Source organism: Ranitomeya variabilis, chromosome 1, assembly GCF_051348905.1.
Source record: "Ranitomeya variabilis isolate aRanVar5 chromosome 1, aRanVar5.hap1, whole genome shotgun sequence".
Classification (NCBI taxonomy): Eukaryota; Metazoa; Chordata; class Amphibia; order Anura; family Dendrobatidae; genus Ranitomeya; species Ranitomeya variabilis.
In genome coordinates, this window is record NC_135232.1 from 144,199,100 (window position 1) to 144,343,278 (window position 144,179).

At 43.5% G+C, this 144,179-nt stretch overlaps 1 protein-coding gene across 4 annotated transcripts; it reads left to right on the forward strand.

Moving 5' to 3' along the window:
• The first annotated feature begins 12,104 nt into the window (after positions 1–12,104).
• On the forward strand, positions 12,105–110,910 carry LNPEP (leucyl and cystinyl aminopeptidase). Of its 4 annotated transcripts, none has more exons than XM_077289551.1 (18): positions 12,105–12,599; positions 49,476–50,310; positions 52,654–52,795; positions 54,183–54,314; positions 61,582–61,702; positions 67,159–67,313; positions 71,388–71,501; positions 78,297–78,428; positions 81,175–81,306; positions 84,238–84,398; positions 87,941–88,032; positions 91,906–92,089; positions 97,436–97,592; positions 98,722–98,900; positions 100,890–101,051; positions 105,128–105,268; positions 107,827–107,908; positions 109,875–110,910. In XM_077289551.1, the coding sequence occupies exons 1-18, from the start codon at positions 12,581–12,583 to the stop codon at positions 110,001–110,003; spliced, it is 3,069 nt and encodes a 1,022-aa protein (XP_077145666.1). In that variant the 5' UTR covers positions 12,105–12,580; the 3' UTR covers positions 110,004–110,910. The 4 variants fall into 4 exon arrangements, with proteins under 4 accessions (XP_077145666.1, XP_077145674.1, XP_077145689.1 ...); XM_077289559.1 differs by having other exon boundaries at positions 12,325–12,599; positions 87,944–88,032; XM_077289574.1 differs by having other exon boundaries at positions 12,399–12,631; positions 87,944–88,032.
• Positions 110,911–144,179: the final 33,269 nt, after the last annotated feature.

A 144,179-nucleotide genomic window follows, 5' to 3' on the forward strand; every position in this document is an offset into this window, starting at 1 on the left:
ACTGAGTGTCGCTTCATATTGACAGGTATTCTATCACTGGGTGCTGCTTCACATTGACAGGTCATCTATCACTGGGTGCTGCTTCATATTGTCAGGTATTCTATCACTGAGTGTCGCTTCATGTTGACAGGTATTCTATCACTGGGTGCTGCTTCATATTGACAGGTATTCTATCACTGAGTGCAGCTTCATATTGACAGGTATTCTATCACTGAGTGCAGCTTCATATTGACAGGTATTCTATCACTGAGTGCTGCTTCATATTGACAGGTATTCTATCACTGAGTGCAGCTTCATATTGACAGGTATTCTATCACTGAGTGCAGCTTCATATTGACAGGTATTCTATCACTGAGTGCAGCTTCATATTGACAGGTATTCTATCACTGAGTGCTGCTTCATATTGACAGGTATTCTATCACTGGGTGTCGCTTTATATTGACAGGTATTCTATCACTGGGTGCAGCTTCATATTGACAGATATTCTATCACTGAGTGTCGCTTCATATTGACAGGTATTCTATCACTGGGTGTCGCTTTATATTGACAGGTATTCTATCACTGGGTGCCGCTTCATATTGTCAGGTATTCTATCACTGGGTGTCGCTTCATATTGACAGGTATTCTATCACTGAGTGTCGCTTCACATTGACAGGTATTCTATCACTGGGTGTCGCTTTATATTGACAGGTATTCTATCACTGGGTGCAGCTTCATATTGTCAGGTATTCTATCACTGAGTGCAGCGTCATATTGACAGGTATTCTATCACTGGGTGTCGCTTTATATTGACAGGTATTCTATCACTGGGTGTCGCTTTATATTGACAGGTATTCTATCACTGGGTGCCGCTTCATATTGTCAGGTATTCTATCACTGAGTGCAGCTTCATATTGACAGGTATTGTATCACTGGGTGTCACTTCATATTGACAGGTATTCTATCACTGGGTGCCGCTTCATATTGACAGGTATTCTATCACTGGGTGTCACTTCATATTGACAGGTATTCTATCACTGGGTGTCACTTCATATTGACAGGTATTCTATCACTGGGTGTCACTTCATATTGACAGGTATTCTATCACTGGGTGTCACTTCATATTGACAGGTATTCTATCACTGGGTGTCACTTCATATTGACAGGTATTCTATCACTGGGTGCCGCTTCATATTGACAGGTATTCTATCACTGAGTGTCGCTTCATATTGACAGGTATTCTATCACTGGGTGTCACTTCATGTTGACAGGTATTCTATCACTGAGTGTCGCTTCATATTGACAGGTATTCTATCACTGGGTGTCACTTCATATTGACAGGTATTCTATCACTGAGTGTCGCTTCACATTGACAGGTGATCTATCACTGGGTGTCGCTTTATATTGACAGGTATTCTATCACTGGGTGTCGCTTTATATTGACAGGTATTCTATCACTGGGTGCCGCTTCATATTGTCAGGTATTCTATCACTGAGTGCAGCTTCATATTGACAGGTATTCTATCACTGGGTGTCACTTCATATTGACAGGTATTCTATCACTGGGTGCCGCTTCATATTGACAGGTATTCTATCACTGAGTGTCGCTTCATATTGACAGGTATTCTATCACTGAGTGTCGCTTCATATTGACAGGTATTCTATCACTGGGTGTCGCTTTATATTGACAGGTATTCTATCACTGGGTGCCGCTTCATATTGTCAGGTATTCTATCACTGAGTGCAGCTTCATATTGACAGGTATTCTATCACTGGGTGTCACTTCATATTGACAGGTATTCTATCACTGGGTGCCGCTTCATATTGACAGGTATTCTATCACTGAGTGTCGCTTCATATTGACAGGTATTCTATCACTGGGTGTCGCTTTATATTGACAGGTATTGTATCACTGGGTGTCGCTTCATATTGACAGGTATTCTATCACTGAGTGTCGCTTCATATTGACAGGTATTCTATCACTGAGTGTCGCTTCATATTGACAGGTATTCTATCACTGGGTGTCACTTCATGTTGACAGGTGATCTATCACTGGGTGTTGCTTCATATTGACAGGTATTCTATCACTGAGTGTCGCTTCATATTGACAGGTATTCTATCACTGGGTGTCACTTCATGTTGACAGGTATTCTATCACTGAGTGTCGCTTCATATTGACAGGTATTCTATCACTGAGTGCTGCTTCATATTGACAGGTATTCTATCACTGGGTGCAGCTTCATATTGACAGGTATTCTATCACTGAGTGCAGCTTCATATTGACAGGTATTCTATCACTGAGTGCTGCTTCATATTGACAGGTATTCTATCACTGGGTGTCGCTTCATATTGACAGGTATTCTATCACTGGGTGTCACTTCATGTTGACAGGTATTCTATCACTGGGTGCCGCTTCATATTGACAGGTATTCTATCACTGGGTGTCACTTCATGTTGACAGGTATTCTATCACTGGGTGTCGCTTTATATTGACAGGTATTCTATCACTGGGTGTCACTTCATGTTGACAGGTATTCTATCACTGGGTGTCACTTCATATTGACAGGTATTCTATCACTGGGTGTCGCTTTATATTGACAGGTAATCTATATTATTTTGATAGGTATTCTATCAGTGGGCGTTGCCGTGGTCATAAATGTATAAAACTCAAGAACATATCAGAAAATTGCAAACTCATCACTGCAAAGGAAACCACTGAAAAGAGGAGAGGGTATGAAGAAAAGTTCAGAAACCTCTAAAAACATAACTAAATGAACAATGTTGTTATTCTCTGAAATCTTTTACTGCACTAATTCTACAAAGCCACTAAAAAGAAATGTGAGGTCACACTCCCACAGCAATATCTAGACAGGAAGTCATTTAGTTGTAAGTGCGATAAACAATAATACAGGAAACGGCAGATAACAGGATACAGTATATGAGCTTACTAGGAGGACACCGAATTATCTCAGATTTTACAGTACAGCTTTACCTGCAGTGCTAACATGTGCAAGGTATAGTGTCACACATATTACCCTAAGGTTACCAGCGTTTCTTACCATGTCTATCCTGGAGATAGGAGCTGTGCCTACAGGGTATGTGCACACGTTGCGGATTCCATTTCAGAATTTTCCTCGCGGATTCCCTGCGGGTTTTCTGCGGAATTTGTGCGGTTTTCACCTGCGTGTTTACACCTGTGGATTCCTATTATGGAACAGGTGTAAAACACTGCTGAATCCGCACAAAGAATTGACATGCTGTGGAAAATAAACCGCTGCATTTCCTTGCGGTATTTTCCGCAGCATGTGCACTGCGGATTTGCGGTTTTCCATAGGTTTACATGGTACTGTACAATGCATGGAAAACTGCTGCGGATCCGCAGCGACAAATCCGCTGCGTATCCGCAGTCAAATCCGTAATGTGTGCACATAGCCACAGGGAGCCTATGCTGGTGCACCCTGCGCATCCATGGATTGCAGCAATTCATCTGATTGGCGACAAATAGTGTGCGGCTATCCACAGCTTCAATCAAATATCAGAGCAAATTGCCAGACTGCTGAGTCACTAGGCTTTTGTCACCTAATCTGAGAGCAGCATAATGTTGAGACAGAGATCCTGATAGCAGCGATGTGTCACTTTGTGGGCTTCTAAAAAACTGAAGACAAAACCTTGGTTAAAACACATAGGCTTTTTAACCACAGATTGACAATCAATTCATGAAAATATACTCTAAAAGGAGTTGTTTCATTAGACAAACCTTTAAGGCTCAAAAATTCTGGCACGGATTTAACAGCAATTTCTGCAACAAAAACTGACAAGCCACAGACACAAAAATTTGCAGCACACGTTCATTTTTCAGTGTGGAAAAAGTCTGGAGAATGTAAATGAGATAAATAAAATTTCCCCCACTTGACTGGTATTCTGAAGATCAAATCTGCACTGGTTGCAGCCCAGGTGATCTTTCCCTAAGGCCAGATTCAGACATGATCAGCCTTGCCGCAGATCTCCTGACCCAAGCTTGACAGCCTCATACATGCCTATGAGGCCGGTTTCACACGTCAGTGGCTCCGGTACGTGAGGTGACAGTTTCCTCACGTACCGGAGACACTGACACACGTAGACCCATAAAAATCAATGCATCTGTTCAGATGTCATTGATTTTTTGCGGACCGTGTCTCCGTGTGCCAAACACGGAGACATGTCAGTGTTCGTGGGAGCGCACGGATTACACGGACCCAATAGAGTCAATGGGTCCGTGTAAAACACGGACCTCACACGGACATTCTCCGTCTGGGGTCCGTGTGGCGTGCCGGAGACAGCGCTACAGTAAGCGCTGTCCCCCCCACATGGTGCTGAAGCCGGTATTCATATCTTCCCTGTAGCAGCGTTTGCTATAGAGAAAATATGAAGAATAGTGTTAAAAATAAAGATTTAGGTGTCCGCCGCCCCCCCACCCCCTGTGCGCCCCCCCACCCCCTGTGCGCCCCCCCGCTGGTCAGAAAATACTTATCCGGGTCCCCCGTCGGCAGTCGCTCCTTCCTGGTCTGGCCGCGCCTCCTACTGTATGCGGTCACGTGGGGCCGATCAATTACAATCATGAATAGTCGGCTCCGCCCCTATGGGAGGTGGAGCCACATATTCATGAGTGTAAATGATCGGGCCCACGTGACCGCATGCAGGAGAAGCCGCGGCAAGACCAAGAAGGAGCGACAGCCGACGGGGGACCCGGGTAAGTATTTTCTGACCAGCGGGGGGGCGCACAGGGGGTGGGGGACACATAGATCTTTATTTTAAACACTATGATTCATATTTTCTCTGCAGCAAACGCTGCTGCAGGGAACATATGAATCCGCGATGCAAGGTACCACACGCGTGGGTACCACACGTTTCGTGTGGTACCCACTCGCCATACGGGCGGCACACGTGTGCCGCACGTATGGGCTACGTGAGTTCCCAGGCACACGGACACGGATAACTCCGGTACCGATTTATTCCGGTACCGGAATTATCTGGACGTGTGGGACAGCCCTAAGGGCGTGTGGTACCCACTCTGCATGGTGCTGAAGCTGCGATTCATATCCTCTCTGCAGTAACGTTTGCTGCAGAGAAAATATGAAGAATAGTGTTAAAAATAAAGATTTAGGTGTCCGCCGCCCCCCCACCCCCTGTGCGCCCCCCCGCTGGTCAGAAAATACTTACCCGGGTCCCCCGTCGGCTTCTCCTGCATGCGGTCACGTGGGCCCGATCATTTACACTCATGAATATGTGGCTCCACCTCCCATAGGGGCGGAGCCGACTATTCATGATTGTAATTGATCGGCCCCACGTGACCGCATACAGTAGGAGGCGCGGCCAGACCAGGAAGGAGCGACTGCCGACGGGGGACCCGGATAAGTATTTTCTGACCAGCGGGGGGGGCGCACAGGGGGTGGGGGGGCGGCGGACACCTAAATCTTTATTTTTAACACTATTCTTCATATTTTCTCTATAGCAAACGCTGCTACAGGGAAGATATGAATACCGGCTTCAGCACCATGTGGGGGGGACAGCGCTTACTGTAGCGCTGTCTCCGGCACGCACACGGACCCCAGACGGAGAATGTCCGTGTGAGGTCCGTGTTTTACGCGGACCCATTGACTCTATTGGGTCCGTGTAAAACGTGCGCTCCCACGAACACTGACATGTCTCCGTGTTTGGCACACGGAGACACGGTCCGCAAAAAATCAATGACATCTGAACAGATGCATTGATTTTTATGGGTCTACGTGTGTCAGTGTCTCCGGTACGTGAGGAAACTGTCACCTCACGTACCGGAGCCACTGACGTGTGAAACCGGCCTCAGGCAGTTGCATTTTGGGTGGGAAGAAGTGCGGCTAGTCCATCAATCATGGACTGTGACATTAATGTGTGAACCTAACATTGCCAGAAATAATCTTAGTCTCAGTCACCGTTTCTGCCAACGATAACAGACGAAACAGAGCAACACGTTACGCCATTGTTGGAATAATGCTTATAACTGTATATTTTGCAACAACTACTATTTAATAGTGAATTAGTTTCTGTCTCCAGCAATAGTGTTATATTGCAAGTAAAGCACTGTTATGAAAACAAAACATCTACATTGTGTGTGTAGCTGGAGCACATTTTACTTTGCAAGTTGACAGACTAGATGCTAAAATCCTAAGCTATAAGAAATGCCAGTTGTAAGCTGTGCTATCTTTGTTCCTGAATAAATATATATTCACTATTGAACTGCTGGACAATACAGAGATTATGGCCCAGAGACCCAGAAACCCAAAGACCCAGAGAACAGCCGAGGAGAGACAAAAACAGAATACTAAGAAAAGTGGATAGCACAGCAGCCTTGCAGCGCTGGAGTCCTGGGTTCTAATCCCACTAAGGACAACATCTGCAAGGAGTTTGTATGGTCTCCCCGTGTTTGCGTGGGTTTCCTCCATTTTCCTACCACATTCCAAAGACATACTCATAGGGAAATTAGATTGTGAGCCCCATCGGGGACAGCGATGATAATGTGTGCAAACTGTAAACTAAGCGCTAAATGAAAAGATTATTATTATTAACTCTGTCAGGGCTGCCACTAGAAATTTCGGGGCCCCATACTGGCAAATTTTTCGGGGCCCCCTTGAGACTCCGCCCAGGCTCCACCCCAGCCCCGCCTCCACGCTCCACCCCTCAAACTGTCCACAGTCCCACCGCTCTCTCTTGGAAAAACTCCACTTCTCACCAATCACACATTGAGGGTACGTGTCCACCTTCAGCATGGCCGGCGGTTGCGTCGGAGCGGCAAACCCGCTTGGCGCTAAGCCCCGCCCCCTACTGTGACGCGATGATGCCGGATGTGTTCATTGCACACATCCGGGATCATCGCACCCCACACATAGGGCCCTGTGTTATAGCTTGCGGCGGCGCAGCTGCCGCAAGGAACACGGACATGCTGCGATCTTAAAAGAAGCGCCGCATGTCCGGAGTCGCAGGGCCGCCGGGTGCGTGTTACCACGCATAGTGGAGACGGGATTTCATAAAATCCCCTTCACTATGCTGGAACATCTGGACACTGCGTGTTTGACGCTGTGGCCCCACGCAGCGTCAAACACGCAGCGTTTACTTAACGTGGACACATACCCTAACAGTTCCCATCACCAGTTCACACATATAGCCGGCAGCTTTTGTTTTGGCCAAAAGATTTTGTAAGCCGCCACCATAACATGGTAGACTCTTTTGGTGAGGCCCTACTCTGCTGTAACCTATTAAATATTTGTTAAAATATGCAATACAATTTAGGTATATTTTTATTTATTTTTCAATTTTTAAAATGACCAATAATATCACATAAAAAGAACAAATACCGCTACACCATGACCAGATGACATATTACCACCACAGTGATCGAATAATATCACATACAAGGGACAAATACCGCTACACCATGACCAGACCGCATATTACCACCACAGTGATCGAATAATATCACATACAAGGAACAAATACCGCAACACCATGTCCAGACCACATATTACCACCACATAGTTACTGAATACTACAATTCTGATCAGTAATAAAAAAAAAGCACCACACTATCACCATAAGTGCCATTATACACAGATCTGTACTTAGTATGCAGTGTCTGTGTACAGATAATACAGTGATCACTAGTGAAATTATACACAGGAGCTCTGTATATAGTATACAGTGTATAGTGTCAGTGTATAGGTAACACTGACTTACCAGTGATGTCTCTAGGTGAAGTCCTTCATCTTTCATCCAGCACAGACCGCCATCATGTCTTCCAGCCAGGACTCGTTTCTGCAGGAAATAACACAGTTATCTCGAGCTCCGCTTGTAGAACACATTACTTAATTTTTCCCAACTTCTACATTACACCGCATAAAGAAAAAGAGGCGACATAGTGTCACTCTACACAGTAACAGGACCGCCCCCTCATTTAAACAGTGTCCTCAAAAAATAAAATAAATACATCACTGCAGTAATAATATCCCTTAATTAGTCCCTATGGTAATAATATTCCCCATCCTGGCCCCCGTGTGTCTCATTCCTGGCGTCAGCCATATGTTCTCCCATCCTGCCCTCACGAGTATCCATCCTGCCCCATATGATCTCCCCATCCTGCCCCATCTGTCTCCATCGTATCCATCCTGCCCCATGATCCTGCACAATCTGTCTCCAATTCTGCCCCCAGTGTCTCCATTCATGCCTCCTGTGTCTCCAATCCTTCCCCATCTGTCTCCAGTCATGCCCCCATGTTTTTCATCATACCCCATATCTCCATTCTGCCCGTGTCCAGCATCATAGCCCCTGTGTCCAGCATTAGAGCCCCTGTGTCCAGCATCATTCATAGCCCCTGTGTCCAGCATCATTCATAGCCCCTGTGTCCAGCATCATAACCCCTGTGTCCAGCATCATAACCCCTGTGTCCAGCATCTCTGCCCCTGTGTCCAGCATCTCTGCCCCTGTGTCCAGCATCTCTGCCCCTGTGTCCAGCATCTCTGCCCCTGTGTCCAGCATCTCTAACCCTGTGTCCAGCATACTGCCCCTGTGTCCAGCATACTGCCCGTGTCCAGCATCTCTGCCCCTGTGTCCAGCATCTCTGCCCCTGTGTCCAGCATCTCTGCCCCTGTGTCCAGCATCTCTGCCACTGTGTCCAGCATCTCTGCCACTGTGTCCAGCATCTCTGCCACTGTGTCCAGCATCTCTGCCCCTGTGTCCAGCATACTGCCCGTGCCCAGCATACTACCCCTGTGTCCAGCATCTCTGCCCCTGTGTCCAGCATACTGCCCGTGTCCAGCATACTGCCCCTGTGTCCAGCATACTGCCCCTGTGTCCAGCATACTGCCCCTGTGTCCAGCATCTCTGCCCCTGTGTCCAGCATACTGCCCCTGTGTCCAGCATACTGCCCCCTGTGTCCAGCATCTCTGCCCCTTTGTCCAGCATCTCTGCCCCTTTGTCCAGCATACTGCCCCTTTGTCCAGCATACTGCCCGTGTCCAGCATCTCTGCCCCTGTGTCCAGCATCTCTGCCCCTTTGTCCAGCATACTGCCCCTGTGTCCAGCATCTCTGCCCCTTTGTCCAGCATTCTGCCCCATGTCCAGCATCTCTTCCCCCTTTGTCCAGTATACTGCCCCTTTGTCCAGCATCTCTGCCCCTTTGTCCAGCATACTGCCCGTGTCCAGCATTCTGCCCCTGTGTCCAGCATCTCTGCCCCCTGTGTCCAGCATCTCTGCCCCCTGTGTCCAGCATCTCTGCCCCCTGTGTCCAGCATCTCTGCCCCCTGTGTCCAGCATTCTGCCCCCTGTGTCCAGCATTCTGCCCCGTGTCCAGCATCTCTGCCCCTGTGTCCAGCATACTGCCCCTGTGTCCAGCATACTGCCCCCTGTGTCCAGCATCTCTGCCCCTTTGTCCAGCATCTCTGCCCCTTTGTCCAGCATCTCTGCCCCTTTGTCCAGCATACTGCCCCTTTGTCCAGCATACTGCCCGTGTCCAGCATCTCTGCCCCTGTGTCCAGCATCTCTGCCCCTGTGTCCAGCATCTCTGCCCCTTTGTCCAGCATACTGCCCCTGTGTCCAGCATCTCTGCCCCTTTGTCCAGCATTCTGCCCCATGTCCAGCATCTCTTCCCCCTTTGTCCAGCATACTGCCCCTTTGTCCAGCATTCTGCCCCTTTGTCCAGCATCTCTGCCCCTTTGTCCAGCATACTGCCCGTGTCCAGCATTCTGCCCCTGTGTCCAGCATCTCTGCCCCGTGTCCAGCATCTCTGCCCCCTGTGTCCAGCATCTCTGCCCCCTGTGTCCAGCATTCTGCCCCCTGTGTCCAGCATTCTGCCCCGTGTCCAGCATTCTGCCCCTGTGTCCAGCATCTCTGCCCCCTGTGTCCAGCATTCTACCCCCTGTGTCCAGCATCTCTGCCCCTTTGTCCAGCATACTGCCCCTTTGTCCAGCATACTGCCCCTTTGTCCAGCATACTGCCCCTTTGTCCAGCATACTGCCCCTTTGTCCAGCATACTGCCCCCTGTGTCCAGCATCTCTGCCCCTTTGTCCAGCATCTCTGCCCCTTTGTCCAGCATACTGCCCCTTTGTCCAGCATTCTGCCCCGTGTCCAGCATCTCTGCCCCTTCGTCCAGCATACTGCCCGTGTCCAGCATTCTGCCCCGTGTCCAGCATTCTGCCCCGTGTCCAGCATCTCTGCCCCTTTGTCCAACATCTCTGCCCCTTTGTCCAGCATTCTGCCCCGTGTCCAGCATTCTGCCCCGTGTCCAGCATCTCTGCCCCCTGTGTCCAGCATCTCTGCCCCTTTGTCCAGCATTCTGCCCCGTGTCCAGCATTCTGCCCCCTGTGTCCAGCATCTCTGCCCCCTGTGTCCAGCATTCTGCCCCCTGTGTCCAGCATTCTGCCCCGTGTCCAGCATTCTGCCCCCTGTGTCCAGCATTCTGCCCCGTGTCCAGCATCTCTGCCCCTTTGTCCAGCATACTGCCCCTTTGTCCAGCATCTCTGCCCCGTGTCCAGCATCTCTGCCCCTTTGTCCAGCATTCTGCCCCGTGTCCAGCATCTCTGCCCCTTCGTCCAGCATTCTGCCCCGTGTCCAGAATCTCTGCCCCTTCATCCAGCATACTGCCCCGTGTCCAGCATTCTGCCCCGTGTCCAGCATCTCTGCCCCTTTGTCCAGCATACTGCCCCTGTGTCCAGCATTCTGCCCCCTGTGTCCAGCATTCTGCCCCGTGTCCAGCATCTCTGCCCCCTGTGTCCAGCATCTCTGCCCCTTTGTCCAGCATCTCTGCCCCCTGTGTCCAGCATCTCTGCCCCGTGTCCAGCATCTCTGCCCCCTGTGTCCAGCATCTCTGCCCCCTGTGTCCAGCATCTCTGCCCCCTGTGTCCAGCATACTGCCCCCTGTGTCCAGCATACTGCCCGTGTCCAGCTTTCTGCCCCAGCGTGTCCAGCGTTCTGCCCCGGGCCCCACCCCCCTGGGATCGCCGCTCTCAAAAAAAAAAAGCCGAGTTCTTACCTTGCCATGCTCCTGCGGCGGGGAACCTCACTTCGGCTACGTTCACATTTGCGGTCAGTGCCGCAGCGTCGGGCGCCGCAGCGGCGCCGCATGCGTCATGCGCCCCTATATTTAACATGGGGGCGCATGGACATGCGTTGTGCTGCGTTTTGCGCCGCATGGCCGCAAGCGTTGGACGCAAGAAACGCATCAAGTTGCATTTTTTTTGCGTCCAACTTTCGGCCAAAAACGACGCATGCGGCGCAAAACGCAGCGTTTTAGCGTGCGTTTTGCCGCGTTTTTGTTTGCGTTGTGCGCTGCGGCGCCGACGCTGCGGTGCACAACGCAAATGTGAACGTAGCCTTCCTCCACGCAGCCGCAGGTGAAGGACGCACTCGCCGGCGGCTGACAATGACGTCAGACGCCGGTGAAGTGCGACTGCGCACTGCGGCCGCTGAAGTCAGCTGCCAGCCTCTGACTGGCTGGCGGCGGCTGTTAACTATTGACGTGCGGGCACGGGCCCGCACGTCAATAGTGTCCCGCAGCGCCGGCAGGGGGGGGCCCGCAGCGCCGGCAGGTGGGGGGCCCGCAGCGCCGGCGGGGGGGGGGGGCCCGGTGAGCAGATTAGACGGGGCCCGATGCGGGACCCCTCTGCTCACCGGGCCCCATACGCCAGTCATGGCTGTCATGCCCTGATGGCGACCCTGAACTCTGTGAAGTTCACAATGCCAAATATGACTAACCAGAACTACCAATCCTGGAAATTCAAGGTAAAGATGCTGCTAAGAGAAGATATGTGGAAATACACACAGGAGTGTAGACCTCAGAGTCCCTCTTCCTTCTAATCTATGGCAGTTCTTGCATTGTTTGCATAAGCTTTTTGAGTTTCAGAGTCCCTCCTTGTTCAATTAAACAGGATGCGTCTGACCATGTCACACACACCCCCGGCCTAGATACGGTAGCAAAATGTTAAAATTACATTTACTGTCCATGTCCAGGCATCTTCCCTGTGCCGTTCCCATTCCATGTTAGCACTATTTCCGTGATTTTCCTGCCTCCCCAGCCCCCGTTAGCGTCTTCCAGACAAATGCTCGAGTTTCCCATTGACTTCCATGAGACTTGTTACTCGAGCTGAGCCTGTCCGACCTGCTCGATTCGAGTACCCAGCATTTTAGTGCTCGATCATCAGTATTCCTGTATTATCACCCATCTTTGTGCAGAGTCCATGCTGCTGGTCTGACATACTCAGAGGGACCACCACATCTGCTCAGTACGGTGGGCAGAGAACCTGCAGCCCACCACAGTACAGTGGGACCAGGCTGCCATGTGTTTGTAGTGCAGGAGCCGGCGCCTGCCTGTGGGAGTGGTGTATGAGGCTTGTCAGTGTGTGGGAGGGCAGACATGATGCCTGGCAGGGAGGGGAGAGGAAGTGTGCAGCACAAACACACAGCTCCTCTCCGCCTCCTCCACTGTCCCAGCACTGACACACCGGGCTGCCTGCACACGATGGCTCATCTCTAGCTGCTGCACTGCTTCTACAGGGGGACTACAAGAACCAGAAGTGACCCGGGACAAGCTCAGCCCGACCATGGACTCTGCATCTAACGGTGAGCACTGACCAGAGCACCGCACATGTCAGGTATACAGCAGCTTGTGACGTGTGTTCCCAAACATTCCCTGCCACTCATCCTGTGTGCATGGATCAGAGTGGTCCCTAACTGGGGTGGTCAAAGAGGGGGGGGGGGTCTGCTGGGTGCAGAAATCCAGCAGAGGATCTGGTGAGACTGGGAGCTCTCTGACTGCCCTGCCCAGTACTGGGCTGTTTGTTTTGTTACTTTGCTGCTCTGTGGTCAGAGCTGGAGACCTGCTGCCACTGCCTCCTCCTGTGCTGCTTACTGCCTCCTCCTGTGCTGCTTACTGCCTCCTCCTGTGCTGCTTACTGCCTCCTCCTGTGCTGCTTACTGCCTCCTCCTGTGCTGCTTACTGCCTGCTCCTGTGCTGCTTACTGCCTCCTCCTGTGCTGCTTACTGCCTCCTCCTGTGCTGCTTACTGCCTCCTCCTGTGCTGCTTACTGCCTGCTCCTGTGCTGCTTACTGCCTCCTCCTGTGCTGCTTACTGCCTCCTCCTGTGCTGCTTACTGCCTCCTCCTGTGCTGCTTACTGCCTCCTCCTGTGCTGCTTACTGCCTCCTCCTGTGCTGCTTACTGCCTCCTCCTGTGCTGCTTACTGCCTGCTCCTGTGCTGCTTACTGCCTCCTCCTGTGCTGCTTACTGCCTCCTCCTGTGCTGCTTACTGCCTCCTCCTGTGCTGCTTACTGCCTCCTCCTGTGCTGCTTACTGCCTCCTCCTGTGCTGCTTACTGCCTCCTCCTGTGCTGCTTACTGCCTGCTCCTGTGCTGCTTACTGCCTGCTCCTGTGCTGCTTACTGCCTCCTCCTGTGCTGCTTACTGCCTGCTCCTGTGCTGCTTACTGCCTGCTCCTGTGCTGCTTACTGCCTGCTCCTGTGCTGCTTACTGCCTCCTCCTGTGCTGCTTACTGCCTGCTCCTGTGCTGCTTACTGCCTGCTCCTGTGCCGCTTACTGCCTGCTCCTGTGCTGCTTACTGCCTGCTCCTGTGCCATCTGCAGCCTGAACTATGGAGCAGCTGAAGGTCACAAAGAGCAGGCAACATGGGGGCAATGCTCACAGGGAGAAGCGATCAGCTTCTGCCTAGTCATGTACCAGTGCTTACTATTATCTACCATTATACATCTGCAAAACAAATAGACCTTATAGCAATGCAGGACAGGCAGCCTGTGGCCATACCCAGGGAATGACCATACTAATGCCTTACACAGGACTGCTGTAGACCTAGCTGGCTGCTAGTTCCTTAACAATAGTGTCGCACATAATCGCTTGTCCATATAGAATAACCCAGTGCCTACTCCTTCCTTGTCCTGATTTCTAGTGTCATGGAGAGGCAAACATGAAAGAAACATATTAGAAGATATCATTTGGGCATGGGAGATGGTAGTTCTGCATGTTTTTTGGCAACGTGTCAAATTGACGTTGGGCCCAGTTAGGGAACTACTTTGTTAGGGAATGGCAGTGACAATCGGAGCTCTGGCTGTCCTACAAACATTGGAGTTTTGAATTTGGGGCCTAAGGCCTCATGAGGTTATTACTTTTAAAAAGTTTTAAACCTGGTTCGAAGCAAGAAATGTTCTAGATGTGCCTCCGGATCTCCAGTGCTGGATGCCAGCCATAAAGGGGTTGTCCCATGGATAAAGTGTGTTTTGGTCAATAGATCTTGGAATAATAATAAGCACCACGATTGGATGTGTTAAAAAAAAAAATTCCTGTGCTGAGATAATCTTAGGCTGGTTTCACATTGCATTCTGGCACCCGTTCAGTGGCCAGATCAGGGCTTACATCCTAACCCACCCCGGTGTAACAGGCCAAAGTAACCCCGTCCCAGATTAACCCCGGGTATAATTTGGCCTAGGCCAGAGTATACCCCGGGGTATAAACTGGCCTAGGCCAAACTATACCCAGGCATAAAATAGCCTAGGCCAAACTATACCCCTCCAGGCCACATTATACCCCCCAGGGTTAAAGTGGCCTAGGCTACATTTAACCCTGGGTATATTTTGGCCTAGGCCAAACTATACCTAAGGATGTAAAACAGCCTAGGCCAAACTATAACAGGCCACACTATACCCTCAGGCCAGACTATAGCCTTTTACTGGTTGCTATGGGATTTTACATGGCCACTTTATCCTAGCAACGCCCTGGATACGGTTGGAAAAGGGGTTTATCTACCTTGGGGGGCACCCTCACAGCACTGCGGGGAAGCCGGGGAACCCTTTTACTGGTTGCTATGGGATTTTACATGACCAATTTATCCTAGCAACGCCTTGTATACGCTTGGAAAAGGGGTTAATCTACCTTGGGGGCACCCTCACAGCACTGCGGGGTGGGTGGGGATCCCTTTTACTGGTTGCTATGGGATTTTACATGGCCACTTTATCCTAGCAACGCCCTGGATACGGTTGGAAAAGGGGTTTATCTACCTTGGGGGCACCCTCACAGCACTGCGGGGAAGCCGGGGAACCCTTTTACTGGTTGCTATGGGATTTTACATGACCAATTTATCCTAGCAACGCCTTGTATACGCTTGGAAAAGGGGTTAATCTACCTTGGGGGCACCCTCACAGCACTGCGGGGAAGCCGGGGAACCCTTTTACTGGTTGCTATGGGATTTTACATGACCAATTTATCCTAGCAACGCCTTGTATACGCTTGGAAAAGGGGTTAATCTACCTTGGAGGACACCCTCACAGCACTGCGGGGTGGGTGGGGATCCCTTTTACTGGTTGCTATGGGATTTTACATGGCCACTTTATCCTAGCAACGCCCTGGATACGGTTGGAAAAGGGGTTTATCTACCTTGGGGGCACCCTCACAGCACTGCGGGGAAGCCGGGGAACCCTTTTACTGGTTGCTATGGGATTTTACATGACCAATTTATCCTAGCAACGCCTTGTATACGCTTGGAAAAGGGGTTAATCTACCTTGGAGGACACCCTCACAGCACTGCGGGGTGGGTGGGGATCCCTTTTACTGGTTGCTATGGGATTTTACATGGCCACTTTATCCTAGCAACGCCCTGGATACGGTTGGAAAAGGGGTTTATCTACCTTGGGGGCACCCTCACAGCACTGCGGGGAAGCCGGGGAACCCTTTTACTGGTTGCTATGGGATTTTACATGACCAATTTATCCTAGCAACGCCTTGTATACGCTTGGAAAAGGGGTTAATCTACCTTGGAGGACACCCTCACAGCACTGCGGGGTGGGTGGGGATCCCTTTTACTGGTTGCTATGGGATTTTACATGGCCACTTTATCCTAGCAACGCCCTGGATACGGTTGGAAAAGGGGTTTATCTACCTTGGGGGCACCCTCACAGCACTGCGGGGAAGCCGGGGAACCCTTTTACTGGTTGCTATGGGATTTTACATGGCCACTTTATCCTAGCAACGCCTTGGATACGCTTGGAAAAGGGGCTTATCTACCTTGGGGGCACTGTCGCAGCATTGCATGGAGGCTGGGGAACTCTTTTCCTGGTTGCTAAGCGATTTCAAATGATCAATCTAAGGTACTTACACCATGTAAAACCCTATAGCAAGCAGGGTGCCCCCAAGGTAGATAAACCCCTTTTCCAAGCATATACAAGGCATTGCTAGGATAAAGTGGTCATGTAAAATCCCATAGCAACCAGTAAAAGGGTTCCTCGGTGTAACAGGCCAAAGTAACCCTGTCCCAGATTAACCCCGGGTATAATTTGGTCTATGCCAGAGTATACCCGGGCATAAACTGGCCTAGGCCAAACTATACCCCGGGGTGTAAAATAGCCTAGGCCAAACTATACCCCTCCAGGCCAGATTATGTAACTAATCTGGGGTTAAAGTTGCCTAGCCCAATTTATACCTCTCAGCTCATATTATACCCCAATGAAATCATTTGCATTGAGTGATATACACAAGAATTACTTAATGCTTCAACATTTTATTGAGAAACCAAACTGACAATTCTTAAAGAGTACCTCCCACTATACAAAACTTTTGCCCATGGCAAAAGTAGTTGTAAAGGGGGGTATTTGTAATGCATATGCATTACAAATACCCCCCCATTTTATAGTTACCTTAGGGGGGCTGCCCGATTACCCCCCCTCGCTAACCGCCGCTGCCCGTCTCCTGGTAGACGGGGTCCCCGTCATTATGGCCTAGAGAAATACTATAAAAACTATTTTATACCCCCTGGTATAAAGTTTATCCCCCGGGGGTATACTATGGCCTAAGTCAGCTTTTGAATTTTTGTGCTGTTTCCTTCCTCAGTAAAAGGGTTCCCCGGCTTCCCCGCAGTGCTGCGAGGGTGCCCCCATGGTAGATAAACCCATTTTTTAAGCGTATCCAAGGCGTTGCTAGGATAGAATGGCCATGTAAAATCCCATAGCAACCAGTAAAAGGGTTCCCCACCCACCCCGCAGTGCTGTGAGGGTGCCCCCAAGGTAGATTAACCCCTTTTCCAAGCGTATACAAGGCGTTGCTAGGATAAATTGGTCATGTAAAATCCCATAGCAACCGGTAAAAGGGTTCCCCGGCTTCCCCACAGTGCTGCAAGGGTGCCCCCAAGGTAGATAAACCCCTTTTCCAAGCGTATACAAGCCGTTGCTAGGATAAAGTGGTCATGTAAAATCCCATAGCAACCACCTAAGGGGTTAACCACCTATCCTTAAGTGCTGCGAGAGTGCCCCCAAGGTAGATAAACCCCTTTTTCAAGCGTATTCAAGGCGTTGCTAGGATAGAGTGATCATGTAAAATCCCATAGCAACCAGTAAAAGGTTTCCCCACCCACCCGCAGTGCTGCAATGGTGCCCCCAAGATAGATAAACCCCTTTTCCAAGCGTATCCAAGGTGTTGCTAGGATAGAGTGATCATGCTATATCCCATAGCAACCAGTAAAGGGGTTCCCCACCCACCCCTCAGTGCTCGTCAGTGCCCCCTAGGTATACAAAGCCCTTTTCCAAGCATATCCAAGGCGCCAAGACAACGAGCTGGCACGAGCAGGGCTGAAGATTTCATGTCACATGTGACTATAGGGAGGGGGTGGGGCTTAGAAAGGGAGATCCCTGGCGTCACCAGAGGTGGAGGAGCTTGAAAAGGAGCAGTGCCCGATGGGAGGGGGAGCTGTGACCTAGAAGAATGAGCAGCTTTCCCTCAGCTTACCCTGGGGGGTATAATCTGGCCTGGAGGGGTATACTTTGGCCTAGGCTATTTTATACCCCGGGGTATAGTTTGGCCTAGGCCAAAGTATACCCGGGGTATAATCTAGCCTAGGCCACTTTAACCCCGGGTATAGTCTGGCCTGGGGGTATAATCTGGCCTGTTACACCGGGTTCGGGCATATGCGCTGACGAGGCCATAGACTATAAGGGTATGTTTCCACGGTCAGGAAACACTGCTTGTTTGACGTTGCGCAGAGCTGCAGCGTCAAACAAGCAGCGTCCAGATGTTCCAGCATAGTGGAGGGGATTTTATGAAATCCCGTCTCCACTATGCGTGGAAACCCGCACGCGGCGGCCCTGCGACTCCGGACATGCTGCGCGTCTTTTCAGATCGCAGCATGTCCGTACACCTTGCGGGGACGCAGCGTCCCCGCAAGGCATATCACAGGGCGCTATGGGAGAGAGCGATCATCCCGGATGTGAAGAGTTAACACATCCGGCATGATCGCGTCCCAGAAAGGGGCGGGGCTTAGCGCCTAGCGGCGATACCGCCGGCCATCCTGACAGTGGAGACATAGCTTATGGTGCCGACAGAGCAAATGTGTGCTTTGTTGTTCATCATTTTTCGGGCGTGTCCGCCTTTAGTAGGTGTACACACCTGAAAATGATGCATGGCAGAGCAGCATTTGCTCTGTCGGCACCATTGTAGTGTGTGGTCCCATCGGCGCATGCACTATAATGGTTTGAGGGTCCAACGAACAAGTGCCTCAATGCAATGTGAAAGCACCGTGCTGTATACTATCATTTTCTGTGTCCAACCATGCAGAGCTGCTCCAGTTTATGGTCAGCACATAGCACAGCTCTTGATAAGTGAGTATGCAGTTGAAATAGCAGGAGATGCAGCTGTTACTTTCTCAGGTAACACATTTCCTTGCCTGTATTATCACAGGAGCAAGTGTTTTTGCTGCCTCTCCAGCCTTCTGATCTCATCAAAAATAAAGTCAATGGCATAAGAGCTTCAGCAACTGCTGAGATTGTATGTCACTGACTTGATTTATGATGAGCTCACAAGACTGGTGACCCAACAGAAACACTCTCCTGTGATAAGGCAGGCAGGGAAATATGTTCTCCTATACAAACAAAGAGCTGCAAGCCACTTCTTTCATTGTACTCATATATCATAAGTCACTTGTACTTCCTCCCCTGGCTAGGAGCTGTAGTATGTGCCGATCATGAACTGGAGCCGCTCTGCATGGTTGGACACAGAAAAAACAAAACCGTACATAGCTCAGGCACATTTATAAGGCTAGGGTCACATGATCGTATAAAAAATTGGTCCCATTCTCATCCAGGAGAGTGAGATGATTTTTTTTTTTTTTTCCACTTGTCATTCATGTGCGGTCCGTATACAATTTTTTTTTTTTTCCTTGTACTCTGCAGATGTTAATCTTTTACAGGACCAGTTACAGTTTCCCATCTTGCAGAACTGCAATGTATCCATAAAATTGTCTGCTATACTGATGGTCCATATGGCATCGGATTTTTTTTTCTTTCTTTTTTTTCTCGCACCCATCTGATTTTGAAGTCAAATCACAGTATTCTCTCTCTCTCTGCAATGGACTTCCGGGAGAAATTCATGTTTGACGTTTAGCTCCAGACACTAACTTTTAAAAGGGTTTTCCCACAAACAAAAGTTAATTTTATTCAGCAATGTTTCTGTGAGGTAAAACAATCGGCTGGGATCTTATGCTGTCCTGTCTGTATACTCTCTTTTGCTTCCTCCCCTGTCCATTAGATGTGATATGATCAGATCATGTCCCTGTACGGTCAGACACAGCCATTACTCAGTACACAGCAGGGGCACATTGAGGCCACGTGCACACGTTGCAGAAAGTGGTGCGGATTTTTCTGGACTGATTTTGGTAAATCCACAGGAAAACCGTACTGCTGACTTACCGTGTTTTTTCTTGCAGATTTTGTGCGGATTCCACCTGCGGTTTTACACCTGTGGATTCCTATTATGCAGCAGGTGTAAACCGCTGCGGAATCCGCACAAAGAATTGACATGCTGCGGAATAAACAACACTACATTTCCGCACGTTTTTTTTCTGCAGCATGTGCACTGCGGATTTTGTTTTCCATAGGTTTACATGGTACTGTAAACTCATGGAAAACTGCTGCGAATCCACAGCGGCCAATCCCCTGCTGATCCGCAGCAAAATCCTCAACGTGTGCACATACCCTTATAAGATTATCTCAGCACAGGAACATTTTATTTATACACATCCAATTGTGGAAATTATTATTATTCCAATCTAATATATAAAGCTGAATGTGTGTATGTATGTGTGTATGTATGTCCGGGATTGGCATCTGAACCGTCGCAGCTACAGCCACAAAATTTTGCACAGTGACACGTCTGGACCCCGAGAGCCTCAAAGCTATGTTGTGAGGTGAAATTTTAACCCCGCGCTTTCCAATTCACCAAACAATTTTGCCCCTATCTACATAATGGGGAAAAAATGAAAGGAAAAGTGTTGGAGGCAAATTAACAGCTGCCAGATGTGAACAAGGGGGACTTAAAGAATGAGAGCGATGGCGCCAAAGAGTATATACTGTACAGTTGCTAAGGTGGGGCCCCGACATGGGATAATCACCACACCACCACGGGGATATGAACACACACACAAAATGCGCCACACACTACCACGTGCTCGAACACATATACCACCCTCAGCGCACATTTCACCACACATACACCAACCTCGCCACATAAAAGTTGAAACACAAAAGTCGCCGCTCAAAACTCGCCACGCGCAAAACTCTCCACATGCAAAACTCGCCACACGTGCAAAACTCACCTCATGGAAAACTCGCCACATGCAAAACTTGCACACGCGGAAAAATTGCCACATGCACAAAAGTTGCAACACATGCAAAAGTTGCCTCACACAAAACTTGCACATACTCAAAAGGCACCACACATAAAACTCGCCACGCGCAAAACTTGCTGCACACAACTTGCTACACTAACCTGTCACATGCAACTCGACACACAAAAAGTTGCTACACGCATGTCGCCACACAAAACTCATCTCACAAAAGTCGCTACATGCATGTCACCACACGCAACTCAACACACACAACTTGACACACGAAACTCGCCCTAAAACACACACAAGTCTGGTATTATCCTTCAAAAATAAAAATCTGATTAATAAGCTGACAAACTACAAGAACAACAAATGTACCATATAGGAATCCGGCAGCTGTCAGTCACATGACCAGTCTATTATGTGTATGTGTGAGCTAATATATACTGCCAGGGGGTGGGCTTACTGTTGGCTGGGGATTTATCAGGCTGCCAATTTAGCTTACAAATACTGAGGTAAAAATACTGACCAAATAACGTGTGAACGAAGTCTAATACAGGAGGAGATGACATACAGATATATACTATATACAGGAGGAGATGACACACAGGTATATACTATTTACAGGGGAGATGACACAGGTATATACTATATGCAGGAGGAGATGACACACAGGTATATACTATATAGAGGAGGAGATGACATACAGGTACATACAGCAGGAGATGACATACAGGTATATACTATATACAGAAGGAGATGACACACAGGTATATACTATATACAGGAGCAGATTACCTACAGGTATATAGTATATACAGGAGGAGATGACATACAGGTATATGCTATGTATAGGAGGAGATGACATACAGGTATATACTATATACAGGAGGAGATGACACACAGATATATACTATATATAGGAGGAGATGACATACAGGTATATACTATATACAGGGGAGATGACACACAGCAGGTATATACTATATACGGGGGAGATGACATACAGGTATATACTATATGCAGGAGATGACATACAGGTGTATACTATATATAAGGGAAATGACAAACATGTATATACTGAGGTGAAAATGAGAGGTGTGAGGTGAAAATGAAAAGGTGTGAGTGCAAAATGAGAGGAGTGAGGGAAAATAGTGGAGTGATTGGAAAATGACAGATGTGAGGTCGAAATGACAAGTGTTAATGGGGAAAATAAGAGGAGTGAGGAGGAAAATAAGAGGAGTGAGGGGGAAAATGAGAGGTGTGAGGGAGAAAGAGAGAGATGTGAAGGGGAAAATGAGAGGCGTGATGGGAAAATTAGAGAAGTGAGGTGCTATAACTAACCACAGATATTTACTATGCCCAGGCAACGCCGGGCTCTTCAGCTAGCTTAGATTTACAATCTCCATGCTTTTCTCATGGTCGACTTTGTGGCCTGTTCAAGAGTTGGAACAGCCAAAAATGTGTTTGTCTTTGCACCTGAAGGAAAAACTAAGAATGTCGTTTATCAAAAGGCTCTCGAATAAGTAGTAGAAGATTACTTCACATTACTTGGCCAATTTAGTTAAATCTGTGTGGAATATCTCTGGTGTTGAAATATATGTTGTAAAATGCTTCTATTAGCTTAGTTTTTGCCTTTTAATAATTACATTTCTATCTATTTGTTTTGTGGGTTTTTTGTGCAGAATAAATTTTTGTTAACACATTCTATTTTGCTAACAGCAGTTATTACCCCGGGCGAAGCCGGGTAGTACAGCTAGTATCTAATAAATAAAATTAACTTTTAAAGTTCGTGAGAAATTCCCTTTAAGTTCAGATTTGCTCATGAGTATGGAGGAGTCATGAGACCACGGCCAAAATTCGGCCAGCAGTGATCTAATGTATATGATCAGCTTAAGGGTATGTGCACACGTTCAGGTTTTTTCGCATTTTTTTCGTGATAAAAATACTATAAAAACTCATTAAAAACGCATACATTATGCATCCTATCATTTAGAATGCATTCTGCATGTTTTGTGCATATGGTGCGATTTTTTTTTTCCGCGAAAAAAAACGCATCGCGGTAAAAAAAGCAGCATGTTCATTAATTTTGCGGATTTTCCGTGTTTTTCCCGCAATTCTATGCATTTGGAATAAAAACGCACAAAAAACGTGTCAAAAACGCAAAAAAAAACGCATGCGGATTTCTGGCAGAAATGTCCGGTTTTTGTCAGTAAAATTTCTGCAAGAAATCCTGACGTGTGCACATACCCTTACTCTACGTGGTGCCTGGTACAACATGAGCTCAGATCTTGCACTCTCATGCTGGAGATTTGTTGCAGATATTTCTGTGTGCCCTATTCCATTGAGCAGAGATGCCTCCATTGTATGTGTTTTCAGTCACAGGAATTGTAAAGTGATGACATGTTAATGGACTATACCATGACTTTATGATCGGTGGGGTTTTGAACTCTGAAAATGAAGGGGACAACACTGGTCCCCTTTGAGCTGCTCCTCTTCACTTGCACAGGGCCACAATGCCGATTCCTGCACTGCGGGCGGCTGAGGCTCTGCTCATCATGGAAAAATAGTGCCGGCTGGCATCAATGGGAGTGTCACAGGTCGGGATGGCATGTCCTAGTATTATACTACCACTTTACAAATCTGCCACGTGTGAACATACCCTTACAGTAGTGACTCTGCAGCTCTAGTGTAAAGACCGTGCAATACACCTATTTCATTCTGAGGCAGTTTTTTCAGAGTGTGACCACGATGAGTTTTTGGTGAGATTTTGACTTAGTGTATTTTCACTTCATCAAAAAGTGGTTGGGATTTGTACACCTCTCGTACTTATTGTTCCTTGGTGTAAACGGAGCTGCGGTGCGTTAGGCTTCTTTCACACTTGTGTCGGTATGGGTCCGTCGCTAAGCGTCGGCGTGACGTACCGACGGACGTTGTGTAAATTCGGCACAACGTGGGCAGCGGATGCAGTTTTTCAATGCATCCGCTGCCCATTGTAAAGTCCCGGGGAGGAAGGAGCCGAGTTCCGGCTGCGCATGCGCGGTAGGAAATGGTGGACCAGACGTACAAAAAAACGTTCCCTTGAATGTTTTTTTCGTGCCGACGGTCCGCCAAAACACGACACATCCAGTGCACGACGGACGCGACGTATGGCCATACGTCGCGATCCGTCGGCAATACAAGTCTATGGGCAAAAAAAACGCATCCTGCGGGCACATTTGCAGGATCCGTTTTTTTCTCCAAATGACACATTTCGACGGACGTCACACGACGCAAGTGTGAAAGAGGCCTTACATATCCGCGGCATGTCATGTTCTCTTGCGGTTAGGCAGAGTTTTATGTGCAGATTTTTTCCATAGACTTGCGATAGGTGTGTGAAAGCCGCAGGTAAACGATGCACATGTTTTTAGTTAATGTCTGCCATGGAAATGCATAAAAAAAAAAATGCCTATACACTGCACATGTCTATATCAATAAAGTTTTGTTTACAGACAAATACCAGGAAGTGTGAAAAACGAGTCAGCTTTATTTAAAGCATGACACACCAAAAAGAGACAAAAACACACTAAAAAACCCGCAAGTGACCTAATTTACTTAGTAGGTGCAGAAAATCTGCAACATTAAAAACTCGCCAAAAGCTCATTGTGGGAACGTGGCCTCAGAGTCAAAACTGAGCCCGGGGTCCGGACTCCGGAAACATGATAGCTGCTCTGAGGCTGCTGTGGGCCACAAGGACATTTTTTTTTCTTTTAGGTAGTTTTCTAACAGAAAAAAAGTAAAAACTGTGACTTTATTTCCGCTGTCTGGTAGCGTATGAAAGCTCCGGTGTACAGTGTTCCCTATGGACTTCTGTGCTGCTTTATTATGGAGCCGAAACATGGCTGCCTGTACTCGCGGGTGCATCTTTCTATGTGTGATAGTACTAATAACACTGTAGTAATAGTCAGGCGTATTGTTATCATATGTATAGGTCACTGTCATGTCTTCTTCAGGACGTCATTATATAGAGGCAAAATGAACAGCCCCACTCCTACACATGGGCATTCTTTGGTTATTAGGTACTTGTCCTAGAATTCCCCTGGCAGACACACGTGTGGAGAGTATAAATATACCAGACTTGTTGTGCTGCTCCACTGCTGCAGTGTTGGTCAGTGGGCTATACACATTTCTGCAGTACTTGTTTTTTCTGCTTGTGGCATGTTTTTCATTCTACTACGTGTCATTTTATTCTGTTCATTCCATTTTTACTATTTACTTTCTCTGGAGTTTTTCATATGCTGTACAGGCGTCTGGGTAGAGCACCAGAAAAAGAGCCACTGTCCACTTTATTTCGTTTTCATATGACTGCTGTGCCATAGTGACCCTGTCTAACTATGTTCACACTAGGCCAAAACCTGCTCTCTGGAGAGAAAAGAAGCTGCAGAGTAAAGCAGGTTTTTCTTGTTTTTTTTTCTTGTTTTTTTTCTGCATTTTTGTCATGCTAAATTTGTCTCTTGTACATGCTGATAAAGTTTAGTGCAAAAAATAAAAAAAACTCAATCTATGTAATCAGGTTTTGGCAGAAAATACGCAGACAAACCTGATACCTGCTTTTTTTTTTGTTCAGATTTTCAGCGCTTTTCACCACCCATTACTTTCAAAGGGTGAAAAAAAAATGCTGAAAGTGACATGCTCTATTGTTCAAAAAAACATCCAAAGCGCAAAACGATGGTGGCAAAAAAATCAAGGTGTGTGCATGAGATTTCTGAAATCTCATAGACTTTGCTGGTACTGTAAAACGCCGCTGAAAACTTGCATTAAAAATGCATAAAATAATCCGCCTAATGTGAACACAGCCTTATACTGGCAGGTGAAGTGAACCTACCTGTAAGCAGGAAGAATGGGTGACTCTAAACACTTATTCACACGGATCAGTCAAGATGTGTTTTATATTTTACTAAGATGGTCGATTTTACAACATTAAGGCTAAACCATGGCATGTTTTAATGATTGTGTGGTAATTGCATCAATAATTAGACTATAAGGGGATCTGGGTGACTTTGACAAGGGCCAAATTATGATACCTTGATGAATGGGTCACGGTATTTTTTGCTGCCTTCTGAACATAGAGTGCTGTGTTTGGAAAACCTGAAGCAGGAAAAAAGCACTCAAAAGACATGATCATATGGGCCGCAAAATGGCTTTGCAACACGTGAACAGGGAGAGTCTTTAAAGTTTTTTTTTTTCTTTTCTTTTGTTTAGAGTGGTTGCCCTCCAAAAAATTAAATGTGCAAAAGTAAATGGCCCTTTGGTTTGACATTTGTATCTGTCATAGCTGCTCTGGGTAAGATCCAGCAGCTGTGAGTCATCCCTGGCATCCTAGTAATCAGTCACTTGATCAGTGGGATCAATACAGCAAGTGAGAGGCTTACTGCTTCCTCCATTACTTATGATCAGTACTGCATCTCATATTGATGGGAATAACCCATTAATATTCAGCCACATATATTATAAGGTTACTGGTACCTTTAGTACACACAGTATCTGGAGCTGAAAACTGATCGAGAACCAGATACAGCGGTGATGGCAGCATTCAATTAATCGTCACCATATTTAGAATTGCTGACTAAAGGAGCTTTTGAGCACTGACCCACGCTGTTTGCCCTTGCGCTGTTTGCCCTTGCGCTGTTTGCCCTTGCGCTGTTTGCCCTTGCGCTGTTGCCCCAGTCTTTAAGATGACTGCAGCCAATCATGGAGCTCAGCAGTATTGTGCCATCTAAAGTAGCTTGACCGATGATCTCAGGGATTGGCTGCAGTTATGTGCTGTAGTTATAATGTCACCGCTGTAGCCATGTCCACCATGATTGGTGTTGACAGGCGCAGACTGTCGTATAACAGGTTACTCAAAGTCCCATACGAGGTGTCTGACATTTCCAGTCACTGTGAAAGAGGAACTCTGGACTTTTTCCGACGCTCTCGGGACTCTTTTTCTGATGTCATTGTAAAACCTGATCAAACCCCAAAAATTCTAAGGCCTTATGTTGTTTTTCACCGTGCTAAACCAGTGAGGGGAGTTCCTTTTTCTTTTTTTTTCAGTTGTGAAAGTAGTTGGGTAGACATAATTATCTCTCTACCGCATACACAGCACTTAAAAAAAAGGGGGGGGGGGGAACGCTATAGACTTTTGTGTCTCTGTTTTAACTCCCAAAATGCTGATGTTTATTTGAAAAATATTTAGAATTGAGAGTCCTCAGTGGTTGATACCTTTTAATGGCTAACTGAAAAGATGGTAACAAATTGCAAGCTTTCAAGACTACTCAGGTCTCTTCATCAGGCATAGAATAACACAACATCTAAAGAGTTACATTTATACACAACATCTACAAGATCCCAGGTACATTCAGCTGCATCATATCTAATGTGGTGTATTTAATTATTTGTACTAAATGTCCAACTAGGGGTCTGTATGTGGGGGAGACAGGGCAAAAACTTAGAACAAGGATGAATTCTCATCGCCACACAATAAGAGAAAAAAGAATGGACCTTCCGGTAGCAAAACATTTTTGTAGCCCCGGTCATAACATCATGGACATGAAATTGTTTTAAAAGGTAATTTCAAACCTCAGAAAGACAGAAGAATCTGTGAGTATAAACTCATGAGGACCTTTGACACACTCAGGAATGGATGTTTCGCATAGATTTATGTCTTTTTACATCAGTTAAGGAATTTGCTCTTCAGACCTTCTGGGGTCATCATAACACAGAACCGGACCCATTCAGAGGACCATAAAACATTAAGGCTTCCTTATCTATGAACTGTTCCAATATCTATGTCTATTCCTCTTACATAATGATAATTCTGCTTCATGTCACTTGTCTTATACTTTGCCTTCTTTCTCTCTGTGCTGTGTTGTGTATAAGTATGTGATTCTTCAGAATTTGTATTAGTCTTGCCTGATGAAGAGACCTGCGTAGTCTCGAAAGCTTGCAATTTGTTACCATCTTTTCAGTTATCCATTAAAAGGTATCAACCACTGAGGACTCTCGTGTCTAAATATTTTTTATAGACAACATGACGCAGGAATAATGCAATAGATAAGACAAATGACATGAAGCAGAACTATCATTATGGGAGAGGGATATACAGTTGTGGCCGTAAATATTGAAACCGTTTATAGATCAGGAGTGTGAAAGTTTTATTGTCCTGTGATTGGGGTCTGGCTGTGTTGCCTCTACAGGGTCTAAGGAGCACAATCCTTAGCTGATGTAGAAAGACTTCAAATCTCAGCGAGACAGAAGGATCTGGGAATATAAACTTATGACAACCTTTGGCACACTCAGTGCAGGAATAAATGTGTTGCATGGATTTATGTCTTTCTACATCAACTAAGTAGTCTGGAAAGCTTGCAATTTGTTACCATCTTGTCTGTTAGCCATTAAAAGGTATCAACCACTGAGGACTCTCAAATCTTAATATTTTTCTATCTACTGGCTAACACTGTACAAAGATATATCTCTTTCCTGTATCAAGATGTTTCTGATAATTAGCTGTCATGTGATGACGTGGGTTAGATTTTCTAGTTTCTAAAACCCATGTATTTAACTCCAGTTTGTTTTAAAACCAATCTCCCTCCCTGGGTCCAGTGCCAAGTATCTGCCCCTGTTCCTGGTGGCTGTTCTTTTCTACAATACTGGCATCGCATTGATGGCGCTGCAGCCAGTCGGCGGGCTCAGGGGGTCTTAAGACTTGCTCTCAACTTGAGCATAACTGCTGAGCTCAGCTACTGGCTGCGGTGCCGTCCACGTGACATTCGCACTGCTGACCATAACAGATACTGGGATCAGCGATGGAGACTCAGCGCTGAACCTGGGGAGGGTGAGTAAACGAACTTTATTGTTTTTTAACAAATTACAGCTCGTAGACTGAGTTATCTGAAATCAAAATCACCTCTTTTAAATATCTCATGTGTTGTAGACGCTGGGCCTTAGTTATCATTTTTTTAAAAGAAAAACTTTCTTTATTGCCCAGAACGATCAAACTCAGCGCATCTTTAATTTTGTGAACAGCCCAGATAAAATGAAAACTGATTGGTTTCCATAGGCAACATAGAAAGTTTTCTTGGCAAATTTGTCTCACTGCTTAACAGTTTTTTTTTTTTGCTTTTTTTTAAAGTATCTAGAAAAAGATGAGTATATTCGAACGTGTCAAAACCTGAAAATCTTATCAAAGATATCTGTATATAATAATGTGAAAATATTTTTGAGTGCTGTCCATGACGTGGCGTTAAGAGGTGGCTGTCTACTTTCCTATCCCACTACAGCCAGTTTATTATACCATATCCCAGATTTGCAGCATCATGTAGATTTGATAAATATTTTATCAATTCCCACTGTACCAGTCTCTCCACAATAGATGAACCATACAAACACTGCACGTGCCAGTCTCCCCGCTGTAGGAGGACCATACAAACACTGCACGTGCCAGTCTCCCCGCAGTAGGAGGATCATACAAGCACTGCTCGTGCTAGTCTCCCCGCAGTAGGAGGACCATACAAACACTGCACGTGCCAGTCTCCCCGCAGTAGGAGGACCATACAAACACTGCACGTGCCAGTCTCCCCGCAGTAGGAGGACCATACAAACACTGCATGTGCCAGTCTCCCTGCAGTAGGAGGACCATACAAACACTGCACGTGCCAGTCTCCCCGCAGTAGGAGGACCATACAAACACTGCACGTGCCAGTCTCCCTGCAGTTGGAGGACCATACAAGCACTGCACTTGCTAGTCTCCCCGCAGTAGGAGGACTATACAAACACTGCATGTGCTAGTCTCCCTGTTCAGCCTCCAGCAGGTTAATACCCATGGTTTGTATGTATTGATAAAGCTCGCAAAGGACTTCAGTGGGGACTACTGCACGGGGCCGGTCACTTGTCCCTCAGTCCGTTGCAATATTCAGAACGACATTGCTGTGCAGTCCATGAAGAAGCCTGTAGAGGAAAGAGACAGCACATCTCAATGTAAGAGGTCAGAGCTAAGCTTGTAATAAGTTTGTATTCTCACGTTAAATCTTGTGTTACTTCATTGTTTCCAAACAATAGTCAAAATTACCATAGAGTGGACAACTGGTTTAAAGTTTACCTCTACTTGTACTGTCACAGAAAAATGGTCTGCTGGGATCCATGTCCATGCAAGTGACTTGTAGAATGTGCGACTGTCTCGGCTACAGTAGTGACTTATGCCGCCCAGTGGCATTCCTCACCAACTATTCCTGGTGTTAGAACATGAATCCAAGGTGTTTCTGAGCTCTAAAAGATCTAGAGGTCATGTTGTATTTATTGCTTTGTCAAACTGGAAGAATTTTTGCGTCTTCACAAGTAAAATGAAATTATACAGTTGTCATAATAGTCTTAATATATACTTACCTTGTAATGTCATCACATCCTGTTCCGTCCCGATGTGTCCGGATCCCTGAATTCCAAGCAGCGGAAGTTCACCGACCTCCCATATCGGGACACCCAAGGGATGGGTGTCTCAATATGGAAACTGCTGGTGGTATCACCAACGGAACACCGTCGCACCACACACACACACGGTATACGCCGTATGCAACACACACGGTATACGCCGTATGCAACACACACACGGTATACGCCGTATGCAACACACACACGGTATACGCCGTATGCAACACACACACGGTATACGCCGTATGCAACACACACACGGTATACGCCGTATGCAACACACACACGGTATACGCCGTATGCAACACACACACGGTATACGCCGTATGCAACACACACACGGTATACGCCGTATGCAACACACACACACGGTATACGCCGTATGCAACACACACACACGGTATACGCCGTATGCAACACACACACACGGTATACGCCGTATGCAACACACACACACACGGTATACGCCGTGTGCAACACACACACACACACGGTATACGCCGTATGCAACACACACTGTATACATCGTATGCAACACACACACACACTTTATACGCCGTATGCAACACAAACACACACTGTATACGCCGTATGCAACACACACACACTGTATACGCCGTATGCAACACACACACTGTATACGCCGTATGCAACACACACACACACTGTGTACGCCGTACGCAACACACACACACACACACACATTCTGTATACGCCATACACAGCCTCTTGCGCGGTACCGCAAATATTGCGCAGATGCAGTGAATCATTCGGCTGATCCCGGCAGCAGATGTGCGACGTGTCTACAGGCAGAGGAAGTCGGTCACATTAAAAGGGTTTTCCAACGAACAAAAGTTGATTTTGAAAATTGTCTGTGTACGGAGCATACCACATCTCCTGGGCAGGGGAGGAAGCAAAAGACAATACTGACATTACAGCAGGGGATCACAGAGGATTTCTTTTGTCAGGTAAAATATTTCACTTACTGCAATTTTCATATTAAATTTCCCAGAGGAGCATTGCACCGCGAATAAACCTCTTACCTTGACAAGCCAGAGCTGGTATGTCACTCTCCACAAGGAGAAACCTTACCCCTTAGACCCCATGTCCAGAGCCTCTCACCTAGCCAAATCAGTTCTCATGCTTCGCACTGACGAGGGCCAACAGCCCGAAACACCGTGTCTGCGAATTGAGATACTGATTTGGCTTTTATCCTAATACATATTGCACGACTCGTCAAAGGGTTGATTGTGACTTGTAGGATCGCTACTTCCAATAAGTGGCGCTATAGCGTTTGTCTCTTTTTCTCTGAAGAGGCAATTTGCATATTATGTTTATAAACAACATTGTACCTCACAAAATGTATACTCTGTGATCTCCTGCTGTAGGGGTGAGTGCAAATAGGAAAGAGGACACACGGGGGGGAGAAACAGCTCAAAGGAGAGAACACATGAGCGAAGAAGACAGCACAGTGGTGGAGAGACACAGCAGACTAGGGGGACGGCACATGGGGTACACAGGTCAAAGGAGAGATGACATGAGAGGTGAAGACAGCAGATGGGGGAGAGAGAAAGTGCACAGGGGGAAGATAGAGCAAAGGGGGGAGACAGCTCAAAAGGGACAGCACATGAGGGGAGAACACAGCACAGGAAGGAGAGAGACAGCAGACAAGGGGGATAGCACATGGGGTAGACAGGTCAAAGAAGAGAGCACAGACAGGAGACGTCAGCACATGGGGAAAGAGAGAGTGGATAGATTCTCAATGCTGCAAAGCCTGCCCCTATCGTGACATTACCGCCTTCCCGATACGATAGCATCGGGCCTCCATTGAGTTTTCTAATATTCTCCTACAGTCAGTCATCTACATATGTTGGAAAAGTTAATGGCGATGCTTGAGGCTACTTCGCAACCTCTTTTGAATGTCCCCACCCTGTTGAATAAAATGAAAAACATCCTTTCCTTCCAGATCGCTGCCACTTCTCTAAATGCTGTGTTCCTCGGCGATCTCTTGATGTCTTCTCTCACTGAACTGTGAGCCAAACAAGTAGCCAATGATGGGCTGCAGCGCTCACGTGACATTGTCACAAGATTGCCAGGGTACATAATGCTCAGCGCAGAGGAGTGGCGCCGGTCTTACCCAGGCTGATAGGCTGGAGATCTAACATGACTGTGACGACACAGCATTTCTTCTTGATTATGCCAAATGTAAATTGTGTAGGCCCAGAATCCTAAACTGTTGTCTGAAGTATTGACTCTTCTTGTAGGACAAATATTTACCTCTAAAATTATCTCCTACAGTTTATTTTCTGTTATCTTTGCAAAACAGTAAAGGTACCGTCACATTAAGCGACGCTGCAGCGATATAGACAACGATGCCGATCTCTGCAGCGTCGCTGTTTCGTCGTTGTGTGGTCGCTGGAGAGCTGTCACACAGACCGCTCTCCAGCGACCAACGATGCCGAAGTCCCCGGGTAACCAGGGTAAACGTCGGGTTACTAAGCGCAGGGCCGCGCTTAGTAACCCGATGTTTACCCTGGTTACCATTGTAAATGTAAAAAAAACCAAACACTACATGCTTACATTCCGGTGTCTGTCACGTCCCCCGGCGTCCGCTTCCCTGCACTGTGTAAGTGCCGGCCCTAAAGCAGAGCGGTGACGTCACCGCTGTGCTCTGCTTTACGGCGGGCCGGCGCTGACACAGTGCAGGGAAGCGGACGCCGGGGGACGCGACAGACATCAGAAGGTGAGTATGTAGTGTTTGGTTTTTTTACATTTACAATGGTAACCAGGGTAAATATCGGGTTACTAAGCGCGGCCCTGCGCTTAGTAACCCGATGTTTACCCTGGTTACCAGTGAAGACATCGCTGAATCCGCGTCACACACACTGATTCAGCGTTGTCAGCGGGTGATCCAGCGACGAAATGAGGTGCTGGCCTTCTAGCTCCGACCAACGATGTCACAGCAGGATCCTGATCGCTGCTGCGTGTCAAACACAACGATATCGCTATCCAGGACGCTGCAACGTCACGGATCGCTGTCGTTATCGTTAAGTTGTTCAGTGTGAAGGTACCTTTAGGCAATAATGACCACTGAACAATCATTGCTGATATGTTGATTACATACATTGTTCATGCTAGACAGCTTGTTGGCATTCCCAAACAGGAGGAAAAACTATGCAAATAGATTATATAATAATCAAACGATGTAGGTTGGCCTCATTCACATCTCTCTTACCTCTGGATACTGGTTGAAAGCCAGTTGTGACCTATATAAAGAGACGTTTTCTTCTGGTCCGTGTGACTCACAGATCAGCTAAGGGGACTACGGCCCCGGCTAGAAGAACACAGCACTGCTTCAGTGACCATCACTGCAACCCCAGAGAGGTCTTAAAGAATCCAGGTTGGGACAGTCGGGTCACCTAGCCACATACCTCACTGCTAGCTTCTTAAGCTTATCGTTACCTCCTCGCTGTAGGGGTCTGCCAAAAGCGGAGAGCTACTGGTGGGGGTATTCAGCATTGGAAGCCGCTCTAATCCCGGCGAGTCAGCAGAAGGGTGAGACTCTGTAATATGCACCATCTTGAGTATTTGCTGGTACTGTTCTGTATGCTATTGTGTGTTGGTGGTTCAATAAATTATTGCCATACTGTTTTACCCTCACCCTGTGCTGTCTGAGTAGTGTTCTGCCCACAGAGAGAGAGAGCAGGTGTTCAGTGTTATGAGGCCTGGTTCATGCAGTCTTTCTAAAGACAGCCGGGCCAGCGGACGAGAGCACCCTCTGACCCCCGTGTCTCCACAATGACCATATCCCAAGATCACCGGGAAATACAGGTGTCGGGGCAGAGGATCGGTGCCGGTCTGGAAGGTAAATCTATTTTTTTTATTTTAAGGTATGTGCGCACGTTTTTTTTTTTTTATGTCCGATTCCGCCTGGAACACGCCGGAAAAAAGTGCTACGTATAATTAGCATAATGCACAGCAATGTAAAAATCACATTGGTGAATACGTTCCGTTCTTTCATCACTTCTTTTAACTGGTTCGTCCTTTGAAATCTAGGAAGCAGTAAGACACAGCAGTGTGTTCATTCTTTGGGCGGCTTTTGTTTGGAAGCTGATCGCTATTTAAAATTTATCTTTATAAAAAAAAAAATAGATGCCGCTGGTGAAGCAAAAGAATCGGCGAAACGCCAATGTTGATTTGCCATGTGTGATTGCCATCTCATATTGGTTTTGAAAGTTTTCTTTGCAATATCCTGATACTAATGTCCGTTTATTCCTTATTTGTGAACGTGGCTGAAAATTAATATATTTTTTCTTTTTTAGAATAATTTACTTAGTGCCACTATTTTTAATATATCTTCACTGGACAGGGTTAGTAGAAAAAGAGTAAAATGTGGATGTGAAGCATTAGAAATCCGTCCTGGGTTTTGTAAGATGGTGGATCTTGCTGGGTCGGGGTGCTATGCTCAATGTTAGTAGAGGCTGAGGATTTCTCAGGCAGTCCTTCTGACTAGCGAGCACATTTTTTTTTTATCTGGACAAGAGACCGAGATGAAGAACATCAGATGTAAAAGTAAAGCTTCATTTCCAGATTTTCTCTTTCCTCAGCAGGCTGTGCCCCTTATTTCTTGCATCCCTCTGCTTAGCAGACTGTCTAATCTCAGGCACATACATGTATTTCGTTCAGGTTGCTAGGCGATGATGACTTTTGGCACGCCACTTTTCCTTGATGCCTTGCATGGCATCCACCCAACTTGGATACAGTACAGAACACAGAATCTGAAATCTCTGAATTTGTGTGCGGCTCTTCCAGGATCCAGAGCGTTACTAAACATCCTCATGTTGTATGGGCAGTGGGCGCTTGGATACATTTTAACCTAATTTCCTGGAATGGGTATTTCCTGCAATCTGTCTGTGGGTAGAATACAATGGTTCAGCTGGTGTGCTATGGTTACCCATCCTAAATATCGTGCCTTGGAGGAGATAATTCCCCAGCTGTCCAGGTACACTATCTCTGCTGTATTTGCTGCATAGCTGAACAAATAATTATTCGGATTTATTTTGTATCGCTCCCTGCCTTCCACATTCTCAGGATACCCGGTGATATTTTTCTTTTTTTTTTTTTTGCCGTGTGTTCATGTGTTTTGTTAGAATATTTAACGGGAAGCAAATTGTATTTCAAGATGCAAAGAACAGGAGTTGAAGAAGCTACCTTTGTGCCCAAGGCTGGGGTTTCTGAATGTGTCCTCCAATTCTTGGTCCCAAAATTGCAGCATCGTGACTGTCATTCAGAAAGGCATTTATTTTTTTCCCCGTCACCTCTTCCCCACAAGTCCCTAATATTATCATTAGCAATTCCTCTGCACATTATGATTCCCCCACAATTTCCTCTACACTTGAAGAGGCCCCACTGTGCCCTCTGCAAGTAGTGACTAACAAAAAATAAATAAAAATGCTCACCTATCTTGGTTTCTCCATTGCTCTGCTCCAGTCTGTGTGTGCAGGCTGAGGTGTGATCTAGTGCTATCATTGCGCCTACTGTACGAGACTACGATGCATAGGCTGAATGGTGGAGCAGAGAGCTGACAGCTCCCTGCACCACCACTGTACACAACTGTATGAGACTCCGATGCATAGGCTGACTGGTGGAGCAGACAGCCCACAGCTCCCTGCTCCACCACTGTACACAACTGTGCGAGACTCCGATGTATAGGCTGAATGGTGGAGCAGAGAGCCAACAGCTCTCTGCTCCACCACTGTACGCAACTGTGCGAGACTGTGCACGGTGGTGCAGTGGTTAGCACTGCAGCCTTGCAGCGCTGGAGTCCTGGGTTCGAATCCCACCAAGGACAACATCTGCAAAGAGTTTGTATGCTCTCTCCGCGTTTGTGTGGGTTTCCTCCGGGCACTCCGGTTTCCTCCCACATTCCAAAGACATACTGATAGGGAATTTAGATTGTGAGCCCCATCGGGGACAGCGATGACAATGTCTGTAAAGCGCTGCGGAATATGTTAGCGCTATATAAAAAAAAAAAAAAAAGACTCTGATGCATAGGCTGAACGGTGGAGCAGAGAGCCGACGGCTCCCTGCTCACACTATGTGCAACTGTGCAAGACTCCGATGCATAGGCTGAGTGGTGGAGCAGAGAGCTGACAGCTCCCTGCTCCACCACTGTACGAGACTCTGATGCATATGCTAAATGGTGGAGCAGAGAGCCGACGGCTCCCTGCTCCACCACTATACGAGACTCCGATGCATAGACTGAATGGTGGAGCAGAGAGCCGACAGCTCCCTGCTCCACCACTGTACTCAACTGTACGAGACTCCGATGCATAGGCTTGAATGGTGGAGCAGAGAGCCAACAGCTCCCTGCTCCACCACTGTACGCAACTGTGCGAGACTCCGATGCATGGGCTGAATGGTGGAGCAGAGAGCTGACAGCTCCCTGCTCCACCACTGTGCGCAACTGTCTTTGCTTCTGAATGAGGCAGATACTATTGAAATCGAGACTATGAGCTGGGAGTGCAGTCTTTTTTGGCCTCTGATTCCACCAACTCTTGGGCCCCAGAGCTGCAGCTTGGCCTGATGCTTTTAGCGATATGGCACTGGTATTGTGCCTGCCTATGTTGGCTCCCATTACTGATACAGAGTACTTTGCTGCCATAACAGAAATGTGAACAGTGATTTAGAAATGCAGTGTTTTGTAGCTTATCTGCAATGTTTCCCTATTGACCTACAGCCAACATGCTGTGTGTTACACCATTCTAAATGGGGAAAGTACAGAATGGTAAATGATATGACTAATATTCCTACACCTCCAGAGCTTCATTGCAGGATTGCCCAACAGCCACTGTGTCATGTCATAGAGACTGTTATTTCCTCAAAACGCCCACATCCCCAAGTTGTCACCTCTGCATTTCTTTGAGGGTAGAGGTGTTTTCACATTTCACAATAGGGAGCAAGTGTTCCTTTTTCTTTGCTTGCAGCACCCAGTATGAGCTTTGTTCTGGTAGCAGCCTGCCGGAGAGAATTCATGTAGAGTCCCCTGATCCGCTATTCATCATTTTTCCTATTTTCGGCTTATTTTTTATTTCGAAACATATATATATATATATATATATATATATATATATATATATATATATATATATATATATATATATATATATATATATATATATATATATATATATATATTAAAAAAAAGGTGTTTTCTTTATTTTATTGTTAAGCTGAATCTGCCTTTTTCTGATGGGCAGCAACTGATGGTACTCTTAGGCTACTTTCACACTGGCGTTAACTGCATTACGTCGCAATGCGTCGATGCGTTTTTTCTGCATTGACTAACATTAGCGACGCATTTGCGACGCAATGACACACGTCGCAACCGTCGTGCGACGGTTGCGCCGTGCTGTGGCGGACCGTCGGGCACAAAAAACGTTACATGTAAAGTTCTTTGCTCCCGACGGTCCGCTTTTTCCGACCGCGCATGCGCGGCCAGAACTCCGCCCCCACCTCCCCGCACTTCCCCGCACCTCACAATGGGGCAGCGGATGCGCTGGAAAAATGCATCCGCTGCCCCCGTTGTGCGGCGGAGACGACGCTAGTGTGAAAGTAGCCTTAGGGTATGTGCACACGATGCAGATTTAGTGCAGAATTGGTGCAGAACTGCACTGTGATTTACAGTATAATGTAAATCAATGTGAAAAAAAAAAGCTGTGCACATGGTGCAGAAAAATCTGCGCAGATACGCTGCAGATTTCAAAGAAGTGCATGTCACTTCTTTTGTGCGTTTCTGCAGCGTTTCTGCACCCCTCCATTAATAGAAACTTGCAGTGGTAAAATCTGCACAAAAACTGCATAAAAAACGCACCTGCGGATTCTGCCAGGAGATGCAGATTTAGTGCAGAAAATTCTGCACCACATTTCCTACTTGTGCACATAGCCTTTAAATCTCCAGTTAACATCCTGTTTCAACCCACATTGGAGACTCCTTCTGGGGCTTTTATCTGAAGCCCAGAAAAATGGGATGTGGATACGCTGCTGACAGAACCATAGACTTCAATAATCAAAACGTGCACCTCTGAGCTCCGAGTGACCTTTTTTAAAGCCACATTGGTCTTTGAAGATGGAAACTGCTCTATGTACTGCCTCTGTCTACCTGTATGTCCCTGTCTACATTCTACTGAGGAGTGCAGCACTACCAAATGTATCTGATGGGAGCTCTAAGTTTAAAGGAGTATTCACGCCTCCAAGATCCTATCCCAATATGTAGTAGGTGTAATTATAGTAATATTAGCAAATATCTCCAATTAGAAATGTTGGATAGTTTTTCTGATTCATGGTAAGTCCACTGATGAAATGACAGTTTGCTAGTTGCTAGTGGTTGTAACCATGGATATCTAAGGTCCTGCAGTGCCTGCACATGAGGAAAGAGACATAGTGAATCAGAAAAACTATACAGCATCTCTAATTGGAGATATTTGCTAATATTATAATTACACCTACTACAAATTGGGATAGGAGCTTGGAGGTGGGAATATGCCTTTGAGTTCTACTTTCTGCTCTAAATGGAAAATGACAGATTATGAGAGGGGTGTCGGGAAGGGTGGGCTCAGCTGCTCTTGTCCCTGGATACTGTTCAGGAGTTGAAAAAAAGAAAGGGACATTGATGGTAGTGGCTGAGACACCATTTTCTTTGCGAAATACAGACTTATGGGGTAGTCTCATGTTATTAATTGGGTAAAGTTGCAAAGTGCTTTTTTAAAAACAAACAACTTTGCAATCTATCTCTTATCCCAAATCCTCTCCATTCTCAAGAACCAGATTTAGAATGTTATAGTTGCCTAGTTTACCGGCCACCACTGCAGCTCATCAGAGGTGGACAGTCTCCAAGGCAAGGAGCACACAATTGCACACTTTGCTGTAGAGCCTGCGAGTACTGCTCTGAAGATGGCCGGATCACTGGATCTAGCCAGTGGCAGTTCCTTTCCACTCCTCCGATGCTTCCACTTTACTAAAAATGGACCTCGATACGTGTCCGGACATGTAACATAACAGAATCAGACTGTACTCACTCTCTCTGGGTCGAGGGCTGGTTTTTCGCTGTTGCAGAGACGGCATCATGTTGATATCTCCCATCACCACTGCAGTCAATCACTGAGCTCAGCGGTTTGGCCGAGGTAGGCTGGACTCGGAGGATGGCTGCAGTGGTGAGCTGGGCTGTTAAAGGGACTTCACCGCCAAAACATAGAGACCAGAGCAGGAGAACTGGCCCTGGACCCGGGAGGGTGAGTACTGTAGGATTTTATGTTACACGTCAGGAAACGTCTAGATCTAGTTTTCTAAACGTGGGAAACCTCTCTTACTATTTTGCTAAGTGACTTGTTGATCCTCAGTGACGGTGACATAGATTGGTGTTGATCCGGTGGCTAGTCGCTGGTGTTGGAATAGGGGACCGGTCCTTTCAGACTCGATGTTCTGACTTTGAGGCCGGAGTCTTCATGCCAGTAATGAGGGAACATAATGTTCTCTAATTACATCTTCCCTGGTAAACACAGAAGGACGTGTCCTTACAATGACCGGCCCTACCTCAGACATGATTTGTGTCACTGTACACGGCTCCAGCAACACAACTAATCATGTAGATGAATTATGGCCTCCAAATCCTTCTTTGTGTGGATGTCACCGAGGGATTTGGTTTCGTGTACAAAGCGATAGTTTCCTTCCCCGACTGCAGTTATTATCTACAGCAAGCCAAAACTGTGCTTTTGCATCTAATATACCGTATATTAGGAATTTCCCTGGTTCTGTAACTTGTAATCCACTTTGCGTTTCTCTTTACTAGCATTCTGACAGCACTATGAGTGCAAGAACTTCCTTTTCCTCCCCTGCCAGCATGCTTTACTCCTACCAATGTCCTATGTCTTGTCTGTCCCAAACTAAAAGCCTGCCTCGCTGTTGTTCTAGCGTTCAGTTTGACGGACATAAGAGCAGAGACTTAAGATCCCGCATTTATAAAGATAGTGATTTGCAGATCCTATTTAGCACATTGTAAAATGAGATCTGAAGCTGCAGTGATCATTTTATTGTCAATTTTTACATTCGCTTTAAGATTTGTAAGCTGATTTTTTTTTTTTTTTTTGATCATCATCACTTAATGACAGACCCTTTAATAGCAATTCAGATTGCAGACCCCATATTGTGTAAGCCCTGATACTGATGATCGGGCATCTGTGCTCTAGAAAGAGCAGAATTGGCAATATTCCTTTATACAATATGTCACATAAGCCATTGTGTGCTAAATCCCTAGATGTATTCTTTTTACCCTCAAACATTAATAAACCTTTCTAAAAATCCGCCTGGACTGTAGGGGTGTGACTATAGTGGGTGCAGGGGTTGCAATCACATCGGGCCCTGGAGCCTAGGAGACCCTTTGGCCGATGAAAAGAAAATTACTATTAAAAACCTGCGGTAATTGGGGGCCCTTTTGGAGATTTTGCTTAAGGGCCCATGTATGTGACTGCTAGAATCACAAGGTGTGTATATGTGCCCTGCTGGAGGCCAACATGAGATGCATTTTGAACTATTACTATTGTTCATCAGCCACTTTTTTCCATGTACTATTAGAGCATATGGTCTTTATGGAAAGGGATGGGATGTCCTGATCAGGGCAGTCCATAATATCTGATGGATCCCATATTTTGGAGCATTATGCAGACTCGTCTACATTGCAATGCCAAAAATGGTCAGTAGCTGATTTTTTTTTTTTTTTACCCGTTTTCTTCCTGCATGTCATGATATCTAAAGTGACAGTGACTATATAGTTTGTGCTTGTTAAATTACTGTATGATCATCATTATTGTTATCCTGAATTGTATGGCACATCGACAAGATATGCCATTTTTGATTTCTGTGGGTCCCAGAGTTGGAGTGTGTAGCCACCTCTCCATTATTCACAGGACCCTCTTGGAGATGTGGACCTGCCGGTATTGGGCATACTTTCTGTGTCCTGACGATCTGCCATTAATGTCCCAGAGGACACATCCCTTTAACTACTGACTATTGCATTTTAATTTTTCTCCATACAAATGAAACGATGCCCAATATTGGTGCACATTCCCAGTAGCTGTGGACTAGACAGAGCGCTTGTACTGAGTTTTCTCTTCCCTACATTATAACCCTGACACATTGAGATTTTTAATTATGAAATTCCTCCATAATAAAAACAAAATCTGATGCAAAATTTCCTGTGCTAGAAGAAATGAGTGTCTTTGAAGGCCGGTTACTACCTGGGAGAGATGTAATTGGCGGTCTGTTGTACAAGATTATAAAGCTGTGCACATTTTTATTCCATTAAATATGTAGGAGCTTTATCCTTTCATCTCGCTACAATCTGTCCTTCAGCAGAGGAGCTTTGTTGTGTCTGCAAACTCTGGTATAATTGGTATAGAGTTGCCACTAATACAGAAGTTAACGAAGCACTGCTTCCATCAGAATCGTTATCCTCTTACTATATTGCAGTCATCATATTATTCAGCACTGTGTACTGACAATTGCTCATTTTCCCTTTCTACCAAGCTAATTCGACTCTTTTCCATTAGGTCTATGACATCACTCGATTTAAAAAGCTGATAAGCTGAATCCTTCTAAGGAGAAACAGGAGGTCAATTTTCCCTGCATGAGTCATAAGTCACTGCAAAAGTCAATTAGAGGGGGGGAGGAGCTCCTGGGTCAGGAGTTGAAGAGGGGGAAGATAAATGCCGGGACAAGAGACTTCCTGTTTCTACCTAGAGCAGAGGAAAGAGAAGAATTAACTGGGTTGAAAGGCAAAATGAGCAATTGTAAGTACCGTACACAGTGCTATATAATATGATTGCAATATATTAAGAGCATAAAACCTTTGATGGGAGGAGTGTTTCTTTAAAAGTTTCCAAGTTTACACCTACATAGTGATCCAAAAAACGCGTATAGGGCAATCATTTTTCCATAGAAAGTATAAGTAAACTTTCCAAACAAAGTGATCACAATTACAAGTACAGCATGATGTTACAAAAATCTACTTATAAAACTGCATAGGTTGCTGTTTGCATCATTCGGAGTCCTCCTTCACCTGTGTCGGGGGTCAGGAGAAGTGTGCACCAGTCTTGGTTATCAGGTGAGGATAATCCTCATCCTTGTCTGACCAGGGATGACCCCAGGGTGCTGGCAGGGGTCTGTAGATCTGTGCAGCAGTCTTGGATGTCAGGTGAGGATAATCATCATCCTTGTCTGACCAGGGATGACCCCAGGGTGCTGGCGAGGGTCCGTAGATCTGTGCACCAGTCTTGGTTGTCAGGTGAGGATAATCCTCATCCTTGTCTGACCATGGATGACCTCAGGGTGCTGGGCTTAGTCCAGTGTTTCTAAACTCCAGTCCTCAAGACCCACCAACAGGTAATGTTTTCAGTTTTTTCTTAGTATTGCATAGGTGATGGAATTAATGCTTGAGCAGGTGATGAAATTATCACCTGTTCAATACTAAGGAAATCCTGAAAACTTGACCTGTTGGTGGGTCTTGAGGACTGGATTTGAGAAACACTGCCCTAGTCTCTTCTGTATTCCAGTGACGCCACTAATACAGGTACAGACGCTTATACTAGCCGGAAGGCTTCCTAAGTATTTTGGAAACAGCATTTTCTGTCCTCAGGGAAGGAAGGAAACCATTGATTCTAAAAAGCGTTGGAAGCCTTGTATTAGTCCAAGAATCCGTGCAGGTATCAGTGACATGTTACTTGTCTATCTGTTAGAAGATAACACATCATGTTATCTAATAACGGATGGATAAAAACGGTATCTTTTATTTTTCAAACCATAAAACCCGACATTCGAAGATAAAAAAACAACGACCCGTTTCTGGAGTCCTGGACACCCTTATAAATTTGTAGTATAGTAATAAAATAACAATGGTCTCATTATAAACCAAACACAGCCAATCACAGGGGAGCTATGAGTGACGTCAATAATTGGTGTGCAGAGAACTTCTCACACATTTATGGGCAGAGGTCTGCCATGTAGTTGGCTATTGTATATGTATATATATATATATATATATATATATATATATATATATATATATATATATATATATATATATATATATATATATATATATAATATCTCGCTGTCATCAGGTAGGGAGTGGATGGCATTTTTATTAGTACTATAAATTAATTCTGTCCTGATACAGAAGTCATGTTGTTGACTTCCTCTGTTTAACTGTTTAAAGGGGCAATGTCCTGTTGACAGTGAGTATTTAATGGGCTGCATGAACAATCCTGTTTTGCTCATTTGTCAGCTGAGAGGCGACACGATTCCATGGGCCAGTGATCGGGAACAATCGCTGTTTTTGAACTCTCGTTTGATCATTATTGTCTTGTGTAATTAGGTCTGTATCCAGATAAAGTAATTTAAATATCTTTATCTTAAATATCAAGTTGTCTGTTATGGATGCTTGAGAGATCATGTTCGCTAATTAATTCTGTGCTCGCAGCACCATCCTCAATGATTCAGACAGGCGGCCGCACTTTCTAGAGTAGGAGAAGGTCCACGGAGAGAATAAGAAGTCTTCCAAACCAGTTATATAGAATGAACAGTTTTATTGAAACAAAATAGATAGTTAAAAGTATTTATTTTTAAAAAAAATTTTAATTTGGAGATGTCAGCCGACCATACAAAAATGAAGAAAAAAAAACCACTGAGCAAACCTAGATAACATACAGGTTGCGTCTGGAATTGCATACTGTGCGTACCTTGCAAGTCAAGCAAGTTCATCCTTAATAAAGTGCAAGGTGCGCGTGACAAGTTCATAGAAAGTACAGCAAGGATTACCGGATGTCTCTGGTAACACCTATGAATAGTGTGCTCAGTACACATAATAAATGAGGCCAATGGCAAAGAGTAAGTAACTCAGGAGAGTCCAGAGACGGCATCAGACGGTCTAGGAAGAGGTCAGACAAGTGATTCCAGAGTCCTAGAGAAACACATGGCTGATTCCTGGCTGTGGAGTTTATACTTGTGACCAGTAACCTGATCTAAATACCCAGATTCCAGGAGGCTCCAGTGTGTCCCCTACGTTTCGGCAGTTCTTCCTAGACCTTCTGATGCCGCCTCTGGACTCCTATGAATTACTCTTTGCCATTGGCAGCATTTATTATTTGGTAACGCCTATGAATAAGTGTGCTCAGAACAGACAGACCCCAGCACATCCGGTATTCCTTGCCTGCGTCTGTACTCTGTATGAACCTGTCACGCGCCCCTTGCACTTTATTAAGGATGACCGTGCTTTGATAATATTGCTATCTGCTGCATTTATCTGCTTTGTGCTGTAAGCTTGACTTGTAAGTTCCGCACAGTATGCAATTCCAGACACAACCTGTATGTTATCTGTTTGATCAGTGGTTTTTGTTTTCATTCTTCTATAGTCTGCTAATATCTCTGAAATCTAAAAAACTAATTTTAACTGTTTTGTTTGAATAAAATAGTTCATTCTATATACCTTCTGTTTGGAGGACTTCTTATTCTCTCCGTAGGTCTTTTTGCAATCGCGGTCCTCCGTGTCATCTTAGAGGGCATTTTTAGGCTCTTGGATTCGGAGAAGGTCTAGAAGGGGAAAGTTTAATGTGTGCAGACCTAGTGACCATGACCAGGCTGCATCTCGGCGTCCGTATCATGGCGGCCAAGGATGGCGTCTTTCTGTTGGGCTGGGTTCATCCTTGGCATGGCTAAACAGGTGAGCGCACCCTTCTGCCCTCTGGTTTTGCACATCCAGCCTCCCTCACTGGTGATTACAGATGAGCGAATATGTTCGGAAAACAATCGCCAAATCCAAATTTGCCATATTCATGCCGATTTTATGTTTGACGATCGTTTCCAAACATATTCGCTCATCTTCCCATTGAATCCAATGGCAAATATTGCAGATACCGCGATCGTATCCCAAACTGAATATTGAAATATTCGCTCATCTCCACTGGTGATGGACAGTCCTTACTCGCCTGAGCTGTCAGTCACCAGTGAGGGAGGCAGGAGCATGCGGAACAGTTCCCTGAGCCTCTTGGCCACACCAAGGGTGCACCCAGCTCCCTAATTAGCGGTTTAATTCAACTTCAGTTACTGAGTCCGCGATTAGAGCACTATAGGAGCGCATTTTACAGGGGCTATATCCCCTACATTACTATGTGCTTAGTTTTTACTGTCAGTTTAGAGAATGCATTAGAAATAATTTTATCACATATCCATTTGACCCTTTGATCCCCGGAGGACACATCCATCAGCATTTTTCAGTTATACTATAATTTTGGTTATTTTTACAAAGCCTCCTGTGGTTTATAATTATTACCTATCCATATAAACATCCATTTTTATTATAATGCAATAACGGTCGTCTCTCTCCATCTGTCCATGCTGGACTCTGAATCTCATCCTCTCTCAGGCGATGTAAACAGTTTATTCTCGTCATTTTCCTGTTGGATTATTGTAATTTACGTTGTTTGTTTCCTCTGTAAAACATGTACATTTGTGTTTGAAATTAGATAAAAGTTAGGCAATTAATCACAACATCTAGCAGACTATCAAAATGACTAGAACTGAAATTTACAGCATTGGCTGCAATACTAGATCCGGCCCCTGGAAAGAAGTGGCGCTGTTTCTGTAAGAAATCAGCCGTGTTTTTTCCTAATCTCACGCTTTTCTTAAAATCTAAGGCTACGTTTTTACAATGAGTATTTGAGTTTTTCAGCAGCATTTCTACACTTATTACTACGCTTTTTTACCTGCATTTTTTGTCTCTCTTTGGCGTGTCATGCTATGAATAAAGCTGGTTTGTTTTTTATGCTGCCTGGTATTTGGATTTAACAAACTATATTGATACAGTCCTATATGGTTTAAATTAATTTTTTACCTTTTGGATTTTCTGTATTAAATGCAATTCTCGTACCCGCAAGAGGAATTGACATGTTGCAGATTTGAAATGCGCACCGCGGGGCCATTTATGCAGTTTAACATATAAACAAAACAAAACTGTAAGGATGATGAGATTTCTGTATATTCCATCCACTTTGCTAGAGCTGTGAGATGTTGCATTTTTTGCGCAGGAAAACTACGCAGCACCAAAAACTCATGGTGGGAACTTAAAACAGTATTCCCATCTTCAAGTTCTTATCCCATATGTCGTAGGTGTAATAATAATAGCAAATACCTCCAATTAGAAATTTAGTATAGTTCTTCAGATTTGCCATGTCGCTTACTTCATGCAGGGCATTGCAGTAGCTTAGGTATCCATGGTTACGACCACTAAGCGCTGTCTAACGTCACTATAAGAGTGGAGATAACCATGGATACCTAAGCTGCAATGCCCTGCATGAGCAAATCTGAAGAACTATACTACATTTCTAATTGGAGGTACAGTATTTGCTAATATTCTTATTACAACTACTGGGATAGGATCTTGGAGATGGGAATACCCCTTTAACCTTTTAAGAATTTTTTTTTCCATCAGGTTTAGTGTAGTTAGCGGTGTTCCATGAGGTTAAATTGAAGAAAAGCTTACCTACCATACTGCTATAAACCACCTTGTCCGTAAAAAAACAAAAAAAAGTGGTGCGTCGGGGATTTTTTTTAAGCTCGAAAGATTTGAACTGTTTTTTCTTGTGACTGTATATATCGCCCTTTTACAGTTCACCGTGAACGCAGCTCCTGTCTTCATATAGGATTTATGGTCTGCAGACAGGTATCCCTTCTAATCTTAATGATTCATTACGGCCATTTAATGTGTTTGTAAGAAAATTAAAAAAAAGTTTGCTGTCCATGATTTTTTGAGATTTTTTTTTCAGAAAAAATACAAAATCAATTTGTCGAACCTATCATGCGTGACCACTTCTCACAAAGACGGAGCGTAAAGCGGTGGCTACACATGCTCATTGCGACTCTCTTCATGCGAGGGACATGGGGTCACCTTTTTTGCAATCAGTGGCATTCCCTTCAGTTAGACTCCCCATGATCATACATTTATCCCCTATTCAATGAATTGGCGATAAATGGTATTTGTGGGACTACCCCAATACATGCACAGGCATTTGTTACAGCTATCGAACGCGTCTATGCTGGGATACATAGTGATAAGTGCTGCCACAGCAGTGCGGTATAATAGGATCGCACAAAAACATCCTGTTCAGAAACTGCCTTCATTTACTGTTCTGCAGAGCAGAACCCGTGTCAGGACATAGACAATGCGGCCAACGGACCATCGTTTGCGATGCTTCCACAAGTCCTAACGGTAGATTGCGCAAGGACACTTAGAGGGGTATTACTGTCTCCAAGATCCTATCCCAATATGTAGTAGGTGTAATGATAATATTAGCAAATTCCTCTGATTAGAAATGTGGTATAGTTTTTCTGATTCGCTGTCTCTTTCCTCATGCGCAGGCATTGCAGGACCTTAGGTATCCATTGTGGTTATGACCACTGATATAGATAACTAAAGTCTTGCAATGCCTGCACATGAGAAAAGAGAGAGAAACAGGAAGACTGTACTACATTTCTAATTGGACGTATTTACTAATATTATTATTATTATTATTATTATTACACCTACTACATATTGGTAAATTATATGTGAGATGGGAATACCCCTTATAGTCTATAATCTAGCCTAAATAGCATACCGTGTTCTGGATATATCACAGCTGACTGGTACTAATAAAGAAAGACATACAGTACAAAAAGTTACAGAAATAATAACAGACCAATTCTAGCATTTAAGCCCCGATTCATCAAAGTGTGAACACCATACATTTTTTGCAACTTTTGGTGTTTTACTACTTTTTTGGCCAACTCCACCAAACTGAAGTGGGACATGAGTAGCAACACTCAGATGTCTCATTTCTGACAAGTTGTGGTGGACCCAGCATTACTAATCATACTCCATTTTCTGACTCAAGCTAAGATTTGTGGCGAGATAGGACTCCACTATGCCCTGTCATCAAGACTGGCGTGAACAACGACGGTCTTGATGAATAAGGGTCTTAGTCTTACTGGACTAAGTGCATCAGACCTGTTTAACTTTCTGGCTTCAGATTGTGATAATTCAGGTTGAAGAGCCATGCTTAATTTTTTAAAGAGTCAGAATGTTAATAAGCTCTGATACGATTGATCCATTAGGGCTGAACGATAGCAATGACCTGCCATTGTTTTTGAGATCGTATCTTAGTCCTTTAGTACATGTTCGATAGTGTTTGATGGTTTGGCCAGCAGTGATTTCACCCTATTCTGCCTTCCACAGGAACGGGCTCCCTTGGCTGAGTGCTTTCATGCTCTCTATTAGAGAGCTGACATCTTTTAGTGGCTTCTCTTTTAGAAAGCAAAAGGATCTATGCTCCAAAATTGGATATACTGGATCATTATCTCCCTCGACAATAGGTTTTCCGTGGCCTTCATACACATTAAATTGTCAGCTGAACCCGTTCATATTGGTGAGCTCTGGCGACATTAGTCATCTAACGTGTACGGTGGCCTCTACTTGATATCTATGTTGTGTCCAGTAGACTGTATGCTACTTAGGCTAGATTGGAGGCTAGATAGCCCTGAAGAAGCATCATTTGATGCCTAAAAGTCCATAGACTGCATTCAATTGTTTGTCTTCTTTCGTAGATGCTATTGTATTATATAGATGGTGAGTGACGTGGATTCTCTTTCGACCTAATAATGGCTGCTTTTTTTCCTGTTCATGGCGTGTCTGGAATTACATTTTTGCTCCATTCATTTGTTGAGGCCTATGAAGAGCTTAAGAATGGCGCCATTTCTAGAAAATGGCTGCTTTTCTGAGGTGATAAATTCCTTTAATAACTAAATTATTATAGTAGTGCCATAGTAACTCAATGAAATCCGAATTAAATTGTAAAGGTTTTCCACAAGTGATCTCCTCTTTTTCTCAGAAGAGGCAATTTGCATATTTAAATTCCCAGAGGAGCATTGTACGGCAAATAAGCCTCCTTACCTTGACAAGCCAGAGATGGTATGTCACTCTCCATAAGGAGAAACGATACCCCTTAGACCCCATGTCCAGAGCCTCTCACCTAGCCAAATCAGTTCTCATGCTTCGCACTGACGAGGGCCAACAGCCCGAAACACCGTGTCTGCGAATTGAGATACTGATTTGGCTTTTATCCTAAGTCATATTGCACGACTCGTTAAAGGGTTGATTGTGACTTGTAGGATCGCTACTTCCAATAGGTGGCGCTGTAGAGTTTAAGTCCTCTTTTTCTCAGAAGAGGCAATTTGCATACTGAAATAATGAAGAATTGTGGCAATTATACTTTGCTTTTAATAGAATAGGGACATAATAATTTCATTTTTTTTTCTACAGATCGGGCCCAGTTGCCTAGAAATATGATAGAAAACAGTATGTTTGAGGAGGAACCGGATGTGGTTGATATTGCTAAAGAACATAACCTAAATCCCTTGGAATCTGAAGACGTAGAATACGAACCAAGAAGCTCTCGTCTACTTGTGCGAGGTTTAGGAGAACACGAGCTGGATGAAGACGAGGAAGATTATGAATCTTCTGCAAGGCTGCTGGGCATGTCGTTCATGAACAGAAGTTCAGGTCTTCGGAACAATGCAGGGAACTACAGACAGGTTCAAGAGGGACTTTGTCCGGCTCCTTCTGCGAGAACTGTAATTGTGGGCGTCGTGCTCGTTGTGATTTTAGTTTCCATAGTGACTGTCATTTACTTACTTCCAAAGTGTACATTTACCAAAGAAGGATGCCATAATAAAACTCGTCCAATGGAACTGGTGTACCCCATTGCTACTAATGGCCAGCTCTTCCCATGGACTAAAAGTAGACTTCCCAACTACATAAAACCATTGGAATATGACATTACTCTTTTTCCCAATCTCACCACTTTGACATTTTCTGGCAAAGTTAATATAAAGCTAAATATCATTGGGACCACTAAGGCAATAGTTCTTCATAGCTCAGGTCTTCACGACATACAGGCAAATGTCACTTTACCGGGTGGCAGCGTTCATAACCTTTCCGTTTTGGAATATCCCACTTTTGAGATGATTGCTATGGTTTTACCTGAAACATTAATAAAAGGAGCCGAATACTTGCTCTCCATTGAATACAAGGCAAACCTTTCAAGTTCTTATTATGGATTTTATAAAATCACATATAAGGATGAACATGATAACAGGTAACTATATATGTGTATCAATATATGTGGTTATGGCTCTGTTCACATGTTTAGGCATCTGTTTACCATACACTCTAATGGGACCGAATGACCAAACCAAGGACAGGCGCTCAATGCACCCTTGGCATGGACAAACATGTAAGTGCACCTTCTCGTCTATTTGGATCCCCCTATCCCCTCCTCTTTTTTGATTGACATCTATGGCTTTATTTAGTCAGAGTAGAGAGAGAGGAAAAACAAGTAGGCGGGAAGGTGCACTTAAAGGGAACCTGTCAGCAGGGTTGTGCTCAGTAAACTACAGACTGGCAGGTTGGCACCGTTATACAGATTACAATGATACCTTGGTTGCTGAAATCCGTCTTGTGGTTGTTGTTTAATCTTTATTAGTAGCTTTCAGTTAATAATATGCTCGTGCTCCGGGGAAGCCTGTGGGGGACTTCATGTGGTGCTCTGCTTACATATTCATCCTTATGGGCTTCTGACAGGTCACTGATCCCTCACTGACTTGCCCCCTATTTTACATACTACATATCATATTGTTTGGAAAAAAAATTACATTCATCACGCAGGTGGCGCCTGTGCTGTAGCATGATACAGTGACTAATATGCATATATCCATTTATGATTTAGTCATATAGTGTTGTGGGAAAAAAAAATTGTTAATCAAAATGGCGCAGGCATAGTAACATCTATTGGGCTGGTGGTGGCGCCATTTTGCTAGAGAAAAAACTTGGCTCCATCAAAATGGTGTCGTTGGCGCCTGCACAGTAGCATCTATCAGCTTAATATTGATGGATCCAAATTTTTTTTTCTCTAGCAAAATGGTGGTGGCGCTTGCGCAGTAGCATATATCAGAATGCGATAGATGCTACGGAGCTGGCCTCATTTTGATGAAGATATTTTTTTTTTTCAACCCCACAATACTATATAACTAAAGCATAAATAGATATATGCATATTAGCTATTGTTTCATGCTACAGCGCAGGTGCTGTCGCCGCCATTTTGAATGTTAATTTTTTTTTCACCACACAATATCATATGCAGTATGTCAAATAGTAGGCAGGTCAGTGAAGGATCTGATCTGTCATTAGCCCGTACAGATAAATATGTAATCAGAGCACCACATTTAGACCCCCACAGACCGCCCAGGAGCACGAGAATCTCATTAACTGAAAACTACAAATACAGATTAAACAACAACCACAAGACTGATTTCATCAACCAAGGTATCATCTTAATCTGTAGAGTTTTAGGGTGTACGTACAGGTGTATTTATTATAGAGGCAAACGTAGGGGACACAGAAGTCATATCTGGCTCCATGAGTTATTGGTTGGGGAACACTGCTTTAGGCCTTCATAACATTAAAGGGGTATGCCAGTTCTAAGATATTTGCCAAACAGAATAGGTAATAACTAGTGATGAGTGAGTGTACTCGTTGCTCGGGTGGCCTCCGAGTATTTATGCTCGGAGATTTAGTTTTCATCCCGGCAGCTGATTGGTTTACAGCTACTAGACAGCTTGATTACATGTGGAGATTCCCTAGCAACCAGGCAACCCCCACATGTACTCAGCCTGGCTAGTAGCTGTAAATTATTCAGCTGCTGCCTTTAAAACTAAATCTCCGAGCATTAACAAATACTCGGAGGTCACCCGAGCGTGCTCTGGAAAACCCGAGCAATGAGTACACTCGCTCATCAATAGTAATAACCGCAAAATTAGCAGGGCTTGCATGTCCCCTGTTTGAATGGAGCAGGTGTGGTGCACGTGGGCTTCTTATATAGTCCCAAGTCTTTTGGACTGATGAAGATGGCCGATTACAGCACTACCTCCATTGTCCCTTAGGCCTTCATAGATGACCGCTTGTTAAAACTAGAATACAGCTTTGCTGATCACATGTGTAGTACAATCCAAAAAGACACTATCGTTGTGGTATCTTTGATCCCTGAGTATTGCGACGTGTGTGTATCCAACGATCCAGCCAGCGTCAGTGACGTGAGCAGGCTATAAAGCATAGGGGTTGCAAGCAGCACATTCTCTTCAACAGGGTAACCGACCATTGCACCACCCTGACCCTGACCAATTTAAGAGCTTGAGACATCCCCTTTTATTTTTGCTCGTATTCAAAGGGACAAATGTGAACAAGTTATAACCTGAGGTGATCAGGCTTTGGAGATCTTCATTCTCCTGTAGAATTGTGTGGGGAAGGGATGGGACAAGCCTTCAGACTCTTTATTGCACTACTGGCATCATCATCTTTTTCTGACAGTGATAATATGGCAATGTTTGGAATGGTTACCGTGAAATTTGCATTATGCTAATGTTTCCTTCCATGTCTCGTACAGCACGTGGCTCGCAGCGACACAGTTTGAGCCCCTGGCGGCAAGAAAAGCTTTTCCTTGCTTTGATGAACCGGCTTTTAAATCCACCTTCCGACTGAAGATCAGAAGAAGTGCAGCACACGTTGCGCTATCAAACATGCCGAAGGTATTCTAGCCCGTCTGGTAGTGTTGATTCATTATAAGTAACGCACATACTTAAAGGGATTTCAGATACTTTACAATTGGTGGCCCTTCCTAACATATAATAGCCATCAACATACCATCGGTGGGCTTGCACCCTAGGTACCTCCGCTGATCAGCTAGGTGGAGTTGCCGGAGCGCTCCTCTGAGTGCAGGGTCTCCTTCATTATTACCATGAGTAGGAGGCTATACTGCCCTCCTGTCTATGGTTGGGTGCTGTGTACATAAGTAAAGATATCGGCACTCCCAATATGTAGTAGATGAAGAATATATATCAATTAGGTGACGTTTTGGTCCACACTCTGGACCTTCGTCAGACCAAACAGAGATAACAACAGAAATGAAAATGGTTCCAGAAGTTGGTAACCAGCACTATGGATAGAGCCGGTCCCCGCCATGTGCCGGTCGCTCTGTTGGATCTCGCTCCATCCATAATGTTCTTTAGTTCTATAACCATCTTCATTTCTTCTGTATCTCTGCAGTCTATGTGGTCTGACCAAGGACCAGATTGTGGACTGAAACATGAATAAACTATTTTCATCTATTACATAGTTCTTCACACTTTTTTTTTTTACTTTTTTTTTTTTTTCCAGGCGCAGCTTATTTAGTGGTAGCAGTGCTTAGTATTATGGCTGTGTCCCATCACAGTGAATGGATCTGAGCTTCAGTACTAAACATAGGTGTTTATAAAAGTATGGAGCAGTAGGAACAATGAAGTCATCTATTTGGGGCCGGGCATCGACAGCAGAGGGGCCCCTGTGCAAGAATAGTATTTGGACCCCTTGCTTTCAAGATGGAAATGTCCCTCTCCTTCTTGTCCCTATGTTTTATATTAAATCCTCCATTTCTTTCTCATCAGTGAGGATGCTAATACTGGGGACCATGCAGTGTCAATAATGAAAGTCCCCTTATTGCTGAGGTTGTGGAAGTCCTGCAGTTGGGCGACCACTGATCAGACAGCGATAACCTATGCCGCCATATTGTTTTAAATGAGTTGTATAAATCTTCAGCGTCCTCCTTCTGTGAATCTTTGCAGGATAACGTTGGTGTGTTGCCGCGTTTCTTGACCGTGTTACATTTTGCCGGCTTCCATTAGGGCCATTTATAGTCTTTCCTACATTTGTAAATACTTTGCTGATGTATCTTGTATATCCCCCAAATGACAGCGCATCTTACAGCCAAGAGCCGCACTCACATATGCGCTGCTTATACACACAGCTGTCAGCAGTGACTCCTACATCTCGGCCGAGCCGCTGTAGCGCCACCCTGTGGTGCATTTTGGAATTGAAGCTTTTCCTACGTTAGGTCACTGCGGCTTTAACAACTTTGTCTAACACACATTTTCTTTTCAGATTAACACAACAGACCTCCCGGATGGTCTTGTTCTTGATGACTTTGCCACCAGTGTAAAAATGAGCACCTATTTAGTTGCTATAATAGTATCTGACATGAAAAATGTAACTATGGACGTGAATGGGACTTTGGTAAGTTTACAGAAATTATTGAACTATTTAAGTAAACATTGTTCTAAAAGGATTTGTATAGAAGTAAGATATTGATGACCTATCCTATTACTTTGAAGGTGGTCCGACAGCAGTCACTCAGTCACTCCCATCAATAACGGCCACTACACGGCTATGGAGCTGTGATTTCAGGGCCTGGTAACAGCTAGTTTGTGGGGGTACCAAGCGTCAGACCCGAAATGATTGGATGTTGATGACCTCTCCTAAGGCTCTTATTCCTGTATAGAGAACCTTTGTTCTTTTGCCTTTAAATCTGGTTTTGCTGTTTGCACAAGTACATAAAACTTACCGTGAGTCCTGTGCCCTTACACAGCCATGCAGAGGCTTTACACTACATAAGTATACCACACCGTGTACTTTTTTATTTTCAAACTAGTAGCCTATGGGTGTTATACTGTATGATATTGCAAATTAAAGGCGTTGTCTAAGTACAACCCATTTAGCGGATTGCACTAGTGGATGAACTAAATGTAAGGGAATATGTCGGCACTTCCAAATAAAGCAAAATCAGTGTGGCAGGAGGGAATGAGGAGCGACAGTGAGAATGGGCTGGGTGGGCCGAGTCAGGAGTCAAATATTAGTAAATGTCATCAATGAAATACTTCTAGAATTTATTCGTCTAAGAACTATTCATTTTTGTTTCTTTTTCTGCTGTGAACGCCTAATGTTAGCCCCCCCGCGTGAGCACAAAAAGTAATACAGCGGGGGTCTCATGGCCTCATAAACCCTATTTTTTAATATATGGCTTTATAATGTGAGGTCATATAAAGGTCAGGCCGGTCAGCTGTGGATGAGGGATACTGGTTTTATCCAGTTTTGGCTGGTTGGTTGGCGCCCTTTTTTGGCCGTTTTTTATTGGTTATTTGAATCTTGGGCGCCTGAATTTTGTCTATATAAACCCTGTTCTTTGGGGTTTTCATCATTCTGTTGGAGAAAGAAGAAAAGAAGAAGATCTACCTTGAAGATGGAAAGCCTCCTTCAGCAGATCCTGTCAAGAGCCGGAGCCGAGGGTGGAGTGGATTGGCTTCAGCGCTGCCTGGCTATAGAACCTTTGTCGGCGGCAGCTGAGTCTATCCCTCCTCCGGCAGAATCATCCCCCCAGCCGCCGGGTCAAGCTCCTCTCCAGCCGCCGTGTCAAGCTTCTCTTGAGCCGCCGTGTCAAGCTCTTCTCCAGCCGTCGGGTCAAGCTTCCTCGATAGCGCCAGCGTCCCCAGCTTCCGGGCGGCTCAGAAGACAGAGGGTTCCTTATTCCCCCTCAGCGTCGCCGCTTGCATCTAGCCGCTCCAGACAGGAAGTGAGGGGAAAGTCTCGGCGCCGCCCTCCTCGGAAGTCTCGCAGCCCAGCGCGAGACTTCCACAGCCTGCCTGAAGCTAGAGCGTCTTCTTCATCAGCTGTTCCGGCCGGGAAGCCCGCACACCACCGCGGCCGTAAAAGCGCTGCGGTGCCAGCGGCTCCTGCAGCGGTATCAGCTCCAGCATCCGCTGGTCATACCAGCGTTCATGAAGATCTGGTCTCGTCCCAGTCGGATGAAGAGGAGTCCTCGGTCGCAGCAGCTTCCAATGTGAGCTTGCCTAACTTGGAGGGCTTGAGCTCCAGCTGCTCCCGAGATCCCAGGACCGGACACCAGCCATCGAGGGGTGAGACTTTTAATATATCTACGTCTGTCCCTCAGTCACATCTTTCTATTTTAATAAGGAAAGTGTTAGCGGATACTTTAAAGGAAATTATTCCTTCTACTGCACGCTCAGCAGATTTGCCTAGCGCTGCGGTTTCTAACGCAGTAACCGCTAACACTATTCCTATTAATACATTTAAAGAAGCTCTGACATGCGAGTTATCACCTTTGGGATTCCACTTGAGCTCTGCTGTAAAAGAGCTCATTTGGAATAATCAGTATGTAGATATTTTTTCTTTATTACCTAAAAAAGATCAGCATGTCAGAACAGATAAAAAAGATGACAAAATTGAGTCTGAGGAATTTAAACGCACGAATGTTAAATCATTTAACAATTGGGTTCAAGCATTTTCCATTTTTGCTGCAGTTTTGGGGGAGAAATCTCCCCATCTCTGCAGTAAATTATTTCAGCACGTAGATATTATACTGGAAGCTTATCGTAACTTTGGCGGGTTCGCCTGGCTGAGTTATGATGAGGCTTTCAGGCACAAACTATCAGTTCACCCTGAGCTCCATTGGGGAGTGAAGGATATTGGTTTGTGGATCAATTTAATGCTTCCACAAAGACACGTTACTTCTAGGCAGACTTCTGCTACCACTGTAAAGCGTGGCGTTTGTTTCGCCTTCAATGATTCCTTTTGCAAATGGAATAGTAATTGCAGATTCCGCCACGAATGTTCGTTTTGTGGCAACTCACACCCAGTGGCCAAATGTTTCAAGAAACAAGCATCTCAGCAGCCCTCTGCCAGGGAACACACTACAAAAAGCACAGACACCAGTGATACTAGCAAACATGTCCCCTTGGTTAAACATGTTCCCAGATCAGGAGACCAGTAAGTTGTTGTTTTTTGGTTTTTCTGAAGGATTTTTTGTACCACAGTTTAAAGGGGAGGGCTGCCTGTTGGTGTCTAATTTACCTTCTTTAAAGGCCAACCTGGGAGTAGCTAGGGAAAAAATTTTGAGTGAAATTCAATTAGGCAGGGTCGCAGGCCCTTTTAACACACCTCCGTTTTCTAATTTTCGTACATCTCCTTTGGGTATAGTTCCGAAAAAAGAGGAGGGTTCATTTAGACTAATCCACCACTTATCTTACCCTTTGGGTTCATCTTTGAACGATGAGGTTGATAAGTCGTTAATTTCAGTTTCTTATTCTTCGTTTGATTCTGCATTGGAGATCCTCCGTAAATTTGGATGCAACGCTTTAATGGCTAAATCAGACATTAAATCAGCGTTCAGGCTTCTTCCCGTCCATCCCTCAGGTTTTAATTCTTTAGGTTTTTATTTTGATGATTGTTTCTTTTATGATAAGTGTTTACCCATGGGTTTTTCTTTGTCCTGTTTTTATTTTGAGAGTTTTTCCTCTTTTCTTCATTGGGTCGTTCAAACGTCTTGTAAAGAAGCGGGTGTCCTCCATTATTTGGACGACTTTTTGTTCGTTGGTCCCTTTGGCTCCTCTATCTGTGAGGATGCCCTTTCCAAATTTATTCATATGTGTGATTACTTCGGCATCCCTATCGCCCACGAAAAGACTGTTGGTCCTTCTCGATCCATTGAGTTTTTGGGAATTACTCTGGATTCCAAAAAAATGGAATCTCATCTTCCGGCGGATAAAATTTTGAAACTTTGCACTGCTTTAACTAATTTTTTATCTAAAGAGAAGGTTACTCTCAAAGAAATTCAATCCTTACTAGGATTGTTGAATTTTGCAGTTCGGGTGATTCCTATTGGTCGGGCGTTTTGTAGGAGCTTATATGATGCCACCAAGGGTGTTATCTTCACCCCATTCTCATATTAGGATTCGTTCTGCTCTGAAGGAAGATGCAAGAATATGGCTTTCCTTTTTATCGGAGCATAATGGTCGATCCTTGTGGCAGTCATCGTTTGTAGCTGCGGACTCTTTCCCGTTTCTTTTTTCTGTTGACAAACATCTCGGTGGTTGCATCCTTTTTTCCTCCCATTGGTCTTGTTTTTGTTGGCCAGAGATTTGGGTGTCGGATCGGTTTGTTTCTAATGTTACAATCTTAGAAATTTTTTCTATTTTTTCCGGAATTTTTACATGGGGGTCTCTAATGCAGAATTCTAGAATTTTGTTGCTTTCCTCCAACCAGGCGGTGGTGTTTGCCATTAATACGTTATCTTCCAAAAACACTCTAGTAGCCAAAATTTTGAGACAATTAGTTTTTCTATGCCTTAAAAATAATATTTGGTTGAAGGCTAAGCTTGGACAGAGTAAGCTTATAGCTTTAACGGACTCTTTGCTTAATCGTCAGTGGTTGAATTTTTTTCTACAGGTTCCGTATGCGGATTCAGAAGCAACCCTCTTATCCCCTTCAATCTGGGAAGTGATCACCCTTTAATACCGCATTTTATTAAGAATTCTTTGTCCGAAAGATCTTGGGCTGATTATTCAGCCGCATGGCGTAATTGGAGTAATTTTTGTGAGCTAAATTATTTTGACCCTTTAGTTTCAAACCCTACGGCAGCACTCAATTTTGCTTCTGAAATGGCCCAGAGGGGTCTGTCGTACTCCGCAATTGCAAAAAGCCTTGCGGGAGTTTCCTTTTTCTTGAAACTTTCAGGTAAAATTCCTTTAACCAACTTTTTTCCGGTGAAGCAGTTTTTGAAGGGCCTCAAAAAATCTAATTTTATGCCCGATACTAGAAGACCTATATCTCTGTCACTACTCAGAGATTTATGCTCTAGTCTATGTCATGTTTGTTTGAATTCTGAGGAGGCGCTTTTATTTAGCGCCATTTTTTCTTTATCATTTTTTGGGGCACTGAGGATTGGTGAAGTAGTCTCCGCCAAAAAATCTAATCCTTCTGGTCTCTTGTTATCAGATATCCAAATTCATGAAGCCTTTTTATTAGGAAATCTAAGACAGATCAGTTAGGAAGAGGCTCTAAGTTGAGAATTAATGCTATCTCCGATCCTTCCATTTGCCCTGTGAACAAGATGACTATTTGGTTTCGAACTAGACCTTTTAAACAGGGCCCACTGTTTATTCATAAGGATTTATCACCGGTCACGGTATTCCAATTTAATTTTATTTTGAAGAAATGTTTGTCCTTTTTGAAATTGAAACACTTGAACATTACTTCCCACTCCTTTAGGATAGGAGCAGCTACTGAGGCCTCTAGGGCCGGGCTTTCTGAGGCCGGGATAAAAGAATTGGGGAGATGGAACTCTAAAAGATTCAAACTGTATATCAGACATGATCTTTATGATTATTAATTATCAATTTTCTTTTAGGTCCGTTAGTTATCTGGATAGTCGGACACTCTTTTGTCTTCTGGGCCCAGAAGAGGGCTAGTCAGCGAGTTTACACAGAGAACTTATCTTTTGATATGTCAGTTATTCAGGTTTGGTGGCTCGCTGTTCGAGGTCTGAGTTGGTTTTCCCTGGTTATTCAAGTTAAAAAATGGCTAGAAGAATACCCTTCTCCTGATCTAATTGTTTTTCATGTTTCTGGGAATGATCTCGGAAAAATTAGGACCATGGACTTGCTAGCTACTATGAGATCTGATATGATTGGTTTTCGGTCTATTCTACCTAATTCATCTTTTGTTTTTTCCGAGATCGTTCCCAGACTATTATGGCATAATAACCGTTTTTCTTTCTTGGAGAAAATACGCAAAAGAGTGAACAAAGCGATGGAGAAATTTTTTCCTTTGGTTTCAGGTTTTTCTTTCAGGCATTCCGACCTTGAAGGTTTCTTACCCGGTCTTTATAGAAGAGATCTAATTCATCTTTCTGATATTGGATTGGACATTTTCAACCTTGACCTGCAGTCGATTATTGAGAGATGGCTGTGTGGTGTTGGGGGGACCAGGTCTCTTTGAGACCTGGCCTGTTGGGAAAATCACCCATGTATGGGTGGATTGGTTTTATGGAGAAGTATGGTAATTTGGTTTTAAGAGATGAGTATATTTATTGGTATTTATTTAACTTATGTAACCCTAATAAACTACACGGCCATTTTTTATCCACATTAAAAGTGTTTGGTGTCTTTTTGTATGAATGGGTTTTATGATGCCATGTTAGCCCCCCCCGCGTGAGCACAAAAAGTAATACAGCGGGGGTCTCATGGCCTCATAAACCCTATTTTTTAATATATGGCTTTGTAATGTGAGGTCATATAAAGGTCAGGCCGGTCAGCTGTGGATGAGGGATACTGGTTTTATCCAGTTTTGGCTGGTTGGTTGGCGCCCTTTTTTGGCCGTTTTTTATTGGTTATTTGAATCTTGGGCGCCTGAATTTTGTCTATATAAACCCTGTTCTTTGGGGTTTTCATCATTCTGTTGGAGAAAGAAGAAAAGAAGAAGCCCACCCCCCCTTCCCTTTTATTAAATGCTTGTATTTATTGTCGTGTAGTTTTATTGTGGGAAAATCACCCATGTATGGGTGGATTGGTTTTATGGAGAAGTATGGTAATTTGGTTTTAAGAGATGAGTATATTTATTGGTATTTATTTAACTTATGTAACCCTAATAAACTACACGGCCATTTTTTATCCACATTAAAAGTGTTTGGTGTCTTTTTGTATGAATGGGTTTTATGATGCCATGTAAGCCCCACACCTTTTTCTATTGAATATAATGAATGGAAGCCAAGGACCTCCACTGTCCTGGTCCTTATAGGTGCCAGCAGCCAGATGCCTGATGACCACACTAACTTATTTTTTGCCAAAGAAAAGGAAAGTAGTTTCCGGTTCATTCCATAGGTTTACAAATCAGTCCTTTAATTATATATTGCATGTTTAGAGCGGTATAGCTATCCGCCAGTGCGTTTTGGACTCTGTGTGCCTTCCATATGTTACCGCCAGGATTAAGGTAAAGAGTAACAGCCACACTCAACAAGGTTCTTTGCTTCTGCAAAATAGTGCTCAAATTTATTTACAGTACACCACAGAAAAGGATAAGTAACGCGAGAATTCTGGTCTGTCTTATCCTTTTCTGTGGTGTACTGTAAATAAATTTGTGCACTATTTTGCAGAAGCGAAGAACCTTGTTGAGTGCGGCTGTTACTCTTTTCCTGTCATGTTATCTGGACTCCGTCCAGGTTCAGCCTGCACCTACTATCCCAACAGAGTGCACGTCATTCATTTTTTCATCCACCAGGATTAGAACGCACGCATTGATGGATGGCTATACCGCATTAAAAATGGAATTTAATGGTATTTAAATAAAGACTGATATATAAACCTGTGCATTGAACTGGAAACTACTTATCATTTCATCAGTACTCACAAACCCCCAGCAATAGTGAAGCCTTGTCCTCCCGGGATTATCAAAAGTCAGTGGGTGAGCTGATGATGTCTGTTTGTCTGCGTGTGTGTGTGTGTGTGTGTGTGTGTGTGTGTGTGTATGTATATATATATATATATATATATATATATATATATATATATATATATATATATATATATATATATTTATATATATATATTTATATGCTGTATATGTGTATGTGACCCAATTTACCCTAGAAATGTTGAATGCGTTCCTCTTTCCTGCAACTTGTGGCACAACTAACCCTTTCTTTAACTAACAGGTGTCGGTCTACGCCATACCCCAGAGGATTGACCAAGCCGAGTACGCCCTGAACGCCGCAGTCACGTTGCTTGAGTTTTTCTCTGACTACTTCCGCATTAAATATCCACTTGGAAAATTAGGTTTGTATTCTTGAGTAGAGAATCTCGGAGAGAGATGCATGTATTCTGTACCTGAGGAAAGGGAGTAGGGTACATTTGAGTACGTCTGAAGGTGACACATAAGACTCGTGTGCACTACATACAGGGTGACAAGAGTGGCCGTGTTCCGGTAGCTGAGAACCCGGAGATTTTCAGAAACTGGGGGGCGCTATAACCTTATTCCTCAGTGTCGTTAAAAAACAGCACTGAGGAATAAGTACCCTTAACTTCCGCTGTTAAAATGCATATCGGCAGTCGTTAGGCTACGTTCACATTTGCGTTGTGTGCCGCAGCGTCGGCGCCGCAGCGCACAACGCAAACAAAAACGCACGCTAAAACGCTGCGTTTTGCGCCGCATGCGTCCTTTTTGGCCGAAAGTTGGACGCAAAAAAAATGCAACTTGAAGCGTTTCTTGCGTCCAACGCTTGCGGCCATGCGGCGCAAAACGCAGCACAACGCATGTCCATGCGTCCCCATGTTAAATATAGGAGCGCATGACGCATGCGGCAACGCTGCGGCGCCCGACGCTGCGGCGCTGACCGCAAATGTGAACGTAGCCTTAGGGGTTAAAGATATGTAACTAACCAATACTTTCCTGTTTAATCCCTTTGCTGCTCCATTCTTCTTGCCAGCTGTTCACATGAACTTTGCCAATTTAAATTTATCTTCTCATGTGCAGTAATGTGATAAATCTGGCCTGTCTGGTCTTTATTTAGGACTATAATCTTAAATCTGCCCTAGTGTTGGAGATCTTGCTTGAGCTGCATCTACACTGAGAGATGATCACTAATTCCATGATTATCCTGCAGTGTAAACAGGCTGCCGATGACGCTCGATCATTGGGTTAAGGTACCTTCACACGAAACGACATTATAACGATATCGCTAGCAATCCGTGACGTTGCAGCGTCCTCGCTAGCGATATCGTTTCGTTTGACACGCAGCAGCGATCAGGATCCTGCTGTGATGTCGCTGGTCGCTGAATAAAGTCCAGAACTTTATTTGGTCGTCCGATCGCTGTGTATCGTTGTGTTTGAAAGCAAAAGCAACGATACCAGCGATATTTTACACTGGTAACCAGGGTAAACATCGGGTTACTAAGCGCAGGGCCGCGCTTAGTTACCCGATGTTTACCCTGGTTACTAGCGTAAAATGTAAAAAAAACAAACAGCACATACTCACATTGCGTCCCCTGCAGTCTGCTTCCTCCTCTGACTCAGCGCCGCAAAGTGAAAGTGAAAGCAGCACAGCGGTGACGTCACCGCTCTGCTCTCACTGTACGGCGCTCAGTCAGTCAGGAAGTGGACGCAGGGGGACGTGAATGTAAGTATGTGCTGTTTGTTTTTTTTAGATTTTACGCTGGTAACCAGGGTAAACATCGGGTTACTAAGCGCGGCCCTGCGCTTAGTTACCCGATGTTTACCCTGGTTACCAGGGGACCTCGGCATAGTTGATCGCTGGAGAGCGGTCTGTGTGACAGCTCTCCAGCGACCAAACAGCGACGCTGCAGCGATCGACATCGTTGTCGCTATCGCTGCAGCGTCGCTTCGTGTGAAGGTACCTTTACATGATTTTTTGGTCTGCTCTCAGCATATTTTACTTTGGTCTGTCTGTGTAAACAGGCAATTAAACAACCCCGATAGCTAAAAGTTTACTTATCAGTGGTCATATCGTGCCCCTGGTCATTTTGTATAAACAGACCCTTGGTTCCTAAAGGGTGGATTATCATGATGAGGGAGAAATGTGCAACAATCTTGTAGACCCCACTGATTGGCAAGACAAAGTAATATCTGGAGCGCCGTTGGTGATCACTGTTCATCCAGGTACAACCGTGTGTCTGTGTGGTACTACAGCTCAGCCACATACTGTTATCTATGCATTATTGGTAAACCCCAATATCAAAACCAAAGAAATCAATAAGATCTTTATTATTAATATATAAAACCAGAAACACAATAATGGAATACACAGGTAATATCACCATAGGAAAAATAAAACCTTAATTGAAACCTTGCTAGATCGATATTGTAGCCACTACGGTATATTTATTGAAAATAATAATTCATTATATAATATAGGCAGGTAAGAGAGTAAAGGAAGTCCGTACAATAATAACAATAAACCCCCATCTAATTAAAAAATCTAAACTGAGCTGTATGACAAAAAGGCCCACTGTATGCCCACATGGCTCTAAGAGTACAGTAGCAAGGTAGAGGTTGATGTCCCACCACACCTGACGCGCGTTTCGCAAGAACACCTTCATCCAAAAAAATAAGATCACATATGCTTGTATGCTGGCGACAGACTGCCACTGACCAGACTTAATTGATATGATATAAACCTCTATAATGGGAATATCTCTTTAAGCAGTTGACGCCATGATCTAGTTCTGTATAATTTAATTTTTATCCCTGGATTTCTGAATCAAAATATATTTACATGTAAAAAATTGGGACAATTGGATATGTTCTGTATAAAGGTTTAAAAATTATCTTCAAGCCGCACAGTTCTGAATGCATGCCTAATTAATAATCCCCCGGTAGTACTTTCTTTAATCCCTTGTTGTGATGCTATAGTGCCCCAGGGCTTACTTTTATGTTTATTTACTGAACCAAATTATTTCATTTGCATCTCATTTGCATCAGGCTTAATTTTTGCTTTTACCCAGTTCCCATATTATCATGTCTCTTGATTAGTTGCTTGTTCTCGGTGTAAACATTTGGCACAATCCTGTCTTTCGCAGTCAGGTGGAAACGCTTCAGATGCTCGCAGATGATGTACATGCTGTATGTGTGGAGCTATGATTGAGGTGATGAGCTGAGACAATCAGGAAACCTTTATCACATCTCGGCGTCATCGGTTTGATATTACGAACTGTCGCTTTTAGGCAAAGATTCTCTTAGTGCTGTTTTATAGTTTAGACATAAGAGAACTTGAAAGCTTAAAATTGACTGACTGCAGGCCGCCATTCTGTTATCAGTCCATAACTGGCTGGAGAGCGGAGGTTCCCCGGCGGTATTTCACTGGTGGGGAGGAGGAACCCCTAATGGAATGCAGAATGTTCAATATTTCTGTTAATGCTGCTCTGCATGTTAATCATGAAACCGACCTTACAAATACAGTCTGTAAATACATTGCTTTGTACTGATCCGCTCTTCTCTACAGTTTAGATCTACGTTCACAATTCTTTTGACTTCAGAGCTGAAATCTTCCAGTATTATGGTTCAGATTTGTTTCACAGCATTATAGTAATTCCATATAGTTGTTGGATGTGTATGACCACAGGTTTATGAGCTGTCTTCTATGGCAACAAGCAGAATTGTAAATGCAGCTCTGGGATATAGGACATTACAGGTTGTACCAGTGCAGTGTAAAGCCATGTACACAATATGGGCAGATGTATTGAGCACCTACACATAACATCTACAGAAGCTTTTATGGCATCCTGCTCGAAATCTAGTGAATGTAAATGTGGAACGTTCTTTTCTGAATGGTTGGTCCTGTGGATCGATGATTGGGATCAGGAGGGAAAGAGTAAGCTGTCTTGTGGCGGGTTGGATCCGCCATTGTGGTTGTGCATGTGCTCCTTCGCTTTGCCCTTTCACATCCCTCGGTTGACCTTGATAGACTTTTTTTTTCAACCATTTTCACTTTGTAGCTATGTAAATCTATAGGCGTTAACATGGATTATTCACTTCACCACTACAATAGTTTCCACTCCTCTGGGAAGAATTTCTACAAGATTTTGGAGTATGTCTGTGGGAGCTTTTGTCCATTCATCCAGAAGAACATTTATGGAGTCAGGCATGATGTTGGATAAGAACTGGTCTATGATCTAGTTCAGCTTAAAGGGATTCTGTCAGCAGGTTTTTGCTACCTCTTCTGAGAGCAGCCTGATGTAGGCAAATAGACCCTGATTCCAGCGATGTATCACTTAGTTTATTGGGTGAAGCAGTTGTGACACAATCAGAGTTTTTAGATGTAGCATGAAGCAGAGCTCATAAAGCTAACCCCGCCCACACTAGTCTATGTACATTGTATATTGACCGTGAGCTGCTAATCAGTGCTGGGAGAGGATGTGGACCAGATCTCACATGGGCACCAGTCCAGGCAGTGGTAATCTCCCGCTATATTGAGAGATCTCCTGCTGTCTCCTGTGATATTCCACCGTCATCTGCCTCCAACAGTGGAGCTCCACCCGCAGCTTTTAACTGTTAATTGCCTCTGTCAATCAGTGGCAATTACTGCGCTCCGGCAGGGGGCCATGTCATTGTAGTCTACCATCAGCACAGCCACGATGCAATCGCAATGCACCAATGGGTTGTCATGACGGCCAAGGGTCTGCTGAAGCCCCCCATGCCTGTCATGACTGTTCCCCTGTGGAAGCCAGCCCGCATCTGGCATTCATAGGAGACGTGGTTTTCGCTACACACAGCAGTAGGTTTAGTATTGCAGTGTATAGTACAAACGATCAGGTGATCGCAGGTTAATTTCTTCTAAGGGGACTAACAAATACAGTAGAAGATAAAAAAAATGTTTTTAAGAATTTGAAAAAAATATAAAACTTGAAATCCCTCTGCTTTTCCCTTATTAAAAATAAAGAAAAAATGCACATATTTTGTATCTCTACATCAGCAAAAGTCCGATCTATGAAAATATAAAATTAATTAACCCGATCTGTAAATGGTGTAATCAGAAAAAAATCTTAACAAAAAAATTGTTTCTTTGAATCCCGCAACACTACAAAAAAATGCAATGAGGAAATCAAAACCTCGTATCTACCCCAAAATGGTATCAATAAAAACATCAACTCAAGGTGCCAAAAAAATAAACCCACACACAGACCCCTAACCTGAAAATTGATAATGTTACAGGTCTCGAAAAATGGTGACACAAGGAAAACATTTTTTTTTTTTTTTGACAAATTTCCCCCAAAAAATGTCATTATTAAAACTGTACATATTTTGGTATCTGTGTACTCTCACTGACCTGGAGAATCATATTGTCAGATCATTTTTACTGTATAGTGAACGTGGTAAATAAAAAAAAAAATAAAAATAGTAATAGTAGAATTTCACCTATTTCGCTTCACTTGGAATTTTTTTCCAGTTTTTTAATTTATCACGTGCTAAAATGAATGGTTTAATTCAAAAGTACAACTCGTCCCGAAAACAACAAGCCCTCATATAGATATTTGGTCTGTCCCATATTAGAGCCTACGGTTGCCATAGATGGGGACAGACATTTATTTGGATTGCTTTTATACAATTCTACAAAACCATCTGAATCTTCCTCCAGTAAAATCTGCTGTTTTCTAGGGGTTTCTGAAAGGAAACCCCATTAATTGCCCTCCTTCCGATGAAATGTTCCATATGTTTCATAGACCTTATTAAGCATTATTAGGAATGATCACTAATATTCTTGTTTTATGTTATGTAGATTTAGTCGCGATACCAGATATCCAAGCGGGAGCAATGGAAAACTGGGGTCTCCTTACCTTCCGGGAGACCACACTGCTTTACAAAGAGAACACCTCGTCACTTCTGGATAAACAGCTGATCACTCAGGTCATCGCTCATGAACTGGCCCATCAGGTACATGCGCTCAGTCCTGCCCTAGAGAACGTTTATTAGTTTGTGTTGCTAGTCTGTAAATTCCAAGCGTTGTGACTGTATGAATATTTAGAGGGGCTGTTTTTTATGCCTTCTGGATTCCTGCTCGCTGAGTGGCGGTGCGCTCCTGATTATTGACAGTGGGGCCCACCAGGATGTCACACTGCTGACCTGAGCTCAGGAGAGTTGGGGGAGAGTCCGGAGATCCCCACTTTATGCTTCCATAGTTGTCCCATTTTATTGAACTTGGTGCGTTATGCTTACTGTACTCTAGTTGTCCTCTGATCCTTGAGGTAGAGAATGACTTGCTGATCGCGGACCATCTGCAGCCGATCTTTGCATACGACAGTTCCGTAGACAATAAAGTGGAGCAGAGGCTGTGATGTGCAGCGCCACTCCATTCTGAAGCCCCAATCTCTGAATCATGGAGGGTCACAGGGGTCAGATCTCCAGCGATCAGCAAGTTATCCGCTATCCTACATGGGGGGGAAAGCTGGGTTTTGATATTTCGGGACAGAGTTGTTGAATGTAATTCTGAAGATATTAATCTTGATTCTGTGTCGAATGCAAACATGGGCAAAGGGCGTCAGGTGCACACAGTACAGAGGATGCGTATTCTCTTCCAGAAGCCTCTTCCTTCTCTACGCCTGGTGAAAAAATATTTGGGCCTCATGCACGTGACCTGTGAGCCAGGCAGGTGAAATCAATAGAAAACTTTATTCCACATGTCCACGAAAACTAAATATCTGTTTGTATAAGTTGAGTAATGCACAAATATGAGTTACATTATCTTAATGCATAAACCCCAAATACCCCCAGACCTATACATTAAATGAATAAATCGGCGTACTGGACTCCAGCTCGGGCCCCATTCATCTGCTCTGAGCCAGTGTCTGCCGCCGGTGACAGCGGATGCTGATCGCTGCAGCTGTGCTAGGTTTCTGGCCTTTAAGGGGCAACACGGGGTTAAAATAATAAGATCGTATGTTATTCACTCTCCCCAGTTCCAGTGCTGAATCTCCGCCACTGCTACAGAGGTGACATCACCACTACTGCTCATATCACCAATGATGCCAAGGACTAAGCACAATGGCTCTACCGCTATAGACGGCATGAGCGGCTGAGCTCGGTGACTTGCTGTGCTTGTGACGTCACCACTGCAGCCAGTAAATGGAGACTGGAGAGGCAGCAGAGTGACAGTGTTAACCTAGGAAGGGAAAGTAACATCGGATTTTAACATTTTAATCCAGTCCAGGCCCTTAGATGCAAGAAACCTATAACCCAAAACACCTATGCAGCAGTCTGAGGGTATTTAACCCCTTAAAGGGAAGCTGTCAGCAGGATTGTGCTCAGTAACCTACAGTGTCTGGTCGGCACCGTTATACTAATTACAATGATACCTCGGGTGAGGAAATCCGTCCTGTGGTTGTTCTTTAATCTTTATGTTCAGTTTTGAGTTAATGATATGCTCGTGCTTCGGAGCGGCCTGTGGGGGTCTTCATGTGGTGCTCTGCTTACATATTCATCTGTATGGCTTATGACAGGTCCCTGATCCTTCACTGACCTGACCCCTTTTTTGCATAATGAAAATCTGTATCTGTACAAAAACAAAAGAACAACCTTCTGCAGGCAGGTACAAGCCGTGGCATCTGCTCTGCACCATAATCGCATGTTTAGTGTGGCAATGATACATGTTCTTCATGTTGATCAGCTAGAAAAAAAAAATCTATTTGAAAATGGCGCCTGCCGCGCCTGCGCAATAGCAGCTATTGGTGTATATAGCTGTGATCCGATAGCTGCTACTGTGCACTAGTGGGCGGCGCCATCTTGCTGGAGAAGAAAAAAAAATTCCTCCTCCCTAGAGGGCGCCGCCCGCGGAGATAGCCGAGAGCTGCTACTGTGCAGGCACCATCTTGGAGGAAGAATATAACTGAATATAAAGATTAACCCCTTTCCGATTGTTTGGTGCGGGCTCCGGCGCTGAGCCAGCACCTTTCCTGTCACATTTCAGCTGATCTGTACAGCTGATGTGTCCACAACAGCCGCAGGTGGAATCGCAATCTACCCACGGCTGTTAACCCGTTAAATGCAGCTGTCAATTTCTGACAGCGGCATTTAACTCGCACTTCTGGCAAGTTAAAAAAAAAAAAAAAAAGTTTTTAAAAATATAAAAGTTCAAATCACCCCCTTTTGCCCCATTCAAAATAAAACAATAAAAAATATCAAATATGCACATATTTGGTATCGCTGCGTTAAGAATCACCCGATCTATCAATATAAAAAAAAGAATTAACAAGATTGCTAAACGTCATAACAAGGGAAAAAAGTAAAAACACCAGTTACATTTTTTTAGTCACCACAACTTTGGAGTAAAGTGCAAGTACAGGCAATCAAAAGATCGTATCTACACCAAAATGGTATCATTAAAAAGGTCAGCTCGGCACTCAAAAAATAATCCCTCACCCAACCTGTGATCACGAAAAATGGAGACGCTACGGGTATCGGAAAATTTCGCAATCATTTTTTTTTTTTTTTTTTTTTTTTTTTACAAACTTTGGAATTTTTTTCACCACTCAGATAAATAAAGAACCTAGACCTGTCTGGTGTCTATGACCTCATAATGATTTGGAAAATCATAATGGCAAGTTAGTTTTAGCATATAGTGAACATAGTTAAAAAAAAAAAAAGAAAAAGCAAAAACCATTGTGGAATTTCACTTTTTTTGCAATTTCACCACACTTGGAATTTTTTCACATTTTCCAGGACACGATATGTTAAAACCAATGGTGTCGATCAAAAGTACAACTCGCCCGGCAAAAAACAAGCCCTCACATGGCCATATTGATCGAAAAATAAAAGTTTTGACTCTGGGGAAGAAGGGGACCAAAAAATGAAAACGCAAAAACAAAAATACCTCTGGTCATGAAGGGGTTAAAGACTTGCGGCACCTTTTGATATGGGAAAAAAAAATATTTTGGGTATGCTGCTAGTTCTCAAATTTAATAAAATTGCTTTCCCTTTAAGTTCACATCTATTATCATTCCTTTATCCATTTTCAAAACCCCTAATTTGCAGATTGTAGTCTAATAAAAGTTTCCGATTTTAATGTTGATGTAGTATCTCTCTCAGTAATATAGGCTGGATGTGAGCTTTGTGTGTATCCAGGGTGCTGTTTTCTTCATTAACTTCATACGTCAGCACAGCTTCTATCCTGCTCTTATTGTCTTTCCGTATGCTTTGCTCCTCTCCTACAGCCTGTTTTCTCTCCCCCTCCCTAATACTGTACATGTTTTCTACCCTGTTCACACTATGGAGGTCAGATTACGATTTCATACCTGCTTTGCTATCTGTTAATATTGAGAAAAGGAAAGTATCCCTCACAGTAATATGGTCTGAATGTGAGCTCTGTATGTATCCAGGGTACTGCTTTCTTCAGTAACTCCTAGATCAGCACAGCTTCTATACTGCTCTTATTGTTTCTTCATGTGCCTACTGTCTGTATTTTCTCCCCTCCCTAAGACTGTACACGCTTTCTCCCTGTCTGTACTGTAGAGATTGGTTTACAATTCGCTACCTGCTGTGCTATCTCTTAATATTGCTAGGAGGAAGGGAAAATCAGAGAGCCATCAGAAAAGCAAGAGCTTAGACAGACTTGTAACATTTTACCATATTATTGAGCTAAATAAGACTTATAGCAGCAAACTGGTAGTGATTTTTTAAGACTGTTCAAAAAGTTGGTTAACTTTGCATTTACGAAGTTAATGAACAATAAAAACAATATTTTGTGTGAAGGTGAATATAGCCTTTAATAACTCAATATGGGTTGAAAGATATAAGCAGAATTTGTATATTTAATCTTCTGGAAAAAAGTCACGCAAAGTGAACACGAGCTCTGAATCCTGCCGGTATTCTGTTCTAGTCACAATAGGGAGGAGCAGTGGTGAAACTCCCCCCAGTCTAACATTTATTATCCATTCCTTTGTGAAATATGTGTAAAGACCCCGCCCTCCAGGAACGTGCCTGTGTGCTTCTTAACGATAGGTTCTTGTCTTGTAGTGGTTTGGAAATCTTGTGACCATGGAGTGGTGGAACGATCTGTGGTTGAATGAAGGCTTTGCGACATACATGGAGTACTTTGCTTTGCAATCAAAATTTCAAGACCTGAACGCTGTGAGTATAGTGATGGCTTTTAAATGAACTTTCACTGCAAAATCTCGAAATGGCTCATGGTAATAGAAAACCCATTAAGGCAGGACCAACAGAAAGAATGCACCAGGACCCCAGAATTGGATAGAGAAAGGCCATGATGTTTATTAAGAGTAACGTTGAATTGTAATAACCGTAAATTGATATAACAACAATTATATCACAACCATAAGACCAAATTCACCCAACAAGGCTGGGCGATTTTCCACATGCCACAACTCACCGAGGCCTATGTCCGAAAAGTGGGCACAGTCCTTTCTGTATAATCCCGGTGTAAAACCCTCTAGATCGAGATGCCTATAAGAAAAACCATTGAATAAATACATGAATTTCAACATTATTAATTCTCTTCCTTATCCGATTGATAAACAAGAGCCTCGGTTTAGACCTCATCAACCTGGAGATGATTTTGGAAAAAACAAAACTGGAATAGAAACAACATTTTAACAATGAGAAATCTTTTTTTCATTAACGCCAACAAATCTAAAGTGCCCGCTTTTCCTAAATCATTACCAGCATGAACTGTAACCAGGTCAGGTACCGGCCAAATAACCGATAATTTCTCCATTTCCTCTCATTCCCCTCGTACTGTGCCACCAGACAGTAAAATGATAAATTCTCGGTGTAATTTCTAACGTTGGCTCTCTTCTGATCCCAATATATGACAGAATGTCCTAGGACCCACACAATCAAAGGACCTGAAATATGAATTTAAAAAGCATTAGTGAAACATCTAATCTGGTCTTACGTAGAGCCTAAGGCTACGTGCACACGTTGCGGTTTTTACCGCGGATCCGCTGCGATTTTCCATTGCGTTTACATTAACATGTAAACCAATGGGAAACCGCAAACCGCTGTGTACATGCTGCGGGAAAAACCGTGCAGAAACGCAGCGGTTTACAACCCGCAGCATGTCACTTCTTTGTGCAGAATCGCAGCGATTCTGCACACATAGGAATGCATTGATCCGCTAACTTCCCGCATGGGGCTGTGCCCACGATGCGGGAAGTAAGCGAACAATGTGCTGATGCTACCCGGGGTGGAGGAGAGGAGACTCTCCTCCAGGCCCTGGGAACCATATTTGTGGTAAAAAAAAAAAGAATTAAAATAAAAAATAATGATATACTCACCTCTCAGCGCTGCACGCGGCCGTCCGGTCTCAGGTTTGCTGTGCGAGCAGGACCTGCGGTGACGTCGCGGTCACATGACCGTGACGTCGCGGTCACATGACCGTGACGTCACGAAGGTCCTTCTCGCCCAGCATCTTTGGAACCGGACCGCCGCGTGCAGCGCCGAGGAGATCGGGACGTCAGAGGGTGAGTATATAACCGTGTTTTATTATTTTTAACATTACTATTGATGCTGCATATTGCTGCATATGCAGCATCAATAGTATAGGAGTAAACCCGCAAGACAAAACGTGATAAATCTGCAGGGATAACCGCAGCGGTTTTGCCCTGAAGATTTATCAAATCCGCTGCGGGAGAACCCGCATGGACCCGAACCTACGTGTGCACATAGCCTAAGGCCCCTTTCACACATCAGTTTTTAGCTGTCAGTCACAATCCGTTGGCTCAACGGATCAACTGATCTGTCGCAGATTGTGAAAAACTGATCCGATGGATTCATTTTTTCGATGGATCCGACTAGCTTATCTGGCTAAATAAATCGGAGCATGCTCAGTTAAAAAAAAAAAAAAAAGGATCCGGATCCATCGCTGTCCATTTTTTTCGCCGTACACAAAAAACATTACTAAGTCCATTGTCTCCGGCCGCCAGACAAACCATTTTTGATGGATCGGGCGAATGACGGATGAAACGTGAGGCCATCCGTCACTAATATAAGTCTATGAGAACAAAACGGATCCAGCGGCATCAGTCGCCAGATACGTTTTTTTCCAAATTCGACGACTGATGGCAAAAAACTGATGTGTGAAATCTCGACGGCACTCGGCTTCAGGAACTGGCCGCCGAGATTTCAATCTGCGCTCGCGCGGCCTCCGGCGGCCATTTTCCTGAAGCCTTCGGTGGACCACTGATGGCTAGAAAGGGTAGATGCAATTACATTAAGTTTACTATTGCCAAATTGAGCTTTCAACCAAAGATGTTGATTTAAACAATATAGCATTAAATGCGGTAATAGTTTAGAAGCCCAACTAATTTTTGAAGATAATGTATTCATTGCTAATACTACTTCTTGGCTTGTGGATGTATATTTGATTGAAGCAACAGATTTATCTATTTCATCATTTAGGACAAGTGTTATATTAGTCTAAACAATCCAGGCTATTTTTAAGAACTAGACCTAACAGACACACCCGAAAATGTATCATTACCGTGATTTCATAGAGAGAGCAATTGTATGAGCAAGACAGAGAAGAATGGACTAAAATATCTTGAGGAAAACTCCTCAAACTATAGAATGCATTGGGTCACAATTATAGCTAGTGTTTCAGGTCCCTTTTGGTAACGTTTCTCCTTGTGGAGAGTGCCGGTGTCGGTGTAAAGAGACTTAAAGGCCATGCAATTTTCAGATCTTCACCTAAGTCATGTGGTTAGGCTTGTTAAAGGGACTTCGTTTTTATACCTGTAGTGAAAATACAACAACAAAAAACAAGCAGGTGGGTTGCTACCTACCTGTTGTGCCCGGTGGTGGGTTCTGCTGGGATAGCTGGAAATCCAGCAGCTTCCGCTGACATTACATGGACAGAGTTGCTAACTACCTGCCTGTTCTACCTGGTGCCGGCACCGGGTGGTCATTGACCGCTCCTGCCATTGATTCAGCGGCTCAACATCTATAGAGCGGCTCTTTCTGTTCCAGGCTACTCTGTCGACGGTTCGTGACCACTGACGTCCTGCTAATTGACAGCAGACTCCTCGCAGTTCGCAATTTAATTGCCTTTTAGTTTTTAGGTGCGTAGTAGAATAAAAAAGGAAAAAAAATGTCTTGGAGAAGCCCTCTTAAACGATCAATATGGACTTTTTGGATTGCTGCTTCCAATTTGTGGCACTAGAGTTCCAGTCCTCTTCCTCTCTGAAGAGACTATTTTGTATATTTGGTAGGATCTGTCCGCTCTCCTCCAATATCAGCTTTTCTCCTATCCGTAAATATCAGCCTCATTTCATTGTAGAAATCATGTCTCTGAAATATGTATACTGAATTTTGTCTTTGAAATATATTATCCAGAAGACCACAAGATGGAGCTAAAATAATATCTTTGAATATTCCAGCAGTCTCTTAGTACAGCGCATGAGTGTTATGTCTATATCTAGTGTACTACTTTATCTCTAGATATACAGTGGCGTGTAAAATATGGGACCCCTGGTCAAAATGACTGTTACTGTGAAGAGTTAAGCAGTTAAGTTGAAGATGAAATGATCTCTAAAAGGCATAAATATAAAAATGACACATTTCCTTTTGTATTTTACGGAAAAAAAAAATATTTTTTATCTTTTACATTTTAAAAACTGCAAAAATGAAAATGGTCCAATGCAAAAGTTTGGGCACCCTTGGAGATTTGTGTGCTCAGATAACTTTGACTAAAGGTACCTTCACACGAAACGACTTTGTAACGATATCGCTAGCGATCTGTGACGTTGCAGCGTCCTCGCTAGCGATATCGTTTAGTTTGACACGCAGCAGCGATCAGGATCCTGCTGTGATGTCGCTGGTCGCTGAATAAAGTCCAGAACTTTATTTGGTCGTCCGATCGCCGTGTATCGTTGTGTTTGAAAGCAAAAGCAACGATACCAGCGATGTTTTACACTGGTAACCAGGGTAAACATCGGGTTACCAAGCGCAGGGCCGCGCTTAGTAACCCGATGTTTACCCTGGTTACCAGCGTAAAAGTAAAAAAAACAAACCATACATACTCACCTGCGCGTCCCCCAGCGTCTGCTTCCTGACACTTACTGAGCGCCGGCCCGAAAGTGAAAGCACAGCGGTGACGTCACCGCTGTGCTGTTAGGGCCGGAGCTCAGTCAGTCAGGAAGCAGACGCTGGGGGACGCGCAGGTGAGTATGTACTGTTTGTTTTTTTTACTTTTACGCTGGTAACCAGGGTAAACATCGGGTTACTAAGCGCGGCCCTGCGCTTAGCAACCCGATGTTTACCCTGGTTACCCGGGGACCTCGGCATCGTTGGTCGCTGGAGAGCGGTCTGTGTGACAGCTCTCCAGCGATCAAACAGCGACGCTGCAGCGATCAGCATCGTTGTCGCTATCGCTGCAGCGTCGCTTCGTGTGAAGGTACCTTTAGGTTTCAGACCCTAACTAGCCTGTTAGGGGTATGGCTTGCTCACTATCATTGTTGGGAAAGGCCAGGTGATGCAAATTTCCCAAATAAATACTCGGCCTCCTCTAACCTTGTGCCAGAAAACAGCAGCCGTGGGTTCTTCTAAGCAGCTGCCTAGTGGTAGAGGCCCACAAAGCAGGAGAAGGTTATAAAAAGATAGCAAAATGTTATTAAGTTGTTCTTTCCTCAGTTTAAAATGTGATTAAGGAATTGCAGTTAACAGGACCAGTGGAGGTCAAGATGAGGTCTGGAAGACCAAGAAAAATGTTAGTGAAAGATGCTTGTAGGATGACTAGAGAGGCAAGTCGGAACCCCCACTTGACTGCAAACATTTAGCAGACTCTGGAGTTGTGGTACATTGTTCTGATGTTCAGAGACACCAACACAAATACGGCCTTCATGGAAGAGTTATCAGAAGAAAGCCCTGAATGGCAGATTGCAGGGTAAACCTGGGAATGTAATAAAGCTGGGAGTTGTAATTGTGCAAGTAGGAAGCGTAAAGGAACAATTAGTCTTGATTTCTGCTCATCTCCTTGTACTTGCTGTAGGCAGCAGGTGAGGGGCTTGGTACTTGCCCTTTGTCAGATTTTCTGCAGACTTTCATGCTGCGGAGATCCTGCTTTCTATTAATTAGTGGAAATATAAGCATAAACTACTGGATTTACAACTTCAAAAGATGACTGCATGATCAATAATTCAGCATCATGGTATAGGAGTGATTGGTTGTCTTTTACGTGCCCTTGATATTTATGCCAGCTGATGTCTTTAAAGACATAAAGGGGGAATGAGATAAAAGCTGCTGTCATCTCACACACTTCTAAACCATCAGCAAGATTGGTAAGTGTTTCCTCTAGATGTAACGCGTCCTCCCCAGATCTTGCACAGGCGGCACTTTTCTGAAGGAATTACCGGTTGTGGTTATGGAATAGTCTGTGCACGTTGCAGGTCAGCCATAGAAATCGGCCACAGCCCCGGATCCGAGTACCGGGACTTCAGCTGAACATTGCATTGTTACACCTCATACACGATGTGTGTGATCCATAGCACTTGCTGATGTTACTGGCACCAAGTCTGTGACACTGCCGCATCATCATCTGATGGGACCTCATCCTAAACACGTGCAGAAGACGCAGAACCTGAATAATGCTGTGCGATGTGATTCACGCGGTGCATTTATGGCAGAAGTGGGCTGAGATCCAGGACCGTCATCCGAGATCTGTGCACAGGTGCCATCATTACATGGTTGATCTGGGCGAGGTTTCATCTTCTTCGGTGACCACAAGCTGAGATCCATAAAGGAGTGTTATGGGACTGATGGAAGATGAGCGGCACTGATGACGATGCCATGTGCGATCGGCAGATGCTGGGCCTCTAGAGAATCCTCATGTCGGAGCGTGAAGTCTGTACACATAGTCCATTAGAAGATTGCACAGACTTTCATTACTATTGGTGATGCTACATTTTTTTTTTTACTTGCATTAAACTGATTTGATGGTCATCTTCAGAATGTGTCTGGGAGGTGCTGGAGCAGCTTGAGCTCTCTATCGGGCTCTTTTCTTTAGAAATGTTAGTCCGGATCGCTGCAATGTCATCATGACATAACACAAGGTCATACATTCAGTGCATAGGCCAGTTCACACATTGGATCTGCTGTTTTTTTTATTGTGGTTTTCTGAAGTTTGTGGGGAGCATGATGGCTCAGTGGTTAGCATTGCTGCCTTGCTGGTCTGGGGTCCTGGGTTCAAATCCCACCAAGGACGACATCTGCAAGGAGTTTGTATGTTCTCCCCGTGTTTGTGTGGGTTTCCTCCGGGTACTTCAGTTTCCTTCCACATTCCTAAGTGTGGTAGGGAATTGGTAGAGAATCTAGATTGTGAGCCCCCATGGGGAGCATGAGGTATGTCTGTAAATTGGCACTATGTAAGTAAGAAAAATAAATTACATACAAAACTCTGCATTTTGGAAAAGAGCAGCTACCAAATAAGTGCAGCACCGGTGCAATGTGTGATCTTATTCTTGCTCTTTTGAGAGAAGTTACAGGACGATGCAATCCAGTAGTATATAGAAGAAAAATGCCTCATAGTTCTATCGACACTACACTTTGTTCCTAGAAATTACACATTTTTTCCCCAAAGTTTTTCTCTGATTGTATTTGGCATAGACAGAACACAATGTGTGGGCCCTCTGTAGACCCATCAGCTCCCTATAAAGCACAGTTCCTCCTGCTTCGGAGGTGGCAGTGACCCCCTTACCTTTTAGCCCCCTGTGTGGTTGCACCAACGGTATGTCCGCCCTTGGTTGTAAGCAGGCTTCCCCTTTATTGACGGGGATAGAGATGACAGATCACGCCTAACGAGCAGAGTTCTGCTAATTAGTCAGTGCTCATTTTTCCTGATCAATAATCATTTCTTCCCTGTGATATTAGATCCGGTGGTTGACACACCATTTTGCTTTTATTTTCCTCCAGGACAGTAACTTCCTTAAAGCGCGCTGTGATGCCTTGGAGAAGGACTCGTTGCAGACCACTCATCCTATATCTACTGATGTGCAGTCCCCAGAGCAGATTGAAGAGATATTTGATGAACTCTCCTACATCAAGGTATGTAATATTCTGGGTAAAATTACAAAATGCTTATAAAACAAGTAACTTTGCTATTTACCCTTCATTACAAATCCTCTCCATTCACAAGAAGTGTACAGCTTGTTGCCAAAGTTACCGACCACCTCAGAGGTGGCCGAACTCCTAGGCAAAGGGCAGATGCTTGCAAGCTGCTACTTTGAAGCTGGCCAGATTTTAGGATCCAGCCTGCTTCAGTCTCCTGCACACCACCTCTGCTGCAGGGGGAAAGCTGCCTCCAACCCAAAATGTCCATCCTCAACGGGTTGTCCTATGAACAAAGTACATTTTATTCAATAGATCTTGGAATATTAATATCCACAATTGGATGTTACAAAAAAAAAAAAAAAAAAAAGTTCCTGTACGGAGATAATCTTATACATGTGCCCCTGCTGTGTACTTTTTGTGCGGTAAAACATTTCCCTGCATCTTTTTAATCAATGTTTTACCTCAAAGAAAGAGTCATTTGTGATCCCTGCTGTATAAACTCTTTTGCTTCCCCCCTGCCCAGGAGATGTGGTATGATCGGACCATGTTCCTCTATGGTCAGACACAGCCATTACACAGTACACAGCAGGGGGGCTTTTATAAGATTACCTCAGCACAGGAACATTTTATTTAAACACATCCGATTGTGAAAATTATTATTCCAAGATCTATTGAGTAAAATGTTGATTAAAATTAACTTTGTTCCTGGGAAAACACACACTGCCCTCTGGGAAGACAGGGGAGTTGGGGGATCCTGAAAATGGGAACATGAGACCACCCCTTTAAGACGCAGTACACACCTCATCTGATCTCTATTTTAGAGACACCTCTCTATGTATATGCTAGATGTACAGTGGAAACCGTTTGGTATATATTTTATACAATGGAAGTCAGTGGTATATTACCTTGCTGTATGTCCAGCACACAAATGTGGTGTGAACAACGTCTCAGCAGTTTTTAATACATCCGACAGAAAAAAATATATCCAGCAGGTGGCGACAGCGTCCAGTTATTTAGTGTTCAGTTCCCTCTTTCGCTCTCTGCATTATTGTGTATATTAAAGGGAACCTGTCAGCAGATTTTGCCACTATGCGGCCACTGCCTTTCAGGGCTTATCTGCAGCATTCTATAATGCGGCAGATAATCCCCCGTCTGACCTGCAAGTGAAGAAAAATAAATTAGATTATAGTCACCGGGGGGGGGAGGGGCAGCGGTCCGGTGCAGTCTGGTCCGATGGGTGTCGCAGGTCCGGGTCTTGCGCCTCCCATCTTCTCGCGCTGCCGCCCACCTTACAGGTTCCCTTTAAATACTGGAAATTTATATATGGAGGATAGATCTGCAGAAAGTCTAATTTTTGTCTTTTTTCTGGGGAAAATGAATTGAAAACCTGAATAGAAGCCAAAATATCGTGGAAAGTGAATGATTATTTTCTTTTGTTAGTTCTTAAGTCGTCCAACTTGCCATTTCCAAATCTATACTTACCATTCATACGTATGTCTTTGGACTTGTAAGATTGCTGATCTTATTTTCCCTTTCTTGTCTGTGTTCCTAAGTACGGTAATTGCCATTCCGTGTTACTTCATATCATTCTTGGCATGCTCTTCTGGTTTCGTTGTTCTGTATCAAGGGGAAAATAACTAAATATGTCTCGATTAAAACCTGAATCGTGGACTCTGTTCCCAATGGACCCCATTGACTTATAAGGGGGGTTAGCCTGGATATATCAAGGTTTCTGTTTTTCTGACTGCAGAATCACTGATGCATAATGCCATACTTTTGTTGATGGAGAAAACCCCTGAACCCCCCTCATCGCCCATTATACCTGACAACGTTCCCTAATCCACAGCTTGTCACATTCCTGGTTGCAGGAGGCTGAATATAATGATTCCAGTGTATAACATTTCCTATGAAATGAGCTTTAATGGTTTTGCTACCTCATCTGACAGCAGCATAATGTAGGCAAAGAGACGCTGATTCCAATGTTGTATCACTTAGATTACTGGGTGCAGGGGTTCTGACACTGTCAGAGCTTTTAGATACAGTATGAAGCAGAGCTGAGAAAGCTAACCCCGCCCACACCAGGCTCTGTATATCCAATGGCTATAGACCCTGAGCTGCTTATCACAGGGGGAGGGGGAGGAGTCAGACTACTGTAGTTCGGCAGTGCTAATCACAAGGTGATAAAACCTTCACTATAAGTAAACCACACTACACATGGTAATATATGACATATAATTCAACTATGTGTCTCAGGGGCTGTCCTGCTGTCTTCTGATTACTTGGAAACCCCCTGCTGACAGATTCCTTTTAAACACTTTGAGATTATTGAATCTGTCAATAAATGGCTCAACTATACCCCCTTACTTGGCATTATCAGACACCGTACCAGCTGAACCATTGCTACTGTCAGAGAAGGAAGCAATGAAACTGCAGGACCAGGGCAAGTCTCCTGTTAGTTTGGGTTACGCCACATGTATTCATGGGCCAGTAAAGCATTGGTAGAGTAGAGGCATCTCCGGCCATATTGTGGAAAGCACAGTACATTGGCAGCGTGCAGACGTTACCCAGTATGCCAACATCTCCCGTCACCGATTACTGACGTCTTTATGCACCCAATACACTCGTGTGTGATGAAGTAGGTGACCCCAATAAATACTTACCAGTGTAGATAATGATATATTTCAGCCTTGTGCCCTTTATATCTTACATTTATAAAATGTTTTCTGTCCTTTTTCTTTAGGGTGCGTCCCTTTTACAGATGCTGAATGCTTATCTCTCCGAGGAAGTCTTTCATGACTGTATTGCTAAATATCTTAAAGATCATGAATATGGAACCACAAAGAGCGATGATTTATGGGACAGCATGAACCTGGTACGTGTCCCGCAGCATTCTCGTTATCATTCTAGGGACGCAATATTGGCCAAACCTGCCCAGCTGTGCGAGGGCCTGCTGACTCCCCGACAGGTGGTCTTGGAGAAAAGAATGGGGATTCTTGAATTACAACGCCCAATTCTTTTTTTCCAAGGGAAGAGAAGCCACTGTACAGGGGTCTGTCAACAGCTTAATTCATTCTCCCCTTTCAGATCACATGTATGGGGGATTTCGGGAGAAGATCGCTCTGAAGTCATTAGTCATCTTAATTTCTTTACCACATCCAGTGGGCTTCACAATTACTTTTTTATTGATAGCCATAGATAGAAAATATTCTTCTGATTTGTAGATTATTCACAATGTTGTCCGATGTTTACATTGTGAGTCATTGCCCCAAGTTATTGTGGTGCAGAAAGGTAAGCGGGGATCAGTGAGTAGGATCACACCCGTACTCATCTGGGGCCCGCCTGTGACAACTTTTTGGATATTATTCACAACCAAGAGATGACACATTAATGACAAAGTAAACGGAGGTATGGGGAAAAGGGGGAAAAAGTCAGCTCACCGGTCTCAAACAAAATCCAGTATGTGTCCACGCACGGAGCCGCCCTGATCAGAGACGTAGTCCAAAGCCAAAAGTGAAGAGAGAAGATTCTCCAGCGTGGATCTCCATTAAAATATCAATTTATTGGAGACGTATTTAAAACCAAAATTAGGTTATATGCAACATGAAAATTGGGGTCCCTGGTGGTCCAAACCGACGCGTTCCAATCGAAATGCTTCGGTTTGGACCACCAGGGACCTCAATTTTCATGTTCCATATAACCTAATTTTGGTTTTAAATATGTCTCCAATAAATTGATATTTTAATGAAGATCCACGCTGGAGAATCTTCTCTCTTCACATTAATGACAAAGAAATCAAAGGTGCTCACCATTCTTGGCCATGTGAAGACTAAATATCATGAGCACATGTAAGACGTTTGCCTGGCGGTGCTGTATATGCTGGAGAACCAACCAAGGCTGGAATCTGGTATGGTGTAGCAGGAAGATATCTGAAGACTAGTGTGCTACAGTAGCCAATCATGGGTGATATATTGAAGATTTCACAAATAAGAAGTGTAAATCACTTCTTTAAAATAGTAAAAGGTAAATGGTGGTCCACACTCCAGGGAATAAAAGTACAGTTCCTGGATGAAGCCCCTTCGCCAGGTCTATGTCTAGCTGCAAATTTAAGGGCTCCAACAATAGCAGAGATGAGGCTAAAAGTAGATGCAAAAATAATCCAGATGTTTATTCCAGTAGTGGCAACATTTCTGCTACATGACTGTATCGAGCATAGACAATAAGGTTTAACTGTATTTGTAAAATCTGGCACAAATCACCCTTTGAATTGCCGTTACCTTGATCTTTGGAAACCTTCTTTGCCTTCATCTCAAGGTGGAGCAGTTAAATGGATAGTTTTGCAGAAACTCCTCAGTTACGGTACTTAAAATAATAATCGCAACCACATGACACAGTTGTTGAGGTCTAATGGTGTTTCCACTAAGATAGATATATATATATATATATATATATATATATATATATATATATATATATATATATATATATATATATATATATATATATATATATATATACACACTGTTTCCAGCCAGCTAACGCTCGGCATGCTCATTGCTATCTAATTAACGCTGCTGGTGATTAAAGTAAATAATGACAACATTCAATAGCGCTTACGCAGGTTGTAAATTAACTTAAAATGAAGTTAATAACAATAATAATTAAAAATCAGAATAATACTAATACATTTTATTCACAGTGTAAAATCAAAATCAAATTGGATTCGTGTGGTAATGTGTGGGGACGGAGCCTCATGTGGTAATGTGGGGGGGGCGGGATTATGTGTGGTAATGTGGTGGGGGGCAGGATTATGTGTGGTAATGTGGTGGGGGGACGGGATTATGTGCGGTAATGTGGGGGGGGCGGGATTATGTGTGGTGATGTGGTGGGGCGGGATTGTGTAGTAATGTGGTGGGGCGAAATTGTGTGTAGTAATGTGGTGGGGGGGCGGGATTGTGTGGTAATGTGGTGGGGGGCGGTATTGTGTGTAATAATGTGTGGGGGGTGGGATTATGTGTGGTAATTTGGTGGGGGGCGGGATTATGTGTAATGTGTGGGGCGGGATTATGTGTGATGTGGGGGCGGAGCTACTGCGCAGGGGGCGGGATTAGCGAGTAATCACGATGCGCTATATATATATATATATATATATATAATATATATATATATATATATATATATATATATATATATATATATATTATATGTGTGTATGTACGTATGTGTGTATATACTGTATATATATGTGTGTGTGTATGTAAAATTTGGTCTATTATTTCCTAATCCAAACATTCGGACTCCACTAATTAAATATCTACCCTTTTTCAAACTATATTAAGCATCCACTAATGTTTTATAAGGTTTACACCTTTTGTTAGCGCACAGGCATAATCATGTTTCATTTGCGCTATCGCCATGTCATTGTTCTGTTTTATGCCGCGCCATGACTGAGGGAGAGCCTAACCATCTCTGTGTATATTTAATTAATGCATACATCTATTTTATTTCTCTCTGGTTATTCATGGCCAGTCCAAAAGTCAGGAAATAAGTTGATTTTAAAAAAAAGGGTTCACGGAGAGTTTACCAAATTATTTCTAACGATAAATTTATGATTCCTCGAGCCTTCATTTTGAGAAATACTAATAAAGGTTGCACGGAGCGACCCGAGTTATATGGCTCCTTTTGTCAAATACAATAAAGTAGGGCCAATCTAATTAGGACTGAAGTTGTGTAGACCGATAATTTAACGGAGCTATCGGATTTGCTAAATATAGTTATGACAGTAGACAAACATTTCACTCTTTAGGTCACAAAATCTAAGGCAGATGTGAAGAACATCATGAAGACCTGGACTCAGCAGGCTGGATATCCTCTAGTGACTGTTGAAAAGAAAGGGAAGGAGGTGTTTGTGAGTCAGGAACGATTCCTCCGAACTGTAAACTCCAGCAATGCAACTGGGATGTCCAAGTGGGTGTTTTTCTGTTTTAATTTTCTATAATGTAATTTTTGCCCCTTTTGAATAGAATTTTGGACATATTTGTCTTCAAATATCTGAGATCAATATTTAGCTTTTTTTTGTTTCATAGTTATGTTACTTGCCAAATTGTAGGGAGTTTACAGGTTATAGGTTCTACGTGTGTAAGAATAATCTTTAGTGTTCTCACATCAACTTTCCCACTCCAGGTCTATCTGATGCCCTATCTTTGTGTTAGTTACTCTGGCATATTTTGCTGCCCCAAATATAAGTATGTTTAATATATGTACTTTCCAATGTTACAAAAGAGCAGGAGAACAAAGTGTCAAATGTCACATTACTGTTGATTTTTGAAGAAATTATAATTTTTTTTCACGTTAAAAATTTAGGATGCAAAGTAAATGTTGTACCGTATTTGTGCCACGATTTATTTGAAAGATGGCCCTGACCTGTGTAAAATATGCAACTTTTTTCTGACTTTTGTATGGAAATACGTTCATATATCCGTCATACTTCACTCAAAAGCATTAACCATAACTACATCAAACATTGATGATTTGGCGCATCGTGTAGGACATTATTGGCACAAGAGCAATGAGGAATTTCCCCCAAAGAGTCGAAGATTGTTGAATTTGCCAAACTGAAAAACTATTTTATCTAGAAATGTTTTTGGTTGAAGACAAGTTTTTGGAACTGTGTGTGTCATAGTTTACATAGGTTGAAAAAAGACACCGGTCCATTAAGTTCAGTTTTTCTCTATCAGTTCTATCTTGAGATGATTTATGACCCACAATGCTATTGGTTATGAGGAAATCGTCCAGCTCTGTTTTACCTGCTGATATGTCTGCCATTACTACCTCTTGTGGTCGGCATTCCACAGTCTGACTGCTCTAACTGCAAAGACCCCTTTCCTGTCAAGATGCCAGAACCTTTTTCTCCACACATAATGAATATCCCCTGGAGATATTCCAGGTCTTTGGAAAAAATAAGTTATGTAACAGTTTTTAGTAGTGACACGTGATTTATTTTTCCCAAGGACTATGAGACATTTTGTTACTTGTTGACTAAGTAAAACCAGGTACTTCTCAATATTATTTTGTTCTAAACTTTTAGTTTTATCCTCTGATGGTAGATTATTTGGGGCCAGACCTGAAGGTCAGTCTATTTATTAGTAGGGTCCGAGGATAAAGTGATACCTGCAAGAATTCAGGATAAATTCAAACTATAGATTGCGATATGGAAAACTGAAAAAGTCACCAAATGTTTATTAAAATGTAACATAACTTGATTTAACCAACTTGTTAATTAAATTACTTGTTTAGGGAGCAAAAAAATATATAGTTCTCAACTAATATCATAACTGGTTTCCATCATCTAGATAAACTTCAGAACTTCATTGATTTTTGCTTTGAATTGGATGCAGCTAAGATATCGGTTCGGGGATGGGCTGTACTTCACTTCTGGTCTGGAGATGTCAGCGTACTTGTCATAAGAGGCCTGTTTGGCACAATATGTTTTATTAGAGACTTGCGTAATACCATTCAGATGTTTTTTAGGGCTTTGTGATGAGATCTAACATGGTCTACATGTCGGTGCGCTATCTGTTTTTTTATTTGGACAGCAAACTGACCCATAAACCATAGAGTTTCATTGATTCTTACAGACATCTATTGTAAAAATGGATTCATGTGTCTGATCTGTGAGACTCTGAAAAGCACCAGAATTGGCGCATCTAATAGATACACCTTTTCTGGACAGATGCGGGCTGCTGTTTTTAGGCTGGGGGGGCTATATCAATGGCCCCTTACCAGCCTGAGAATACCAGCCCCCAACTGTGGTGAGCTTTTAGCGAGGCTAAAAATGGGGAGGACCTCACGACGTCTCTCTGACCGGGGGAGATGATTTTCCCTCCGATCAGAAGCTGTGTTTGCCGCGCTGTCATGCATATGACAGCGTGTCAAACACTGTAATGTCAGGACCGGGTCCGCTCTGTTCGGGTCCGCTCTGCTGGATGATAGGCTGCATGGACGCATCATGCAGCCTGCAATCTCGATGTAGCAGAGCAGCGTGTGACGTCACATCTGGCTCTCCTTCACTTTTCTGAAGCAAATACGCTGCAAGAAAAGTCAACCTTGCGTATTTGCAGCGTTTTTTCACCATCCATTCTAGTCAGTGGGTGGAAAATGCTGGAAAAACGCTGAAAGAAGTGACATGCCCTATGTCCAAAAAATGCAGCAAAGCACAAAATACTGATCACACTAAAAAAACAATGTGTGTGCATGAGATTTCTGAATTCTCATAGGCTTTGCTGGTATTGTAAAAAGCAGCTGAAAATTTAGCATTAAAAATGCAGCAAAAACGCCCTGTGTGAACTTACCCTTAGAAGTCCACTGCCTCGGTGTAACCTTTGACGTTGCACTGTACATCATAGTACAAGTCCAAGCCTTTAACACCTCCTGCTGCATCCAGCCAATATGTTAATGCATCCCCTCATTCTCTCCTGCCCAAACTAATGGAGCCTCCTTCTCTCTAGCTTCCCATCCAACACCCTCTCAGCCTTCATGTCCATCATAAACTCTGCTGCCCTTTCAATCCACCTCTCCCATCGTAACGCTTCTACCCCTTCCATCAAAGAATTCACTTCAAAATATTAACAAATCACTGTTATCTCAAGGCTGTCACGGGACTTATTAGGAGTCTTCGGTAACAGGAGTACTCATATTTGGTAGCCATTAATGATGACATACAAGGCAGCTCTTGATCTGTCTACTCCATATATCTCTGACCTAATCTCCCTATACGTCCCCAAATGTAATTCTGTCCTCACAAGATCTTCTTCTCTTCTGGACTGAACCTGACACAAATGTTTCCCATGTGTCCCTCATAATCTGATAACTTAGTGCATCAGATTGCTCTCCACGATTAGCGGTCTTCAAATATCTCAAGGGCTGTTACACTGTAGAGAGATCAGCTTTATTCTCATTTGCACAAAAAGATTGGAAGCAATGGGATGAAACTGGAATGGGAGAAGATACAGATTAGATATTAGAAAAAACTTTTTGCCAGTGGGGATGATAAACGAGTGGAACAGCCTGCCATGAGAGGTGGTGAGTTCTCCTCCAATAGAAGTCTTCAAACAGAGGCTGGACAGACATCTGTCGGAGATGGTGGAGTGAATCCTGCATTGAGCAGGAGGTTGGACACACTGACTCTGGAGGGCCCTTACAACTTTAGCTTTCTATGATTCTATAATTGAAACCTTCGAATGCAACCTGAAAAGCCATCTCTTCAGAAATGCCTTCAGCCTTCACTGCCCCCTGGAAATAGTGCCTGAGGGCTGGATTCCCTGGTTGGAAATTTACCACCTCTTCTTTAAAGTAAACGTGAAGGCCTGCAATTCCTTCGCATATTATTGACATAGGAAAGGTTTTCCCAGTCATGGTTTAATTAATTTGCAGTATTCATTAAAGTTTAGCGTGTTGTGTAAGTTTTATATGTTTGATGGAATCCACGCTTATCACCTTGTTTTTCGTAGCAGCACATTATGGCAAGTGCCTCTTTCTTACACATTTGGACCTTGTGAAGAACCCACCTGTTTTTCGGTCGTCTTGCTCAATCAAACGCAACGTAAGTAATGTCATTATAGAAAGAAATTTGGATATTTTTTTTTTTTATGGCATAGAAAAAAAAAAGATACAGGTGAACAGCTCCATATAGCAGCTTTTAAAGGGAACCTGTCAGCATTGTGGTAACCATCTCACCTCACACTGGTAACCATGTCACCTCACACTGGTAACAGTGGTAACCATGTCACTTTACACTGGTAACAGTGGTAACCATGTCACTTCACAGTGGTAACCATGTCACTTCACACTGGTAACAGTGGTAACCATGTCACCTCACACTGGTAAACGTGGTAATAATGTCACTTCACACTGGTAACAGTGGTAACCATGTCACCTCACACTGGTAAACGTGGTAATAATGTCACTTCACACTGGTAAACATGGTAATAATGTCACTTCACACTGGTAACAGTGGTAACCATGTCACTTCACAGTGGTAACCATGTCACTTCACAGTGGTAACCATGTCACTTCACACTGGACTGGTAACGGTGGTAACTATGTCACCTCACAGTGGTAACGGTGGTAACCATGTCACTTCACAGTGGAAACGGTGGTAACCATGTCACTTCACACTGGTAAAGGTGGTAACCATGTCACTTCACACTGGTAACGGTGGTAACCATGTCACTTCACACTGGTAACGGTGGTAACTATGTCATTTCACAGTGGTAACGCCCCCTTAGATTTAAAATAAGCTCTGGAGGCAGAGTTATCTCCAGGCAGCATCTGGCCCGGAGCCTGGAAGGGGTCATTTATATAAAGTGATAAGAGGATTTCTCAGCAACACCACAGGTGATAAGAGACACACAGGGAGGGCTGTTTTCAGCATTCTATAGCCTGTATGCCCATATTAATAGTTTAGATAGGTTAAATGTGGTGACAGATTCCCTTTAATGAGATTCTCGTGCTCCGGGGTGGGCTTGTAAGGGGGTCTTCATGTGATGCTCTGCTTAGATATTCATCTGTATGGCTTCTGACAGGTCACTGATCCCTCACTGACCTGCCCCCTATTTTATATAATGCATATTATGTATAGTGAAAAGAAAATCGCCTTAGGCAGGCACCGGCACTGCAGCATGATCACATGTATTATGTGCATTTAATTATTTAATTTGCTCGTATAAATAGATTTTTTTTAATTTATCTCAAAAAGTCGCTGGTTGTGCCTGCACAGTAGCAGAAATCGGCGATTCAGTATGTAAAATAGGGGTAGGTCAGTGAGGGATCGGTGGCCTGTCAGAAGCCATACTGGTGAATACCTAAGCAGAGCACCACATGAAGACCCCCACAGGCCGCCCTGGAGCATGAGCATATCATTAACTCAAAACTGAAAATAAAGATTAAGCAACAACCACAAGACGGATTTCATCAACCAAGGTATCATTATAATCAGTATAACGGCGCCGACCTGACACTGTCTGTAGGTTACTGTGCACAATCCTGCTGACAGGTTCCCTTTAAGAACTGCAATAGACGCCTACCTGTTATGGCTAGTAGGAGAGTGGACCTGCCTTCATGGTATGGAAACAAATTTACTTTTCAGTCTTAGTTCATGTCTGTAACCAGAAAAGTGAATTCCTCAAAATATTACTTTTACCTAAAGCAAATGAACCAATGTGCTGAGATGAAAATATTTCACTGTATCATATTCAGTAAGGAAAGGTTTCACCGATGTTCAGCATGTCAGTGTCAGGAGGGTCTGTTGTGACTAGCCCAGGGTAGCACTTACCTTGCCCCCATACGAGTTGACTTCATTCATTCACTACCACATGCTCATCCGGAGGCAGATCTGGTACAGTACTATGTAAAAGTTTGCGCACCCCTAGTCAAAATTAATGTTATTGTGAACAGTTAAACAAGTTGAAGAGGAAATGATCTCTAAAAGGCCTAAAAGTTAAAGATGACACTTTTCCTTTTGTATTTTAGCCAAATAATAATTTTGTACTTTTTACATTTTACAAATTACCAAAAGGAAAATGGGCCTATGCAAATGTGTGTGCACCCTTGGAGATTTGTGTGCTTAGCTAACTTTGACCAAGGTTTCAGACCTTAATTAGCCTGTTGGGATTATGGCTTGTTCACTGTTATTGATGGAAAGGCCTGGTGATGCAAATTTCCCAGCTTTACGAAAACACTGTGAGTTTTTTGAGGTGGACAAATCAGATGAGTTTTTCAAGTGGAAATCCCTTCTGGAGATCCTCCTTTCTTACGCCTCCTTCACACGTCCTGATATTTTTGGTACTGGAAAAACCAGTCCCGGCGTTGTCCGTGTGCACTTGTATATCATCAGTGTGCTGTCCGTGTGCACCATCAGGGTGACACTTACTGGAATAGAATGCAGAATAAAAATGACAGATGTGTAGCTGTTAGATGTGCAAAGAGATCGATGGATAGGGAGTAGGTAAATGGCTAGGAAGAGATCTGTGAGATATATAATCGATGCCTTGTGTGTGTAGTTTAATGTACTTGTGTTAAGCTAATAACTGAATGAAAAAAAAAATCTGTGGGGTCCCCCTATTTTTGATAGCCAGCCAATAGTTTATTTGAATAAACACCCACCCACACTTTTGCTGGTTCACCAATTTATTGGAAAAAAACAAACAAACCCATGGAGGTCCGCTGTAGTCCTGAAATGGAAACATATAAAAAGAGAGAAAAAAACTCAAGACTGTCCCCAGTTCACTAAATTATTATAAAAAAAAATGTTCTCCCGCGGCTTCGACGTAGTCCATCATTCCCTAACCCTGCTATTCAGTCGCCGGGTACTGACGACAACTCTCATCAGCGTCACTGGCTCATGCTGCACTCAGTGAGACCAGTGTTTTGTTTTATCCATTTATTTCTTAGCTTAATCCAAGTATAGTAAACAACACATAATAATAATAATCTTTATTTTTATATAGTGCTAACATATTCCGCAGCGCTTTACAGTTTTGCACACATTATCATCGCTGTCCCCATGGGGCTCACAATCTATATCCCTATCAGTATGTCTTTGGAATGTGGGAGGAAACCGGAGAACCCGGAGGAAACCCACGCAAACACGGGGAGAACATACAGACTCTTTGCAGATGTTGTCCGAGGTGGGATTAGAACCCAGGACTCCAGCGCTGCAAGGCTGCTGTGCTATCCACTGAGCCACCGTGCTGCCCCATGCAAATCACTAAGTACTGTATATATCCCACGGATATCTATCTAGCTATTTATCGACACCCTATCTGTCTTCCCTACATCTGTCCATTCATCGATCTTTACACATCTTTAACACCTAAACATCTGTCATTTCTATTCTGCGTTCTGTCCCGGTACGTGTCACACTTTATTTCATCCATGTGCCGGACGTATTGACATCTGTGCTGACAGTTAAAAACGGACCTGTCCACGTGTGGGTCACACGGACATACGGCCAAGTGCACAGCCCCATAGATTATAATGGGTATGCGGGTGTAAGTGTGAAAACTCGCCACACGTACCAGAAACACTGATGTGTGAAGGAGTTTTTTTCTTTTTCTGAAGAAGGATCCACTTCAAAGAAATGTCACGCTCAAAAAATTACTTAGATGAACAGAAGAGTGGATTTCCCATAGAAATGAATATAAATAAATTTCCCAGTGGTTTTGAGATAGATATAGATATATCTATATATATATCTATATCTATATATATCTATATCTATATATATATATATATATATATATATATATATATATATATATAATATTATTTTTAACACAAAAGGGGGAGGATTTTGGATTCACTCCATAAAACTTTTTAAAAAAAACAAGAACTGTGTGAACAGTGTTATAGTACAATATGTCATCCTAAGAAAAGGAAATATGTGGTTTCGGCTAATGTTCTGTTTTCTCTTTAGACACAATCGTTTTGCCAAGCGAGCCGGCCTGGCTGAAGTTTAATGTGAAGATGACTGGCTACTACATAGTGGATTACGGTCCAGAAGGTTGGGACGCGCTGATTACGCAGCTCCGGAGCGATCACACGGTCTTTACTACTAGTGATCGAGCCAACCTGATCCATGATATATTCATTCTTTCAGGGTAAATTACTGATCCTTTTTTCTTTTGGCTTCTTTACTTTGTCAGGAAGGCAGAGGCAGCTTTTAATAATATAGTGAACGTGTAGTTTTTCTTTAACCCCATGATAAGCGCTGATTTATTGACTGTGTGTTGATGTACTTTCGGCTCTCTCCCGCTGCCTGCGCTGTGTTTTATTGGAATGCTGTTTGTTTTTTGTGCTGGACAGGAAATAGTCCCTGACCTCAGAATTGCTCTGGATGTTTCGGCATGCGGCTGATTTATTGACCTTGCTAAGTGAACAAATCTCAGCATCTTGTGGTTTCTACTATGTACACATTTCGAGTAACCCAAATTCTGATTCGCATCACTTGTTCCTTTTTAGATAAATACCTGCTCAGCCGCAATTTTAGGGGAACAATGTAGCTATTGTACCAATGTTATACATTCACGGATGTTGGATGTTACCAAAAGCAACTAGAAGAGTGCAGAATAGAGGAGAAAGATTAAAAGCAACAAATTCTTTCTGGGTTTTATTCTTTAGATCGGTAACCGGAGTTTAGTGGAGACTAAGGCTACTTTCACACTAGCATCATACGACGCACGATGAATTGCGTCGTTGCGACGTACCGACGCTAGCAGTGAATGCGCTGCACAACGGGGGCAGCGGATGCTGTTTTTCAACGCATCCGCTGCCCCATTGTGAGAGGCGGGGGCGGAGTTCCGGCCGCGCATGCGCGGTCGGAAATGCTGGACACGACGCACCAAAAAACGTTACATGTAACGTTTTTTGGTGGCGATGGTCCAACGCAACACGATGCAACCGTCACACGACGGTTGCGAAGTGTGGCAATGCGTCGCACTGCGTCGCTAATGCTAGTCTATGGAGAAAAAACGCATCCTGCAAGCACTTTTGCAGGATGTGTTTTTTCAACGAAACGACGCATAGCGACGACGCTAGTGTGAAAGTAGCCTTACTGAACCAAATTTGTATTAGGTTTAGTTATCTCTAAACTTGATAAATATCTTTTTAATGACTTGCCAATCGTGGTAGAGAAACGTTTGTCAACACGTAGACGTTTGGATTGTAGACACCCGATGATTAAAGTTACGCATAGATTTCTGCCCATAACGAGGGCAAATCAACAGTCTGGTAAGTCAATCTGTGATAGTTTAAAGACCCTCTCACATGGACCGATGCAATCTAAACTTACAAGGATTAAAGGGGTTGTCTACAGGCTAGATATTGATGACCTCTCCAACCGATCACCTTTTAGGAATGACTACTTTATAATTGTTGCTACCGGGTAAAGCACCTCAATTCCTACGCTTACTTTTGGCTACAATATGTCTCTATGGGCACAAACAATAAAGAAAATAATATATAATATGCTGAGTGAAAAGAAAGTCTGAGATCCACAACAGTGGTCAGAAAAAAAAAACCTCACTGTGACAGTATCTTATGATGTGATGAAAATGTGGAAATAATGTGAATTAACAATGTGTGCGGAGATACAGTATGTGTGTGTGTATATATTAGTGCAAAAATATCACAGAAGGAATCGGTTTCATGCCCAGAAAACAATAATACATACATAATATCTGTTACAGAATGAGTTGTGAAAAAATGAGAATAATCCCCAATTAAGCAAATTAAAACGCAAACTACAAGATGCAAGGTTAATTACTAGTGATGAGCGAGCGTTCTCGGACATAGTGTTATCCGAGCATTCTCTGTGCTAACAGAGGGTATTCGGCGTGCTCGAATAATATGTTCGAGTCCCCACGGTTGCATGTCTCGTGTCTGGTTGTTAGGCAGTCCCTGCATGTGTTGAGGCTATTGAAGAGCTGCAAGACATGCAGCCACGGGGACTCGACCATATTATTTGAGCACGCCGAAGACCCTCTGTTAGCACCCGAGCATGATAACACCTTATCCGAGCACATTCGCTCATTACTATTACAAAAAAGTATCAGAGAGCAATAGAATTACAGTTTCCCATCCGACTTTACCATTTTTAAAGGGGTTAACTGGGGATGATAAGTTTTCGTCAATTCAGAGGATAGGTGATCAACAAGTTATCGCTGGGGTCCCATGTCTGAGATCCGCACCGATCAGCAGAACTTTTAGGCCGGCGTCACACTCAGCGTATGAAAATACGGTCCGTTTTTTACCGCCGTAATACGCAGAAATGTTCCCAAAATAGTGATCCGTATGTCATCCGTAGGCAGGGTGTGTCAGCGTATTTTGCGCATGGCATCCTCCGTATGTAATCCGTATGGCATCCGTACTGCGATATTTTCTCGCAGGCTTGCAAAACCGACATCTAATGGATTTATGGGCTCAAATGTTCATTAAAACATATATACAGTGTATATATATATATATATATATATATATATATATATATATATATATATATATATATATATATATATATATATATATATATATATATATTATATATACTGTACTTATATTTAATTCAGCGCTAGATTGCAGAAAAGCCGGTAATTCAATTGCCGGCTTTTCATTTCTCCTTCACAAACCCGACATGATATGAGACATGGTTTACATACAGTAAACCATCTCATATCCCTTTTTTTTTTGCATATTCCACAATACAAATGTTAGTAGTGTGTATGTGCAAAATTTGGGCGCTGTAGCTTGTAAAATACAGGGTTAAATCGCAGAAAAAATTGGCGTGGGCTCCCGCGCAATTTTCTCTGCCAGAACGGTAAAGCCAGTGACTGAGGGCAGATATTAATAGCCTAGAGAGGGTCCATGGTTATTGGGCCCCCCCTGGCTAAATACATCTGCCCCCAGCCACCCCAGAAAAGGCAAATCTGGAAGATGCGCCTATTCTGGCACTTGGCCACTCTCTTCCCACTCCCGTGTAGCGGTGGGATATGGGGTAATGAAGGGTTAATGTCACCTTGCTATTGTAAGGTGACATTAAGCCAGATTAATAATGGAGAGGCGTCAATTATGACACCTATCCATTATTAATCCAATAGTACGAAATGGTTAATAAAACACACACACACATTATTTAAAAGTATTTTAATGAAATAAAGACACAGGGTGTTTTAATATTTTATTATACTGGTAATCAACCTGAAGACCCTTGTCACCTGAAATAAAGTTAAAAAAACCAATTTCAGATGACAAGGGTCTTCAGGTGGCTGGGCCATAGAGAATCATTGGGCCGTGTGTAATGCATATTTTACGGATGTATTTTCTGCGCTCATACGTCCGTAAAACTCGCTAATGTGACGCTGGCCTTATTCCCGTTAGAAAGGCGGTGTGCATGCTCGACCAATGCTCCATTCATTCCCTGTGGGGCTGCCAAGTGCTGCACTCGGCATTTTTCTCACACACAGCCCCATAGTGAATGAATGCAGCGGCAGTTGAGTAACCGATCTGCCATTTCATTTGAGGATAACCTTTCCCAATTCTGCCGATTGGTGGTGACTTATTTCCAGTGAACATCCCCTTTAGTGAAATACAGCTCTATTACTTGAGAATATTGTACTTTTTCCTTAGAATGATTACACATTTTTAGTATTCTTGAAGTGAAATTAAGATCCAGCACTTTGCTCGTGATTGCTGCAATGATTTGCTGCTTACATTACATTCGACTTATATTATGTTACAAACTTAAAAAAACTGACTGTCACATCCAAACATAAACTAAGTGTGATGAACAGGTGCTAAGCTAGAGTCACCAACTCGTATACACGCAAACAAAAAAGGTAGCACTCTGTAGCACCATAGCATGCAAATATGAAATATGAAAATTGAATTGTATTATTGCACTAGAAATATGACAAATTGAGAAAGCTTAGCGTATAAATTGGCCTATTCATTTGTACCTGGTAGCCACGTTAAAGGGACTCTGTCACCTGAATTTGGAGGGAACAATTTTCAGCCATAGAGGCGGGGTTTTCGGGTGTTTGATTCACCCTTTCCTTACCCGCTGGCTGCAATATTGGATTGAAGTTCATTCTCTGTCCTCCATAGTACATGCCTGCGTAAGGCAAGATTGCCTTGTGCAGGCGTGTACTACGGAGGACAGAGAATGAACTTCAATCCAATATTGCAGCCAGCATGCAGCCAGCGGGTAAGGAAAGGGTGAATCAAACACCCGAAAACCCCGCCTCTATGGCTGAAAATTGTTCCCTCCAAATTCAGGTGACAGAGTCCCTTTAAGGCATTTCTCGTTACCAGGACCTATCAATGCCAATCCTCTCTTAGAATAAAGTCTTCATTTTTATGGGAACCTAATATGAGTTCTCTCTTAGGGTACCGTCACACAGTACCATTTTAATCGCTACGACGGCACGATCCGTGACGTCGCAGCGATCGTATGATTATCGCTCCAGCGTCGTAGACTGCGGTCACACTTTGCAATCACGGCGCTGGAGCGATGCCGAAGTCCCCGGGTAACCAGGGTAAACATCGGGTTGCTAAGCGCAGGGCCGCGCTTAGTAACCCGATGTTTACCCTGGTTACCAGCGTAAACGTAAAAAAAACAAACAGCACATACTTACATTCCGGTGTCTGTCCCCCGGCGTTCTGCTTCTCTGCACTGTGTAAGCACAGCGGCCGGAAAGCAGAGCGGTGACGTCAGACGTCACCGCTGTGCTCGCTTTCTGGCTGGCCGGCGCTCACACTGCAGAGAAGCTGAGACGCCGGAGGACAGACACCGGAATGTGAGTATGTACTGTTTGTTTTTTTTACGTTTACGCTGGTAACCAGGGTAAACATCTGGTTACTAAGCGCGGCCCTGCGCTTAGTTACCCGATGTTTACCCTGGTTACAAGCGAACACATCGCTGGATCGCTGTCACACACAACGATCCAGCGACGAAAGAAAGTTCCAAACGATCTGCTACGACGTACGATTCTCAGCAGGGTCCCTGATCGCTGCTGCGTGTCAGACACTGCGATATCGTAACGATATCGCTAGAACGTCACGGATTGTACCGTCGTAGCGATCAAAATAGTACTGTGTGACAGTACCCTTAGACTGAAATCTATATCTCTGTGGAGGGGTAATAGACCTGCTGGGATTAAAACACCTGTGGCTAAGAGGTGGAGGAGTGCTCAATCAGAAGGCTAATGAATACAAATTTAAAAAAACTGACCGTCACATCCAAACATAAACTAAGTGTGAACAGGTGCTAGCCTAGAGTCACCAACTACATGCTATGGCGCCACAGAGTGCTGCCTTTTTTGTTTGAGAGTATATCATGTTACAGTTGTGATTATATTTGTATTATGGGGGTCATTTTGTGCTATTGATTACTATGAACATGTATGCTCTTCCACTGGACAACTTACTGTATTGTTGCTTTGTTTTACCAGTGTTGGAAAGGTCTCGCTGTCAAAGGCATTTGACCTTCTGACCTACATTGAAAATGAAGTGGACACTGCCCCCATCAGACAGGCGCTGCATCAGATCCACAACATTCAGAGTCTCCTAGCTAAACAAGGATTTGATTTTCCAGCAGCGCAATTAATGGTATGTGTTCTTTTTTTTCTTAAATATTCAAAGTTTACCTTGCCTCTACTAATAGTTTTAAAATCCTTTATGGGAACCTGTCCAGTCCCTATTAACATGCATATATATAGGGATCATCTGCAGGTTAATGTCATTGCAAAGCTGTCCAGCTGCTTTATTGAAAATGTGGCTACAGGAACAAAATGAACGTCATTCCTCCCGGGAGTTGGCATAGAGGCGCCTGGAGCAGCTATAGTCACCGCTCACTATACCGAGTGGCGACTCCCAGCATGTCCCGTCACTTTGATTGACTGCTCACTCTGCACATATTTGTGCTGCAGAGTGCATTGTCAATCAAAGTGCCGGGGGTGTGCTGCCACTCAGTATACGGGGACTGTAATAGCTACGTGCAAGCCTCTGACTGAAATCGGGGAGCTCTCCAGACAAATTAAGTTCATCTCTCCTGGTAGCCAGCTTGGCAGCATTGTAAAATTGATAGGGTCTCCTCCTCAACGAAAAAAAAATACCAGAATTAACTTTTTTTATTTTTTTTTTGGGCTACGGCAACATTGCAATAACAGGCAATCAAAACATCATATCTACCTCAGAATGGTATCAATAAGAATATCAGCTCGGCATGCAAAAAATAAGCTCTCACCTAGCCCCAGATTCCGAACAATGAAGACGCTATGGACCTCAGAAGATGGTGCTATTTTTTTTTCAACCTTTGGATTTTTTTCACCAAATAAATAAAAAAGAACCAAGACATGTTTGGTATCTGCAAACTCGGAATGACCTGGAGAATCATAATGGCAGGTCTCTTTTTACCACATTGTGAACATGGTAAAAAAAAAAAAAAATCAAATTATATCTGTAGTAGACCCTGGCAAGCAATGTGTAATTTCCCTACAGGATAAATTGAGTGTTCCACGGTGGCTATTATCGGTGGGCAGACTGTGAAGGGTCCTCGTCGCTTTTCAAACCACGGTGAAAACCCTGGGTCTCACCGGAAAGACTAAGATGATGTCTGTCTCACCATGTGTAGTGGACATTTGAGCTTAAGTTAACAATCTTTCTTAACTCTCCTTTTTCACAGTCATGTTTTGTATATAGATAGCTAGAACTAATTGACTTATATGTTTTATTTTAGAGGCGCATGTTTGATCTTTTGAGCAAGCAAATAAAAAAACAGGAGTGGACTGATACTGGAACATTGTCTGATCAGGAACGGAGATCATTGCTCTTAGATTTGGCATGTACACTTGGCGATGCTACCTGCATTAGCACAGCTACTGAGCTGTTCAATACCTGGCGTACCAATGGAACACGGTGAGGTTCTTGTCCTACTGTGCATGCATATATGTCACACCATTGTTGTCCACAGAGCTCAGATGATGGGCTAATCAGACACATTTGGAGGTGCAAGATCGTCTTACTCTACTACTATAAAATGATTAATTTAATTAAGACTGTAATAAGCAGGGAAAGAATCAACTGGATGGCACAATTGACAATTTGCCACAAATTGAGTTAGGGTTGAGGTTCTCTGCTAGTCACATGCAGGAAGTTGAGCTGAGGACTCCATGATATAGTCCAACAGGCTAGTGGTTTATAACTCAGGCCAGAAAAGAAGGGTTAGCCATGAATTGTAATTGGGACTATCTAACAATATTATACATCCCATTAAAAGAAGATTTAAACTGGGTAATGTAGGGAAAGGACATTGACCTAACCTTAGGCTAAGCCACCAGTTTAGCATCAGTGTCAGTCCTATCCTTAAAATGCCCATTGATTAACTGCTGTGTGGCCCTTTTCAATTTTCATGCACAGTAGCTCCCGCCTACACAACATTATGATGTATTTCTAGATTTAGATTTTAAGTGTGTTATAAGGCTCTCTGTGTACTGGTGTAACAGTTCAGAGGAAGGTTGGCAGGTCTCAATGGGGCTTCCATGGACAGGCTTTGTACAAGCCACTCCACTGAGTAAGGGTACCGTCACACATTGAAATTTCCATCGCTACGACGTTACGATTCGTGACGTTCTAGCGATATCGTTACGATATCGCTGTGTCTGACACGCTACTTCGATCAGACACCCTGCTGAGAATCGTACGTCGTAGCAGATCGTTTGGAACTTTCTTTCGTCGCTTGATCACCCGCTGACATCGCTGGATCGTTGTGTGTGACAGCGATCCAGCGATGTCTTCGCTTGTAACCAGGGTAAACATCGGGTAACTAAGCGCAGGGCCGCACTTAGTAACCCGATGTTTACCCTGGTTACAAGCGTAAACGTAAAAAAAACCAAACCGTACATACTCACCCGTCGGTGTCCTTCAGGTCCCTTGCCGTCTGCTTCCTGCTCTGAGTGCCGGCCGGAAAGTGAGAGCAGAGCGCAGCGGTGCTGCGCTCTGCTCTCACTGTACGGCTGCACTCAGAGCAGGAAGCAGACGGCAAGGGACCTGAAGGACACCGACGGGTGAGTATGTACTGTTTGTTTTTTTACGTTAACGCTGGTAACCAGGGTAAACATCGGGTTACTAAGCGCGGCCCTGCGCTTAGTTACCCGATGTTTACCCTGGTTACCCGGGGACTTCGGCATCGCTCCAGCGCCGTGATTGCAACGTGTGACCGCAGTCTACGACGCTGGAGCGATGATTATACGACGCTGCGACGTCACGAATCGTAACGTCGTAGCGATGGAAATTTCAATGTGTGACGGTACCCTTAGTCCTAGGGGAATCCTGGGCTTCATCCTTTAACCCCTATACAGGCACCTGGACTTACGCTGGGACCCCTTGGTTCCATCCACTGAGTGGCTGCTTGCTGGTGGGGCGAGCTAGCAGAGAGCAGGATCATCCAGCTTGGTCATATCAGTCAGGGACAAAATCAGAAGTCCGGGACATGGTCAGGAGGATGTTGAGATTAGTAATGTAATGCAAATCAAACCAGATAAATCAGAGCTATTAAACCAGGTAAAATCTCACTTATGATTGGCAGCTAGAGACAGGCTGCCAGCGGAAGAAATAAGGAGAAGCGAGAGGAGGGTGTAGGAGGAAGGAGGAGATGGTGGCAGAGCACAAAGGATGTTCTCAGTAGCCGCAGTCATCTTCTATCTTCGTAATATGAAAATCAGTCTTAACTGAATACAGATTTTTACCCGAGAATTGAGACTTGAGAATGATTGAGCCCTGGAGGAGAAAGAAGCCGATCTCTCTGATAAGATATATTACACAGTTACTTATTTCCATGTGTATATTGATTGATGAAATAAAAATGTATACGACGTTACTCTTTAAATACTGTGTTTATCTCCTTAGTCTCCCCACAGCGGTCAAGAAAATTGTATTTAAAGTTGGCGCGCAGACAGATGACGGATGGGGGTTTCTGTACCAAATGTACTCTACATCGCCGTCTGAAGCGGAGAAAATCAAAATGCTGGAAGGTCTTGCCTGCACAGAAAATGGCAAACAGCTCCAGTGGTGTGTATTGTACTAATGCCATTTTTAAAGACAAGATTTTTCTTTTCTTTCTTTGTAAAATGTCCACAATAGAGGGTATATTATCAATGGAGGTGTAGGTGGCAATGAAGTATAATTAGGCAGCACCTTACTTAAAGGCCTGACGTTTGATAAAAGGACAAACCACATTCTGTTAGAATAGCTGGTTAGAATGTTGGACATTTTCCCATTTTGGAAAATCCCTGTCCCCAGGCGCAGTTTGTTTTTGAATAAAAAAAGTGCTTTACTCCCCATCCCCCAGTCCCGGTCTCCCCAATTGCTCCCAGTTATGTTGACAGCGCTGCGTCCAATTAGTGAGTGGCCTGTGCCATCAGCTGCTGGGCCAGCGCTGCAGACAACAGACACTGGGAGTAGCAGCAGATATTCACTGAGTGAGAAAAACACATTTTTTTTTAAATCAAGCGATGCTTGGTGACAAGGGCTTTATGAAACTGGTAAAGCTCATATACTTACATCCAGGGGTTCCCACTCCACTCCCGTTCGATGTTCTCACATCTAGCACACTCGCCACACTATTGCATCCAGCTTCAAGCCATTCTTTAACTGACAGCATCATCCTATCTCCAGGTTACCATTTTCCCCCCCTCAGTCTACGCACATCCAGATCTGCTCTTCTGTGCAGGGCTACTCACAAGTCACCATCAAGAGACCTGCTCTTCATACCTGGTTGGTAGACCTGGTCCTAATGCACCAAGTTGGCAGATGGACACAAGCTAGACATCATTGGACCATGAAATATTTGTGGCTCCCAAGCCACAGGACAGGTTGGGGAACACTGCTGTAGAGGCTGTTATGGAGCTGAATGGGGGCCCGGAGGCCTAAGCTAAGGTTTGCTTTCTTCCAGCTTTTCATGTGCAGACTTCTCTTTGTATTGCCATAGGAGGGATCGGAGGAGATAAGCTTTCACTGTTAACTCTTGGGATGATGACATATCATACTACAGTGCTCTCTCAAATTACATTGCAACTCATAACTGGAAACCATAATTTTATGGAAAACTACCGTAATAGCTTATTCTGAAGTCCCAAAATGTCACCCCAACCAGCTGTGTTCAGAAGGAATCAACTCCTATTGAAGAGAATAGGAGCTGGCGTTCAGTACGCAGCAAAGTGGCCACTACACGGTGCAATTGGGATGTGATGTTCCAGCTCATAACATTATGTACATCCGGCTGATGCTGAGCTGGTAATCGATGATCTTTGGGTGTTTGACCCTATGAGGCAGTGACTCGTGTCACAGGTAGGGGTTGCTGTGTGTTCTCCCTAGGTTGTGCATGGAGACGGATGAAGTCCATAGGTGTTCATGGCAGTCACGGATTTCCGGTCCGGGTTTTCCATGTGGCTGAAAGCCACGGGTTTGTTTGTTAAAAACCCTGCAGTAAGGGGTAAGGGGGTATCAGGTGTCAGGTGCAACGTCAGTGTCAGGCTGGTGTGCAGAGCAGAGGCCTGCTGAGCACTGGCTGAGTGCATGGAGGCACAGGCCAGCGGAGCCAGCAGCTGTGGCAGCTGAATAGCCTGACACTCGCAATGTACACAGCGATACAAGTTGTCCGTGGTAACTGGTCTCAGATGTGGATAGTCCTGTGCCCGGAGGTGAACTGGATGTGGATGTCCTGTGCCCGAAAGAGTCGGATGTGGACAGTCCTGTCCCCGGAGGTGTATCGGAGGTGGATGTCCTGTGCCCGAAAGAGAACTGGCATGTATAGCGATTGCAAACAGGTGGATATGGTGCCCGGCTGCGTTCCGGAGGATATCCTGGGCTGTGTATGGCTGTGTGAGTAAAGAGTCTGTGATACAGCGGTGCATGACACCCACGGGAACTAGTCAGAGGAGGACTGCCATGTGTTGTATCTGCAACATGTGAAGCTGTGTGTTTGGACACTGTAATGTGGCGTGCGGCGCCCCAAGGATACTGGACAAGGAGAGGTCCGGCGTGTTTAGGGACTGCAATCTAAAAGCCATATGATGTGTAGTGCTATGAAAAGGGCACTGAGACGAGATGCAACTGTGTGTATTGAACTTTGATGTCGTGTACTATGAAATGCTATGCATGTTATGTGTGAAGTAACACATTAAAGAGACTTTTGTGTTTGAAGTTTGTGAGTCACTGCCTCTTCACTGCGTACAGTGCTACTGCTGCCTTACAGACCCCCATTTATTTTATATTGGTGTCCCAAGGGTGGGTCGTCAATCATAATGTCCTGGACAAATCCTACATATATGTGATATGTTTGTCCTTCTGTCACATTTTTAGACACGATATTTAAAGTGTAGCCTGGCTAAGCTTGTAAGTCATCTTGTCCTAAATATTAGAGAATTGGATTGCATCCAGTTCCAACATTCATATCTTCAATGGCTTCAAACTATAGACTGCCAATGGTGAATAGCTTTTTTTCTACTTTGTATTTAATCTTATCTCACTATGGTTGCCCTTTTCCACTTTAAGGTGGAGAAGATCACTGGAATGGTTCTGTAACAACATCTTTACTAAATTCCAATTGTTACACAATACTTACAGTGGGTACGGAAAGTATTCAGACCCCTTTAAATTTTTCACTCTTTGTTTCATTGCAGCCATTTGGTAAATTCAAAAAAGTTCATTTTTTCACATTAATGTGTAATCTGCACCCCATCTTGCCTGGTAAAAACAGAAATGTAGAAATTTTGGCAAATTTCTAACAAAAGAAAAACTGAAGTATCTCATGGTCATAAGTATTCAGACACTCATATATAAGTCGCATGCTGTCCATTTCCTTGTGATCCTCCTTGAGATGGTTCTACTCCTTCATTATTACCCAAGGTGGTTTCCTCCTTTCATCTTAATGAGGACATTTTCATACCTTCGTTTTGCCCAGCACCGGTACTCCAGGTGGAGAGGGCTCTTCACTCTCTGAATGTGGTGAGGGCTCTCAGGAGGTACGTCTCACAGATGGCATTCTTCTGTAAGTCAGACACTTTATTCATCCTTCCTGAGGGTAACAGGAAGTGACTCGCCGCTTCAAAATCCACAATAGCCAGGTGGCTCCACTCAGCTATTCAAGAGTCTTACCGTCTCAGAGGCAAGCCTATCCCAAAGGGGATTAAGGTGCACTCCACTCGGTCGGTGGGTGCTTCTTAGGCCATTCGGCGCCAGGTGTCAGCGGAGCAGGTTTGCAGGGCTGCGACTTGGTCCAGTCTGCACACGTTCTCTAAGCACTACAACATTCACATGCAGGCTTCCGCAGATGCGGGCCTGGACAGGCGAGTCTTGCAGGCGGCAGTAGTGCATCTATAGACAGTTGGTAGATGGGGTTTGATCTGCTGTGTCGGCTCCCCACCCAGGGACTGCTTTAAGACGTCCCATGGTCCTGTGTCCCCCAATGAGGCAAAGGAGAAACATGGATTTTTGTGTACTCTTCGTAAAATCCTTTTCTCCAAGCCACTCATTGGGGGACACAGCACCCACCCTATTGGCCTGATGGCTATTTTCGTTCTTCGGTTTGACATGTTGTACCAGTATTTGATAGTTTTGTTCTCCTTCTGCTTTGTCACTGAACTGGTTCAGACAGGAGCCAGTGGTAGGTGTATACTGCAGAGGAGGAGTTAATTTTTTATATATTTACTTAGTGTCAGCCTCCTAGTGGCAGCAGCATACACTCATGGTCCTGTGTCCCTCAGAGTGGCTCAGAAAAAAGGGCTTTACTGTGAGTACACAAAAATCAATGTTTTTTTTAATAAATTTGCAAAAATTACTAAATTTCTGTGGTTTTTTTCAGTCAATATGGGGTGCAGAGTGTATATTAATGAGAAAAAGTGAACTTTGTTGAATCTACCAAATGGCTGCAATGAAACAGAGTGAAATTTTTAAAGGGGTCTGAATACTTAACTTACCCACTGTATTTCAGCCTTTGTACAGATGCAGCAGGGACTGAATGTGTCATTGCGAAATGCTAAAAAACTGTCCTGTGTATATTAATAGACTTATTAATGGACTATGATACTTTGTAGGAATAATTGTATTGCCTTACATCGCTGAATGTTTGTTATTCTGTACACCAGGTTGATGTACGCCAGTCTTCATGGAGATGGTATAAAATCACAGGACTTTCCCATCGTCATTCGTCTCATCAGCAAGAATGTTCCCGGGTTTCTGCTGGCTTGGAATTTTGTAAAGCAAAACTGGAATGCGATTACTCAGAAGTAAGTGTGAACTAGTCTATTGCAAATATTGTTGCCGAATAGTTACTGTAGATTACAGTGCATGATATGTAGACATTGCATGAGTGATCTACCAACCAGCTTGAACAGACATGGGCAAAGGGCTATCCTTTGGTTGTTTCTGTGCCGTCTACGGACCAGGACAGCCCAGAGACTGAAAAGTGGTGTTTTTCACCACACTGTAGCCTCCTCACGGCATTTGTTTCATCTGTATCTGCATCCTCGGGAAGCAGATTCTGGTGAATACAATGATGGCACAGGGAGCCATCAGCTGTTTCTTCTGCTATTGAGCTTATACATATGAGAAAGCTGCAGTCAAAATTACATCATTACAGTGTGCCAGCTGTATGGCGCCTCAGTGCACTGCACAGACTGGAGCAGCGCATAGGGGAAACTGGGTTAGGGGAGTAGTAGTATTTTTAAATCCTCAGTATTTCTGTAAAGCTGTGGGAGCATCATACTGGTGTTTGTGGGGGGATGGTGTTGGGACGTCGTACTGAAAGTGGGTTGTATGGGGACAACATACTATGTAGATGTTTTGTGGAGATATGTTGTATAAGGGGCTTTGTGTGGATATGCTGTGAGGGACTTTGTGAAGACATCATACTGTAGAAGGCTTTGTTGGGACATCATATTGCAGAGAGGGCTTTGTTAGGACATCATACTGCCTTGGGGTGCTATGTGGGGACATCATACTGCTTTGGGGTGCTATGTGGTGACATACTACTTGGGGGGTTGGAGGTATATGGTACCATGTGAGGGGATTTTTTGGGACATCATATTGTGTGAGGTGCTTTTGGGGGACATGGTGTTGAGGGACTATGTGAGGACATCATACTCTGTAGGAGCTGTGTGGGGTCATCATTTTGTTGGGAGCTGTTGATCAAGGCAGAAGGGCTGAAAAAAGCAGTATGATTATAAACTTTCTAAAAAGCAGTTAATTATATGGCTTTGATTACTTGCTACTGAGAAGAATACATATTACAATAAGCCATATCGTAAAATGTTTACTAGTAGCACCTAGTCAACGTACCGTACCTAATTCTGTTGAATATTAGGTGATAAGTCACCCTGTCCCTGGTGCCTATGGAGCCCAAAAGCCCCCTATCGCATAAGACACTAATATTATAACCAGTAGGTGGAAGGCTCAATTACAGATATTGCATTAGGATCCAGGAACTTTAAGGGTAGGTGCACACGATTCATTAAACTCTGCGGGATGGACACTATGTACTTGCGCAGCGTCCAACCCGCATCATCCAGATGTTACAGCATAATGGGTGGGATTTCAAGAAATCTCATGTCCACTATGCATCCAGAGACTCCCACAGATCACCCGTGGAGACAGACATGCGGCGCGTCTTTCCAGATTGCAGCATGTCTATTAATCTTGCAGACACACATGCTCCGAAAGATAAATTTCACCAGTACAATGTATTGGGTGCGGTAATTCAGCACGGTTCAGTGGACACAGAGGATTCACCTGCGTTCAATAACCAGCACGGAACGGACATGTGCTGCGTCCAAAGTGCTGCCAATTGTTGAACCTGTGCACCCGGCCTTAGTCACACCTTTATCTATTCTATGGACATAGTGTGAAAAGAGAATTGGTAGAAGAATGTTACATTCATACAGCCGTGAGAAATTGTCTGTACTTCTCTCACCCATACTGCCTCGGTGTGATACCTCTATTGTATCCATATTCGTTTTATTTAATTGAACAAATGTCTTTGTGTCGAAGTCAATAAAAAGACCCCTGGAAAGTCACATGTTTATCACTATTAACTATCACTAGCCAACAGATCCATGGGACACGGATGCAAATGATAAGCCAATCATAATCCTTCCGATTTGGGTCCATGTTTCACAAATTCCCTATAATTTGAATGGCTGACTCTGAACCGCAAACACTGATCAGAATAGAATCTACTCTGAATCTCCCGGATCTCACACAGGGATCCATGTTTTTTATGGATTTGTGTATAGTTCCATGAAATTCCATGGGCCCAGGCCCGTGTGCTCTACAAGTTAAATAATAGTCAGCAAATAGATGTGCCTTGTGGACGTGTGAAGGTAGACCCTGGCTACATTCACACATCCGTATTTTTTTAAATATTAACAATGGATCAGTTCAAAGTGGTTGAAACACTGAAGTTTAAAAGTGCGTCTTCTAGTTTTCATCCATTTTTATTGGATCCACATAGACCTTAATGTAAAAGTCTGTTCTGCAAAAAGGCGGTGAATAGGATATACTCTGAGTCTTGTCAATCAGTTTTTAAAAAGGGTGCGAGTATTGATCAATGAAGCTATGAGTCCATGTGCTGTCTGAGAACAGAATGGGCAGGACATAGATGTGCCACATGGATGTGGGGATGTAGTGTTACTTTACTTTATAGGCTTCTGTGCTGCAAATATAACCCCACATCACCAGTGCATGATATATTCTGCATCGAAAGAGGGGAAACACGAGTTTCTATTTCTTTGTTTTCCTTGGTTTACATACAGATTTATCAATAATACAAAATGATTTTCTTCTTTAGATTCGTTCCTGGTTCGTTCCCCATACAGTCCATTGTGACCAAGACCACTGCTCACTTTGGAACAGAGGTTTACTTAAATGAGGTTAGTTACTTACCTTATAAATACATGTGTCTAAATATTCATCTTATATGTTAATGTGGTCTCGGTTGTGTGTCCTTCTATGGCTGTCGGGTTCAGATAAGTTTAGTAGGGGGGGCATAGCGGGGGCTACAAGAACATTCTCATTCCCTGTGGACCATGGATTGTATCTCAAAAAAATGAAAAAGAAAAGAAAAAACATAATGTTTGGGCAGCCATCAAATGGAGAATACTTAAAATATATTTATTTATTTGTTTTTTGTGACTCTTACAAATATGTCACACCATCAAGAATTGAAATATAGTAATTTTGCATAAAGTTTATCATTAATAGATCATACATATTAAAAAGAATCAAGATAATACAATAAATACAAACGGACATCCGTGGGTAAAGGTATCAGATTATGAGCACAAGGATGAGAGCTAAATAATACATATTAGATGGATACTAAATTGGGCTAGTGTGCACAATTCAATGATGCATATATTATTCCCCTGTATATATCTTAACAAAAATAATAATATTATAGAGACGACCACAAGTGTAATGTCGGTGTGCTGTCATCCTTACGGTTCTTGGGTAAATATGTTCTATATATTACACTTGTGCTTTCCCTGCATTCAATAACGTCATGTTAAGATGCAACACTCAGAACTCTATGGTATTTCTGTAGCGATAACTACTTTTATTTTGGAGAAGTTACTACTTTTGACAATCTCTTCATCCATTGCAAGTCTGTAATCTAACTTGTGTCTCTGTGTGAGATTTCTGTTTTTTTTATACTCTGCCAGATGTTTCTAGAATGTTGTTTTAACATATCAACTAATAGAAAACTTAAGTTGCTTTCCTTTTAGTAGGAAACCTGCCTCTGAGTATATCACTAAAAGACTTTGGGGGAGATTACCTAATGGCGTTTCTTACTCCAAGATACCAAAGATCACCAGAGCGATTTAAAACTTAACTTGTTTTCACTGGACAACTCCTTTATCAACTTGCTGGTCGATGCGATCTGCACCGATTATTGGAACAGGGAGTTTTCTCCATGTTAGGTAATGATGTGGCATGTTGGACGCCCAATCGGTGCTCCTCTCATTCTCTACAGGGCTGCCCAAAAAAACAAGATAGCCCCATATGGAATGAATGGATCACAAGTCGACCGTACACACTCCCGTTCCATTCTAACATGGATGAAAGTTTCTCATTCTGCCGATCAGTGTGGGTCCCTATGGATGGGTAATAACTAGTGATGAGCGAGTGTACTCATTGCTCGGGTGACCTCCGAGTATTTATGACTGCTCGGAGATTTAGTTTTCATTGCGGCAGCTGAATGATTTACAGTTACTAGCCTGCTTGATTACATGTGGGGATTCCCTAGCAACCAGGCAACCCCCACATGTACTCAGGCTGGCTACTAGCTGTAAATCATTCAACTGCCGCAATGAAAACTAAATCTCCTAGCGGTTATAAATACTCGGAGGTCACCCGAGCGTGCTCAGGAAAACCCGAGCACCGAGTACACTCGCTCATCACTAGTAATGACTTGTTTTCACTGGTCAACCCCTTTTCATATGTTAGGTCATTGTTGGCCACGCCACATCCTATCATACCCCTGCTACTCCCCCCACGACTTTTTAGACTTGTAACTTTTAGCACAAATAAGGGAAGTACCAACATTTATAACCCTTTATTGTTATAAAATAGAAACATTTCCCCAATTGAGTTAAATGAAAAATGTTTTCTGTCCCTAACAAACCATCTTAGTCTACTATGGATATGAATTCCTTTTACTATAGACCACCAAAACTACTATTGTTAATACTAACCCATAAAACACTGTTGGTAAAATAAGTGAAGTCGTACATGTAGAAAGTTGGCAGTGTGAGTTTTTGAGAATTTCCCGTATGTGACTTGCTTACACTTTCGCTGGACTTTTCATGCGTTCATTCTGTTTTTCTTTAAATACAGGTAATAAATTTCTTCAATTCTACTGAAGGCAAAAGCCGAGAGATGTGGTGCGTGAAAGAGGCCATCGAAACCATAAAGCTCAACGTCCAGTGGATTAACAAAAACCGTGACAACCTTACCTGGCTGTAGATCACCCTGCAAAATTTGTGTCGGGTGACCACACTTTCAGGCCTTTAAAGCACAGATCGCATGACAGGCATCCTGCAGTGCCGTGTGAACTTTTGGAGGGTTGACCGCTCAGGGCAAAAATAAAATAAAAATCCGTTTGTATAAGTGACTGGTCATATGGAGAAAGACTGTATTTATTATAGGGTTGTGACGATCACAATGTTATTACCCTTTATGGCACTGGGCCGAGAGAGACATCCAAGGTGAAGCAATTTCTATGACCACTGTGCTTAATCTGTTGGCAAAAATTTGGCTTGGAAATTGTATGCGTGTGTCAACAGCACAAATTGTGTGAGAATGTGGATTTGTAACTATGTACATAATAAATACATCCATGGAGCGCGGGATTTCTACTTCTAAGACAGGATCTTCTGTTATCGTTTGTTACGTTTTAACACTGGACAGACTTTTGTTTGACAATTGATAAGAATTTGTTAGCGTCTCGCTGCCTTTACCCCTCAGGTTTTCCATTTAGCTTGTGAAAAAAAAGTAAGACTGCAATGCTGTACATGGCGTATCACTGCTCCTTTTTATACAGAGTAATCATTAACGTTTGCAGGTTAAAATAATGTAACATAATAGAGAATGCTGAAATTCTCAGACTTTGTAGTAGGCAATAGATATGACTGTTTCCGGACTGTCTGCTGAGATGCACAATGTTTTATACCAGGCTTGTGTTTTTTGATATTTGCACTCCCTCGACATGACCCACTGTAAATGCTAATTAAATAAGCCCACAGCTAATTGTATGATTTCACTTACGTTGGAAGAAGTGCTGCAATTATGTAACCAGGTCAGTGAAGGGTTAATCGAATCTAGGAAAATCTCAATAAATCTGTTTATTATTAAATGAGCTTTCAAATGGCAAGATGGAAGAGTCGTCGTCTTTGTGTTCACTGTAGGTAATCGATTTGCGGTATTAATGAAAATATGTGGAAAAAAAAAAATATTGCCACCAGATTTGGGTTGTAACGCCTATTGCTACTAGGACAATTCGCACGTTTTTACTTTATATAGATAAAACCTGAAATCAAAAATGGTAAAACTAATATTGTACCCTCATAATCATCTGTTCTCTGAAAGTAAAAACACCTGACAGTGTGTGAAAATGACACCCAGTATTTTACACTAATAGGGGCTTTCATACAATTTTGCACCAAATGGTACCATGAATGTTTGTACTTAGGAGTCTGACCGGTGCGAGCATCGGTATGCACAACCTTTAACCCCTTCACCCCGAAGCCTGGTTTATACTTCCTGACCAGGCCATTTTTTTCAATTCTGACCACGGTCACTTTATGAGGTCATAACTCTGAAACGCTTCAACGGATCCTGGTGATTCCGAGATTGTTTTCTCGTGACATATTGTACTTTGTATAAATGGTAACCTTTGGCACTCAATCGGTCAACAATAAGTTCAATTTTCAAATAATTATGGATTTATTCATGAACAGCCGACATCATAGGATAACAGACATCATTTCATCCAACGTTTCGGCAATATTAGCCTTTGTCAAGGAAGTCTATGAACATTAAAAAAATTAACAACTTATGATTAACATCGTCAAATAAGCTTGATCCATAAAGCAGCCAATAATACAATATATCAAGCGGCTGTATATATCCATGTAACTAACTATCACAGAAAAATCATGAAATCAGTGACCAAAAACTCGTATATAGTAGTCATGTATGTAAACCCGAGAAAAGAAGAAAAGGATTACTCGTAGATCCTCAAGTGAAAATAGAAGTCATAAAGGAGGGGATGAACAGGAACAGAGAGGAGACGAATCCCCTACAGCAATAACACATGGCATTCATAATGCAAACAGATAAAGGACAAGGGATAGAAAAATAAAGATACAAATAAAGTAGTGAATCCCAATTGAGTAGGCATAGTATATTCTACGTCAGAAAAGCATGCATGACAGGAAGTAGAACAATAAATCTAAATACCTGTATAAGGTGACTTTAGTGCAGAGTGGTGTATATCATGCCTTAGGCATGAGGTGGAAACGGCCCAAATGCTGGACCCAAAAGAGATATAACTTAATGAGTGGATATATGGATATTTTATTGTTTGTTTTTTTTATTTACATAAATGGATTTATTTAAAAAATATTTATTTATTTTTCTTTGGGGATTTAAAAAAAAAAAAAATATATATATATTTTTACACATTCTATTTTTTTAAAAAATTTTTATAACATTGTCCCAGGTTGGGACATCACTATATCATGTCAGAACGCTGATCTTACACTTTGCATAGCACAGTGTCAGGTCAGCGATCTGACATGCAGTGTAGGAGGCTTGCCTGAGAGCAGGCGCTGACAAAAGGACCCCGTGGTGATCTTGGAGCCGGGGGTCTCCATGGAGACCACCGCAACTACGCGATCGCATCACGTTCTGCTGGGAGCGCACAGGGAGCCCCCTCCCTGCGTGGTTGTTCTCTATACCGCTGTCAATACTGACAGCGGCATCAGAGGGGTTAAATGCCCATGATCAGCGCTAGCACCGATTGTGGGCATTGCTGCGGGGTGTCAGCTGTCACATACAGCTGACACCCGCACACGCCGCGACGCTCACCGTGAGACCGCATGATCGTGCCACCATACTAGTACTGCTGTTTGCGGAAATGCAGTTCCCGCAGAGCAGTACTAGTACAGCGCATGTCGGGAAGGGGTTAATATTTTGTTGAAGTACCGTTTGAAATTATGACAATTAGCAATTTTCTCCCACTCTTGCAGTAGTGCTCCAAATCTGTCAGATTGTGTGGGCATCTCTTCAGATCAACGAACAGATTTTCAATTGGATTCAGGTCTGATTGCTGGCTGGACCATTCCAAAACTTTGGTCTTCTGGCAAAGTCATTCTTTTGTTGATTTGGAGGTATGCTTAGGATCATTTTTGTGCTGAAAGTTGAAATCCGTTTCAGTTTTTTATCACAGGTCTTTAGGTGTTCTTTCAAAATTGAAGTATTTGGAAATGTTTGTAGTTCCCTCCACTGTGGTTACAGCACCAGTTTCAGCTGCCAAAAAAAACAGCCAAAAAGCCTCAACCATGTTTTACTGTGGGTATGGTGTTCTTTTGGTGATGCGCAGCATTGGTTTTGCATCAAACATACCTTTTGGAATTATGGTCTAAAAGTTCAATCTTGGTCTCACTAACACATTTTCCCACATGCTTTTGGCAGATTTGATGTAGAGTTTGGCAAAATATAGCTGGGCTTGGATCTTTCTAAGAAAGAAAAGCATTTCATCTTACCATTCTACCCCACAGGCCAGACATATGAAGAATACGGGAGATTGTTGTCACATGTAGCACCAAACCAGCATTTGCTAGAAATTTTTGTATCTCTTAGAGGGAGCTCTGTCACCAAAAAAAATGCTATTAACCTGCAGAAATGGGGTTAATGGCATTATTACCCTGTTTGGAGCCTGAACTTAGCCAAACGCTGTGGGGAGAAAATTAACTTTATTTCCCCCATTAGAGTTCCGCTTTAAGTCACGAGGTCAGCGTCTGTGCCGGTTCAGTCACCGCTCTGAGAATACAGAGCAGTGGCTGTAACTGCATCCTTGGTCTTGACTGGCACTGCATTGCGGCTGGCTGTCAGTCAATGCACGGTCAGGGGCACAGTTGCAGTTTGTTTCTCAGTGGATTTGTACAGATTTTGGGTGATATTAAAAGTGGAAAAAGTTTTGAAATTATTCTTCTTGGTGTGAGGTTTTTTTTTGTTTGTTTCAGGCCAAACACCTGGCTTTAACCCCTTAACAACCGCGGATACACCTTTTAATGGCGGCAGTTAAGGGTACTTATGCCTCAGCAGCGCTTTTTAATGGTGCGGAGAAATAAGTGTATAGCACCCCCCAGAGTCAGAATTTTTCACAGAGAATATGATTCGGGTCGGTTTTTACCAACCCCAGTGTTGCGATCACCTTTAACGGAATAATGGCAACTGCAAAAAAAAGTCTGATTTCCCATTTAATTTCTCTCTCCTCTGATGTGATAGCACATAAGAGGAGAGAAATGGGATCCCCTGATCCCCCCTGGTACCTCCGGTGTCCCTGCATCCCCCCATGAAGTCCCCCGGGCCGCCGGCATCTTCTGGGAATAAAATGGCGAGGGCATGCGCAATGCGCCCACAGAGATCTGCCGGCCTGCACCCGGCAACAATAGGTTCATGTTGATCACTGTGATAGACCCTATCACAGTGATCAAAATAAAAAAAATAGTAAATGAAACCTCCTTCATCACCACTTTGTTAGGGAAAAATAATAAAATAAAAAGTATATTTCCTTTTTTCTATTGGGGTTAGAGTTGGACCCGGGTTAGGGTTGGGATTACGGTTAGGGGTGTGTTGTTTGTTAGGGTTGTGGTTGGGATTAGGGTTAGGGATATGTTGGGGTTAGGGTTGGGATTAGGGTTAGGGATGTGTTGGGGTTAGGGTTGGGACTAGGGTTAGGGACGTTTTGGGGTTATGGTTAGGGTTAGGATTAGGGATGTGTTGTGTTTAAGGTTATGGTTGGGGTTAGGGGTGAGTTGTGGTTAGGATTGGAGTTGGGGTCATTCCATATCAAGTGATCCAAATATGAACATTTTTTTACCTGACTTCTTTAGATTTTTTTTATTTTTTATGAAGTACAACTTTAGTTAATTACAAATTAAAAGTTTTGAATTTTTTTTCTTCATTAGTTAATTTTTTACAGACTTCTAAAGTTTTGAAAAAGTGCAAATTTTGGCCTGGTATGGCTTTACATTTTTTATCATATCTCGGGCTAGAATTAAGATAGAGGTGGGAGAGGCATCATTTTTCTCAGAACGGTACCGGCTTTCATTTGATATGTCACAAGACTATGTTTCTTTATATTTTGTTTTGGAGAAATTCCAAATTTTGATGCGCAATTGTGAAAAAAAGTATGTTTTAAATTTGTTGTTGTTGTAACCTGTGTTACTTGTGTTCTTGTTTATATTTGTACAGGGATTCAGCTTGGGACCTATCACATTTTATTTTTTTTTTAAGCCTTGAATCATCTGATTTTATGTTTGTGTGAGTTTCTTCCCTTTTTCTTTTCAAATTGCAACTTATTGAATTCAACATTTATATGCAACAATAAAGAAACACAAAAAAACAAATACCGAAGTGCCAGAATAAATACATCTTAACTAGTGATGAGCGAGTGTACTCGTTGCCCAGTATTTGACCGCTCGGAGATTTTCATCCTGGCAGCTGAATGATTTACAGCTACTAGCCAGGCTGAGTACATGTGGGGTTGCCTGGTTGCTAGGGAATCCCCACGTGTAATCAAGCAGGCTAGTAGCTGTAAATTATTCAGCTGCCGCGATGAAAACTAAATTTCCGAGCAGTCATAAATACTCGGAGATCACCCGAGCGTGCTGGGGAAAACCCGAGCGTGCTGGGGAAAACCCGAGCGTGCTGGGGAAAACCCGAGCAACGAGTACACTCGCTCATCACTAATCTTAATCATCATAGCACAACTTGCTCAGCATTTTCAACCTGAATGCATTGAACAAACCAAAAGAAAAAAAGGAGATCATATCCTCAAGTGTGATTTTCTAAATACAGTCTCATCCTAATTATATGTTAAAAACCAGATTAAAAGCACCAATATTTTTACCACCTATTTATACATGGAACTAATCATGTAATTTATAAAGTGTTTAAGAAGAATAGTCCAGTAGTTAAATCCTCGCTCTATAAAATACGAACTAATCAAACAATTAATAGTAGGTTTTTAAACTGCCTTTTATCATTGTGTCCCTTCTAGTGGGTGAAATGTCATCTTGTCCATAAGCGCTCACTAGCAATGTGCGGCCTGTCATGGTGTTCGGCTCCACCTGAGTTAATATCTGATTTTTGTTCACTTTTAAAATGTCTGGTTTTCTTGGATACACAAAGGATGGCGCTGGACCACAAGGTGCAAAAAAGTCACTTCTACTTATTAATTTTCACAATCGAGTACTGTAGCCACCAGCGTCAATCATCTTATGCCGCCTTCTACCACTTCATGGACTTCAATGTCTTTGTTTTTATTTCTGTTTCCCTACATGGGATGACAGTCCGGTATTGCTGAGTCCCTGTGATGGGTTCTGCTTCCTGTAACCGAGGTTTTCACAATCTCTCCTCCTCTTCGTAGTCCTGGTTTGCACAATACATGAACTGGATGTTAAGAATATTTTTCTCCCTCCATTTGAGAAGTTACCTGGGTGATAAGATTTGGTGTGAATATGGCCTCTGGAGGCTGGAGCTGCCGGCCAGTCATCTGCTCTGCATTCACTGTCTACCCCTGCTCATTCTCAGATTGAGCCCTAACAAAGCTTTCTCCTCTGTCCTCTCCTGCTTCTAAGCTGTAACATAATAAAATAATACAGTAATATCTAAAAATCATGGATTATTTGGTAAATATGGACCCCACACTTCTACACCACAGGCTGAACCGCTCTGAATTCAAGATTTTCAAACTGACACTGTAATAGTTGTATTTTTTTAAATATGATCCCATCACGATCCCAGCTTGTATTTTGGTACAGAGGTGGCTGGGAGCCTAGCAGGCACATGTGCAGTTTTTGACATTTTTAAATTAAACGTTTTTTTTGGAAATGCGTTTTAAACTTTTGCGTTCGCATGGGTAAAATATTATAAAAGATACTGTTGTGACATATCTAGTGAAAGCCTGTACAGTTCTGAATGGTAGAATGGTGTTTATGTTGTTTCTCTTATCTTTTTTCTAGCCTGAGTTATGAGGAGAAATGTAAAGGCAGGCAACACAGAAATTCACACTTTTTACAAACTTTGAAAATCAATAAAAAAAAAAAAAATTGCTAGAATTTTTTTTCTTCACATTTTGCATTCTCTGACACACTATTACCAAATAACAAAATCTCAAAAAGTCATTGGTTCACTTGACCTGGAATGACCCATTAGAATTGGCGGTTCCACGTTTTTGGACATCAGGGGGTCTCCAAACGCGACATGGCGCCATCATTAACTCCAGCCAATTTTGCGTTCAAAAAGTCAAGCGGTGCTCCCTCCCTTCTGAGCCCTGCCATGCACAGTGGCTTTCCCCCACATATGGGGTATCTGCGTACTCAGGAGAAATTGCACCACAGATTTTGTGGTCCATTTTCTCCTGATACCCTTGTAAAAATGAAAAAAAATTGGTTCCAAAGTAAATTTTTTGTGAAAAAGTAAAATGTTTTTTTTTTTCTTCCACATTGCTTTAGTTCTCTTGAAGCACCTGAAGGGTTAATAAACTTCTTGAATGTGGTTTTGTGCACCTTGAGGGGTGCAGTTTTTAGAATGGTGTCACTTTTGGGTATTTTCTGTTATATTGACCCCCCAAACTCACTTCAAATGTGAGGTGGTCCCTAAAAAAAATGGTTTTGTAAATTTTTTTGGAAAAATGAGAAATTGCTAGTCAAATTTTAACCATTATAACATCCTAATTAAAAAAAAAATAGTTTCCAAAATTGTGCTGTAAAGTAGACGTGTGAAATGTTATTTATTAAGTATTTTGTGGGATACCACTCTCTGATTTACAATGGGGGAAATAAGTATTTGATCCCTTGCTGATTTGTAAGTTTTCCCACTGACAAAGACATGAACAATCTATAATTTTAAGGGTAGGTTAATTATAACATTGAGAGATAGAATATCAAAAATAAAATTCAGAAAATCACATTCTATAAATAATATAAATTTATTTGCATTTTGCAGTGAGAAATAAGTATTTGATCCCTCTGCCAAACAAGATTTAATTCTTGGTGGCAAAACCCTTGTTGCAAGCACAGCAGTCAGACTTTTTTTGTAGTTGATGATGAGGTTTGCGCACGTCAGGAGGAATTTTGATCCACTCCTTTTTGCAGATCATCTCTGAATCATTAACATTTTGATGCTGTTGCTTGGCAACTCGGAGCTTCAACTTCCTCCATAGGTTTAGTATGTGATTAAGGTCTTGAGACTGGCTAGGCCTCTCCATGACCTTAATGTGCTTCTTTTGAACCACTCCTTTGTTGCCTTAGCTGTATGTTTTGGGTCATTGTCTTGCTGGATTACCCAGCCACAACCCCTGGCAGAGGGAAGGAGGTTGTCACTCAAGATTTTACGGTACCTGGCTCCATCTATTCTACCATTGATGTGATGTGGTGAAGTAGTCCTGTGCCCTTAGCAGAGAAACACCCCCCAAACATAATGTTTCCACCTCCATGCTTAACAGTGAGGATGGTGTTCTTTGGGTCATAGGCAGCATTTCTCTTCATCCAAACACGGCGAGTTCAGTTAATGCCAAAGAGCTCAATTTTTGTCTCATCTGACAACACCTTCTCCCAATCACTCAAGAATCATCCAGGTGTTCATTGACAAACCAGACAGGCCTGTACATGTTCCTTTTTGAGCAGGGGGACCTTGCGGGCACTGCAGGATTTTAAAATTTTACGGTGTAATGTGTTACCAATGATTTTCTTGGTGACTGTGGTCCCAGCTGCCTTGAGATCATTAACAAGTTCCCCCGTGTAGTTTTAGGCTGATCTCTCACCTTCCTCATGATTAAGGATGCTCCACGAGGTGAGATTTTGCTTGGTTCCCCAGATCGATGTCATTTGACAGTCATTTTGTATTTCATTTTCTTACTATTGCACCAACAGTTGTCTCCGTATCACCCAGCGTCTTACTTATGGTTTTGTAACCCATTCCAGCTTTGTGCAGGTCTATGATATTGTGCCTGACACCCGTATAAAGCTCTTTGGTCTTGCCCATGTTGTAGAGGTTAGAGTCTGACTGATTAATTGAGTCTGTGGACAGTAGTCTTTTATAAAGGTGATTATGTAAGACAGCTGTCTTTAATGCAGGTAACATGTTGATTAGGAGCATCTAACTGGTCTGTAGGAGCCAGAATGCTTAATGGTTGGTAGGGGATCAAATACTTTTTTCTCACTGCAAAATGCAAATAAATTTATATAATTTATACAATGTGATTTTCTGGATTTTATTTTTGATATTCTATCTCTCAGTGTTAAAATTAACCTACCCCTAAAATTATCGACTGTTCATGTCTTTGTCAGTGGGCAACCTTACAAAATCAGCAAGGGATCAAATACTTATTTCCCCCACTGTAAGTGTGCAAAAAATAAAAGTTTGAAAATTGCTAAATTTTCAAAGTTTTTGCCAAATTTCAATTTTTTTTCATAAATAATCACAAGTTATATAGAATAAATTTTACCACTAACATGAATTACAATATAACACGAAAAAACAATCTCAGAATCAGAAGCGTTCCAGAGCTATAACTTCATAAAGTGACAGTGGTCAGAATTGTAAAAATTGGCTCTGGCACTAAGGGGTTAACAGAGGTGTGTAGATTTTTTTTTAAATACTAGTGTTGTTCAGTAAAATATTTCTAAAAATATATACCTACTTTGACTCTTTCAAATTTCCATTTTTTTACTTAAAATTTAAATTTTGGTTTACTTAAATTATTTTTTTAAAGGGAACCTGTCACCCCCAAAAATCGAAGATGAGCTAAGCCCACCGGCAATGCTTATCTACAGCATTCTGTAATGCTGCAAATAAGCCCCCGATGTAACCTGAAAGATGAGAAAAAGAGGTTAGATTATACTCACCCAGGGGCGGTTCCGCTGCGGTCCGGGCCGATGAGTGTCGCGGTCCGTGTCCGGCGCCTCCATCTTCATACGATGTCGTCCTCTTCTTGTCTTCCTGCCGTGGCTTCGGCGTACTTTGTCTGCCCTGTTGAGGGCAGAACAAAGAACTGCAGTGCGTAGGCGCCGGGAAAGGTCAGAGAGACCCGTTGCCTGCTCACTGCAGTACTTGCCCTCAAGAGGGTAGACAAAGTACGCCTGTGCTGGATCCGCGGCAGGAAGACAAGAAGAGGACGTCATCGTATGAAGATGGGAGGCGCTGGACCGCGACGCCCATCGGACCTGAAACGAACCGGGACCACCCCCTGCGTGAGTATAATATAACCTGTTTTTCTTACCTTTCAGGTTACATCGGGGCTTATCTACAGCATTACAGAATGCTGTAGAATTCAGAGGTGTCAAACTGCATTCCTCAAGGGCCGCCAACAGGTCATGTTTTCAGGATTTCCTTGTATTGCACAGGTGATAATTTAATCACCTGCACAGAATGATTCCAGCACCTTGTGGAATGCTAAGGAAATCCTCAAAACATGACCTGTTGGCGGCCCTCGAGGAATGCAGTTTGACACCCCTGCTGTAGATAAGCCCCTGATGCCGGTGGGCTTAGCTCATATATGATTTTTGGGGTGACAGATTCCCTTTAACAGCAGCACATCATCTGTTTAAATAGGATGATGTGCTGCTGAAAATGCTCACGTCCCAATTATCGTATTGAGCTTATAGGTGAATGAGGTGATCAGGCCTGTTACCCGAATAGTTTGGCTATCTGATCTGTACCGGCACCTTTATTCTTTAATACAAGAATATACAGGTTTTAACGCTATATAACACATTTCTAATGTGAAATCATCACTTGAAATTGCTTTAGTTTTTGTACCTGTAGCTCTCGACATGCTGCTTCTACACCAATATAAACTCCAAAATTCACTCTGCAGACTGTATTACAAAAGCTCAGTTATTAGACTAAAAACCTGACTAGCGTTCACAAAGCTACCTTTTAGCACTTGGTATTACAGTCCTTAGAGTCAACTTTAGGGCTCAAACTCATATGCGAGGAAAACGGACGAGTGCAATCCTATAAAAAAATCAGATTATACTCTGACCAATGTTACGCTACGCGTCCCTCCTCCGGATCAGAGCTAAGAAAAAAAATCACAGCATGTTGTGATTGTCCTCATATCTGAACCGAGACTCGCCAAAGCAAGTCAATGGATGTGATAAAAAAAATTGCACGGAACTCAGATTATGCGAGTGCTGTCCGATTTTTACACACCCATGTCTTTGAAAACCCGATATTTCAGCAGCCGGGTACAGTAAAATCAGTGTGACCTGACAAAATAGAATAAATGTATACAAGGAATAGATATAAAGATGTTCGTGGCATGTATAATTTAGTACAGTGCTTGCGTAGCTAGCTCAGTGTCTCTGCTGGAGGTTAGGCTGTATATTCGCATCATGCAAAACTGCAGCCTGCCATATCAATGTAGCAGAGCTAGACATGTCACAGGACAATTGGATTATTATCTTCCCGTCGGACAGGTGAGGAATATTGTGGTTTATTTTAATTCTTTTACAAGGGACATTGACTTCAGTGGATTAGGAGTTGAGGTGAGTGTACGTGTTTTTGGTATACTTAAGCTCATTAAAGTAGTCTGTATCATTATTTCAAATAAAAGACTTTATTCTGGGTGTTACTTGTTTAAACAATTTGACTATGGGGTTAGTAATGGGGGTGTTTTATAGACGTCTCTCCATTACTAACCCCTGGGCTTGATGTCACCTGACAATATAAAAGTGACATCAACTCCAATACTATCACCCCACTTGCCACCGCACCAGGGCAAGTGGGAAGAGTGAGATATAGGGCTCATTTCCACATGCGAGTCACACGTCCGTATCTCGCATGTGGAAACCAAACTGTGGAGCCGGCACTCCAGAGCGGAGCGTGCGGCCGCATAGGAACACATGGAGCCGCACGCTCCGCTCCTGAGTGCCGGCGCCAGAGCTTGGTTTCCACATGCGAGAAACGGACGTGTGCCTCGTATGTGGAAATGAGCCCTAAGTGTCAGAATTGGCGCAACTTATGGATGCACCATTTTTGGGGGCTGGTTGAGAGCTGATGTTTTTAGACTGGGATGGGAGGCAATATCCATAGCCCCTTCCTAGGCCTTTGCTGGTTATTATAAGGGGACCGTTTGCCATTTTTTGAGGGGTCCCCCATTTTAATAACCAGGAAAGACTAAGTATACAGCTGTGAGCTGATATTAATAGCCTGGGAAGCTCCATGGGTATTACCCCCTTCTCAGGCTATAAACATCTGTCCGCTTTCCCTCTGCTGGTTAATAAAATTTAGGGGGATCCCAAGCCATATCTCACACATATAATCCAAAAATACGGTACATATGATTAGAAGACGCACTTTTGTTCCCCCAAATTTGGGGGGAAAGTGGGGGGTGCGTCTTATAATCCAAATCTGTGTGCTGTAGAGGAGGGGGGGATAGCTCTGGAGTGGTGTCAGGGGGCTGGGGTGGGCTGGCTGCTGAGATGGCAGGAGGTTCTGTGCTCCCGCTCATTAGCCTCAGGTAATATTCACTGCACCTGCTGTCCATCACCTAGGTGCTGAACCTGTGCCGAGATGATTCACAGGGGAGCAGCGAATATTACATGTGCCTGCATCTCCCCCCCCTCCCATCATGGATATGTATATGCTGCTGGCAGACATATGCTTCCCCCCTGCTGCTGGCAGACACATGATAAAATAACAAACACTTAACTCACCTTCTGATGGCTCCATGTTCCCAGCTTCTTTGTTGTGCTTCCTGTGTCTGTGCTGACATCCGATCATGTGATCGGCACAGCACAGTGATGACATCACTGTGTGCCCAGGTCACATGATCCGATGCCTGGGAAACAGGAAGCACAACGGAGGAGCTGGGAGCACGGAGCCATTATCAGAAGGTGAGTTAAGTGTTTGTTATTTTATCATGTGTCTGCCAGCAGCACAGGGGGGGGAAAGCATGTGTCTGCCAGCAGCACGGGGGGAGGCATGTGTCTGCCAGCAGCACGGGGGAAGCATGTGTCTGCCAGCAGCACAGGGGGGAGGCATGTGTCTGCCAGCAGTACAGGGGGGAAGCATGTGTGCCAGCAGCACAGGGGGTAGGGCATGTGTCTGCCAGCAGCACAGGGGGGTGGCATGTGCCTGCCATCAGCACAGGGGGGTGGCATGTGCCTGCCATCAGCACAGGGGGGTGGCATGTGCCTGCCAGCAGCACAGGGTGGGCATGTGCCTGCCAGCAGCACATGGGTCATATAGTGACCGGGGTGGGGGCTGTACCTGTCAGCAGCACAGGGGGCATATAGTGACCGGGGGGGCCTGTACCTGCCAGCAGCACTGGGGGGCATATAGTGACCGGGGGGCTGTACCTGTCAGCAGCACAGGGGGCATATTGTGACCGGAGGCATGTGCCTGCCAGCAGCACAGGGCATGCCCCTGCCAGCACAGGGGGGCATATAGTGACCCAGGGGGGCATGTGTCTGCCAGCACAAGGGGGCATATAGTGACCCAGGGGGGCATGTCTGCCAGCACAGGGGGCATATAGTGACCCATGGGGGCATGTGTCTGCCAGCACAGGGGGGCATGTGCTGGCACAAGGATGGGGGTTATATAGATACCAGGATGAGGGACATATGATTTGTAAGACGGACACTGGCATTATAAGACAGACCCCATTTAACATAAAAAATTATTTTTTTTCTCTTTTTCTTCACCAAATTTGGGGGGTGCGTCTTATAATCAGGTGCGTCTTATAAAGCGAATAAATATATATCTATATCTTTAAAAATATTTCCTTGAAAAACTGTAAATGACATAGAGCAATTCTCTATCTAAAAGCTCATGTAAAAATCGCATTACAATCGGATCACGTTTACATGTAAATCTGACGTCATTCAGATTCTAGGTGATACAAATCGAATTGTACACACAAGAAAATCGCATGCCACTCTTCCCACTTTTCTGGACTGATATCAGACTTTTTTTTTTAAACAGTGATGACGTATATGAGCCCTTGAGATTGCCATTTGCTTTGCTATGACCTTCTTCAAAATAGGTGCATGGTCTGCCACCTCATTCTGGTACTCAGTGGGAGTTCTTGCAATCAGACCCCCAGCAATCCCACCTTAACGACACACCATGTTAATAAGGAGGAAATTCCTTTAACTCTGAGGATCCAGTGTCATGCGTGACATAAAATAATCTGTTTCATATCCATAGCTTCCGGTGTGCTGAGGTCTGTTCACAGGCAGAACATAACGTCTTGAAAGCAATATCACTACATTAGTTGCATATGGTGCATTAGTCTGGCACAGAAACAAGTATAGATCACATAAAACTGTTTTATGATGCCTTTAATATGATCATGGTGCTGCTTGTACACATTTCCAGAGCAGGTGTCTTTACCCCAGGGTGCCGCATACACATCTGCTTTCTGGAGAGTGGTTTTCAGGACTCGCTGACATGTTTAAGATATTAATGAAGCATTGAAAATAAATGAATTGCATGGCTGTGGGCCACTAACATTTGTGACTCCTCGTGCTGATGGAGAGTTGTCATTAACTGTGTGTTTCTCTAGTGATCTGTCCCTTGTAGACCGTCCCCACTAAGTACAGTTACGAGGCATTACATTGCAAGTAGTTACAGGATTTACACTTACTCAATTCACAGCTTCCATTGTGCTATTGCCATAAGGTTTTCTTGGTGAACTGCCTTTTCCAGGTAAAAATTTCTTTTTTTGATTGCTAGCAGATTCTTTTAAAGAGAACCTGTCATGTAAAATAATGCTATTAACCTGCACAAATGGGGTTAATAGCATTCCGACACCAGTGTTGAGAGCCCAGGGTGAATTTAACTTTTTCCTCCCTGGTAGAATTCGGCTTCCGGTCATAGAGATGGCATCGGCTGTTTCAGTCACCATTATGTGGGAAGAGTGAGGCTAAGTGCCAGAATTGGCACATCTTATACATGCGCCTTTTCTGAGGTGGCTGAGAGCTGATGTTTTTAGCCTGGTGGTGGGGTGGCATATCTATGGCCCCTTCCTAGGCTATTAATATCAACCTGCAGCTGCCTGCCTAGCTTTTGTTGGTTATAAATTTATAGAGGGAGTCTACATCATTTTTGGGGGTCCCCATTTTAATAGCCAGTAAAGGCTAAGTATACAGATGTGAGTTGATATTAATAGCTGGGAAGCTCCATGGATATTACCCGCTTCCCATGCTATAAACATCTGCCCCCAGCCGTAAGCTTTCCCCTCTGCTGGTTAAGAAAATTATGCTGGAGCTCACATGAGATTTTTTTTCATAAAATAATCTTTTATTAATTAAATACATGTACAGTAAGCTGCACACACACTGTACTAATTATATATGGTATGTCACTGACAGCAATATATCTATCTATTCTATGTGTATGTACTGTATGTAATCTATCTCTTCTATCCTGTCAGGTCCTACTGTGACTTTACTGTACGGGGGTGCTAAATTGCCGGCTTTTCATCAATATCTATCTATGTGTGTGTGTGTATATATATATATATATATATATATATATATATATATATATATATATACTACAAAAACAAAATCGGACCAATTTGTGTGACTCCAGCCTAACAGTGCAATTTCTTGCTGATTTGTTACCTCTGATCAAAGCCTGTCAGAGAGCGCACTGTCCACTTTCCTTAATGACAAGGATCTACTGAGCATCCTTCAGACTTGACACCTGACACATGCTTGGTAGCGCAGGGACTAGTCCAGCCCCTGAAATGGATGTTAGTGATGATGCTTTGTTTCAGGGTGGGGGCAACAGCTGCAACAGTGAACGCAGCGTCTGCTTCCCGATGACGTCTCATTTGACTATCCCAGCATGAGCTGTGGATTCTCAAACAAAGCGTCAGCAAAAAGCAGGTAATAAAAGAAAATAAAACCGTTATAGGCCATGTGCACACGTTGCGAATTTCCTGCGGATCCGCAGCGTTTTTTGCAGTGATTTACAGTACAATGTAAATCAATGTAAAAAAAAATGCTGTGCTAATGGTGCGGAAAATTCCGTGCGGAAACACTGCGGATTAAAAGAAGTAGCATGTCACTTCTTTTTTGCAGATCTGTAGCGTTTTTGTACTCATTCCATTATAGAAATCCGCAGGGGTAAAAAACGCAGCAAATCCGCACAAAAAACACGACAAATCCGCACCTGCATTTTCTGCCAATAGATGCAGAATCCGCACCAAAAATTCCTAAGCCTACTCCGCAACGTGTGCACATAGCCATATAGTGAAGTTAAGGAAAGACAGGGAGTTTTTAATTAAAGTATATTAGAAAAAAGATTAGATTGTGATTAACCCCTTCAACACCCATACAATTTGTTGTGCAATTTCTCACCGATACCCCATATGTGGTCGAAAACTACTTTTGAGGTACAGTGCAAAGCTCAGAAGTTCAGATTTTGCTGGACTGGTTTGAGAGTGCTATGTCACATTGGCAGAGCCCCTGAGGTGCCAGAACATCAGAAACCCCCTCCATAAATGACATCATTTTACAAACTACACCTCTCATTGAATTCATCTAGGGGTATTGGATCATGTTGCCACCACTTGTGCCTCACAGAAATTTATACCATTGGGTGATGAAGGAAGAATAATTACATTTTTACCTCTAATATATTGTTTTAGTCCCAAATTTTTAATTTTTAAAAGTGCTAATAGGAAAAAATTGACCTCTCAGTTTGTTGTGCAATTTCACCTGAATACGCCAATACCCTACATGTAATCAGGAATTATTTTTGAGGCACAGTGCAAAACTCAGAAGGGAAGGAGCGCCATAATTTAGTTCAGATTTTACTTTTACAGGTTGTGGGTGCCATGACCCACCCGGGAGAGCCCCTGAGGTGCCAGCATAGCATAACCCTCTCATAAGTGACTCTATTTTACAAACTACACATATGAATCCATCTAAGGCAATCACGGTGGTGGTTTGATTATTTGGGCTTATTTTGAAGCCACAGGTCCTGGGCAGTCGAGGAGCTGGCCATGATCTCCTCTGTATGCCAAAGAATTCTAGAGTCAAATGTGAGGCAATGCATCCAAGATATAAAGCATTTCCGAAACTGAGTTATAAAAAGGACAATGATCTAAAGTGCACCAGAAAATCTGTATTAAAATTACTGAAAAAGAAAAGAATCTTAAGAAAGCAGTGTGCAAAAGAGTTCCCACAAACCTCAATGAACTTAAAGAGGACCTAGTCAAAAATGCCCAGTTTTGCTCTTATTTATTTCCACTGATCTGAGTATTTTTTTTTTTTAATGCAACATACAGTTCTCGGTATGTGGGCCATTGTACTTTGTGCTAACTTTTATAATGCTTACCACGTGGGTGTGGCTCACAGGATAATAATGCAAGGTAGCCTAAAGACAAGCCTCAAAGGATCCCATGAGCCACCAAATATAAAGTCCCATATCTCCGGTACTGTATGGCAGATGTAAAAAAATTAAATAACTGGATTGTTCAGGAAGGCAAAAAATAAAAGCAACAACGGTCAGCTTTAGGGCTGTCCCACACGTCCAGATAATTCCGGTACCGGAATAAATCGGTACCGGAGTTATCCGTGTCCGTGTGCCTGGGAACTCACGGAGGCCATACGTGCGGCACACGTGTGCCGCCCGTATGGCGAGTGGGTACCACACGGAGCGTGTGGTACCCACTCTGCATGGTGCTGAAGCTGCTGAAGCTGCGATTCATATCCTCTCTGCAGTAGCGTTTGCTGCAGAGAAAATATGAAGAATAGTGTTAAAAATAAAGATCTATGTGTCCGCCGCCCTCCCACCCCCTGTGCGCCCCCCCGCTGGTCAGAAAATACTTACCCGGGTCCCCCGTCGGCTGTCGCTCCTTCCTGGTCTGGCCGCGGCTTCTCCTGCATGCGGTCACGTGGGGCCGATCATTTACAGTCATGAATATGTGGCTCCACCTCCCATAGGGGCGGAGCCGACTATTCATGATTGTAAATGATCGGCCCCACGTGACCGCATACAGTAAGCCGCGGCCAGACCAGGAAGGAGCGAGGGAGCGGGTAAGTATTTTCTGACCAGCGGGGGGGCGCACAGGGGGTGGGGGGGCGGCGGACACATGGATCTTTATTTTTAACACTATTCTTCATATTTTCTCTATAGCAAACGCTGCTACAGGGAAGATATGAATACCGGCTTCAGCACCATGTGGGGGGGACAGCGCTTACTGTAGCGCTGTCTCCTGCACGCACACGGACCCCAGACGGAGAATGTCCGTGTGAGGTCCGTGTTTTACGCGGACCCATTGACTCTATTGGGTCCGTGTAATACGTGCGCTCCCACGAACACTGACATGTCTCCGTGTTTGGCACACGGAGACACGGTCCGCAAAAAATCAATGACATCTGAACAGATGCATTGATTTTTATGGGTCTACGTGTGTCAGTGTCTCCGGTACGTGAGGAAACTGTCACCTCACGTACCGGAGCCACTGACGTGTGAAACCGGCCTAATAGGACAGCACGGTGGCTCAGTGGTTAGCATTGTTGCTTTGCAACGCTGAGGTCCTCGATTTAAATCCCACCAAGGACAACCTCTGCAAGCAGTTTGTACATTCTTCCCGTGTTTGCGTAGGTTTCCTCCTGGTTCTCTGGTTTCCTCCCACACTCCAAAGACATATTGATAGGGAATTTAGATTGTGAGCCCCAATGGGGACAGTGATGATAATGCGGAATATGATGAGGCTATATAAGCAAAGCTCAGTAAATAAATAAATAAATTAATAATAAAGTTTTCTCCTGGTCCTCTTTAGGCAGTGCTGCTAAATTCCTCCAGAGTGATATGAGAGACTCGTAACATGATTTCCGCAAGTTATTGCTGCTAAAGGTCAAGTGGTTGAGTCATGGGACGTACTTAATTTTTCCCGTGTATTTTGTTAAAAAAAAATTATATGGTATAATCTGTCATATGTTGTTTATTTGTTTATTAATGCATAGCACTGCAGTGTTAGAACTATCTTCAGACAGGGAGGAGAAGACCCCGTGCACAGTCCGGCCCCTGAGCACCAAAATCTAATTAGTAGTGATGAGCGAGTGTACTCGTTGCTTGGGTCTTCCCCAGCACACTCGGGTGACCTCTGAGTATTTGTTAGTGTTCGGAGATTTAGTTTTCATCGCCTCAGCTGAATGATTTACAGCTACTACCCAGCCTGAGTACTTGTGGGGGTTGCCTGGTTGCTAGGGAATTCCCACATGTAATCAAACTGTCTAACAGTCGCAAATCACCCAGCTGCCACGATGAAAACTAAATCTCCGAGCAGTCATAAATACTCGGAGATCACCCTAGCGTGCTCAGGAAAACCCGAGCAACGAGTACACACGAGCAGAAAACTTTAAATGGTGATGAAAGAAGAACCACAAAGCGGATTACTTCACCAAAGGTATCAATGTAATCAGTATTACAGCGCCATTACAGCCATGTCTTTACTTTACATTATAAAATTGTGCTGACAGGTTCTCTTTAATGGGCATGATGGAACTCCAACTGTCCCTGCAAGTGAAAAGAATGGGCACTTTTATTTTCAACATGCACAAACCTTTGGTTTTCACGGATAGGTGCTGCCAGAAGCAAATTTCCATCTTTCCTCTTGGAAATGTATGACTTTGCATAGTTTAAGAACTCATTTTAGCCAATTTCAGTGTGATTGTGCTTTCAGATAAAGATTTCCCGAATACTGAGCTACATCTGCTCTCGGGTGCATACTATCTATCTTAATTGGTTGTGGCTCTAGTTATACTTTGGCAATGCCTTTAGTGGAGAGCTACATCAGTGGGAAAGAACATTGGGTAATATTCAGTTTTACCGACCAAAAACCTTGACAAAGTTTCTGCCCTTATTTCTACTATTCACACTTTGAAATCAATCTGTACGTTTTCTAGGATTGTTCCCCGTGGATAATGTAAACCTTATGAGGCATAACTGAAATATCATCAATCTAAGGAAATGTCAGTCATTACTGCATCGGTTACATTCAACCTTTGAAGTCTGCTTGGTCCTATTGAGCACGACCACGATTCTTCACACCTGACATTGATTTTGCTGAGAGCATAAAAATGTCACAGCTCCTCGTCGAACTCCGCTTTTCCAGTGACATAAACCTTCATGAACACGGACTTAATTTCACACACAACGTCTGAGTGATCTGGACACGTTTCCCTCGGCCACACCAATCCCAACACTTCCCTCTTAGATCCAGAGCCCTCTCTGATTTCCTCAAGTAAAACAAAATGGTTTGGAATTAATTTCTGTCTATAACACTTGGTGAAACATTACTAATGGTTCCCACATGAACTTCAATATCCCTGGTTGTTTTCTTTGGCTAATATTTCCACAACAGATTATCCGCGCATACGGGAATGCCAGAATTATCACAGTAACTCATTGCTGAGTTAAAGTTGGAATGTCAAGCCAGATACAAGTAACGCAAAAGTAACAATATAAATGACTCTCCGAAAAAAAATCTACTTCTACATCGTGAGCAATAAATAAATGGAAAATTGAATTTGTCAGGCTTCTGAGAACTTGGCACATTTAGATGGTAAGCATTTACGTCAGCCATGATTGCCTAGTATGTAAGTTGTCCATTACGGGACCGTTTAATCATGTCTGGGCCCCACATAAAATAAAAACAATGGATACCCACCGCCTGCAGCAGTGCCACTTCAGCAATGTCAGCACCGCTATTCCTAACGGGTCACGTGAACATGTATTATCTCGGGACTGCGGCAGTTAAGTGGCTGCTGCCTTTACTATTTTGTGTTTTAAATGAATTTCCAATAAAAAGATGAATTTTATGGATGGAAGTTCTGGAAAATCCTTTTTATTTTTTTTTTATAATATTAACTTTCAATTACATTGTCAATCTAAATTTACTGACCATTAAAATAAATGTCAAGCACACAATACAGTAATATTTCCACAATATAAAATGACAGAAGATCGCTCATTCTGACCATATGGTGATCCTCATTATCCAATACTGTTTTGGTATTTATTTATGTGATTATTGATATTCTGTAATGTCTTTTATCGTCTGTAGAAGACCCCTCTAAAAATTAAAGATCCGCGGAATGTGTTGTCGCTAGTGTTGAGCATTCCGATACCGCAAGTATCGGGTATCGGCCGATACTTGCGGGTATCGGAATTCCGATACCGAGATCCGATACTTTTGTGGTATCGGGTATCGGTATCGAAACAACATTAGTGTGTAAAAGAAAGAATTAAAATAAAAAATATTGCTATACTCACCTCTCCGACGCAGCCTGCACCTTACCGAGGGAACCGGCAGCGTTGTTTGCTTAAAATTCGCGCTTTAACTTCCTTACGTGAAGTCCCGGCTTGTGATTGGTCGCGCGCCGCCCATGTGGCCGCGACGCAACCAATCACAGCAAGCCGTGACGTAATTTTAGGTCCTTCAGTATTTTAAAATTACGTTCCGGCGTTGTGATTGGTCGCGTCGCGGTCACATGGGCGACGCGACCAATCACAAGCCGTGACGTTACGGGAGGCAGGAGACGCGCGCATTTTAAAATGCGCGCGTGTCCAGCCTCCCGTGACGTCACGGCTTGTGATTGGTCGCGTCGCCCATGTGACCGCGACGCGACCAATCACAACGCCGGAACGTAATTTTAAAATCCTGAAGGACCTGAAATTACGTCACGGCTTGCTGTGATTGGTTGCGTCGCGGCCACATGGGCGACGCGACCAATCACAAGCCGTGACGTCACGGGAGGCTGGACACGCGCGCATTTTAAAATGCGCGCGTCTCCTGCCTCCCGTGACGTCACGGCTTGTGATTGGTCGCGTCGCCCATGTGACCGCGACGCGACCAATCACAACGCCGGAACGTAATTTTAAAATACTGAAGGACCTAAAATTACGTCACGGCTTGCTGTGATTGGTTGCGTCGCGGCCACATGGGCGTCGCGCGACCAATCACAAGCCGGGACTTCACGTAAGGAAGTTAAAGCGCGAATTTTAAGCAAACAACGCTGCCGGTTCCCTCGGTAAGGTGCAGGCTGCGTCGGAGAGGTGAGTATAGCAATATTTTTTATTTTAATTCTTTATTTTACACATTAATATGGTTCCCAGGGCCTGAAGGAGAGTTTCCTCTCCTTCAGACCCTGGGAACCATCAGGAATACCATCCGATACATGAGTCCCATTGACTTGTATTGGTATCGGGTATCGGTATCGGATTAGATCCGATACTTTGCCGGTATCGGCCGATACTTTCCGACACCGATACTTTCAAGTATCGGACGGTATCGCTCAACACTAGTTGTCGCTATAGAAATACAATTATTATTACCTTATATACTCGAGTATAAGCCGACCGGAGTATAAGCCGAGACCCCTAATTTTGCCACAAAAAAATGGGAAAACTTAATGACTCGAGTATAAGCCTAGGGTGGGAAATGCAGCAGCTACCGGTACGTGTCAAAAATAAAAATAGGTACCAATAAAAGTAAAATTAATTGAGACATCAGTAGGTTAAGTGTTTTTGAATATCCATATTGAATCAGGAGCCCCATATAATGCCCCATAAAGTTCATGATGGGCCCCATAAGATGCTCCATACAATATGCGCCCCATATAATGCTCCATAAAGTTCATGATGGGCCCCATATAATGCTAAAGAAGAAAATGTTCAGCTTCACCGAATCCGTGAAAAAAGTTTTCTTTATTCACAAACTTAAACATGGAGGATACAAATTTCAGCACAAACCATATGGGTACGAATCGAAAAGCGTGCGCAGTGGTGAAACAGGGACAGGTGAATATCTGAATGCTCACCCTCCCCTGTTATACTCATCTGCTCCCGGCGCGGTCCCTGGCAGCTTCTCACTGACAGATGGTCTCTGGGCGCCGCAGCTTCTTCCTATGTTCAGCGGTCACATTGTACCGCTCATTAAGGTAATGAATATGCAGCTCCACCCCTATGGGAGTGGAGTCGCGTCCATATTCATTACTTTCATGAGCGGGACCACGGAACACAGGAAGAAGCTGCGGGCGCCGGAGAAGCAGGGACATGCAGAGACGCACCGGGAGCTGGTGAGCATGATGTGACAGCTGCCGCTCCACCTCCCCCAGCCGACCCCTGGGACAATGACTCGAGTATAAGCCGAGAGGGGCACTTTCAGCCTAAAAAAATAGGCTGAAAATGTCAGCTTATACTCGAGTATATACGGTATTTTCCTTAGTGTATAGAACATATTTATATTATAAAACGTCCTTTCAATAATTACCCTACTATATATATTCTGCCCTCATACAAGTTTGTTATTCAAAACTCGGTGTGATAAATAAAAAAAACCTAAACGAGCAAATAAATGAATCAAAAGAATTCCTAAATGTACCAAATAATGAGTAATTCTGTCTCATAGGAGGGATTATCACTGGAAATGTGAAATACAGGGCAGAAGAAAGAAGCAGATTTCCCTCATGGCTTTTCTCTTCGTAGAAACTGCTTTACAGGTCAGCTTGAAAGGACGACAAAATACTTTGATAGTTTTCCAGAAATGCAAATACTATTGTAAATGTTTATGTATCTTATCCTGAGGAGCTAAAGCAGAACAGGCTTCTAGTGCTCGCAGCGTTACTGCTTCCCTGGCTCTATGGAAAGTTGATGTCATTGTGAGTCAATCATTAGTGTATTTTGGATGGTCCATGCAGAACACTGAGAAGTGACTTTATTTCTAGTATTGTGACATTCGGATAAATTGTCCTGACATGTGCAAAAATAAGCACTAACTTAATGACAATTGCTTTTGTCAGGATCACTGGGAGTTACAAGTCCTGTGTCATGGGAGTGCTTGTTAAGTGAAATTTTTGCTTGAAATGTTGATTGATTTTGCCATGCTGTAGTTATAGGGATTTACAAACTATAGTCGTGAGCCCAAACACTGCAGCATTACTTCTACTATCAGACACGAACATAGATTATGTGTGATAGGGTTGTGTTTATCTTGTAAGAGTAGTTTTAAACTCACAATATATTCCCGGGTTTCAGTAGTTATCGTATCTGATAATACTTCTTTCGAAGTATAAACAACTTAGACAATTTTGGACACTTGGATTTTTTCATGAATGAGAAGATCTTTTGTTTGGATCTGCAAATTTTCTGTAGTCAGAAATTCAGAAGTGATTACAATATTAAAGCTTTTATTTATTGTTAGTGACAAAGGAAAATGGTGGCTATGCATTTTGCTGACCTTCCACATCCAATGTAAGGGTGAAGGCTTTTCACAGTTTCTTTTGCTTTATCAAAATATGCTTTTTACATGTATTGCTGCAATCTAATAATCCTACATGGCTGCATGAATAATTTATTTTGACTTATTTCTAAAATTTTTAGACTGTATGAAATTTTGTTCCACCTCTTTCATTGTTACACGTTTACCCTGCATCTGCTCATTTTTCTATTTACAGCTCCCTTTATATTTGTTATGACATATGCTGGCCTGATTAACCCATCTGCAGAGCCGAACTAACAATCTGCCTCATGTACAAAAAGGGCTGCGCGGCACGTCAATACTTGGGGTGCACGAAAAGGATACTACTCCAAAATTATGTAAAAATAGATTTGGCACACCCAATTTAGATGCAAGAAAAATAGAGATAATTTTATTGGTATAGGCACATCCACTGTTTGAAAATGTTGACGTTTCGGCCAAAATTAGGCCTTCATCAGAAATTATCTTCAGCTCTTGAAGACGACACAAAAGCGTCAGGTACACCTGAGCAGAGGAGTCTTAGAGGAACCAAATAGAATGCTGGAGACACGCACTACTGTCATGGTTCTCAATGGCAAGAGAACATAGTAAAGCATACAAAAAGGACTAACTCTTGGAAGATGGGAACTCAAGCTGACTGTGAGCTAAACCTACCGCACAACTAACAGTGGCCGGGTAGCGTGCCTACGTTTTATCCCTAGACGCCCAGTGCCATCCGGAGAACTGACTGACCCTAGCAGAGGAAAATACAGACCTGGCTTACCTCTAGAGAAATTTTCCCCAAAAGGCAGACAGTAGCCCCCACATATATTGTCGGTGATTTCAGAGGAAATTGACATACGAAGTATGAAGATAGGTTTAGCAAATTGAGGTCCGCTTACTAGATAGTAGGAAGACAGAAAAGGGAACTTCACAGTCAGCTGAAAACCCTTTCAAAACACCATCCTGAAATTACTTTAAGACTCTAATATCAACTCATGACACCAGAGTGGCAATTTCAGCTCACAAGAGCTTCCAGCCTCAGAAATAATCAATCACAGAGAACTGGAACAAAAATGCAAAACAAACTTAGGACTACAAGTCCAACTTAGCTGATAGTAGTCTAGGAGCAGGAACATGCAACAGAAAGGCTTCTGGTAACATTGTTGGCCGGCATAGAAATGACTGAGGAGCAAGGTTAAATAGAAAACTCCCACATCCTGATGGAAACAGGTGAACAGAGGAGATGAAGCACACAAGTGCAGTACCACCAGAAACCACCGGGGGAGCCCAGAAACCAAATTCACAACAGTACCCCCCCCTCAAGGAGGGGGCACCGAACCCTCACCAGAACCACCAGGGCGATCAGGATGAGCCCTATGAAAGGCACGGACCAAATCGGAGGCATGAACATCAGAGGCTGTCACCCAAGAGTTATCCTCCTGACCGTAGCCCTTCCACTTGACCAGATACTGAAGTCTCCGTCTGGAAACACGGGAGTCCAAGATCTTCTCGACAACGTACTCCAACTCACCCTCAACCAACACCGGAGCAGGAGGCTCAACGGAAGGCACAACCGGTACCTCATACCTGCGCAACAATGACCGATGGAAGACATTATGAATAGAAAAAGATGCAGGGAGGTCCAAACGAAAGGACACAGGGTTAAGAATCTCCAATATCTTGTACGGGCCGATGAACCGAGGCTTAAACTTAGGAGAAGAAACCTTCATAGGGACAAAACGAGAAGATAACCACACCAAGTCCCCAACACAAAGACGAGGACCAACACGACGACGGCGGTTGGCAAAATGCTGAGTCTTCTCCTGGGACAACTTCAAATTGTCCACCACATGCCCCCAAATCTGATGCAACCTCTCCACCACAGCATCCACTCCAGGACAATCCGAAGACTCCACCTGACCGGAAGAGAAACGAGGATGAAACCCCGAATTACAGAAGAAAGGAGAAACCAAGGTGGCAGAACTAGCCCGATTATTGAGGGCAAACTCCGCCAAGGGCAAAAAGGCAACCCAATCATCCTGATCCGCAGACACAAAACACCTCAAATAAGTCTCCAAGGTCTGATTAGTTCGCTCGGTCTGGCCATTAGTCTGAGGGTGGAAAGCAGACGAAAAAGACAAATCAATGCCCATCCTAGCACAGAACGCTCGCCAAAATCTAGACACGAATTGGGTTCCCCTGTCAGAAACGATATTCTCTGGAATACCATGCAAGCGCACCACATTTTGAAAAAACAGAGGAACCAGCTCGGATGAGGAAGGCAATTTAGGCAAGGGAACCAAATGGACCATCTTAGAGAAACGGTCACACACCACCCAGATGACAGACATCTTCTGAGAAACAGGGAGATCAGAAATAAAATCCATGGAGATGTGAGTCCAAGGCCTCTTCGGAATAGGCAAGGATAACAACAATCCACTAGCCCGAGAACAACAAGGCTTGGCCCGAGCACAAACATCACAAGACTGCACAAAACCTCGCACATCTCGCGACAGGGAAGGCCACCAGAAGGACCTAGCCACCAAATCCCTGGTACCAAAGATTCCAGGATGACCTGCTAACGCAGAAGAATGGACCTCCGAGATGACTCTACTGGTCCAATCATCAGGAACAAACAATCTACCAGGCGGGCAACGATCAGGTCTATCCGCCTGAAACTCCTGCAAGACCCGTCGCAAATCTGGGGAAACAGCAGATAATATCACTCCATCCTTAAGGATACCTGTAGGTTCAGAATTACCAGGGGAATCAGGCTCAAAACTCCTAGAAAGGGCATCCGCCTTCACATTTTTAGAACCTGGTAGGTAAGAAACCACAAAATTAAATCGAGAGAAAAATAACGACCAGCGCGCCTGTCTAGGATTCAGGCGCCTGGCGGACTCAAGATAAATTAAATTCTTGTGGTCGGTCAATACCACCACCTGATGTCTAGCCCCCTCAAGCCAATGACGCCACTCCTCAAAAGCCCACTTCATAGCCAAGAGCTCCCGATTACCAATATCATAATTTCGCTCAGCGGGCGAAAACTTACGAGAAAAGAACGCACAAGGTCTCATCACGGAGCAGTCGGAACTTTTCTGCGACAAAACCGCCCCAGCTCCGATTTCTGAAGCGTCGACCTCAACCTGAAAAGGAAGAGTAACATCAGGCTGACGCAATACAGGGGCGGAAGAAAAGCGGCGCTTAAGCTCCCGAAAGGCCTCCACAGCAGCAGGGGACCACTCAGCAACATCAGCACCCTTCTTAGTCAAATCAGTCAACGGTTTAGCGACATCAGAAAAACCAGTTATAAATCGACGATAAAAATTAGCAAAGCCCAAAAACTTCTGAAGGCTCTTAAGAGAAGAGGGTTGCGTCCAATCACAAATAGCCTGAACCTTGACAGGGTCCATCTCAATGGAAGAGGGGGAAAAAATGTACCCCAAAAACGAAATCTTTTGAACCCCAAAAACGCACTTAGAACCCTTTACACACAAGGAATTAGAGCGCAAAACCTGAAAAACCCTCCTGACCTGTTGGACATGAGAGTCCCAGTCATCCGAAAAAATCAAAATATCATCCAGATACACAATCAAAAATTTATCCAAATATTCACGGAAAATGTCATGCATAAAGGACTGAAAGACTGAAGGGGCATTTGAAAGACCAAAAGGCATTACTAAATACTCAAAATGGCCCTCAGGCGTATTAAATGCGGTTTTCCACTCATCCCCCTGCTTAATTCGCACTAAATTATACGCCCCACGAAGATCAATCTTAGAGAACCACTTGGCCCCCTTTATTCGAGCAAACAAATCAGTAAGCAGTGGCAAAGGATACTGATATTTAACCGTGATTTTATTCAAAAGCCGATAATCAATACACGGCCTCAAAGAGCCATCTTTTTTAGATACAAAGAAAAAAACGGCTCCTAAGGGAGATGACGAAGGACGAATATGTCCCTTTTCCAAGGACTCCTTAATATATTCCCGCATAGCAGCATGCTCAGGCACAGATAGATTAAATAAACGACCCTTTGGAAACTTACTGCCCGGAATCAGATCTATAGTACAATCGCACTCTCTGTGCGGAGGTAGTGAACCAATTTTAGGCTCCTCAAAAACGTCACGATAATCAGATAAAAATTCCAGAATCTCAGAGGGAATAGATGACGAAATGGAAACCAAAGGTACGTCCCCATGAGTCCCCTGACATCCCCAGCTCAACACAGACATTGCTTTCCAGTCGAGGACTGGGTTATGAGATTGCAGCCATGGCAATCCAAGCACCAACACATCATGTAGATTATACAACACAAGGAAGCGAGTAATCTCCTGATGATCCGGATTAATACGCATATTTACTTGTGTCCAGTATTGTGGTTTATTACTAGCCAATGGCGTGGAGTCAATACCCTTCAGAGGTATAGAAACTTCCAGAGGCTCTAAATCAAACCCACAGCGTTTGGCAAAGGACCAATCCATAAGACTCAAAGCGGCGCCAGAGTCGACATAGGCGTCCGCGGTAATAGATGATAAAGAGCAAATCAGGGTCACAGATAGAATAAACTTAGACTGTAAAGTGCCAATTGAAACAGACTTATCAACCTTCTTAGTACGTTTAGAGCATGCTGATATAACATGAGTTGAATCACCACAATAGAAGCATAACCCATTTTTTCGCCTAAAATTCTGTCGTTCGCTTCTGGACAGAATTCTATCACATTGCATAATCTCTGGCGCCTTCTCAGTAGACACCGCCAAATGGTGCACAGGTTTGCGCTCCCGCAAACGCCGATCAATCTGAATAGCCATTGTCATGGACTCATTCAGACCTGTAGGCACAGGGAACCCCACCATAACATCCTTAATGGCATCAGAGAGACCCTCTCTGAAATTCGCCGCCAGGGCGCACTCATTCCACTGAGTAAGCACAGACCACTTACGAAATTTTTGGCAGTATATTTCAGCCTCATCTTGCCCTTGAGACAGGGCCATTAAGGCTTTTTCAGCCTGAATCTCTAAATGAGGTTCCTCATAAAGCAACCCCAAAGCCAGGAAAAACGCATCCACATTGAGCAACGCAGGATCCCCTGGTGCCAAAGCAAATGCCCAGTCCTGAGGGTCGCCCCGGAGCAAGGAAATTACAATCCTGACCTGCTGTGCAGGATCTCCAGCGGAGCGAGATCTCAGAGACAAAAATAATTTACAATTATGTTTGAAATTCTGGAAGCGAGATCTATCCCCGGAGAAAAATTCAGGTAAAGGAATTCTAGGTTCAGATATAGGAGCATGAATAACAAAATCCTGTAACCTTTGAACCTTCACAGCGAGATTATCCAAACCAGTAGCTAAACTCTGAGGATCCATATTAATCAGGTGAAATCAGAACCATTCAAGGATTAGAAGGAGAGAGAGACGAAGGCTGCAGTAAGCAGAGATGCAAGTGAATAAACTAATGAGCAAACTCAGGAAAAAAAAAAAAAAAATTCTCTGCAGAGTTCTTTTCTCTCCTTTCTTCTGCCAATTATTTTAACCCTTGGCCGGCCAAACTGTCATGGTTCTCAATGGCAAGAGAACATAGTAAAGCATACAAAAAGGACTAACTCTTGGAAGATGGGAACTCAAGCTGACTGTGAGCTAAACCTACCGCACAACTAACAGTGGCCGGGTAGCGTGCCTACGTTTTATCCCTAGACGCCCAGTGCCAGCCGGAGAACTGACTGACCCTAGCAGAGGAAAATACAGACCTGGCTTACCTCTAGAGAAATTTTCCCCAAAAGGCAGACAGTAGCCCCCACATATATTGTCGGTGATTTCAGAGGAAATTGACATACGAAGTATGAAGATAGGTTTAGCAAATTGAGGTCCGCTTACTAGATAGTAGGAAGACAGAAAAGGGAACTTTACAGTCAGCTGAAAACCCTTTCAAAACACCATCCTGAAATTACTTTAAGACTCTAATATCAACTCATGACACCAGAGTGGCAATTTCAGCTCACAAGAGCTTCCAGCCTCAGAAATAATCAATCACAGAGAACTGGAACAAAAATGCAAAACAAACTTAGGACTACAAGTCCAACTTAGCTGATAGTAGTCTAGGAGCAGGAACATGCAACAGAAAGGCTTCTGGTAACATTGTTGGCCGGCATAGAAATGACTGAGGAGCAAGGTTAAATAGAAAACTCCCACATCCTGATGGAAACAGGTGAACAGAGGAGATGAAGCACACAAGTGCAGTACCACCAGAAACCACCGGGGGAGCCCAGAAACCAAATTCACAACACACTACTGTGCAGGGGATAGGGCACAGTGTGTCATATTTATAGGTTTATATTGTCTGGTGGACACACAACACACATCTATTTTTTTTCTGTCACCATGTAGGGAGGAAGCTTGGCAGGCTCAGTGGGTGCAAGGGTGGCTTAGTGCTGGAAAAAAAGACTCATTCAGGGTACTTGTGGTCTGGCCTGTCCGAATCTTAGCTACCAGATGTCAAGGGTCTGCAGTTCTCAAAAGACATCATATAAAAGGCAAATAGTACCAAAAGAACCAAGTATTAAAAAAATATAGAGAGCTTTATTGAAAAAATATTTTAAAAACGTATAAATTCAGATAATAGGATAATGACCGCGGTAAGCCAAAAAATGGAACCACAACAAAACGGGCACCAAAACAGGCAGAGTACATAAAATATAAGATGCTCAAAAGTGCATGTGCATTGTGCAATTAGGTATCCCCATATACATAGTATAGGTGTTGGATGGATCCAAACTCAAGGGTACACAAAGAAGTGAAGAAGGTCCAAAAAGGCTCTATGCCAAATATACTCTTCTAATTTGGCATAGAGCCTTTTTGGACTTTCTCCACTTCTTTGTGTACCCTTGAGTTTGGATCCATCCAACACCTATACTATGTACAGTGGGGCAAAAAAGTATTTAGTCATTCAGCAATAGTGCAAGATCCACCACTTAAAAAGATGAGAGGCGTCTGTAATTTACATCATAGGTAGACCTCAACTATGGGAGACAAACTGAGAATAAAAAATCCAGAAAATCACATTGTCTATTTTTTTTATCATTTTATTTGCATATTATGGTGGAAAATAAGTATTTGGTCAGAAACAAACAATCAAGATTTCTGGCTCTCACAGACCTGTAACTTCTTCTTTAAGAGTCTCCTCTTTCCTCCACTCATTACCTGTAGTAATGGCACCTGTTTAAACTTGTTATCAGTATAAAAAGACACCTGTGCACACCCTCAAACAGTCTGACTCCAAACTCCACTATGGTGAAGACCAAAGAGCTGTCAAAGGACACCAGAAACAAAATTGTAGCCCTGCACCAGGCTGGGAAGACTGAATCTGCAATAGCCAACCAGCTTGGAGTGAAGAAATCAACAGTGGGAGCAATAATTAGAAAATGGAAGACATTCAAGACCACTGATAATCTCCCTCGATCTGGGGCTCCACGCAAAATCCCACCCCGTGGGGTCAGAATGATCACAAGAATGGTGAGCAAAAATCCCAGAACCACGCGGGGGGACCTAGTGAATGAACTGCAGAGAGCTGGGACCAATGTAACAAGGCCTACCATAAGTAACACACTACGCCACCATGGACTCAGATCCTGCAGTGCCAGACGCGTCCCACTGCTTAAGCCAGTACATTTCCGGGCCCGTCTGAAGTTTGCTAGAGAGCATTTGGATGATCCAGAGGAGTTTTGGGAGAATGTCCTATGGTCTGATGAAACCAAACTGCAACTGTTTGGTAGAAACACAACTTGTCGTGTTTGGAGGAAAAAGAATACTGAGTTGCATCCATCAAACACCATACCTACTGTAAAGCATGGTGGTGGAAACATCATGCTTTGGGGCTGTTTCTCTGCAAAGGGGCCAGGACGACTGATCCGGGTACATGAAAGAATGAATGGGGCCATGTATCGTGAGATTTTGAGTGCAAACCTCCTTCCATCAGCAAGGGCATTGAAGATGAAACGTGGCTGGGTCTTTCAACATGACAATGATCCAAAGCACACCGCCAGGGCAACGAAGTAGTGGCTTCGTAAGAAGCATTTCAAGGTCCTGGAGTGGCCTAGCCAGTCTCCAGATCTCAACCCTATAGAAAACCTTTGGAGGGAGTTGAAAGTCCATGTTGCCAAGGGAAAAGCCAAAAACATCACTGCTCTAGAGGAGATCTGCATGGAGGAATGGGCCAACATACCAACAACAGTGTGTGGCAACCTTGTGAAGACTTACAGAAAACGTTTGACCTCTGTCATTGCCAACAAAGGATATATTACAAAGTATTGAGATGAAATTTTGTTTCTGACCAAATACTTATTTTCCACCATAATATGCAAATAAAATGATAAAAAAACACACAATGTGATTTTCTGGATTTTTTTTTCTCAGTTTGTCTCCCATAGTTGAGGTCTACCTATGATGTAAATTACAGACGCCTCTCATCTTTTTAAGTGGTGGAACTTGCACTATTGCTGAATGACTAAATACTTTTTTGCCCCACTGTATATGGGGATACCTAATTGCACAATGCACATGCACTTTTGAGCATCTTATATATTATGTACTCTGACAGTTTTGAGCCTGTTTTGTTGTGGTTCCATTTTTTTGGCTTACTGCTGTCATTATCCTATTATCTGAATTTATACATGTTTTAAAATATTTTTTTTCAATAAAGCTATATATTTTTTTAATACTTGGTTCTTTTGGTGCTATTTGCCTTTGATATGTCTTCTTTTGAGAACTACAGACCCTTGACATCTGGTAGATAGGATTCCGGCAGGCCAGACCACAAGTATTGATATTTCTATTGCACTATGTAACAAATTTTATTTTTTGTTGTTCTTGGGTTCAAAGTGTGTTTTCCTAACCTATTATGCCTAAAACAAATAGAAAATAGTTGTTGTTCTACAAAACTTTGCTTCTGCGATCAGGTGAATGAAGACTACTCAGTATTGAATATGAATGGAGAATTTTCCCGAAAACAGACAAATTTCAAAATGTCATTGTCCTGATCACAGAAGCAAAGTTTTTGTGGAACAACAACTATTTTCTATTTGTTTTATGTACAACCGGATAGGAAAATACACTTTGGACCCAGGAACTAAAAATAAATAAAAATTTGCTATGGTGTAATTTCATTTTTTAGACACAATATATACAACATTTTTCTGGCCTGTGGTCATAAAATCAAAGTTTGTGCTGAATGAAGTCGTTTTTCCATAGTTTTTAAACATAAGCAGTTGAAATATTACACTTGGAAGCCAGGAACAAAAATTGTATTACATAGGGTTATCTTTGCCCTGAACTGGCTTTTGTGATCCTTTCACCCCCGTACACTGATTATTTATCCAGTATTCTCACTGTGGGTGTCTGCCTGTATATAGGATTTGAGTTCTCAAAATAAGGTAGATATGTATAATTAGAGATGAGCAAAGTTATTGGCAACTCTTTGCTCCAATGGCCATGTCAGTAATCTATGGCCGCTGGATGGGAGCCCTACAGACTAACGTTATTCAATGGGGCAGTGCAGATGACGGATTTGTTTTCACTGACTGAATCTATGTCTGCACTAGTTTCTTCTGTTAATAAGGTGAGTCTTGCCCATTCAATTCTAGGGGTGCGTAAAAAAAAAAATCGGATGCCACACAGAGCCACAGTACAGTATCTGGTTGTTTTTTTTTACGGATACACTGAAATTCTTTAACATAGGAAACTGTAAATGGTCTCAGAAATTAATAATAGCTGCTGTAAAAAAATTGCATACAGAGTAAGGCCGGTTTCACACGTCAGTGGCTCCGGTACGTGAGGTGACAGTTTCCTCACGTACCGGAGACACTGACACACGTAGACCCATAAAAATCAATGCATCTGTTCAGATGTCATTGATTTTTTGCGGACCGTGTCTCCGTGTGCCAAACACGGAGACATGTCAGTGTTCGTGGGAGCGCACGTTTTACACGGACCCAATAGAGTCAATGGGTCCGCGTAAAACACGCACCTCACACGGACATTCTCCGTCTGGGGTCCGTGTGCGTGCAGGAGACAGCGCTACAGTAAGCGCTGTCCCCCCACATGGTGCTGAAGCCGGTATTCATATCTTCCCTGTAGCAGCGT

What these genes read in the sequence shown, in the direction of transcription:
- LNPEP (XM_077289551.1), top strand. An exon ending in AATTTCAAGACCTGAACGCT is followed by an intron (nt 71,502 to 78,296) that starts GTGAGTATAGTG and finishes ATTTTCCTCCAG; the next exon opens with GACAGTAACTTCCTTAAAGC. An exon ending in AATGCAACTGGGATGTCCAA is followed by an intron (nt 84,399 to 87,940) that starts GTGGGTGTTTTT and finishes TGTTTTTCGTAG; the next exon opens with CAGCACATTATGGCAAGTGC.